We start from the raw sequence: 142,625 nt of genomic DNA, 5'->3' as shown, positions 1-142,625 counted from the left end.
AAACTTTTGAACATAGGCCTATTCTTCTCAATTAATGGTCACAAACCCTGTACAAGTAGGCCTATCAGGGACTGAAACTTTGGTCTTAAAAGGTTCAAATCTTGAAAAGGGTGACCTATGACCTATGTTTTTGAGTTGTGACTATTATTATGACTATTATTGTGCCCTTGAGAAGGGAATCCATAATGACTGTTGATATATTAAGAAGAAAAAAACAACAATCAGTGTCCTGATACCTGTTTGTATGTACCTGACTGAACAGATCATTTTCACTGATGCAGAGAGGATGGTGAATAGAAAATGTTTCTGACTGAAAATACAGTATAGGAAAGTCAAGGAGACCTCATGTTTTGTTCTTCATAGCGCACTGAGACAGACACCAAGGACGCCTCAACTCGTTCGACCTACTTAAGTTGGTCAAAGTAAAGTGTGTCATAAGCTCAGTTTCACTGAGAGAGAAAGAGAGAGAGCAAGTTAGGCGAAGATTTGCTGTCATAGTCACATTGCAACGGTCACATCACTACATATCCAATTCACTGATTCTTGAGATAAGGGACGAAACATGTTTTAGAAGTTAGTTTTTATTATTTAATAATACATTATTTTTAAACTGATATATTTGTAGACAAAGGTCTCAGCTAATGAACCATGTAAGGGAACAGGTTTTTCTAAAAAAAAATTTTTTTCTAAAAATGTACTTTTATTCACTTAATTTGTGTCAACTCCATCAGACGCATTAAAAAGCATGATATTTTAATTTGATCCATCCAAAAACAGTGTAAAGTCTTCAATTATGTAACAATGGTGTGCAGTAAAGGAGCTAAGTAAAAAAAAAAAAAAAATAGAAAAAAATCTTGGGTTAGGGTTATTATGAACAATCCAGTTCCTTAATTCTCTATAAATTCCTTAATTCTCTAACCTCCTTTTTAATATTAAACAAATAACTAATGTTCTTAGGTAAATCAGACATGATATCATGTAGTTCAGGTGATGTTTTAATATTTTATCACAATTTTTTTGAAAAAAAAAAAAAAAAAAAAAAGAATTAGACATTTATTTCAAAATTATCAAAAACCTGACGGTGTTAAATACTGACGGTGTTGACAAAGGTCCAGCTGGGGCCCAAATATACAATATATGTAAACAGAATCATGAAACAACATTAGAAGAATTCCCCATATGCAAAAAAAAAACAAAAAAAAAAAAAACACATTAAATCATATTATATAGACTTTTTGAGAGCACTTGTCAACCGTCAGACATAAAACCTGACGGAGTTGACATCTGACTGAGTTGACAAAATTGATTTTTTTTTCCACCTTAACCACGTGATGTACAGTGGAGCAATTTTGTTTTCTTTCTCAGTTGTAGCTGCCTTAATAAACATATCAAAAATGCCAAGATTTATCCCACAACTATTTACAGAAACTATTACACCGGGATGACGGAGTTGACATGTTAAAGCTGTGACCGCAGAGACTTCAACATTGTTTGTATAAAATATAAAAAAATATAAATAAAACCTCAAGGACTATGTGTCCTACTGTGAGATCTACAAAGAAATAGTAAGAGCTCCTCAGAGTTAAAGATGAGCATGACATTGCCTGATTTATTCAGGAGTTGACGCAAAGTGAGGACACAACTTTGATAGACATTTTTTTTATGGAAAATATAATTCAAGACTTACTTTTTGTATTTGATATATTACAGATCTCCGCCTTTCAATTTAAATGTATATTTTTGAATTTGTTGCATTTTAAACACTTTGTTTGGCAATTTTACATTGTTACCTCATGCTGAGGACAGGTTACATGACATGTATTTCCAAGTAGCATGTATTTAAAACAATACTAACAAAATAATTTAAAACCTCAAAGACAGTCATCTGCATGCATCTTTTGTCATCAAGGACCTCTGTTTCTATGCAAATCTCTTTAAAAGGTCGTAGTCAATGTGATGACGATGCTAAAATTCAACTTTTCGCTGACAATTTGCTTTGAGCAGTTAAGCAAGTGAAACCAGCCCGGGGAAATCAGACTTCTACCGGTGCATGAGAACCACTGGTTTCCGTACAGCTCCGCACTTGGCAACGACTCACGAGACCACGACAAACTCGATGTATAAGCGTGTGTAGAACACAAAGCAAAAGGAAACCCCGCTCTGACTATCGCCACACACAAAGAAACATGGAAGAACATGCGATAGAGCACCAAAATGAGATGTAATTCAATGTGATATTAATGATATCATTCTCAGACGTGACATTCATTTAGAAAAACCAAACTGGCAGACGCCAGGTTCGCAGACGTGGAGAAGCAGGAGTGTTTTGACATATTAAATGACTGCAGACAGTGGTGCTCTCCCTGCTCTGCATTCAGCCCACGTTTCCGGAACATTCTGAGCGCGCTCCTGTGGCTCTGCCTGACCCACCGCCAGCCCTCCTCAGATCACATTCAAAGTGATTGTGCTGTTCAATATTTCATTGACATCAGCCTCAAAGATTGTTGCTACAGTGACACCAGAGATAATTATTTTTTACCACAGCCTTTTTTGAGATGTTTTTACCCCCTCCTCTCCCTGGCTCCAGCCATTCCTGTGGAGAATTGTTCTGCATAAATCAGCTGGTGGAATATTGAATCAGCCTCACCACGGGGAATGTGTTTTTGTGTGTGGTATGTGTGACTGATTATTTAAAAGAGTCAAGGCGCAAAACCAGACAAACAGCGCCGCTTAGTGGGCAGCTCTGGAACACAAAACATAAACATCGTTTAGTCACCTTCATGTCGTTGCAAATGCAAACCCGTATTATTACTAGCTATTTTTATTCTACGGGACACAGAATACCACAGAAAATTTGAAGAATATTTAAATTCAAAACAATATCGGAGACCACTGACTTCTGTTTTGTTTAGAAGGGAAAAAAGCATAGCCTACAGGTTTTGAACGACGTGAGGGTGAGTAAATGATGACAGAATATTCATTTTAGGGCTATTAGGTTTTCAGTGATTGACGTTACATCTTGACTGACTGAGAGGTTTGAAGTCAATCAGGTTATGGTGTAACGCATTATCTGCATCGTACAGAAATCATATTGCGCGGAAAGAGCGCCGCCACAATATAATTACTTCATATTGCCCAAGGTAAGGACATCTGCCAGGCATATAAATGCTATAATGCAATGCAAACCTCTGAGATCCTTAGGGGGAAACACTATTGTTATCCACTAGCTGTGATTATGTGCATATTTAATAGCTTTTTACAGGCATGCTAATGAAATACTCTTCAAAAAATGTCAAACAGGTCTTGCACGCACGTTGCATAATATACATGAAGTTGAATAAATGAAGGCATTCCAGCCCCTGATCAGCAGTTTTATTGGAGGGGGGTCAGTTTAGTCTAAATGCCAAAGGAACCTTGAAAGCAACAGCAGATCGTTTATCGTTTGATCTACATCGTCAAATAGCCTAATGCGAGACCAATTAGTGTGAAGAAATAAGCTATTACACAATGCAAAGTGATATTCCTAATCCTAAGTATTGTATCAGAGCACAGTGCACGCTTAGTATGTGCTTTGCAATGCACCTGTGCGTGTTGTCAATAAAATATTCCTCAGAGAAATGCAATGCCCTGAGGAAGGAACACAAAGAGGCATGAAATCTTCAGATTTCCCCCTCCGGTTCACTGTTTTTATGAATCACAAATCACTAGGCCAACACAGCTCTCTGCAGACAGGGGCCCTGGGTTACTGTGGTCACATGGGAACCCTGCAGACATCATTTGCACAAGACTGCCAGAGACGCCCTCCACCACCACCACACACAAACACACACACATCAGGGGACCTTGAACAGGTCAGTGCTACTAATTAATTGCACGGGCACATATTTGTGAAGACTTAAGCTGTCTACGCAGATTTTCTAATGAACTACATTGTATTGAAGCACACAACCCCATTCATTTCTACCATAATTCTGCCAGATCAAGGGTCCGCATCCCAATGGTTTGGGTTCTTGCAGACCAACGACAGGCTGCAGTGCAATAGTAAACCTATAGTTTGAGCTGACAATTGCTCTGCACTCGAATCTTTGTTAGTTCAGATTAACTTTTGGTAAAATTGGTTTACCGTTTTCTTGCTCAGTTTGTAGTATTCAAACATTTAATGATCAATTATACTATTGCATCATACATAGTGTGCAGTGAACACTTGATGTCTAAGACCAGGATAGTACATTTTTAGTACCACAAAAAAACAACCGATTAAAGCAGTCATGAAAAAGGTTTCCTGAGGTGCACTTATAATTAGTATGATTTTTACATCAAAAATTGTCATAATTTAGAGGGGCGTGTCTGCTGTGAGACTTAAATGTAAACGCCCACAAGCTCTTCATCGACAGCAGTAACACAGCCTGTGACAAGCCCTTTAGATCATCACTGACTACAAGCTTCTGCCACAGGCCTGTGATGATGACACATTCCTCCCATAGCACTGACCCCAATCATGATAAAGTGCTTTGTGAAGTTAGTCATGCCCCACATCAAGTCTAGTCTCCCTAGACTTCCCTAGATGCAATATCCTTCACCCTCCACCAAGCTCTTACCCACCTGGAGCAGAAAAACTCTTATGTTAGAAAACTTAGAATGCGGTTCTTCAACTTCAGCTCAGCATTCAACACAATAATCCCACATCTCATCAACAAGCTAAACTTGCTGGGCCTCAACACCTCCCTCTGTAATTGGGCCCTGGCCTTTTTAACCAGAACACATCTAGCACTACCACACTGAGCACAGGTGTCCCACAAGGCTGTGTGCTCGGCCCGCTGCTGACTCACGACTGCACTGCTAAGTTTAGATCCAACCACATCAAGTTTGCAGATGATAACTGTGGTAGGCCTCATCAGCAACAACGATGAAACACTCTACAGAGAGGATGTGGCAGAACTGGTTGAATAGTGTGGTGCAAACAACCTGTCCCTCAATGTGGGGAAGACAAGGGAGGTTGTGATGGACTGACCATTGACAACTCAAGTGTGAAGTCAGCAGCATTCAATTCCTGGGGCTGCATATGAACCGGGTGCTAGTTCAAAGCGAGTGCTATTGCCGGTTTGGAGTTAGTTTGACTGGCAAGCCTTCTAAGAACCGGTGTGCTTTTCCACGGGCTAGAGACACCACAGTGCCAGGTCTTACATCACTGTATACAACTTATCTTTCTTAGCAACACTAGTGTGGCAGCACCAAACACACCATCAACAATGCCTTGGTGGAAAAAGGGAAACAGAAGTTCTCACCTGGACCATCAACACTACACCAATCTCCAAGAACACCCAGCAGCATCTCCACTTCCTATGCCGGCTGAAAAGAGCAAGTCTCCCTCCACCCATCCTCACCACTTTCTACAATGGTACCTTTGAGGGTGTGCTGATCAGCTGCATCACTGTTTGGTATGGGGACTGCAAGACGCTACAGCAGACAGTGAACACAGCTGCAAACATCATCAGTGTCCCTCTACCCTGCATCCTGGACATTTTCCAAACAAAATGCTTCAGCAAAGCCACCAGCACTGTGAAGGACCCCACCCACTCCTCCCAGTCTCCTCCAGCTCCTGCCATCAGGACACACACTTAACCACTTGCTGCTGTTGTCCCCCAAGGACTGTTCACTTCCAAATTTTTTACAACTCCTATGTGAAATACTATGAGAGCAAGTAGGCTTTGCATAAGTGGATTTTATAAACAGAATTGTGATCTGTTGATACTCTCATCTCTCCCTGTGTGCACTGGACACTTTCATTTCTCTTTCATCTTGCTCTGTCCCTTTTTGCACTGTCTTCTGTACCACTGCACTACATGGTTCATGTGTAAATCCAAGTATATGTCTAAAGTTTTAATGTGTATAGTAAGATTGCTCGCTATGTGAAGGTTTATATAGGTATACGATTTTTATAGGTTACACATGTATTATTTCTTTGTTTTGTTCATTCACATATTTACATATGTAGCACCACTCCTTTGTCTCCATATACAACGAATGACAAAGCTCACTTGAACTTCAATGAGAGCTAAAGCTACAAGTATCAGTCTTTTTATAGTACAAAATAGAACAATCAAGAGTGAAATTGAACTGACGATATCAAGTGATACCACAGAATTGCTGTGCTAGGTTCACTTTGCATATAGTTGGCTGCTGTAAATGTGTAACAAAATCCCTACAGGCTTAGATATTATATTTAACATCTGTATTAATCATTAGAGTCCTATGCTATTTAACATTCAAGCCAAAACATGGAAAGCCTACATTTCTAATTAAGCACTCAAAGACATCAGGATTTACTTTTTTTAAAGAATTTATTTGATGACAATGTACAAGAACATTTTTCAAGCCGATGGTCTTCCCTGAAGGTCTTACTGTAAGAGGAAAGAAAAGACATTACAGTGAGGTTTATATAAAACAGTCTTAAACATAAAACTATTAAACAAACTACCCATACAAAATCCCTAAATACATTTATCAACGACAAATGCTCACTTCAGGGGTGAGTGTAACTAAGGGACAGGTTGTTTCTGAATACTCCAGGGGACTCTGTTACACTTGCAGACATGCAGTCAAGTGGCTAGTTTACCTCAAATGAGTGAATGCTAACCACACACAGCATGCTACAAATGAATAGTGACAGTCAAATAAGTTGACCAGACCAATTCCAAATATATAAATTAAAATAGATATTTTTATCCGTGTTAGAAACACAGGATTCTTTAAATATCTGCAAGTGGGGTGAGGCATTAGGATTGAACATGCAAAAGCACTTCAAGTAACTGGTAAAAGTGGATCACATCAGCACATCATGCCGATTTCCACTCTACCTTCTCCTGAAACCTCAAGTCTCTCACTTCTGTAAACATCCGAGGGAGGCAAAAGGCAAAAGATCGGACAAAAATGAGAACTTTCAACTAACACTATCAATGCCTAGAAATGCTCTCTGAAATACAAACTTCAATACTGGGTATGTGAGTTACGCCCCAGAAAACCATGAATTTGCAAATCGTTTTCAGAGAGCACTTGCAATATAGCTTGCTCTACAGATTACTACATAGTCCAGCACTTCACTATTAGTGGGAACACTACTTTCACTACTCATGGGGGATGAAATATAGCTGCCAATAATCATCAACCACATACTGGTCAATAGTATTAGCCATCAAAATAACAGCTAAATGGAGTTAACTTTTCAGATCACTCCAGACTCTCCTTCCGCAGTAGTTAATCTACTTGTGAAAGTTATTTACCTTCTACAGTCCAGATGTACATTTGATAAAAGGAGGAAAGATGACAAGTTATATATTATAACCAAGACAGTGATGACAAAAATATCTATGATGGGCAGCAAAAACAAAAGTGCTCTGAATCCTAAACAGGAACTGATAAAACAAAACTGAATCTTACCTTCTTGCCAGCAGCACCAACAGAGGCTTTCTTGGTGCCTCTAACTTTCTTCATTCTGTTCTTGCGTTCCTTGCGCTGTTTTCTGGATGTCTTTTTCTTCTCATACAGGCCATGCTGAGGAGATGAGACAGAGCTTTTTAAAACATGCCTTACGATTTTCAAGTTGACTCTAAAAGCAGCAAGAATCACTACAGCACTAACTACCAGTGACAAGTTAAACTCCATCCACCTGAAGAAAGCAAGCATCTAAAGCTGCATGATTGGAGGAAAAAAAAAAATTGTGATCGCAATTTAAACTATTTTTAAAAGGTTTGATGTGCTTAATTGCAGGGCTGAACAATGTTGCCCAACACTGTTATAGCTGTTCATATAAAATCACAATGTTGGGCAACATTGTTATAGTTGATATAAAATCACATTACTATTAAAATAGAATAAAAGAAATATTAAATTTTGTAAATAACTCATGAAAACAAGTGTTTAAAAAATAGATTTTTTTTTTTTTTTTTTAAACAGTACAACAGTCAAAACTACAATATTTATGGCTCTCTTTAATTTCTTCATTTTCAAACAAAACCATCAAGCTATTATTTTGGCAAAAACATGCAAAAAGCCCTGTTGAAAACAGCTGGGTTATAAGCACTTCACATTACAAGTTTGGGAAGCTGGCTGGAATATGTTGTATTCCTAAATGCACATTATTAGAGACCCAAATAAAAAGTAGATTCTGCGCATATATTTAATTAAATTGCAGCCTTTATGAATTAAGTCACACTAAGACTTTGGTTTTATTTTGATTAATCGTGCAGCCCTACAAGGATCAGTCAGTGGCATACCCTTTGCAGCCTGTATTTGGGCTCATTTTTCTTGGCGTAGTCCAACGAGTCATAGATCATGCCAAACCCTGTTGTCTTGCCACCACCAAACTGAGTTTTGAAGCCGAAGACGAACACCACATCTGGGGTGGTTTTGTACATTTTTGCAAGCTTCTCCCTGATCTCTGTCTTGGGGACTGTTGCTTTGCCTGGATGCAAGACATCGACAACCTGAAATGATAAAAGTAATGAACGAATGAGCAATCAATCACGTTAAAACTCCAAACTACAGTAAGCCAACATACATAATTTGCCACTCACCATTTGCTTCCTCTGAAGCAGCCGGTTTGTCATAAACTTTCTGGTCCTGACAGTGACTGTGTCATTCTGCAAAGAGAGACATTTGTTAGAACTCTGATTAAAGTTCAATCACACTTTAGATATTTTCAGCTTAAATATTGAGGTGCAACTGAAATTGAGCTGGCTTGAAGGTAAACTTCAAGGAAGGCATTTCTCAAAAAGCAGAATTCATACTTCATGACAGCCACATTTCTTACTCTAAACAGTTACTTGTCAGTTACATACTGTTAAAACTCAATAGTACTTACTAGCATTATTCAAAACCAAACGTGAGCATCTTGAATAGATGTAGACTTACAACGCCGTGCAGTACACTGAAACCATGGTTAGCGCTTTAGCAACATTAGCTTGATAAGCTCAATACTTAATACTGGGTCCAAACTTTGATATCTTTCTTATATTAGATTTACGGATACACGAATATGACTACAATGTTACATTATAATACTCCTAGCCACTGTGTAACAGTAGCACGATGGTAAGAACTGAGACACTATCGTCTTACGGTCTAGCGAAAATATAAGTCTGTACACATTATATTGTCTAAATGAAACTGTAAATGTGTCATTATGTATCTGTGGTGTGCTTTACGCTCACAGTGACATTATAATATAGTTGGATGGTGAAGATTTAATCAGATTTTCATAATCATTTGCCCACAGTCGACTCACCATCTTGGCGTCGGCTCGCTCAGGGACGAGGAAAAGAAAGAAGGACCCGTAGGTGTCCGAGATTATGCCCGAGCGGTGGTATAGTATATTAAGGTACTGCCTGACTGAAAAGCGATGCCACATAAAATTTGTGTTTAAAAATTGTTTGAATATTTTTTTATTTTAATGATAAGACTTAAAGTGACATGTAAAAGTGATAAAAAAGTGTTATATGGAATATAATAACCACCTGACCAATACATTAATAGTTATTGTTTGTAAGTCACGACTGCTTTATAAATGAAAATGTTCTAATTATCTGAACTAACTTGTCACATAACTAACTGTAAAGTGAAATGTTAATATTTCAAAAAGTTTTATTAAACAACGAGTAGTAATCTAATTCATTGATGTTATGAAATTCCGATTTTCTACAGCTAGATGCCAGTCGCGCACCATTAAATAACCTGGGACCTCAAGATAAAAGGTTAATTGAATTTGACCTGGAGTTGAAACTGATTTATTCTAACAGATTGTCCTGTTCTGTGTATATTTATTTATTTATTTAAAATCAATGCCACTCACTATAAGTTACTCAATTTGATAATGACTGAAAACCACTCAGACACAACAAGGAGATCAGTGCAGTTTATCTGAGAATATAATTTATTTTATATATATATATCCTTGCCATATGCAGAAATCTTATGGGTGGACTTGCAGACACCACATTTTATTACACAGCAAAGACATAACATATCCAAATGTTTTTATTTAATGGTCTGTCATTGTGTTATTGTGTTGGAAACTTCTGAACTGTTACATTATGCTTCTGTTATATTACACTACCTTTCAAAAGTTTGGGCTCAGATTTTTTTATTTATTTTTTTTATTTAGCAAGGATGCATTAAATTGATCAAAAGTAACAGTAAAGACATTTATATTGTTACAATTTTTTTTATTCTGTCCTTTTGATCTTTCTATCAAAGAATCCAGAAAAAAATTTATCAGTTTTAACAAAAATATTAAGCTGCACAGTCGTTTTCAACATTGCTAATAATATGAATTTATTCATAAGCACCAAATCAGATTATTTGGTGATTATTACGAATCAAATAGAATGATTTCTGAAGGATCATGAGACACTGAAGACTGGAGTAATGGCTTATGAAAATTCAGCTTTGCCATAACAGGATTGATTTTATATTTTAAAATAATATTAAAATAGAAAACAGTTATTTTAAATTGTAATATTTCACTATATATATATATATATATATATATACAGTGGGTACGGAAAGTATTCAGACCCCCTTAAATTTTTCACTCTTTGTTATATTGCAGCCATTTGCTAAAATCATTTAAGTTCATTTTTTTCCCTCATTAATGTACACACAGCACCCCATATTGACAGAAAAACACAGAATTGTTGACATTTTTGCAGATTTATTAAAAAAGAAAAACTGAAATATCACATGGTCCTAAGTATTCAGACCCTTTGCTGTGACACTCATATATTTAACTCATGTGCTGTCCATTTCTTCTGATCATCCTTGAGATGGTTCTACGCCTTCATTTGAGTCCAGCTGTGTTTGATTATACTGATTGGACTTACACATGGAAAGCCACACACCTGTCTATATAAGACCTTACAGCTCACAGTGCATGTCAGAGCAAATGAGAATCATGAGGTCAAAGGAACTGCCTGAAGAGCTCAGAGACAGAATTGTGGCAAGGCACAGATCTGGCCAAGGTTACAAAAACATTTCTGCTGCACTTAAGGTTCCTAAGAGCACAGTGGCCTCCATAATCCTTAAATGGAAGACGTTTGGGACGACCAGAACCCTTCCTAGAGCTGGCCGTCCGGCCAAACTGAGCTATCGGGGGAGAAGAGCCTTGGTGAGAGAGGTAAAGAAGAACCTAAAGATCACTGTGGCTGAGCTCCAGAGATGCAGTCGGGAGATGGGAGAAAGTTGTAGAAAGTCAACCATCACTGCAGCCCTCCACCAGTCGGAGCTTTATGGCAGAGTGGCCCGACAGAAGCCTCTCCTCAGTGCAAGACACATGAAAGCCTGCATGGAGTTTGCTAAAGATGGTGAGAAATAAGATTCTCTGGTCTGATGAGACCAAGATAGAACTTTTTGGCCTTAATTCTAAGCGGTATGTGTGGAGAAAACCAGGCACTGCTCATCACCTGTCCAATACAGTCCCAACAGTGAAGCATGGTGGTGGCAGCATCATGCTGTGGGGGTGTTTTTCAGCTGCAGGGACAGGACGACTGGTTGCAATCGAGGGAAAGATGAATGCAGCCAAGTACAGGGATATCCTGGACGAAAACCTTCTCCAGAGTGCTCAGGACCTCAGACTGGGCCGAAGGTTTACCTTCCAACAAGACAATGACCCTAAGCACACAGCTAAAATAACGAAGGAGTGGCTTCACAACAACTCTGTGACTGTTCTTGAATGGCCCAGCCAGAGCCCTGACTTAAACCCAATTGAGCATCTCTGGAGAGACCTAAAAATGGCTGTCCACCAACGTTTACCATCCAACCTGACAGAACTGGAGAGGATCTGCAAGGAGGAATGGCAGAGGATCCACAAATCCAGGTGTGAAAAACTTGTTGCATCTTTCCAAACAGACTCATGGCTGTATTAGATCAAAAGGGTGCTTCTACTAAATACTGAGCAAAGGGTCTGAATACTTAGGACCATGTGATATTTCAGTTTTTCTTTTTTAATAAATCTGCAAAAATGTCAACAATTCTGTGTTTTTCTGTCAATATGGGGTGCTGTGTGTACATTAATGAGGAAAAAAAAAATGAACTTAAATGATTTTAGCAAATGGCTGCAATATAACAAAGAGTGAAAAATTTAAGGGGGTCTGAATACTTTCCGTACCCACTGTATATAGTTTTACTGTATTTTCTGCAGCCCTGGTGAGCGTAAGAGAAAATATTATCTTACTCAAACTTTATATTATTAGATATCAGTCTCGAATACATCTTGCATGCATTCTATTGCTCTCAACAGAATGTCTCTCTTCAAGAAATGACAAAGATGTTCGCATGTTTGATCTTGCAGACTGAACCTAATCAACTATATGTATTCTGGGCATGACAGAGATGTCGTCTTCCTGTCTGGCAGACTTATAAAAAGTTACTTTCGATTTGTCCTTCACATCTACACGGTGACTGGACCTCCTAATGCAAAAGGAAAGAGTGGACATGCAGTTCTTCTGGAAGTTCTCATTCATGAAAGCATAGACAATAGGATTGTTGAAAGAATTTGAAAAACCTATGGCCTGTGCAACAGCAATAATCATATTGATTGTGATGTCATCATACTTCGTGTTCAGGTAACCTGGAAACAAGAAAGTAAAGCTGAAATTTGAAAGAACACACACTTTGAGACTGTAATGTGCACAGATATTTTACTAGACACTTTGATGATCTTACTGTACTCAAACAGCATGTGAACTGTATGGAAAGGTGCCCAGCAGACAGTAAACAGCACAACAATGGTGACCATCATCTTGATGGCCCTTCGCTTCTTTCTGTTGCATTAAGAGGGAGGATTGCATAATGAAAAGAAACATTTTAAAACAAGAAATAGTCATTTAGATCAGAGTCAGTCATATACAGCATGTGCTGAGAAAGGTAAAAAAAAAAAAATACCTGGATATTTTGCTCACTTCCCTTTGGTTCATGGCATTGAGAACTGAGGAGTCCCCAACTTGTTTGCGAATCCACAGCTCAATACCAATTCTGGTGTAGAGTATCAGCATGGCTGCAAGTGGCAGGAGGAAGAGGAACACTAGAATGAAGGTAGCATACTGCTTCCTGTGAGTGCTTGAGCTCCAGCGCTCCTGACAGCATACATGATGGAGATCATACAGAAAGTCATATTTCACCTGTACACAGAGGGAAAGAATACAGAGACTTATACAAGTAGAATATGATAACCATTATAAATGTAGCTGTAGCATATGAAATGGACCAATGTTATTACGTGAATAGTCTACAATATACACTGGTGGTCAAAAGTTTGGAATATTTAGGATGTTTTAATGTTTTTGAAAGAGGTTTCTTATAATCACCCAGGCTGAATTTATTTGATTGAATTTTCAGCATCGTTTCTCCAGTCTTCAGTGTCACATGATCTTTCAGAATTCATTCTAATATGCTGATTTAGTGCTCAATTATTATTGGTGCCCAATTATTACTAGTGGTTCTTATTATTACCATTTTTGCTGCTTATTATTTTCTGGAAACTGTGATACATTTTGTTCAGGATTCTTTAATAACTAGAAATTTGAAAAACATTATAAATGTCTTTACTGTCACTTGAATCAATTTAATGAGTCCTTGTTAAATTAAAATGTATTAATTTCTTTTTTCAAAAAAAAAGAAAAAGAAAAAAAAAGGTCTTATTTACCCCAAAGTTTTAAATGGTAGTGTATCACGGTTTCCACAAAAAGATAAAGATGACAGCAATAGTTTTCAACATTCTTGAGCACCAAATCAGCATATTAGAATGATTTCTGAATGATCATGTGACACTGAAGACTGGAGTAATGATGCTGAAAATTCAGCTTTGCCATCACAGGAATAAATTACACTTTAAAATGTTTTAAAATATAAAAATGTTATTTTAAAATATAATAATATTTCACAATATTACTGTTTTTTACTGTACTGTTTTACTGTATCAAATAAATTCAGCCTTGGCGATCATAAGAAACATCTTTCAAAAACATTAAAACTTCTTAATTATTCCAAAATTTTGACCACCACTGGAGTAAGGGCTACTGAAAATTCAGCTTTGCCATCACAGGAATAAATTATGTTTTAAAATGTATACAAATAGAAATTTGTTATTTTAAATTGCAATAATATTTCACAATATTAATTGTTCCAAACTTTTGACCGTCAGTGTATATACCTTTTCCTTGGACCAGAAGGCACCTGACAGCTTTCAACAAGCTAAACCCTGGGGAAATCCTCAAGTTTGTAATGGTAATACACCCACAGAAATCACTGTACATCTCTGCAGTGACTGAATGCTAACTAATGTTTCAGCAAGTTGGCTGGAATGTTTTGAATTAAAAAAGGTTCAAATGGAATTTTTCAGCCAAAAAAAAAAAAAAAAAATCAGTACCTCTAATTGTTGAACAAAGAGCATTGGGGATCCAATCACCATGGCTGCAATCCAGACAACCACTAACAGAGAATGAAAACACCATTATTGAGATGCTTTATGCCTAGATTTGTTATGCAAATTATGCATGATCAAATACTGCAAAACAAATTAAACCTGAAAATGGAAAACTCAAAGAAAGAAAGAAAGAACCCCAGGGATATGGGTTCTCAGAAACTTACATACCCAGCATTCGGTATGCTCTTTGTGGGGTGCACTGTCTTTTGATTTTCAGAGGGTGTACAATCCCCTGGTACCTCTCTGCAGCGATACAGGTCATAGTGAGAATGCCAGTCACAATAGCGGTGGTCTGAACAAAGGGGACTGTTTTGCACACCAACACACCTACAAACATGTAAAAGTTTAAAGAATTAAGTTCCTGAGACAGTCTTTTGCTTAGTCAAATCTTTAATTACAACCCAACCAAGTTAGTAATGAGGTGAAAGAAAAGCCACCTATCAGAAGTTAGATTCACTCATATTTGTTTACATCTACAAGTTATTCAAAAATGCATGGAGAACTAATATTCATGAAATCTGTAAAACAACATCAACAACAACAACAAACAAACAAACAAACAAAAAATAAATGAATGTGTTAACATAATAATGGTTATAAAAATATTAATGGCTGACATGTTAGAGTCATTAAATCAACATTTGTAGAAAATTGTATTTTTTTTTAAATGATGAAACAACATGAAATCAAAGATTCCTTTTGAAGAACTTGGCATCTGTGTTTTAAATGATGTTTAGAAAATATTTCTCATTTTTGTCATTTAAGACTAGTTTAAATCTTATAATCTGCAAAAGTACAGTAGCCTATTCACTGGAATGAATGAAACAAACCCTCAATGTAGCAAACAAATCACGCAAAACAACATAGTGCAAATTCCCAGAACATGTACATCTTTACAAACTTTGTTTTATAATAAAAATGATTTAGAAATGACACTCACCCCCGAACCACTCAGAGGAGATGTTCTGTAGCAGAGTAAATGGGATGCAGAAGAAAGATATCAGAAGGTCGCTGACGGCTAGAGAGCAGATAAAAATATTTGTGGCAGTCTGAATCCCGCGCTTTCTTAATACAATATAGACAACCAGACTATTGCCAATGAGAGCCAGGAGAAAAATCACCGTGTACACAATAACAAACGTAGTTTTGGCGCTGGCTGGTAACTCAGGGATGTAAACCAACGGCTGAATCTGGTACGTCTCAATAAACTCCCGACGAGTAAGATTGTAAAATTGTAATAGTTGCTCCAACACTTCTGGAGTAATCTTCATATCCCCCATGTAGCCTATAAAGCTTGTCTTTAAAATGGGCAGAACGAAATCAAAGTTTTACAAAGAGCAGACTGAGAGTCAGTGATGCTCTGCTTCTGTTTCGTGTCTCTTCGCTACATAAGCAGCAGCCCGAGTCCCTTGATACGGATAATTTTATGCGACACATCGGCTGTATCTCAAAGCCTATAGTAAGTTGTCTTCGCAGTTCGTAGCATATCTGAGCATCATAGCCTGGAAACGCGCCTATACGCACAAACATGCTGTCTAGGTAGGCAGCTCACTTTAAAGGTGGAGAGTGAGACAGTCATGTGCTCAGTGGAATCCGAAGGACATCACATTTTTACTTGTTTTGACGTGTTTCACCTTTGCAGAAGGCATAATTATTATTATTAGATGTAATTAAGGATACGATTACACGACAACGATGTGCTAAAAAGTTACTAAAACGTTTATTTTCTTTGTACAAATTACAACGTTATCAAAACTAACCCCGTTCACACGGATCCACGAAAATGACTAAAAACGCTGTATTACGCATGCCAGATAAGTAGTTGGCGATGTCACATTGTAAATAAAGATAACGCGTCTGCGCATATCTTACGCATTCTTTTACAGAGCACTCGCGCCAAACGTGCATGCATATCCACCATATTTTTATAGTTTAGGCTACTGGACTTTGATATCCTTAATCTGAGGTCTGGCACATTCACAGAAATACCTTAATTCCGCGTTGACAAATAAGGTGGATAGGCTAAACTTAGTACGCAGTTTGCAGTTTACAAGATGACAACGGTATCGTGTTCAAAAACTTGCACTTTAAAACCTGTTTTCAAAAGTTTGCGTTTTCAGGCCACCAAAAGGCTGTTGTCGTGTAAATGAACGGCCAAAAAGTTTTCCGTTTTTATTTGAAAACGGTGTCGTGTAAACATGGGACAGATCTTAACTTTAACTTTAAAACTAAAATAAAAAACATGTAGTTTGTAATCAGGATTATCTCAAGAATGTTGAATTTTTGATTTTATTTTTATTTTTTTATTTATTTTAGTTTTGCAGTCTATGTTTGTCTTATGTTGTAAGAATCAGTGCAGCTTAATCAGCTCAACTAGAAGTGTTAGTCCATGCGCTGATGGGACAGTTTACATCAGTGTAACTTAATACAGTTCACTGTAGACTTTTTATCACTTTAACTGGTAACCATTTGGCACTCATTTAATATTCATTAGAGATCCTGGTCAAGTCCAAATCATTAGTGTTTCTATACGAAAGAATAAATTAAGCAAACTTATCAAGACATTTGGCTCGAGATACGAGCAGAGAACTCCAGAAGACACACAGCTGCTGACACATGCTGGTGGTCCATAATGAGTTTTAATTAATATCTGTTTGATCTTGCAGCACAGAGAAAGATGTTCCTTACATGTATATGCATGTTTTGTGCTGAAAGAAATCAAATTTGAGTCACAAATAGGCCTGCTAAGAAATGAGATTTACTTGACTCTACAAAGTCCCATGCGAGACCAATAGAATTCCCCCAAATGTAATCTTAACTAGTCAAATATTTCATATTCATTAATGTTGCTAAAATGTTAAGGGTTTGTAAGTTCCCAGCATGCATTACAGCATCCAGAGTGAGGAAAAGGGCTGGCAAAATCACTCTGGACCCCTCCATGTATATATAATGTATATATACATTATTTTTTCTCTGTGTCTTGTTGTTGTCATTCTGTCTGTGCACTGGACGCTTCTGTCACCCAGACAAATTCCTTGTGTGTGCAAGAATACTTGGTAATAGAGCTCATCTGATTCTGATAAATTATTTGGTTACAGTTATTGTCAGGGAATACCAGACTCGGAGACAGAGAGAGTAAGTTCAACCCAAACAGGTATATATAGACAGATGATATGCACAGTTAAGCAGGTGAGTAATGTAGCAGTCAGAGTAATGATGAGCAGATGAATACTGAATAACAATGTCTTTACTTTTTACCAGGGTTACAGAGGACTGGGGGTGATTGGAGCGTGAGAGAGCACGCACCTCTTGGTAGAGTAGAGAAAGTAGACAGGTGAGTATAATATTCCAAACATAGCTTACAGGAGATCACCAGAGTATCACAAGGAGCCTTCACAGAAAAGTAAAGCGGATAAGTGATCTATAATCCATACTGGAGACCAGACAAAGTGCAAATTCTTATCGGAAGTGAGCACCCCTATGCCCTACTCACTCCGAAGGGCAGAGCCCTTGAAGTGGGACTGTGGAGGGTGCAGGGCACTTGTGTGTCATAATGAAGCCATTTGGGACACACTTGGCAAAGGAGCAATGAAAGACAACGTAATTTCCTTATGGAATGTTACCACGACAAAGCTACTAAATATGAAATGCATGAGAAAAATATATCACAACAAACAACCTGAATTATTCTGTTTATACATTTACTGCAACTCTCCCACCATATCTAGATTTAAATGAATCATGTGGACTTGTCACCCTGAGTCACATGAACATAAACGATTAAATTACTTCCTTGAAGTGACCATCGCATGTTCCCTTCACTAACAAATTTGTGGAAGGGCCCTTCGTGAAGGGATTTAGTTGTTCACTTTCGTTTGGAACGCCCATACAAATGGTATCCCCTTCCTGAAGTGCCCTTCAAAGGTGCAAAAACACCATTTGGAATTCGCCCAAAGAGTGACTTTGAGGTGTGCTCTTATTCTGGTGCAGATTGGAGTGCTGATGAGGGTGAGGGTGATGGCCTAGTGGGACAGGAATAAGAGGGATGCTGGAAAAATGTACTTTTTGACAAGATGACTGGACTGTTGAAGATGGAGAGCATATGTGACACTTTTTTTTTTTCTTTTTTTTTTACATGGCTTAATTTGCATTAGATCAGTAATGACTTTTTTATGTTTTAGGTAAGGATGAGAAAGAATGAATCCATTATAAATGTATCAAGGTAAAGATCTTCACGTTCTATTAGCCCTCGTTGAACCCATGGAGGTGGAGGTTTTGAATGAAGACAAGTGTGTTCAGCGGCTTTCACCGCTGGAGTCTGTGATGAGGTAAGGATTACCATGGAACCAGTCAGTCATTTCAAACTTTCACAATAGAACCTTGACAACCACCAGGAGTGCTTCATTAGTGGCTCTTTGTATTATTACTCTTAGAGCTTTAAGAAAAATAGATGGTATCCTCTGAGGAGCACTTCAAAAGTATAAAAAACCATTTCTATAGGTGTACTCTATTCGAAAACAAAATGAAAAGATGACACTGCTGAACTCAGTGGCAGCTGTTCTGCATGTTGTTGACATCAACCACAATACACACCATACATAATTGTGATACATACCACAATTAACCCTTTGTATGGAAGTTTTTTCCTAACAAAATTAAAAATGAAAATTCAAATGCTTAAAAAGATCAAATAATAAATCAAAGTTTCAAAACAGCTGCTCAAATGATAAATCAAATGCTTAAATTATTAAATAATAAATCAAACTCTCAAACGGCTGCTCAAATGATAAATCAAATGCTCAAATACAATTTTGTTTCCTCATTCGGGGAAGCACTGTATCAAAAATCTAATTAAAACTAATCTGTATTTGATTTTGATTTTTCAAAAAAAAATGTTTGTGTTTTTTTTTGGTGTTTTTGAGAATCAAATAATAACGTTATAGGAACGTTCTTTTTAGGTTTTCTTTTTGCAACCAAAAAAATAACATTCCTAGAATGTTGCAGGGTGGTTATCTTTAAATAACCAAAAAAATAACTTATATAGAACGTTTATTATAACGTTGATGATAAGCCTCCATACATTCAATTTCCATATCGCTTATACTATACTGGGTTGCGGGTGAGCTGGATGATTACTGATGTACAGCATTACTGACGTTGGAACATTAGAATATCGTTAGGGGAACATTAGTATAACGTTATAGGAATGTTAGAATAACGTTAGGGGAACGTTAGAATAACGTTAAGGGAATGTTAGAATAACGTTAGGAGAATGTTAGAATAACGTTATGGGAACATTAAAATAACATTAGGGGAACGTTAAAATAACGTTAGAATAATGTTATGGGAACGTTAAAATAACATTAGGGGAACATTAAAATAACATTAGAATAATGTTAGAATAACGTTAGGGGAACATGAAAATAACATTAGGGGAACGTTAAAATAACGTTAAAATAATGTTAGAATAACATTATGGGAATGTTAAAATAATGTTAGAATAATGTTAGGGGAACGTTAGAATTACGTTATAGGAACGTTAGAATAACATTAGGGTAACGTTAAAATAACGTTATGGGAACGTTAAAATAACTAGAATAATGTTAAAATAACGTTAGGAGAACGTTAGAATAACATTACGGGAACGTTAAAATAACATTAGGGAACATTAAAATAACGTTAGAATAATGTTAGAATAACGTTATGGGAACGTTAAAATAACGTTAGAATAACATTAGGAGAACGTTAGAATAATGTTAGGGGAACGTTAAAATAACATCAGGGGAACGTTAAAATGTTAGAATAACATTAGGTGAACATTAAAATAACATTAGGGGATCATTACAATAACGTTAGAATAATGTTAGAATAACGTTATGGGAACGTTAAAATAACATTAGGGGAACGTTGAAATAATGTTAGAATAACGTTATTAAAAAACTAATAATGTTAGTTTGTGCTGCTGTACAGAGAATCGGATTCGGATTTACAACACGCGAATTCATCCACTTCTCTCGAAATACATGAAAGTGAGTGAGCAGTTGAACTGGGATAAGAATAGAGTAAACTTTATAGTTACTTACACAATATCTGATATGAATAAAACATATTGTCTAATTATAATGGAAAGGATTGTTATTGCCACTTCCATAGACATCAGTGTGTATTTTACAAACTATAAATTTATTGTTTTGTTAGTACTTATGTGTATTTAAATGTCTGAAACCTAAAATAAACATGTGGATGAAAACACTGCATATTTGTGATATATGAAAAGCGCTGCGTCTCTGGTTTAGCGCCAGCCAAAGCGTGCAAGCACATTTGAATTTGGCAGTTGATCACGTGATGCACTGAACGTTCAAATCACACCGGTGTGATCGTACGCGTCAAAGGGTTAATAACAACAACAACAACAAAAAAATAGTTTGGGTTAAAATGTTAAAATTTGCCATAGCAGGCATCATTCATTCACAAAATGTATGCATTTATATTTGTTAGAAACTGGAGATGGTGGTGGTTGGGGTTATAAATGAATAGTTTCATTCAGCAAGGATGCACTAAATACATCAAATGTGAAAGTCAAGACATTTAAAATGTTATAAAAGGTTTCTATTTCAAATAAATTGTTGTTTTAACCTTTCTGTTAATCAAAGAATCCTGAATAAAAAAATATATCACGGTTTCCTCAAAAGATATTTAGCAAAACAACTGTTTTCAACCTTGATAATAACAAGAAATGTTTCTTGTGCACCAATATTAGCATATCAGAATGATTTCTAAAGGTTCATGTGACACTGAATAGAATATTAATGACTACTGAAAAAAAATCAGCTTTACCACCATGGGAATAAATAATATTTTATTAAATGTATTAAAATAGAAAACTGTTATTTAAATTATAATAATATTTCACAATATTACTGTTTTTACTGTATTTCATTTATTTGATCAAATACATGCAAACATCTAAAAATCTTATCAACCCCAAACTTTTGAACGCTAGTGTATATATTTCCATATTTTTCTCAGAATTGCATGATGAATCTTGGACATATTGAGAAAGACAATAATTGATAATGAACTTACACATTATTCTTAATCATGCCATTTCAGATGTACAAATATATTTACATATCTTTTTATGTACATTAACTGCCAATTACCACTGAATGAGGATTTGATATCAGAGCACAACACTGCATCATGACTGAAAGCCTCTCTCGGTTGTAAATTGCTACAGAGCAGTTTGAGGGCATCAACAAACTGTAGCACTAATGAGAAGACATCTGTGGAACTTCAGGTCCTGCTTCAGTCTAAATGGACCATGGGAGCATGAGACCTCAATAGATGTCTTGTAAGCTACAAGAGCAGATCATTAAATCACTTTCTTTTTTTATATAAAGCAATGTTCTGTTTATACATTCATTTCCCAGATTCATTTAATTAGAAGTTGCAGCACATTTGTGCTTGTATTAATAATGCTATAATATTATGATGAGCCTTCAAGGGGTTAGAATAAATTTAGGATCAAAGTGCTTCACATTGTTGAATACGAATAAGGATCATTACTGTGTGAGTATAATCAGCATCTTAAAATCAAACCACAGAAAAGGAAGTAGGTGTTTAATTAATTGACTACAGAAAAGTGAACACTTGAAATTAGTTCTCATTAGTTTTCATCTAAATGAAATAGACATTTCCCAGGCAAAATAAAGAAGTCTCTACAGACTGCAACTGATCGCACATTATTTCTTTAATTAAAAAAAAGCTGTATTATTAACACATTTACATTTATGAAAACAATCTGTGTTCATTGCATGCATTTGTGCAATCGAGAATATGGGAAACTTGTTTTTCTGTATATAAATATGTATAATGAGCCATGTCCACATTATACAATATACCAAACCCAAATACATCTTCAGCTCATTCTTAAGACTAATACCTATGGTTTATGGAAATTAATAAATAAATAAATGGATTTACTTAAAATGTCAAATTACAAAAAATATTTGACTATGAAATATTTGCATTTTACATGACAACATTTAAAAGACAGTATTCATTTAATAAAAATAAAGCAACTAACAGTTGAAATGTATTGAAGTCATTTCAGTGAAAAGCATTTTTTTTATGAAATGCTCTATTAAAACATTCTTACTAAAATGCATAAGATTAAATCATTACCTCTCCACATCATCTTGCCGGTATGGCAGTGGTGGAAAAAAAAAGTCCTTCAGCATCATTCTGTTCAATGCTCCTGGCAGCCCTGTCCTCATTATACAGTCTATTAAACCCAAATACAACCTCAGCTCCAATTATTTCCTTATGCAATGAAATTACCTCTGAATTCAGAGCTGAGCATTTTGACTGTCAGTGATCTCAATTATATTGTGCCCTAAAAGTACAAGACAGTTCACTGAAATGTATGGACAGCTATACTCTAGACTGTGTCGTGAAGAAACGCTGGGAAAACAAACATCTGTGATGCCCTGGAACAACAACAGAGTTAAGTGGTTTGATGACTATTATGACAAGAACTGTCAATAAATATCTGTTTGTTCCCAATCGCACTATGACTTATGAGTGGTTCTTGTAGATTTGGACATGATGTGTCACTGCCTCATAACCGAATATAAAAATGCATGGGGCTGATGTCTGATTTAGCAAAAAATAATTCTAAAAATAAAAAAACTGAGGATTGAAGGAAGCTCCTGAGGAAATAAAAGAATCCAACAATGAAGTTTTCAGTCGCCAACAGTGAAGCACGGGTCTCCTGACACATGCTACAAGGTTGTATATAATCATGACACGAGACATACGAATAACAAGAGAATGCAGGGAGGACACTGCAGATGGTAGATTCCAATATGTATGAGATACAGTTTCTCACAAGGCACATGGCTCTTCAGTCTTCACTGTTCCTGAGAGCCAAGCAGGGTTCATTTTATCCTGCCCACAATCCTCTGCACACAGGCATCAGTGATATGAGCCTGGAAATAAGGGAAAAGAAACAAGACACATTCTGTGCCTTTAAGACTGTATGAGTTGTTCTCCCTGTACCTTCCTTTTGTCAAGGAAAATTTTAATTAATCGTATCTAACACTTCTTTTTCTTGCAGGATCAACATTTTAACTTAACTTTTGATAACAAAATGTACTAACACTTTTAGGGGGGGATTATTGTCAAATTATTGCAGAAATTATTGTCAGAGGCATTGTCAGGTTAGTGGAACACTAGAGAACTTATTCATAGGGAACAAGACATCGTCCAACTCAGCTGAGGTCGATTAGGAGACACGCCAGAGGATAAATTCGTAAGCGTCGATTATATGAGACGCTTGGTTGTCGATTAGGAGATGCCCCAGGTTAACTTAAATCAGGTGCGTAGGGGAATTTCTACCACAGTCCATGAATGAGAATTCTAATTCTAAATTATTTATTTTTTCATTATTACATGGTATACTTGAATTTGATGATTGGTCAGTAGTGTCATCCAGGTAATGTTCAGCTGGTCATTATTGCAAAATAAAACCTGGCGAAATTCAGAAAGTGTATTTTCCAAATTTTAAACATTTTAATTCTGACACATTTCACACGGATAAATAGTCGAGGGGTAGCAGGAGGAGGAAATAAATTATGTCAATGGCATAAGTTTGTTCAGTCTAAAACGTCAGGCTATTAAAAAAAACTTCCATATTAGCTCATTGAACTGAATGGCATTATTAAATGATGCTTAATGGGCTCTAATGGACAAAAACACAACTGAACTGTTTTATGTAATGATATATTTGTAGCAAAATGTTCTATAAATATGTATAAAAGGGTAATTTAATAACAACCGCTCACTTGAATGCACATCTCAATTAATTAAATGTTTTATATACTGCAGTGTGCAAATGTACCTTTTAAAGGTCAGCATTAAAACTTTTATTAATATTCATGTGTGGATAATGTGTGGTTTAATCAATCTTCTGTGTTTGTTGTTTTATGTTTTTTAAGGACAAAAAACTACAAAGCCAAAGATAGTCAAAAATGTAAATAAGATAACAGGATGCATTAAATCACTTGATTTAATGAGTCTGACAGAAATTGTAATAAAAAAACATTTATGAAATGCGAGTCAGTATTTGGTCGGTTCGACATACTGTGCCTTTCTAAATAAGTTCCCCTCGCATGGGAATAGACTGGACACTGTGTGGGAGCCAGCGGAAACGGAGCCTGGTCATCAGAGAGTCGTCAGGATTCTCAAACTCAGAAAAGCCCAGATGGTTGAGGATGGCATAGATGCCAGCTCTAGCTGCCACCTGCAAACCAGCAAAACTCATGAATGCATTTCATACACTTCAGCATTAAAAGGAGTAATAAATGATAGACAACACTCTAAATAAAGCCTCTTTATTGGCATCAATGGTTCCATGAAGAACCTTCAGTATCCATTAAACCTTTCCATTGCACAAAAGGATCTTTATATTATTACAATGGTCTTCACACTAAGAAAAATGGTTCTTTTAAGAACGGTTCATTTAAAGGCTTTTTTGGGGAACCCAAAATTGTTCTTCAATGGCATTGCTGCGAAAACCCCGTTTTAGAACCTTTATTTTTAAGAGTGTATTACATATTTGCATTTTCTGAATATATTTAAGATGGGTATACTGCAAGCTTTAAAAGATAAAAATTTGTAATAATTCACAGCCATAGTTTTAATAGTAAAAATAAGAAAACACTAGGTGACTTACTGTACAGTCTTCCAATTCTTTGCTACTCCATCAAACCAAGTTAAAAAGCCATAGCTATAAACAAAGGCTTGACTCAAGAAATCTCTGAATGAGACAGAATACATTTACAACTTCATATTGACAGACTGACATCTTCTCATGAATGTTTCATGGAACTCAGAACTATGTTTAGCTGCAGCACAGTGAGTCTGAGGCCATGTTCAGCCATTCATCTTGCCTTAAGACAAGGTCTACTCTACTGCACCACGGGTGTCCCTCTCAAAATTACAGGGAAAAAAAAACTGTAGATAGGCTTGTGTGTTGAGTGTGAGTGGTAGGTTATTATACCTGCACATCTTTCTCCAGACTGAAAGTGAACTTAAAGTTTAGCTGCTGCTATCTTTAAAACAGCAAACGTTATTCTGATGTTTTGGGTTATCTGTAGTGAAAAAAAGGCTAATACAGTAAGTCACTTTTTGCTACTTTGATGCTAGCATAAAAGTGAGAGCACATTGTGAAGCAGGAATTCTTAGTGGAAGTTTGGAAGTGGAAATGGAAATTTTAGTATCTTGAACAACTGGAAACAAAGAAAAGTTATGATGTAAAATGAGCTAGAAATATTTAAAGCTGCAGAGCGGTACTGGTGGGTTTCCGCAGAAAATTCGAGCATGCAGCCGCTCTTCATTGCGTCACATCTGTAAACAGAAAGGAAGGAGTCCCAGCTAGTAGCTATATCATGTGAGGATGCTGCTTGTAGCGGATCATTTATAGCCTTTTCTCACAGCAGCTGCAATAATTAAACTTATCATTTTGATGGCGGATTGTAATCCAGAAAGATCCAAATGACAATCATCAGTGACAACTGGAGATTTACCCGTAGTCAAAAGCAAAAGATGTCAGACTGCGGAGTGGCTACAGAAATCTACAGGTAACGCTAATACACACTAAATACACATACTCACGCAGAACAAAGTATAACAGTAATAATAATTTGCACGGTTTGGCGTGATCTGAGCTAAGCAATTAGATTTAATCACCATTGGCAGCGCCATTTATTGTATACCTAATGCTTTTTTCCTCAGTTGGTCAGAACAAAAGTGGCAGACATGTTACTTACTTGTTCAGATGACATTTTCCAGTGAAAATTCTTATTTTGGTCATACTTCCAAGACATAGAAACTGTTTCCAAAATACAGTATCCACACCGATGTGGTGACTGACACCAAACATTAGATTGATCCGCACAGAGTCGTGCCGACGCACAACGCACGTAACGATAATAATTCCGCATATAATTGCAACTGCAGGTTTCAATCAGAAATAGCGACAGAGAGGCAAAACTTCCAGACTGCAGCTTTAAGCTTCTGCATATTCACTAGATCACTGAAATGACTGAAAAAAAAATCTAATTGGCACTACTATATGTAGATGTGATCATTATGTCTGATATAATTGAGCTCTGAATGCTCTAACATTAAGTTGCTACATTTTTATTTTATTTAAAATATATATTCAACTTTTAAATAAAAAACGTTTTCATTTTATTTTTCAAATAAAAAAAAAAATTATATTTATTTTTGTTATTTCACAATTCAGGAAGAAAATATTAGCTGTGTCAACTAGAATACACTCTATTAGGTAAGCATGAAAAACAGCTTGCATGTGATATGTTTCTTTTCCTAAAGTAAGCAAGAGAGTCAGGCTTCACCTGGTACATCCACTGGCTGAAGGATCGCCTCCAGGAGTCTTTCTTCTCCAGATGGAGGTAGCAGTTAAACAGGATGAAATAAATGTAGCGCTCGAGGTACTGTAGGCTCCTTAACCTCAACCACTGAGCATCAGCCTCCGATTTAGCCATTTTAATCTGAGGAGGAAGAAGTGCCAGTAAACTCATTGTTATTCCTGTAGTTTCCCTCTTACTTGTGACAAAATGCTGATGCACGACATAGTTTATCAGTTATCAGTTTAGTTATAATCTTCAATTTCTGTTCACTTTGTTAAGTCTGTCTTGTGGGTGTTATAAAACAGCCTCTGAGATCTTCACAAACAGGGCTTAAATTACACCAGTGTTTAAAACGAGGTGCATATTACTGGATTGACTGATATCCATATTCAACAACTTCTGCTCTAGAAAGTTAGTTCTTCTGTAATCTATTGAATATATCTTAGGTAGACATTTCCACAAGACTCTATAACAAAGAGTCTCTACCGTTTTCAAATGAGATAATTTACAAAATAAGTTTAAATAAGGTTGATTAAAGGGTTAGTTCACCCAAAAATGAAAATTCTGTCATTTATTAGTATGTCGTTCCACACCCGTAAGACCTTCGTTCATCTTCGGAACATAAATTAAGACATTTTTTTAATTAAATCTGATGGCTAAGTGAGGCCTCCATTGCCAGCAAGACAATTGACACTTTCAAAGCCCAGAAAGCTACTAAAGACGTATTTAAAACAGTTCATGTGACTACAGTGGTTCAACCTTAATGTTATGAAGCGACGAGAATACTTTTTGTGCACCAAAAAACAAAATAACGACTTTATTCAACAATATCTAGTGATGGGCAATTTCAAAATACTGCTTCATGAAGCTTCGAAGCTTTACGAATCTTTTGTTTTTTTATGGTTTGGAGTGTATCAAACTGCCAAAGTCACGTGATTTCAGTAAAGAGGCTTCGTTACGTGATAAGTGTTTCGAAATTTCAATGGTTCACCACTGGGGGGCATGACTTTGGCAGTTTGATACATGCTCCGAACCACTGATTTGAAACAAAAGATTCGTAAAGCTTCAAAGCTTCATAAAGCAGCGTTTTGAAATCGCCCATCACTAGATATTGTTGAATAAAGTCGTTATTTTGTTTTTTTGGCGCACAAAAAGTATTCTCATTGCTTCATAACATTAAGGTTGAACCACTGTATTTACATGAACTGTTTTAAATATGTCTTTAGTATCTTTATTGACATTGAAAGTGTTAATTGTCTTGCTGGCAATGGAGGCCTCACTGAGCCATCGGATTTTATGAAAAATATCTTAATTTGTGTTCCGAAGATGAATGAAGGTCTTACGGGTGTGGAACGACATGAGTGTGAGTAATTAATGACAGAATTTTCATTTTTGGGTGAACTAACCCTTTAATGTTACATGCAAATGATCACCCAGCAGATAATTTATTAACTTTTTTTCACCTTTTCCATGCTTTATCAAAAGAGACAGTATTAGAGATGACAGGAAAAGACAGGAAAAGAGAAGAGAACAGGATTGGGGATTTGCGTCACCAGCATGAGCATCAAGGGACAATGTTTGACTTGTTAATTTAAATCAAGTCACTTTTGACCTTTTATCGCAAGTACACTACACCTGCCAGGCCATGTCTGAGACAAGTTGGAATATGTTTAAAGCCAAAAACCTTTCACAGTTGGTATAGTATTCACTTCAACCTTTTCTTTTGACTCTAATATTGTACAATGGGGTCCAAAAGTTTCATTACAAATGAATGATTAATGAATAATTAAAAATGTACATGAATACCATTTCACAGGTTAAAGTTAAAAAAGCACAGAATTTCAGTGTGTGGTCTTCAGATTTTTGGACCTCACCGTAAATCATGTTAATTAAGTGACAAATCAAGTGGAAATAAAACAAGTGCAAATTAACAAGCAATTCACACAATTTCACAGGATTAATCAAGAGCTTTAGATTGAGGCAGCCGTGCCTCTAAACTAGCCTGAACATGCAAAATCTTTGAGAGAAGGCCTTGCAGTGATGCGGTTCATGCAATGTATGAGCTACTATAACAGCTGTTACATAACTGCCATCATGTAGGTGATCCAAATGAGTTGCATCTGTACATCAGAACATATATCAAGATAAAACTTTAGAGTTTTGGACCATAACAAATATCTGCAGGGTTTTTCAAAGCAAAAAAGTCTTTTTAAAAGCTCTCTGCTCATTTATGTCGCTGTTTTCAAGGCCTTCATGTTTTTCAGCCTCAAATTAAACACATTCAGAGTGCTTTCGCCTAATGCACACATTCAGAGGCACTGCAATGGGCGTTAATAATCTCTCGGCCCCTTTGAGTGCATCAGTACAAATGAGAAAATTGTACCTCTATGGACTTCTCAAGGCTATGTTAGCTACAAAGACACATGCTATGGAAGCAATCTATTAATCAACATGACTCTTAAAATAAGGAGCACTGACTGACTGTTGTATTAACTACCATTTTTACAGTAGACTTTTCGTGTTCAAGTTTATGCCACCAAACACATAAAAAATATTATTACAATATATTCAATGTGTATATAATGTATAAATCACACCTTACCTGTCTGTAAGTGGATATGATGATTTCCCTTAAATGGTAATGCATGGGTGTCATTGTCTCACTAACAACATCTAGAGCAGCGTCCACTTCTCTCTTCACACAATGGCCATCAGGTAACACCCTTACCACCTGCATCACCACCTGAACCCACACACATGCATACATGGGTCAAACTTATCATATATGACTCAAAAATAATCATTCAATTTGCATTTACAGATCACAGATGGGTTCAAGTTTATTAATTATTAAATTCAAATGTTCAAATATTACAAAATGTTTGTTTTTAAAGGGTTGGTTCACTTAAAAATGAAAATTTTGTCATTAATTACTCACCCTCATGTCGTTCCACAACAGTAAGACCTTCGAAACACAAATTAAGATATTTTTGATGAAATCCGAGAGGTATATGACAGCAATTTAACCATCACTTTCAAGGTCCAGAAAGGTACTAAAGACATCGTTAAAACAGTCGACGTGACTGCAGTGGTTCAACCTTAATTTTATGAAGAATACTTTTGTGTGCAAAAACAAGACAAAAATTATGACTTTATTCAACAATATCTTCTCTTCTGTGTCATTCTCATACGCTGTTTATGTTCAGCGCTTTCAGGTTCTGTGTCCGAATGCTGGCTCAGTATTGGCCAAAGCTGATCACGTGAGCAGCACGACGACTTCGTGTGATGCTGACGCAGGAGCCGGCCAATAATGAGTCGGCATTCTAACGTAGAACCTGAAAGCGCTGGACGTAAACAACATATGAGAATGACAAAGAGAAGATATTGTTGAATAAAGTTGTTATTTTTGTTTTGTTTTTGCGCACAAAAAGTATTCTTGTTGCTTTATAAAGGTTGAACGACTGCAGTCACATCAACTTTTTAAACAATGTCTTTAGTATTTTTCTGGACCTTGAAAGTAATGGTTAAATTTCTGTCTATGGACGAGTCATATACAAATCGGATTTCATCAAAAATATCTTAATTTATGTTCCTAAGATGAAGGTCTTATGGGTGTGGAACAACATGAGGGTGAGTAATTAATGACAGAATTTTAATTTTTGGGTGAACTAACCCTTTAAGGTTGGCAGTGGCAGCTGTTTACAGAAACATGTCCTCAAAATGTACCTCAAACTCTCCTTTGGTGTACTTGGCATCTGGAACACTTACAATCTCATCTTCTTCACATTCAGGAAAGCCCTGCAGGAAACAGGGTCAGGTTTATGAAACTGATTTGAGCTCAGTTCAGACATTTTTCATCTATCAAATCAATGTCCTGGAGGTGAATACTTTAATTCTTGCTTCCTCTCTCCACTTCAACAGCCTATAGCAGAAAATGACCTACATTAATGTGCCACAGGGTGAGAGTGGCAATGACCATAGCTGCAGTAGTTCGGTGTTTCCCATCATGACAGTTGAAGATGAAAGCACAGGTAGGGTCTTCAGCCAGACTGCTCTTCATGGCCTCCAACAACTGATCAAAAACCTGAGGAAGAGCAACACCATTTCAACTAAAGTGTTAAATCTATACCATGCTTTAAAGGAACACTCCACTTTTTTTGAAAATAGGCTCATTTTCCAACTCTCCTAGAGTTAAACAGTTGAGTCTGACTAGAAATTCGAAACTTTTCATTTTCCGTCGGTCTTAGTACACAATGTAACTACAGAAGAGTCAAGTTTTAAATAGGGAAAATATCAAAACTCTTTGGTCATTTTTGAGCGAGATGCTAACGGTCTAATCAGATTCAATGAACTATGCTAAGCTATGCTAAACGTGGTACCGCCAGACCCGGAGATCGGCTGAATGGATTCGAAAATGGTAAAACTCAACTGTTTAACTCTATGGGAGTTGGAAAATAAGCCTATTTTCAAAAAAAGTGGAGTGTTCCTTTAAAGTGTACTGCAGGGGTGGCGAACATCGGTCCTGGAGAGCCACAGTACTGCAGACTTTTGCTTCAACCCTAATCTACAGGCAGGTAGAGTTTTTATCAGGATTGGAGCTGAAATCTGTAGGACTGTGGCTCTTCAGGACCAGAGTTTGCCACCCCTGGTGTATGGTCTTACCTCTTCTTTAGGTGCGCAGCAGTCAGACAGGGGAATCCGTTGGTAGCTGAGTCCTGGATGAATGCTCTTCTGATGGACAAAGAGCTCCTCTATGGTGTGACAACTCCTAAACATCCTCATCTGTTTATCCTGCTCTGTAATCACCTCCAGCCACTTCTCACACCCCAGGACATCCTGCTTCAGTGCCAGCTCCATTTCCTGTAGAGACGGCCATTTACAATTGCTAAAAAATTTTAGGTTCTTAGATCAAAGCAGCAATTCTTGCAGGTGAAAATTTAAAAACTCTCATCTCACATCTTAGATTTATAATGAAATCAAAAGCTACTGTACATGTAACAAAGACAAATATTTAACAAAATGTTATGTGGACCAAATATTTAATTACACGTGTAATAAAATAAGCAAAAAATATGGCCTAAAGTAAAACCGTCACTGAGCCACAATATGTACTTAAACTGCGTAGTTACATGATCGATGGGAAGTATCATCTCTAATGGAACCCCAATCATTTTGCACACTGAAGCATTCAATGTTTTACAGATAAGTCGCATTTATAGCGGTGTTTCCTTCGTTTCCAAATCAGTCTTTTTGAACAAATCATTAAGGTGAATTGTTCTCATTCACTTACATGAACTCATGCAAATGTTAATAAAGGATAATAACACTTTTTTTTTAATTGATTGACTCAACCAATGGTGTAAATGTTTACATCTGTAGGTTGCAGCAAGCGAGTATCCACGAGTATCCTATCGTGTCATCACTTTTAATTTAGATACACTAAATCAAAAGTTAAAAATGTTGGGGTCAGTAAGACTTTATTCTGAAAGAATTTAAAACTTTTATTAATCAAGTATGAATAGATTAAAAGTGACAGTAAAGAAATTCATAATGATTTTTATTTCAAATTATGTTCTTGTAAACTTTTTATTCATTATGAAAAACAAATTAAGCAGCACAACTGTTTTCAATATTGAAAATATTCAGAAATGTTTCTTTGCCAAATCAGGATATTAGAATTATTTCTGAAGGATTATGTGACTCTGAAGACTGAGCAAGCTGAAAATTCAGCTTTGCTATCACAGGAATCAATTATATTTTAAAATATATTAAAACAGAAAGCAGTTATTTTAAATAGGGATGCAGTGTCAGTATCGGCCCGATATCAAGCTCATGTACTCGTAAAAATACCCCCGATACCTCACGTGACGTAACTGACAGAATTTTCCGAGACACCGGCGGCAGCAGCATAAACAATGTCAGCCTCAGAGGTGCGGAAATACTTCAAAAAATTTGATGACAACATACAAATTGCGAACTGCATGCTTTCAATCACAATTTGTTATCGATTAGTGAAGGCGGGATAAGCGGAATCGCGCTGAATGACACAGACCAGAAGCGCTCTCTCTCGCACGATTCCAGTTCTGTCAGACAGCACGCGATCGGTTCTCCTTGTGCCTGAATGGTCAAATGCACACATAGTTGTCAAAATGTCCATCATGTGGAGTATCTCACGTAAATACAGTGGGTTATGGCTTAAGTCGACGTAAACATTTGGGTGAAAACAGGATATATGTCAGTATCCATGGATTCGGTCTTAAAGGGACCGTAGCCTATATTTGTCATTAATGTTAATAAAACAACAAAATATGTTAAATAAACGTATACATGGTAAATAAACCTACTATATCTGAAAAACAAGATTATTTAATTTTTATCTCTATAGTATTTGTTGTATTGTTTGTAATTTGTTTGTAAATTTCTTTTTATATAACAACAATTATATATATTGATAATTATGCCTTTTGACGGTTATTGGACACTGTGAAATTTTTCTTCTTTAAGTTTGTGACAAGCACATAAAAATGATTACTTTTTCCATTAGAGTAATAATAAAGAAGCTGTCCTACATTCATTAGTGCTTGAAAAACTGTAACATCACCAAAGAGAGAGAGAGAGAGAGAAATTAATAAATGTATAGGCATCGGTATCGGTGAGTACTAGAAAAAAAGTATCAGTACTCATACTCGGTCCTTAAAAAATGGTATCGGTGCATCCCTAATTTTAAATTTTAAGAATAATTCACAATATTACTGTTTGAATTGAATTTTTGATCAAATAAATGCAGTCTTGGTGAGACTTCTTTTAAAAACATTTAAAAAATCTTGTCAACCCCAACATTTTAAACAGTAGTGTTTATCTATGGGCATAACTTGTTACAAATCTTTTTGGTGAACAGGTTCGAGTCACTTGGATGAATCAGAATCCCCACCACTAAACATTTCAAACACACATGATGTGTTGCTGCAAGCTTGTTTAGCCCCTGTATACTGCACATTGTATTGAATAACTGTACAATCTACTGTACTGTATTTCATTGCACACAGTATGCATGCTGTACCTACAACAACTTCTTCTGGTCCAGTCATATAAAGCCACAGAAATGAAGACTACCCTCTTTAATTCCATTTAATAATACATACTACTACTACAGATCTGCCCTGAACAGAAACGCACCTGGAGCTGCTGTGGATGTTGAACAAAGACTGGAATAGGCTGTTCCAGACAGCCTGGTTCTCGTGGGGTGAACATTTGTCCATTTGCCTCCAGCACAAGCTCCTCCTGCAGATTCAGCCAGAGAATTGTGGAGTGCCCTCGCCTCTGATCTGTCAGGTACGACATCACAACAGTGATAGCCTGAAATGGGCACAAACAAGCTTTGATTAGTTAGTATTAGGCATACAGACAGCCACAATTTAGAAGACTAGGTTGTTGAAATGAGCTTCAGAAAGGATTTACCTCAGAGTTTGGCTGGCCCATTCCATACAGAGCCATTTTGGAAACACGTCTGAAATTGGCCACTTTCATCTCCTTGGCTGTACTGAGCAGATCCGTTGTTAAAAACTCACTGGACACCTTTCAAAAAAAATTGAAGATATTATGTGCATAAGTGCATGCCTATGTTTTAGGAGAATCTGCTGTGCTACAGGAGGAGGAGGAGGAGGTCACAGTTCGCCTCTGATAAGAGCTGGGCTAGAAAATCTCATGTTAATAAGATTCAGTCTATGCTTATAGTATTCGTTTTTAGAAAGACTGACATATCAGATCAACTCAAGCAAGAAAAGGACTATTCAAGGATAAAACATGATGCAAGTGAACATACTCTAGTAGTATAACTATGAACATTTTATCTGTTATAATATTTAATCTCTATGTCATCTCAGCAAACACAGAACCTTCCCTTAAGGTTATTTTTATGTTTTGGGGAAACCGCTTCCTAACTTTCTAGGATCTTTATATTTAGGTTTTAGGCTTTCTATAACCATAAACTAATGTTCTGGGATCCAAAAATTCTTAACTGGGTTTGGGGCTGAGCCCTTACCAGAACTCGAATCCCACTGGTTATGAGGTTTGCTGGTGCTGAGAGTTCTGAGGTATCCATGCTGGCCAGCAGTCTGTAGATCCAAGCGTTCATACACATCCACTGACTGAAGCTCTGGGGAAATGCCTGTGAATACTACAGAGATGGAGAGAGACAGCAGATAATGCAGAAATGATTCAAATTATGGCATATTCTGACAGAAATGACTGCTTTTATATATGATAATATGGTAGAATTTAGTTAGCAATACCTGATCATGAAGATACGCATTGAATACTAGTAGGTACACATAGCGCTCAAGACTCTGCAGTGTTCTTTGCTTAAAATAGCCTTTTGTGCTGCTTCCCTGCAAACAAAAATATGTGAATAACACAAATATGTGACCTTCATGTAACACATAAAATTTTACATTAAAGCAAGTTTTATAGCAGTTAAACACATGAATGTTTCAGTCGAGACTCACTTGAAACTGGAAGTCTTTGCCAATGCCTTCAAGCTTTAGTTTGTTTTCATACACGGCAACTTTTATGTTATGCATCTCTGAACACATAGCAATAGCATCATCAACCTATGGTGTACACATAAAAAAGCGCTTAAAATGATTTATATAAAAACATTCATTAATTAAATCCTAATGCAGTATGTTTTGTAAGAGGTAAAAGGGTTAGTTTCTATTTACTTAAATTCATTTTTACAAATGAATACACACTTGAAAGAAATTGGACCACTTCATGAGCCACGAGTTTTACAAACAGCATTAATACACTCTAACCTCATCAAGAAGTTGTTGACCTTTAGGTAGGCGGCTGATTAGCAACTGAATCACTTGGAAATCCAATTTGTGTTCACTCTTCTGCATTTCCTGCCTGTGAAAGAAATGGAGACTAGGTAGAACTTAAACAGAGAAATGATCTTAAAACATAATATTATTATAGAAGAGCGTTATTAGTTCATAAGTAATGCTCTTCTTTGAGAAGGTAAACAGTAATTGAAACTGCACTAACAGTGTACCATAGGTACCTGGGGCTCTTTGATGCCCCCTGCAGGTGATGTAAGACTAAGGCTCCAAGGATTAAGCCAAGATTGGTGCGTCCCACCCCCACCTGGCAGCTGAAGAGCAGTGCAGGTAGAGGTCTGGAGCTATCCCGCATCACAGAGAGGTTTGGGATCTCCTGGTGGCCAAAAAGGTTGGTGAATTTGTGAAAGAACATTGTCCAAAATAAAAGCGAATAAGTGAATAACATAAAACTGTCATTCATACCACAAATACATAATGGCCTGGTTTCACAGACAGGGCTTAGATTAAGTCAGGTATAGGACTTAGTTAAATTAAGACATTTAAGTAGATTTTATAAATGTGCATTAGAAAAAAAAAAAAAAAAAAAACATTACTGGTGTTTACTTCAGACAAAACAATGGCACTGACATGGTTTAAGATATGTCAGTGCAAGTTGCTTTCAGCTAAGACAGCTCAAACATGCATTTTAGTCTGGGACTAGGCATAAGCCTTGTCTGTAAAACCGGGCAAATGAGTTAGCCCAATATACAATTCTGTATAAATTTCTGTAACCTCAAAGTAGAATACACATTCATTTTTGGCTGTGTCACTTCAACCCTGATAAAAGGAAAATAAAATCAAGATGGAAAAATGAAAAAACTGAAATAAAAAAAAAACCCATTTCCTGATCATAGCGGATACCTGAAGACATTTTTCATGGTCTTAAGTTAACATTTATAACTTTTTTTCTGTGTTAATATGGTTTTAAAAGATTGATGTTACTGATGACAGTGAAATATAAATAAAGTTTGCTGGCTAACGCTAGGTTCGTGGGATGAATTATTGGTTCAGTGACACAAATCATCAGATATAAATAAACCAGAGCTCAGATGGAGTTATTTTAAACCTAGAAAGTAGAGGGAGAAAAAAAGATATAAAATATTCATGGAGGTCTTACCCTGAGTATATTAACAAAGGAATCAAATGTCTCCTCCAGTGGTGCCCCTTCCATAGGGAGCGGTAATCTGTAATATCTAAATTCACCAAAATTCATCATCAATACATAAAAATAAAACATCTAAATTTTAAGATGGATTTTCATTCATATATCAGTATAAATTTTATAAGTATAAGTTTTGATTTAATTTACTATATATATATATATACGAATTTACTCATTAAAGGTGTCTTGGTAAGTTTTTTCCATGGTGTCATTGTTTGTTTTTGATACTTTTCAGATGCCTTTTATGTACACTATTTTTCAAAGGTTTGTGGTCAATAAGACTTATTCAGCAAGGATGCATTAAAATTGATCAAAAGTGACAGTAAACACATTTATAATGTTACAAAAGATTTCTACTGTAAGTAAATGTTGTTGTTCTTCTGAACTTTCTATTCATTAATGAATCCTGAAATAAAATGTATCCTAATTTCCACAAAAAAATTAGGCAGCACAACTGTTTTCAAAATAATAATAATTTAATAAGAAGAAATTTCTTCATGTGACACTGAATTCTAGAGTAATGGCTGCTGAAAATTACAAAAATTACATTTTTCACTGTGTTTTAATAAAATAAACTAGGCCAGGGTGAGGATAAGAGACTTCTTACGCTTTTACAAACCCCAAACTTTTGAAAGTTTGAACAAATTTATTATGTAATAAAATATGAGGAAATACCTGTGTAATGGTTGAGTGAAGAGTGGTCTTTTATAGACCTCCTCAGTGACATGAATGTCCTCCTCTGACAGAATCTGAACATGCTGAGGCTCATCTTTAAAATGCTCAATGTCATTATAGACATAGAACATATTTTCACTCAGCTTAGCAAAGTCACACAACTGGAGAAAATATCAGAGAATTAAAAGCTGACATGGAACAGACACTATGACATCTCACCATAGAAGGACGGCAGTCGATCCTCCTCACACAGCTAGTTCTGCTCTATAACTGACCTCTTTTCGGATGGAGAGCTCTATTTGCTCTGCACTGAGCTCTCTGTCCAGGTCATGCAGGTTCTCATGGAGGTTTTCTCTTCTCCTGGGAGTGTACGGAATAAAGTCTCCATCTGAGCGGAAGAACACCACTGGCTCCCCCCTCACGCAGATGAAAATCACCTCCTGTTCACATATTTTGTGAAATAAACAGCAATTCATCTGAGATCATTATTTGAAGGCCTATCTGCAGAATATATGGTAGTCAAGGTTGGGAGTTGGGACAGAACAAAATAGCTATTTTATAGGAGAATACAGACATTTGATGTGTTTAAAAAGTAGTTACTTACACAGTAAAACCTCCAGTGTTAAATGAACACTGTTAGTGTTAAATTAACATTGCCAGTGTTTATATAATCCACACCGAATTATATAAACACCGAGTGACACTGGAAGTGTTAATTTAACACTGGATGTTTTGCTGTGTAGGTTTATGCTACCTAATAGCTAACAAATATAATGGTTCTTACAGCAAAAAACACTTTGGGACCCCAAAGTGTACTGTATTCATCAAATGTGCCACATTGCCTTACATCCTACTCAAAGGACCACTCACTGACCTCACAGCCGTCAATCTGCAGTCTCTGGAGGACCTGTTTGAAACCATTCAGGCTAGTTTGGCCCATTCCAAAAAGGGGGTAGTTTCCCTTGACCTTGCGGAAGTTGGGGGCCCCGTGGCTTTTTGTAGTATTTAAGACATCAGCTCTGTTGTATACATCCTGTATCATAAAAAACTCCCCCTGGACAATATAAAACAAGTCATAAAACGTATTTCGTCATAAATGACAAGAAATTTCCATGCACTGATTTACATCTCATGGTCATTGCTGCATTGCCCATTACACCTTAAGGATTTTCAAGCAATAAACACTAAATATTTAGTTTAAATCTCAAAAAAACTCAAACATACCAACACTAGGTAGTGCTCAGGCAGCAGGTCAGATATCCTTCCCATCGAGTAGTTGGAAGATTGGATCTTGTCATGAATCTGAAACTCTTCCCTGCAGTTATTTCTGTATAGAGACAAAACCCATAACATTTTTGAAATGGCATACATTAAAGCACCACAACTGATGATAATACATGTTTGTCTTATCTTCAATTCAAAGTGAAGTTGTTGATGACATTCACAACTGTTTTTACTCAAAGAGTAACACATAGGCGTGACATTTTGTGCATAAGTGGGCTATTACGGTCAGTTTTAAAAAGCATCATGTTGCACTTGTCACTTACGTGATGACAACAGGGGCCACCTTGTTTGTGATGATGGACTTAGCCTTGCTGTTGCGAATGTTCACCGACTGCAGTGAGCGCCTGTGCTCGGCCATGCTGTTCCCTTGGTGATCAGCCTGGTGTGTAGGTGCAAGCGGAGCAGCCTGGGAAGTTGCACTGGCGCTCGTACCCATAATCTGCACAGAGCTGGAATGAGAATTTATACTGTGACTAATATAAAGTAAACAGGCAGACATTTTAGTAATTTTACATGGGGTAATTTCTAACATTAGCACATTTGCCAGATGCACTATGTGCAGTGAGACCACAACAATTCAATTTCCTTCCTCTGAAACCCCAACACATGTAATGCACACACACAAAAAAAACCCTAATAAAACACATTATTGAAGCTTTATAATCTCTTTGGATATGTTCCACACACATAAAAGTAAGTCAGACTATTAAATTGAATGTGCATAGCATCTTTGTCATGTTATTTGATTGTTAAATGAATGGCTTACGGTCTCACAGCTGTGCCGCGTGTGTTCACATCCTTTGGTTTTTGCATCATAGTTTTTAGGAAGAGTTTAGGTCTCTCTTTAAGTGTAAATCCCGTCAAAACAAACTCAGTTTCCTGCTGCTAGCAGAATCTCAAGATAAAAAGCCTTTTGTTTCGACTCAAACCACCACTGAAGTTTTGCTGGTGTCTTTTCTTCTCTTTCTTGCTCAGCGCCTCTCTGGTTCTCTTCTCAAAGTGACAGGATAACAGTTCCAACCCTTTTGGGGGCCACAGAGAAATACAGTACATCTGGCAACCAGACGACAGTGTGGGCGGCTCCAGACATTCACAGGGACAGCCCATTCAAAGGCCATGACGGAGACATTACAGAAAGCCAAAAGTGAGAAGAAAGAGAGTGCCAGATCAAACATTTCTGATGCCTTTGCATCTACTCAAAACAACTGAACGTGTTTGATGTCAGAGTAATGAAGCCCAAACGTTTCTCCTCCATGGATTTCAGCGATAATGCAGTTAATTAAACAAATCATGTTTTTTCCCCTCCTCCTCTATAAGATCGAGTTTGTGCCAGAGAGATATCACTGGGAAATATATGATAGCTCTGTGAATGTCATTAGGACATTCCTGCCTTATGTTTATATAACTGGCTGGTCTATTGAAAGTTTGGGATACTGAGTCGCTGGCACCAAGAGCAGGGCTTGATTTAAATTCCAGTTGTGTCTGAGTATCACGGTCACAGAACAAAAAACAACAACAAAAAAACTCTAAATATGGATTGGAAAGGCCCTGGAATGGATTTGTACAAGGCTGCACAGATCAGTGCACAGATATTCAGTGAGTAGGAGTAACCAGTGATTGGCACATCCTCATTCACGCTGAGAAATGAGGAGTTTGAAAACGGCCGTCGGCCACATTTGTTCATTTAAGCTTTTAATCCACATCACATTCTGAATATGAAAATACTGAAACAATGCAGGTACAAACATAATTGGCTGTGTAACAATTTCCCTGACCCGTTAATATAAAATACAAGATATTCTCTGAACCAATGCGTAGTAACCTTCGATAATAACAATAACAAACTTCAGTTTTATTATTCTAAATGAGTGTTAACTAATCGCACATTTTCAATTCACTACCTTTACAAACTACTGCTACTTCAGGGAGAGATTCATTTGTTTAGGCCTATGGATCGCGCAACTGTATCAGGGTCAACGACGTGATGGGTCATTTTTGTCCAAAGTCCTTAATAGTAATTAAAAAAAAGATATGACATCCAAAGTATGTAAGGTAGTACAGCTAGATCTCTTTTATTGAATCCAAAAGGTTTTAATTATATTTTGCTACATATAAAGGTATTTTAAAGATTTTTGAAGTGTCAAAAGGTCATTCAGTTTAACCGTCCAAAGGCCAATATAGCCAATTCATTTGATTGAAATATCTTAAAATGTAATAAATGTATATATGTTTTATTCTGGCATGATTTTATAACATCACATATCAACAGTGCAAAATGGTATTAAAATTATGTGCAGAAGTCGTTGCTTTGATATGAGAAAGAATGTCCAGAAAAATGAATTTCATTGATGTCATTCGGAGTAACCAATATAAAGGGACCATTTTGGATCAAGTTATGCGGTAAATATCATGTGACAGGATGTGCCATCATTCAAACACCTGCAACGGACCACATGGTTGTGAAGCAAAGTTACTAACTCTCTCTTATCTATTTGAAAAATTCATGTTTTCACTTGCTCATACGCATGTCCCGAAACATCAGGTCATTCGTTACAACCACCATAAAACATGGAAAATGTTGTAATTTTTAAAAAACTAAATATAAAATGTTTGATTGTCAATCCAAACATTTTATATTATTTATTATATTTAGCTAGATATCAGCCTGTTAGCATTGTTTGAAAATATCGTCATTCGGTATAACCAAAAGTGTAATTTGGTAAAACCGAAATTTTGGTTAAACCGAATGACTTTTTTGGTGACAAATTTTGTCCATCTTGTAAAAAAATGACAAAAGCAGTGTTAATTGATTATAAAAACCACATAATCTCATTGTTAAAGCTTAATATATCTTCAAAATGAATTATATCTCCATTATGTTTTTTACACTTTTAAAAACCTTATTCATCAATGGCCCATGAACAAAATAGTATGTCTTCCTTTGATTCTTTTAAGCCATAAATAAAATAAACTATAGAACATTCGGAAATAAAGAATGTTTAGGTGTTTAAGGTATTTTTCAATCTTTCTACATGTTACATCCATAGACATAATAAATATTATGTCAATAAGGAGATGGCGGGGAGTTACTAAATGAGTCATGCATGGAATCATTCACTCAACCAATTCGTTCAAAACACCCATTCATTCAGGCACATTCTGCTGTGGCTTTGTTTGGAATTATTTTTGTTGTTCGGAGTAACAAAGTAACTGACAATAGTTTCTAAAATGTTGTGTAAAAACAATGTCCCACTCACTACCTATTTTTGTTTCACAATGTCCTGAGTTTATTCACCTCAAAAAGACATAATTATACACTTAATAGAGCAACATTTTTATCCTGAAGCCAAGACAAGGAAGTGAAAGTAAATATCACAAAAAGTTTCCTCACCCGGCTACCCGTTTTCTCAGACACCTGTCAGGACTTGACAGAGGCAATTAAATGTAGAAGACCAAGTCCATGTCACACTCATCTTGAGTCCTGTCAATTAATACCCCTCGCAGGTCCAAAGACATGTGAATCCAGCAGAGCGAGTCTCAGCATCTTACAGCAGTGCGGATGAATAAAACAGGGGGAGGAGAGGATGGCCACCTCCTTCAGCCGCCTCTTTCACTGGCAATAAATGTTATGGGAGAGGAGGATGGTGGGTGGATTCTCATCTCTTCACCAGTCAGTACAGCTCCATCTCCAAGCAACGGTGCTGCACACGTGCCTGAAATGCAGAAAAGCCTGGTTTGTGGGACAGAGTATAAGCTGACATTGATAAATTTAATCAGCACAATTCCAACAAAATTAAGTTTTTTCTTCTTCTTGCAAACAGTGTTGCCTATTCAGTATATAAATAAAAAAAGTGCACAAAGCTTCTGGCCAAGTTCTTAAATTTCACTGCCACCATGTCTAATGTCTTTCATAGCAATGAAAAAAGCCTTTGCTTAAACTGCTGGTGTGGAGTGGACACATTGTGTTGCAATGAGTTTCCAAGCAACCAAGCTCTCTTCACATGCGCATTCATGTACTGTAATGAGGGCTTCTAGCTAGAGAGACAAAAAACTCCATTTAGTATAAATACGGTTTAGCATTTTCAAAACTATTCGTATAAAGATATGGTGATAGTGACAATTACTGTGGTTGTTAAACTTAGAAAACATTACCAGACTCAAAACTAACTTAGAGAGGACCAGAATCTTTTTTGCTCGATTTTGTATTCATAAAACTAAGAGCTGCGCACTTGCCCCAGTACCCCATCTAGTGGCAAACCTACTATTTAAAACCCAGTAGACTGTTTACATTACATTCAAGCATATTAAAATGCACAAGCACTTAGGCAGCAGGAAGAGAAGACAGACAGAGTTGATATCAAGGAACTTTTATTGATTTTGCTGTAACAGTGTCCACTGGCATTGGCATTTCATTAAAATTAAACAGAACAGGGTCTCAAAGAAGAAAGAAAATACAGTTTCCAATTTCCACCACATTAGATAAAACACTTCCATCCTAAATCCCCTTATACAGAGCTAAATGCATTTCTGATAGTTTCTGAGACCTGGGAAAAGTATGAAGCAAAATAAGCTTTAAATCTTTAAACAAAAATAATTTTAAACTCCATATTGCAGAGTTGAAACAAGCTGGGATTTGACAACTCAAATCTATTACAGAAGGACAGTATAATATAGATTTCCTTTACTGTAAACCATTATTACTTGAACGTTACTTTTACAAAAGTCTGATTTAAACCGGAAAATTGGGCATCTAATTGTGAAGGATTTCACCAGTATTGAATACACGATAGAAAGTTTAACTGCAACTGATCAAAGTCAAACCTAAACTGCATTTGTTTTTAACCAACCCCTTACTGTTACAAACATTACACTGCTGTATGTGCAAATCTTCCCATCTCTGTAAGAAAGTAAATGGTAACAAACATGTTTCCAAAAATATAAATGTTTTCTAGTAAAACATAGCAATATCTTGATCGTATCCTCAACTTGAAAGTCGGAAAGAAATTAAACAGAAAGGAACTGATCCTGTTTTAAGGTATGAAAGAGAACTGTATTTGACACAGCTGCTCAGCTTAGTAAAGTAAGGCATGGATACAGAGGCTAAGCACAAGATCACTGTGAGAGAGAGAAAGAGAGAGAGAGAGAAAAAAAAACATTCTGTGCTTCAGAGAATGACTGGAGCACAGAAAGAGACAATTAAAGTCATGAGAATAAGTATTATCCTCTTTAGGTCACTTTGTTTGGATAATCTCTTTGCTTAATTCTCTTTCAAAATTAATCAAACCTACTTGTCTTCCACAAGATTTGGCATCCCCCAAAAAATTCAACATCGATTAAATGATCTGACATGTGAACTAAAGACTAAAAGAACATGCATAGAAGAGCATTGGAAAGATTCAATTCAAGTTTTCAAGATGTTTGATCTGAATCAAAATATGAATGTCTGGTCACTACAAAACTATCCATCTTTTGAAGAATCGTTCACATTGTGTGGCTGTGAGACAGACAATAGTAAAATGACCAAAACAACACTTCAGTGCTTTCCTACCTTTGATTTGATTATCAAGGTTTGTAAGGATTGTAGTAATTGGAAAGTGACAGCAGATGTCACAGCTGATATTAATGTTAAATATTCACCGCCCTATTTCTCCCCTGAAAGGAGCCATAAGATGTGTACTTGTTAGGTACATAATGCAAGTGCTTCCTGAGACCAGCTCTTTTTTTGTCATCATTTCATAAAGTATATTAAACCATTGATCCAGTCCAACAGTACTGGGTATTGTCTACCTTTTACCAGAGGATGTGACAACAGAGCTGATGTTGACGTTTCAAGCATCTCACCATGCAAAGGTAAGTACAAACCATACTGTTAGCAGGACGAATCTGAACGGAAACATTCTCTCTGCCCTAAAATATCAGTTTGGTCATTCAAAATTGTGATCAGATGTTATTTACTTTATGATTACACTGGGCAAAAGGAAATTCAAAGAATTTGCTCATGCTCATTTTGGGGTAGTTCTAAATAAGATTCAAAAATGTGTATACATTTGTTTGGCATCATAATCCTGTAAAAATTCAAATGAGTGATTAAGGTTTGTGGTTTCAATGTTTTTGGACAATTCTATAAAACTATTCTTTTGAGCTGAACAAATACCTGACAAAAGTTTTAACTGATATAAAAGACTTGGAATGAATATAGAATTCTTTCACTTTGAATCAAAATTATGATTATTATGATAATCCCTTTGAAATTAAACTGGGGAAAAAAGATCCAGTAACCGTTTTGGATGGGGGAAAAATATATATATATATACATATTACATTTGGGAGGACATGAACATGCAGATAACTGCATTTCCTGACTTGACTGCAAATCAGTTTACATGTGAATAAAGTAGACTGCATTAAGGGTATCAACTGGAACAGTGTACTCTGAACTATCAGCAGTGAATCTCTGATGGCTGATTTGTTTATGAGACTATTACGGTAAATTGGTAATATATCCGGGCACTTACAATAAAGAATTTTTCCCTTGCTCTGTGACTTAAGCAAGTACAGCTGCTGGCAGCCCTGAAACCTAAACAAAAAGAGCTCAACAGGCTCACAGGTTAACCTTCAGGGCTCCAGCAGCCCCACTGGGCAAACTTTAGTCATTTATCCCCATGATTATGCAGCACCCAGCAGCTAGAGAGAGCTAAAAGAGAGGGCTCACAACATTGGTTTCTACAAGCCAAGCCACTGGCACACAGGTACCAGGTAATTAATCGTTCTTCACGTTGGTTCCTCTTCTTTAGATGTCCATCTCAAACTGAGCATCTTCAGCTGCAACACAAAAGAAAAAAGAAAGAAAAAATTCATGTACACCATGCATGACCACTAGGAAACTAAAAGAGAATGTTGTGAGCTAACAACCAGATCCATTACAGTTTGTGTACATAAGATGGTCAAGCACAAAGCAGGGAGGTTCCAATGGAAACAGTTCCAGTTTGGTCAGTTTTAAAGACTAACCTTGCCCTGGTTTGGCATCATGGTTGTTGATGTTGTTAGCTTCATTCCTCTTGTTTTCATTGAGGATGTTCTTGCCCGTCACTCCTGGGATAACCGGCAGGTGTGCTGGTGGGGTCTGGGCGATGGGTGAGTTACGCCGGTCTAATAGGAACTTGCGATCATAGATTATTCGGGTTCCTGCATTGTCACAACAAACGTACTGTTATAATCAAGTTTTATTGCATAACTACCAGCCTGGCACAACAATCCTAAAGAAATATGACCTATTTCCTTTTGTGTTACTCAGAAACAAGTTATATGGGATTGAAAACAAAATGAGGGTGAATTAATTATGACAGAATGATGACCATATCCCTGAAAAGCGTGAGATAGATATTAATATGATATATTTTCGTGCACCAAAGATGATTAATGTGACTAATTTAGTATTAAATGGTCACAACAAATAAGTATAATCTTTTGAACAGTATAATTAACCCAATGCACTACAGTATTACTGTTGTCCTATAACCATCAATATCACACTTGATAGGGTGTATACTGCTATATGTATCTGTCTCTGTATGCGTTTAATGGAATGCATTTCTTTGTTCTGTCCTATTCTGTCAATCAGTCACTGCGGACCAATCACGTTGATCAGAGCGAAGCACAGGCGGCGCTGTTTTTGTTTTGAACTACATGGCTGTGTCTCAAAAGCCCAGTCAGCTGCCTTCCTATGCAACATCTTTGGCCATCGCCGATTTAAACGTCTAAACATTTTGAGCATCACCAGACAGTCTGCATGCAAAATACCTAAACTTTCATACGAGCCCCAAAAATACTGTCTAAGCAGATAGAACAGTAGGTTTTAAGACACAGATTTTATGTGGTTACGGCTTCCTGGCCAACACAGGCCACCCTCTAATATTGGACTGTCTCCATGCAAACGGCTGCAGATATCAGCCGGGACATACAGTACATGTCTCAAGTGGGTTATTACCTCCCGGGGTGGTGGAGAATAAAGTGCCTCCAGGAGTGGTGCAATAGTCGTGAGGTAGCTGCGTTGAGTCGTTGATCAGCACCGTCCTGGTCGGGATGGCCCTGCTCTCACTAAACTGACGACTGGACGACATTGCACTTGCTTTGGGTGCTAATCAGAGTCGAGCGATAAGTTTTCCCGATGGAAGGTAAAAACCTCGGGCCCTTTCCCCTCGTTTCTTATCGCTTTCCCAAGGCTTTCTTAACGTTCAGCTCGTCCTCCCAGCCGTCAGCACCGTCCCCTCCCTCCGCCAGGCAGGAAGCGAAGAGCACTGGGAGGATATGACGTCAAGGGAGATTTGATTTTTTTTTTTTTTTTTTTTTACGTCAAAGGAGAATTACATCGCATGAACTCCAATAGAAAAATATAATAATATATAAATTAAAAATATGATATAGTTGGTTAGATTGGGAAAATAATTCGCTGCCCAGCTAAACCAGGTGAACATCAACTTGACTAGGCTGTGAACCAGCTAAGAGCAGCAAAACAGCTTAGGCTGATTTAGCTGCAAATATATAAAACTGTCTTTGAACACATTAAAAGTTACTGCGTTAAAAGTGTGATATTTCCATTTTTCTTACAAGATGTTTTTTTTTTTATCACTGACCATCTTTACCGATTCACAAATCAGATGCACATACGCTTACGCGCAATTCAGTCTCTGCGCATGCGCGATTTCCCCCAAGCTGTCCTTTTACACACAGCCTACCGGAATCAATACACAATAGCGCACAATATGAGTTTCTCCATTGAAGAAAGAGGAAACCCTAACACTTTGAGTTATAGGCTCTATTTTAGTAAGTATGAATTCTGTTCTTCGGAGATTGATGATGAGGAGTTTGAACGGTCTGGGATGTTCATTGAATTAAGATGAAAGGGGCTGGGCCGCAAGTCCCACGTGTCGCTTTTCCTCGCGTCATTTATGACCTAAACTTAATCAAAGAAACAGTAAATGTGATGAATTTACGATATTAAATTGATATTTAGCACAGAAATTTTGTTTTAATTGCCATTTGTATGTGGGTTTGTTTAAAGTTCTTCTTGGTTAAAAGAAACTAAACATGTAATACCGGTTTAAAAGTGAAAACTGAAAATCCCAAATGGACGACAATATATTATTATTACCAGACAGTGCAACAGCGCTAACTTTGTTATTTTGTATTGCTGTTTAAAATGTGTAAATGAAGGACGGGCAAATAGGCTACAGGGTCGCTCATTGCGTCATATTATTGCAGAATATAATTTTTGGTTCTGTTATTTTGTCTGCTCTTTCTGAAATGACCTCAGATATATAAAATATGAAGTATATAGATTAATAAGATATACTAAATGAATTTTCTCAAAATTGGGTGTGCTTTGTCTGGTTTAGTTGCCATCTGTGCATTAGACATCTCACCCATAGCAGCAGCATGACGTCACCTCTCTCTTCTGACAAGTAACATGATTGACAGATTATATGCACACTGGGAAAAATCATTAACATCATCGTTATTATTAACATATTGAACTTACTAATTTATGTTTCAAACCCATACGACTTTCTTTCTTATGTGGAACACCCAGTGAAAATTTGTGCAGAATATGTGAGCTTGCTTTTATACAAGTGTTATTTGATGTTACGACTTGTCTTGCTTATGCAGATTTTTTATTGTTATTATATTTTGGGAGAGGTAAACTTTACTTTTAAGAGTGAAGACTTTAAAGATTTCAAAAACAGAACTCATTACATGTTATTCAAGGTGGACACGGTGGCTAATAAGAGCTAGGTATTATACAATTCATGGTTTTTTATTATTTAGATATTTTTATTTGTGCCTTAATATGGAAAACAGGTGCTCAGCAAGATTTTAAGTGATCAGATGTACAAGTAATTGAAGCACACAACTGCATTTGAAATATTTATTTGTACAGAAATGTTATGTTACATATGTAACTTTCTTTTTTTTAACAGAGAACTCCGATGGAAAGTATATTTCACCATTCCATGACATACCTATGTGTGCCGATGAAGCTCAGGTACAGTATTTTAATGTTCCTAGTTTCTCTTGTCAGGGTCACAGTGTTGATACCCCCTCCCATGCGGGAGCCCTTTGGCAGTGAATGGTCATTTCACAATCCAGCACAGCAGAATGTATATCAGCTCTTTATCGGGTGCATTATGTGAGAGGAATGATCTTTACCCTTTTAACAGTGTCATCTTAAATCGTTCAATACTTTGGACTGCTCTGGTGTCTTATGTGTTTAAAACTTCATGAGTAATCATTCTCATGGCTTTTTAGTAATATGAATGTTAATATGAATTTTTACTTGCTTAAGATTTTCTTTTTCTTTTTTTATTTACTCTGTAGAACATTTTCCACATGGTTGTTGAAGTACCAAGATGGACAAATGCAAAAATGGAGGTATGAGCAACAGTAACAGTACAAAACTACATCACTTTCAGTATAACACAATAAAACAATAGAATAGAGGACTTTGTAACAGGCCATATATTTTGTAAGGCCATATATTTACACACCTAAAACATTATTGGATACAACACATTACATACCGGACCTACATTTGTGGTGTATTGTGTATTGATATTCAAACAAAATAATGACCCATCAACCAGTTGATGTCTGCATGAATACTCTGCAAGTGTAACTGGTGTGAAGAATTTATTGATTTAATCTGACTTGTTTTGTTTATTTCCTTCTGTATTTGTTTTTTTTTTTTTCTTCTTCTTCTTCTCTTAAATTGGTTTATAAATGCTTTATATTTTTCTACATTTGTAAAAAGATTGGTTTAGTGAACTTCACGAGATTTTGTTCCTATAATCGTTCACAAGTTATGTGAGTATAACGCTACAGTAGCGGAACTTTTCTTTGGGAATTTGTTGGGGGAGGGAACGTTATCAGTGGAGCACACCTGCGGGGTTTCCTCTTGCACGACATGCGATTGTCTCAGTCTACTTGTGTATGAGGCAGATGACGCATGTGCTTTTCGCTTCTCCCCACAAAATATTCTGTGTGTACCGGAGTGGGAGAAGCTGTCGCCCCGTTGCTCCACTGATTATTTCCCCTAATTACAGTGCTGAATCTCATCGAGTGGTCGTGTGGTCCTTGTGTGTGTGAGAGTGACCGGTCCAGACACGCTACAACAATATGCTTTATTTTTCAGATTGCTACAAAAGACCCTCTGAACCCCATTAAGCAAGATGTGAAGAAGGGCAATTTGCGCTTTGTGGCCAATGTTTTCCCACACAAAGGCTATATTTGGAATTATGGAGCAATCCCTCAAGTAAGCCTTTTAAATCAGCACCGACCATACATTAAATACATAGAATAAAACAATTTTAAAATATTTTAAAATGTAATAATTTATTCCTGTGATTGGAAAACTGAATTTTCAGCATCATTAATCCAGTCTTTTTTTAGATTTTACAACATTATTTAAATATTTTCTGACAGACTTGGGAAGACCCCGGGCACAAAGACAATGACACAGGATGTTGTGGTGACAATGACCCGATCGATGTCTGTGAAATTGGTAGCAAGGTATTGATACTGGTGTTTGTCTTTTGAAGTATTGAATGAAACAAAGCCAAACTCATAATAAACCCAAATTTATAATGAAGCAAGTTGTCGTATGTGCAGTTAAAGTTGGATTAGATAAACAAACCCTACAATGCTTGATCTTTGCAGGTGTGCAGTCGTGGAGATGTTATCAAAGTAAAAGTCCTGGGTGTCTTAGCAATGATTGATGAAGGAGAAACTGACTGGAAGATCATTGCAATCAACGTTGATGACCCTGAGGCAAAGGACTTGAACAGTAAATAACACTTGTTGCTTTCCTGTTTACTTAGAAGAGAGATACAGATTTGTGATTGTTTTTATTTCTCTGATGTGAAATACAGGCATTAGTGACGTGAGGAGACTCAAGCCAGGCTACCTTGAGGCCACAGTTGACTGGTTCAGGAGGTACAAGGTACCTGATGGGAAACCCGAAAACCAGTTTGCATTCAACGGAGAGTTCAAAGACAAGGTATGTTGAAAAAGTTTTGTAAACAAGCTTTGTGATTGGTCATAAGCCTTTACAGCACTGTAAATATGCTACATTTATTCCAGGACTTTGCCATTGAGACAATTAAAGCCACCCATGGCTTCTGGAAGGCACTTATCTCACAACAGACAAATGCTGGAGAACTAAACTGGTAAGGGAATCTTTCTTCAGCAGTCTGCATTTGTTTTCTCATTTGCATAGTATTTTATTTCAGCTCTGACTGTTTGCTCTTCCATTTACAATCACTACAGATAACCTATAAAGGTGTAGACAAGGGCTGCGTTCCACTCCAAATTTGAATGCCCTGCACTCGCTAACTTCCCTCTGTTTCGTGGACTCGGATGTGCGTCATTGCTTAACGCTGCACGAGTGCCCACTACTGCCGGAACTCGTGAATAAGGTTTAAATGAAATGCACTAAAGCCTCGTACACACCGGGACGAGGCGATGCGCCTAGTGAACGTGCAAATTCACTCCCTGACAGTATATGGCGCTCGTGCTGAACGGTAGTGCAAATAAACATATTTATGAAATAGACATTCTCAACTATATTTCTTGAATGTAATAGACAAAAAAACAGTAAAAATACAGAAATAAAATGGCATATAATACACATCTATTGGTGTGGCCAAGAACTGTAGGGGTCTTCCTCGTCTACTTATTTCCTCTTCGTTGTCTTGGTATCAATGTGTGCTCGGCAAGACCGTTTTGTGCTTGAGCACCACCAAGTCGTGTTTTACTGTAACTTCAGCAGCTCCAGGCACGTGAACAAAAGCGGCAATCTCATTGGTCGGCCAGTTTTTAACGCGGCGCATCAAACCAAAAAAATGAACCCGAGGTGTTTTTTAAAAAATGACGCATTTACGCCTGCCGTTTTTTGCGTCGATGTGCACACTCACATTAGCGCCCTTTGTTTAGTCACGAGGTCGGCGATAATCGCGCGCGATATTCGTCCCGGTGTATATAGGCCCTTGATCACTTGGAATTCACTATGGAGCTGATTTATTATTTAAACCCCTTTTGTACTTATGAGTTTGTTTTATGCACCATTCTTATATGCTTATAAGTTGTTGAAAAAAATATATAAAATCCTATAAGTATATGAGCTGTTGGAGAAAAGTAAAATTACACAAATGAAACAAAATAACTGTGACTGTGAACATAAGGTAGCTACAAGTATAATGCGATTGAATCTCAACATAATTAATATATTATACACTAATTATGCGATTAATTCTCAAAATAATTAATATATCATACACTTCAGTTAAGCGCGATCTGCTGTGATGTCACAATTAAGTTGAATTGTGGGATATAGAGCTGCTTGAAGTGTACATCAGAGTAGACTTGCTCCCTCGGTCAAAATCGAGGGGACGAGGGTCTGTCTATATAAACTTCCCTTGTCCACTTCACGAAGTGGAACGCACTTAAAAATGGCGGCAGGGATTCCCCCGAGTGGAAGTGCTTAGGGAAGTTTGCGAGTGCGTGTCTAAAATTGGAGTGGAACGCAGCCCTGGTTTAAAACTGAAATACATAAATATAATATGAAATAAAGAGAATTTTATTTGCTTTGTTTTCTTTTCACCTCAAGTCATATTGCTTTTTTCTTTTTTACTGTGCAGCAAGAACACGTGTGTCTCAGAGGGAGACAGTCCGTTCTGCTGTTCGGCAGATGAAGCTAAAGCAGTTGTTGATGGAGTATGAACTTTATTTTTTATTTGAATTCACAGGACTTTATTCACCATTTAATAAAATGAATATACAGATGTATTAGTTTTATAGTGGCGCCTTATGTCAAATAATACTTTACTAATGTGGTAACTGAAACAAATTTTTCTTTCTATGTTCAGTCATGCCCATGTGGAGATTCCAGTCCAGTTCCATGCTCAGGTTTGATCTTTTTCTTTTTTTGCAGTGACACACCAGATCTCCTAAAATCTGTGTTATTTTAGTTTTATATTATTATATATTTTGGTAACACTTTATTTTACAATGCCATAGTTTCATGTTACTACATGTACTTACTATAGTAATAACAGTAAATTATGCATAATTACAAGTAACTAACCCTAAACCTAACCCTAACTGTAACTCTATAGTAGTACATGTAGTTAATTAATAGTACTCAGTACTTATTTGAGTAATTACAATGTAACTATGGCACTGTAAAATAAAGTATAACCTATATTTTTTACTGTTGTGTATTCTTTCAATTTTACAGTTTACAAATGAATAAGTTTTTCTTTCAAGACGTGCATCATATTTACATTGTTTCGTTTTCTTTTTCAGTTGACAAGTGGTTCTACTATGCAAAGAACTGAAGAACAAAACACTGTTAATGCACCAGTCTGATCATGTTTAGAATTTGCATGTCAGTTTCTGTCTAGAATAATGGATATTATTTGAAAACATGGGCACTTAACATTATCTGAAGACTGAATCTCAAATTAACAGTTAGAGGAGCTAACCGATGTCTTGCTAAGTTATGTTGATTTTGAAAATGGTTAGATATTCTGTGTAACAGATACTAAGGTTAGAGATTCTAAACAGTCTGGTCAAACTCAGGTATAGATAAGATGTAAGATGGGGAACAAATGCTTTAATAAACTTTTTCTCATATGACACTGCTGTTATCAGATGCTTCTTTGTTAATAGCTTTTGCTTTGTATTAGATTGTCTTTACATAAATACAACTTTAACAATAATAATTGCAATATTTAAATATAATTGTCACAAGAGTGAGCTGATGTATGAGGAATCGAGGATCCATAATGCCAGTGTGGACAAAAAAAAGTTTATTTTTTATTATTTTTAACAGGTCCTTTAGAGATGGTGCATCCAAAACACATCACTTTTAAAGGGATCGTTCACCCAAAAGTGAAACTTCTGTCAAGAATATGTCAGAATATTAGGAACTGACAGCCTCGGTCATCATTCACTTTCGTTGCATATTTTTCCCATACAGTGAAAAAGTGGTGACTAGATATGCAATTCTAATGTTTCTGTTATCTTAAATTGTAATAATATTTCACAAAATTACTGTTTTTACTGTATTTTTGATAAATGCAGTAGTAAGTATAAGATACTTTTAAAAAACACTGAAAAAATCTTACCAACCCCAAACTTTTAAATGTAAATCTTAGCTGTCAGACCTCACAGATGCAGGTCAGTCAACATTTAGCAACCAGATGACAACGCATTAACCTACAATCGATCAGAGACCACCCTATGCACACAACTACGCAGTTCCGGTTAAACGTCAAATTCGGGCTGGTGTTTAGCAGAAGAACACAGACCGGACTGACTGGTCTACTACTCACACGGACCCTTCCAGGTATTGACACGAATATTTCCCATATTAGAACCCATAGTGTTAAGTGTTACTTACAAACGACGCAACATTACAAACGACGCGACTGTTAAAATATTTGTAAATGGATACAATTTTTAATAGACACATTTCAACAACAAAAGCCAGGTTTTAGCTGTAACGTCATGCTGAGCATTTTTACCTTCACAATACTCTTGTTTCGCTCATTCAACCTTTGACCAGCATATCTGGCTGTTGTTTTCAGTGTGTTTTAAAGCGCCTCCACTGTATTGACGCGTTTCTAGAAAACGCGCGCTAAACATTTGTGCTGTGTATACTGCGATGGTTACAGTTAGGGAACAATAATATTTGGTTGAATATGTATTTAACTTAATTAACAACGCAATAAGTCCGTTATTAATGTATAGAAATGCACTTGAAGTTGAGCGACTTGCTGTCATTTGAGTGACAGCTATGTCTGTGTGCTATATCCATGGCGTCAAGTGACAAGGTCTCCTAACTAGAAATAGTTTCTTGCTCATGTTGTGTGCGGGATATTGGTTAATAGCTATGAGGGGGGTTGTGTCTCTTGTCTTAAATGCACTCTTGAACGTTAACTTGGGCCATTTAGTAATGTAGTAGCTACCGGCTGTTTTTAACATACTTGCAGTAGATTTAGGTAAAGAGCTTATTTTGGAGTTAGCAGAGCCCACTGGAAAGTCTTGAATCTTGCAGTACTCTATTGGAACAAATATCTAATTTCATTTCAGGGAGCAGGCTACGAAAATGTCTTTCATATTTGATTGGCTGTACAGAGGATTCAGCAGTGTGTTACAATTATTAGGTAAAGTATCAGCCAGATATTGAAATAGAGATGAGCATGAATCATTATGTAACTGTTATTTGTGCTTTCATACTCATATTTCCTTTTAGGACTCTATAAAAAGTCTGGGAAATTAGTTTTTCTTGGATTAGACAATGCTGGAAAAACAACATTATTGCACATGCTTAAAGATGATCGACTTGGGCAGCATGTCCCAACACTTCACCCTAGTAAGTACAATATTTTGTTGTATTAATGAGTTGTGTAGATTTACAAAGGAAAGTGCAAAAACAATATTTCTTATTCTTACAAGCTGAATTCTACATTTTTTGGAGCAAACATTGTGCACAATGTACTGTATCTTGTCCTATCTGCTAGCATCTGAGGAACTGACTATTGCTGGGATGACTTTCACAACATTTGACCTGGGAGGTCATGCTCAAGGTAAATATAGAATTTAATAATAAATAATTAATAGTTCTGGAATTTAATTAAACAAAAGTGTGTGTGTGTATATATATATGTTTAGAAATTTAGATCAATCAGCCATAATGCTAATGGATCTTGTCTATTCGCAATTCTCAGCAAGAAGAGTTTGGAGAAATTATCTTCCAGCAATAAATGGGATAGTGTATCTTGTTGACGTTGCTGACCATGAACGACTACTAGAAGCCAAAATTGAGTTGGATGTAAGTCTACTTTTTTATAATCAAGGGTTTTGTTAAGACAAGATAGTTACATATGAAAGTTTAACCATGAATACATCCAGAGGAATTGTCACATCACTGACTTTAATGCACTAATTTAAATTTTCTTCCCAATTCCACCAATCAAAACAGCCATATATTTAAATAATGATGATTGCTCTTTATACATTAGGCCCTCTTAACTGATGAAACCATCTCCAATGTGCCAATCCTTATTTTGGGGAATAAAATTGACCGGCCAGAAGCAATTAGTGAGGACGCGCTGAGAGGAATGTTTGGTCTTTATGGACACACCACTGGAAAGGTAGATCATTGAGGAAATATATTATTTAAAACATTTTGTTGTACAGTTTGGTATGTACTATTTAATGTATAATATTTTCTGGAGCAATACAAGGCCTTATTTTGTCTCTATGCGTCCACACAGGGGAATGTATCACTGAAAGAACTCAACCTGAGGCCAATGGAAGTCTTTATGTGCAGTGTGTTGAAGAGACAAGGATATGGTGAAGGTTTTCGATGGCTATCTCAGTATATTGATTAACATATTTAATGTGTTTATTAATTCATAACTGATGTATCCTTATTTATTAATTGATTATTTATCTTGTAATGAAACTAAGTAACCAGGGGTGTTATATATTATCTGAGCCTATAAAATCCAGTGTGGTGATAGATCAGTATCTGAGATATGCATTTATTTAATAAGCTACGGTAGCAATTACTTACACTTTTACTTTTTTAAGGTGCAATTTATGCTGTTTACTTTTCTAAAAGGGTTAGAAATACAGCATCCTTTAACAGTTGACCGTGCTGGGTTATTTTAAGGGATGGCATCCTGTAACGTTGTTCACCTGAGTGTCAGTTTTATACCCTGCCAAATGTTAAACATACCTTTATACATTTGATTTAAGGACTTCTAATCAGGTGAATATCACTTGTGCTGTGAAATTCTGATGTCACAATCATTAGATGATACAGAATCAGTGTTTTTTCATGTTACATGTTACATTACCTCAGTGCCTTAATGCTGGTGGCTCTTCCTAGTGCTGTATTTCCCACTTGTTTAAAGGAAATACTTCTGAAGGTGTGGACTGCCAAAGTATACATGCTTGCTTATCAAATTTGCCTGAGATTTACAATTAAATATTTATACCTAATATTTAAAACTACAAATGTTTGATTTGTATGTAGTATTTTGATATGCGCTGATGTATTCTTCATTTTCAGTGATGTTTCTACATTAGCCTGTTTCAACACTAAACTACCTGAATAATTGTGCAATAAGTACTTTTTGACTGTCAGCTGTGACTTATTGCAGTTATGACATGAAAGTACATAGTTTTTTTTTTTGTCATATTACTAGGTCACTTACCCCTATTTGTAAATAGGCTTATGTGAAAGGATTGGGATTTTCAATACTGCTTATCTTTTGAAATGGCTAATTATGTACGTGCCATTTGTAGCACCTTGTAGCATGCACTGAAGTAGGCAACACAAATAAAATATTTTGAATTTTCAGTGTGTACTTTGCTCTTTTCCGAAAACATATAGATACGTATATGAATCGTAGAAAGCAATTTGAATAAACATTTTAAACCGTAAAATATTTGTGACATCCTAGTCAAGTCAAATTAAAAAGCTTTTTGGCAATACTGAATCTATACCTTTGTTGCGTGGGCTAAGTGTGTAAACTCAACAACGACGACCGATTCGTCAACGAAACTTTAGTTGGATCTTTTCAGTGTATCTGTTAAACCGGTTTACAAGTCAGACTTAACGATTCATTCACGAATGGCTTGACACGAGAAACGTCTCTTTCGGACTCTACCACGTAAAATAACTACTGAACCGGTTCTATAAAATGAATTGTTCGAAAGAGTCTGACTTGGATGAACCAATAGGAGTGCACGCTAACGACCATGTGATCACGCCAATGAACCCATACCAGGAAGCGCTGCAGATGGAGAACTCATGCAACAATATGAAGTCGGCGACAAGTTAATATAATCATTATTACATTATCTGCCTCCCTAGACTTTAACGTTGCAACCCTAAACAGTTGCTTTTGTTACAAACTGTGTTTGTTTGAATGTGTTATTTTTTTTTTTTTAAATAATTAACTGCCAGCACCTCGGTTGACATTTGTATCTTGAACTCATTGTAAGATACAAAAACGTATCTACTAAAACTCTGACCTTTTATTGTACAAGTTTAATACTGTTTTAAATATCTAGCGTTTGAAAATGAAGACCGTTGAAGAGGCATGTTGTGTTGTCACGGTATCCGAGACGCCCCTCAACCTCACATCTGGATCACAGAATCAAGCAATGAGCTGTAGTGGAGTATTTCTAAATTACCAGTCTGGAATTGTTGTCTGTAGTGGCATTATGTTTTCACGCTTTATAAATGATAGACAGTCCATGAAGAAAGACACGAAGATATTGCATTCTGACAATTTCACGAAAGATACACAAGTGTATGTAGACTACGTTCACTTTTGCGCCAACCAATCGTGTGTAATGGAGAGACGCAACACGAGCCGTCAAGAAGCTCAATTGTTAATGATGATCAATTGCGTGGAGTTTCAAGAAGCATTTGACAAAATCTTCAAGGGGGCTGAAAATTGGGGCTTTTATAGTGGTAATTTGGATACAGAAGTCCTGGAAGACTCCAGGTTTTTAACATGGTTTGCACTTCTAAAAGTGCCCATTTCGTCCACATGCACCTGTAAAGAAACTATTCCATGGGTGAAGAGTGGCACTCTTAAAAAGGGATGTCATGTAATTGCATGTGGGTCTCCTTTTGGTGGTCTCTGTCCAGACCTCTTTATGAACTCAATTAGTAAAGGTATAGTTAGTAATCTGGCAGGAGATGAGAACGCACTGATCCTGACCGATGCCCGCTGCTTGCCTGGCACCGAAGGAGGAGGCGTGTTTATTAGCAAAGGAGGCAGATCTTACCTCATGGGCTTGATCGTTTCACCACTGTGCTGGAAATCCGATGAATGGATTGGACTGACACTTGTGTGCTCTGTTCACCTCATTCTGAAAAACATGATACAGGCTGGTGCCATGCAGGAGTCGATGATAGAAAAGTCATTACAGTTAATACCTGGCTCTATTCAAGCTCCGTTAACTGCAACCAGGCGCTCAGGTTCTGAATTTTACCCCGGAGTGGCACTGATTGAGACCGGCCTGCTGTGGGGTTCTGGTGTGCTGCTAAATCACAATCTGGTTCTTACCTGCAGGCATGTGGTGAATGAAAAGTCTGTTCTTACAGTCAAAGTCAACTTTGGAGGAAGGTACTGGGCTTAAAATTCCTGCATATTCATTATTATGAGGCCTAAAGAAGTGATATTTTGTTTGTTGAACTTTGTTAAAGTTACATGTTATTGGTATTATTATATTTGTGTAGTCACCATGTGATTGATAATGTATACACTTTACACAGATTTCATGCAGTAAGTGGTAAGGTGCTGTATTCAACAGCACCATCATCTCCATATGATATCGCTGTTGTGGAGCTTCAGGAATCCCTCACAGACTCAATAAAACCGCAGTTTACCACATACTTTCACCCAGGTAATGCACTGCAAACCTGTTTCATTAAAAATCATATTTAGCCTTAATGGTTTTGTTTTATTGTTTTGAGATTTTTTTGGAGTGGTGGATGCCACCAATGTAAGAAAAAATAAGTGTGTATTGGTTTATATATGTAATAACTTCATTATCAAATATCATAAGGTTTGTTATCAATGTGATATTTGACATTACAAGTATATTTTATATTTAACCCGTCTTTTACATACAACAGTGAAACTGGGGGACTAAGTCATAAGTGACATACATATGGCATTCAATAGATAAAACATTAAAATTGACATAAAAAGTATGACATAATTATCACATAAAACATCAAAATTACGTGACAAATTATGCCTTTTTATGTCATAAATATGATTTACCAATGCACAGTGAACTAAAATTACTTGCAAGTCTAAATTTGTCTGTTGACTTTGTACAACATAAAGTCATTATCCTCATAAGTAAAATATATTAAATGTATTATAAATATAATACAATTCAGTTTATAGTATTATTAACATACATTTTTTATATCTTATAACAGCTACAACAAAAACATTATTTTGTAACTGTGTTCTTTGTCCCATTACAGCACCTTAAATTTCCATGTTCTGTGTTTATTTAGGTGAGGATGTAGTTGTCTTGGGTTATGGAGCTTTAGGGAACCGCTGTGGCCCCTCGTTGACCTCAGGGATCTTATCCAGAGTCATCACCCATCATTCACAGCCTGTGATGCTACAGACAACATGTGCAGTGCAGTCTGGAGCCAGTGGTGGCGCTGTGGTTCGTTCTGCCACTGGGGAATTGTTGGGTAATACTAATATCATTCATACATGTAATTTTAAATAGTTATGAATTAATGGAAAACGTTTTGTTTACTGTGTCAGTACATCAACCAGTTGTTCAGTGCAAATCCAGTCTTCAGTGGAGATATATGAAATATACTATACCTTCTCTAACCAGAAGGGGGCAATGTAGGACCAATTAAGCATTTTTTTTTACCTTAAAGTTCAGCATCGGAGCATTCCATGTCTTCATCTGCTGACAGTGACATTGTCTGACTAAATCAAGCATTCACAGGCAGATTCTTTCTCATATGTTTTATTTTATCTTGTATGTCTAAATATTAGGTATCGTGTCCAGCAACACAAGAGACTTCACAGCAAATGTTACGTATCCCCACCTGAACTTCAGCATCCCAGTGACCGTTCTGGAACCTCTGCTGAGACGTTTTGATCAAACTGCAGATGCTGCTGTGTTTAAGGTCTTGGACAGTGCAGAGGATGAAGTTAGAAAGATATGGAGACTACAGAGCATTCAAAGCAAGCTTTGATCAGTCTGATTTTTGCAAATGTATAAGATGCTTGAGAAACACTAGTAAAATGAACCTTTGTGTTGTAAGGTTGCTGAAAACAGGGAAGTGTTGATAATATGACATATAAAAGTGATATGACATACCTGTGTATTGACACAAAAAAACGGTGTATTTCTCAGATTCTTATTTGACTTTTTAATATAAAACAATTAAATTTGATTGATTTCTTTAAAATTAACACAAAAATCTTGTGTAAATTCCTGCACCCTTAATTTTTTTATATAAATGCAAGTGAACATAATGACAATGTAAGTGGAAAAAATACTGTTGACAAAAAAAGCCCCCATTTTAGGTTGATACCAAGAGGGGTGCTGCTTTAGATCACTACTAACAATTAGTTATTAAAAATAATGAGTTTTTATAGAATTACAGTTTCAGCATGCACTTTTGTTTCTCCATAAAATAGAAACCAGGGCTTTCTAACCATTTTAGGTTGATACAAAGCAGGATGCTGCACTGGATCAGTATTATATGAGTTGTGTCAACAGAAAAAAATGCATTTTTCTAATAGTTTAAAGGGTTAGTTCACCCAGAAATGAAAATTCTGTCATTAATTTCTCACCCTCATATTATTCCAAACCCGTAAGACCTTCGTTCATCTTCGGAACACAAATTAAGATATTTATGATGAAATCCAAGGTTTTTTTTTTTTATCCCCCATAGAAAGCAACATCATTACCATCATTCAAGGTCCAGAAAGGTATTAAAGATAGTCAATGTGACTACAGTGGTTTAACCTTAAAGGGTTAGTTCACCCAAAAAAGAAAATAATGTCATTAATTACTCACCCTCATGTCATTCTACACCCGTAAAACCTTTGTTCATCTTCGGAACACAAATTAAGATATTGTTGATGAAATCCAATGGCTCAGTGAGGCCTCTATTGAGAGCAAAGCCATTGAAACTCTCAAGATCCATAAAGGTACTAAAAACATATTTGAAACAGTTCTATCTTAATGTTATGAAGCGACGAGAATACTTTTTTGTGCACCAAAAAAACAAAATAATGACTTTTCAACAATATCTAGTGATGGGCTGATTTCAAAACACTGCTTCATGAAGCTTCTGAGCTTTATGAATCTTTTGTTTCGAATTAGTGATTCAGATCTCCTATCAAATGGCTAAACTGCGGAAATCATGTGACTTTGGCGCTCTGATCCACTGATTCAATTCGTAAAGCTCTGAAGCAGTGTTTTGAAATTGGCCATCACTAGATATTGTTGAAAAGTCGTTATTTTGTTTTTTTGGCGCACAAAAAGTATTCTCGTCGCTTTAAAATATTAAGATAGAACCACTGAACTCACATGAACTGTTTCAAATATGTTTTTAGTACCTTTATGGATCTTGAGAGTTTCAATGGCTTTGCCTCACTGAGCCATTGAATTTCATCAACATCTTAATTTGTGTTCCGAAGATTAACAAAGGTCTTACGGGTGTGGAACAACATGAGGGTGAGTAATAAATGATATTATTTTCATTTTTGGGTGAACTAACCCTTTAATGTTATGAAGCGATGAGAATACTTTTTGTGTGCAAAAACAAAATAAAAATAACGACTTCATTCAACAGTATCTTCTCTACCCTGTCAGACTCGTACGCAGTTGATGCAGTAAATGCAGTTCAGCGCTTCCATGTTCACGTCTGAATGCCAGCTCAAGCTGCGTCTGAAATCGCGTAATAAGTAGGTACTACATTTGAACTTGCTTTGCGACCGTTACAAAAGTATGTTCTATACAGTATGAATGCGGGGTAGTATGAATGTAATCCGGACGTACATCTGCCATGTTGTCATTATCACATGACCTACCGGCGTCAGTTACATTGATTCACCTCCATTCATAAATCCTCTACTGTGGCCTCATGGGATAGTAAAGTGTCCATTGAATGCACACTTCAGAATCTCGCCAGAAGTAGTAGGTCATCCGGGGACTTTTCCTACAGAGCATTCAAAGCAAGCTTTGATCAGTCTGATTTTTGCAAATGTATAAGATGCTTGAGAAACACTTCAGTATTGGCCGGCTCGTACATCAGCATCATACGCATGCGTCTTGCTGCTCACGTGAACAGTGACGGCGTTCTGACGTAGAACCTGGAAGCACTGCAACTAAAATAGCGTAGGCGAATGACAGGGGAGAGACGAATTTGCTGAATAATTACGTTATTTTTGTTACGTTTTTGTGCACAAAAAGTATTATCGTCAATTTATAACATTAAGGTTGAACCACTGTAGTCAGGTTGACTATTTTAACGACGTTTTTACTACTTTTCTGTACCTTGAATGTGGTAATTTTGTTGCTTTCTATTGAGGATAAAAAAACCCTTTGATTTTATCAAAAATATCTCAATTTGTGTTCCAAAGATGAACGAAGGTCTTATGGGTGTGGAACGACATGAGGGTGAGAACTTAATGACAGAAATTTCATTTTTGGGTGAACTAACCCTTTAAAAGTTATTAGGAGTCATTAGGTGGTTTGATTCTTTAAATGACTTAATAACAAGTGAACATTTGTAAGACGTGTTTACTTCATGCCTTCTATTAAGGTTGATATTCCTTTTTTGAACCCCCTGGTGTCTTGAGAACAAACTTTCGTTGGGTATTTTTGGTATTGTTATAAATTGCACTTGTCAAAAAAATGTTTAAAAGTGGGTTAAAAAGATTTGTTTTCTCATGTCTCCAGTATCACATGAAAATTAGCATGTCGCAGAGTCTTGGGAGTAATTAGAGAACAAAGGAACAGCACTTTGGGCCCAGTGCCTTTAATCATATTCAGGCAAGAAAGATGACACACTTGGACAAAGAAACATGCAACTAAATGCAAATATACTGCAACTCAGCGTAAATATGTTTTCTAATCAGTAAAATCCAAGTATTTACAATAAGAATGGCATGTACAGTACAATACAATCATACACTAGTCCAAGTGGTATAACATCACTGTTAGCAGACTCCTGTACACTGCCGAGTAAGACATCAGGACATTCACTATTGACTTTTAATGAGCTGGCCGTCTTTCCACTCCATCACACCAGCGAGATGATAATCCACAAGTAATTTAAATATCGTCAAGTTTCGTCTCAATGACATTTGGAGGATTTATATTCCTCTGTAGACGCCGCGGTACACTGATGAATGTGTTTACGTCGGGGATGTTGCCATATCAAATGCATTTTCTATGTGGAGCTCAGAGATCACGTCTTGGTGAATTATCATACCAGATCGAGTCTGTAATTCATACACATTTTGCAATTCCAGCTAGCTGCTTTGATTCCACAGCATTTTAACCCTAAATACTGATGCTTTAGGTATTTTATACTGCAAGACTCATGTATTTTACCTTTAGTCATATATTATAAGATTCAGACCTTGATTATAAATCCCTGCAGCACCAGATTTACACCTAGGAACATTACAGCCAACACATCTTTCACTGCAAATGATGGGAAGATCTGATTAGAAGACATCTGCAAAGACAGATTGGTCCCTTTGGGTGTATGAGAGAGAATATGTCAGATTGCATTTTCGAAAGCTCATTCCTGCCTCTCCTGTTCATCCATACACTGTCTTGTTATAATAGCTGTGTTGCATCAGAAGTACCGTATTACAGCCTGACCTGGTGGAGTATAAGCAAATTCTATTATGACAGACATATGAAACCAGAACGCACATATCTCAGGATTTATTACTGTCCATTTCACAGAAAACAATGATTCGACGTCGGGGTGAGGGAGAAAGCTACTGCATTGAGATGTAATTTATATGAAAATATAATGCTTTGCCATCTCTGGTTTCGGTGGATTATGACACAAAGATAGGAAAGAAAAAAGTGCCTTTAGGACAAGGATCGTCTTATAGAAGTGCATTGTCTATTTCTGGCAAGTAGCCTAAAATCGGTTTTAGTTTGTGAGCGTGGATAAATACTTCTTCAAATACATTAACAAAAGCTACTTTATTTTAAAAGACATTTACGACTATTTATCTACTTCAGGGTAGCATAAAAATGATGCAGCGACTGTTTGAGCCAAAAGAGAGTAATAGTCTTAGCTTTTTGAGCTAAGCTAACTTAACTCTTTGAGTTTTTGGCATTTTCGTCTCTTTGTCTTTATTGTAATCTGTGTTTATATGTGCTGGAGGACATATTTGAAACAATTTACATAAACTCTAACAGCAAAAACATTAGCAGCAATCTCAGTGTTCAAGGAAAGCAGTTGCTGATGGTCGACAGAAGATCTAATGAAACAAGTTAGACCCTGAAGCCTGTCTATCTTTATATACATACTTTAAAAAGTTGTACCAGGTATCATTTCCAAACGTATAGTGATGAAAGTATGTATTTATTAGACTTGCATAAGAACGCATCACATCACACCTATCAAGCGCCTAATTCTGAGCTCGTGTTTGCAGATGCTAGAGACTGATTCAGGAGAAAACTCTTGCACTTACAACAAAAATATGATGTTTCACAAGTATTCATAAGCCCAATAATTGAAAACTCGTTCCCAATACCGTAATCTCACTACAGCTAACACTAACCAAGCCACCCCTCCCCCCTCCCTCCCCAAGTCAATGCTGTTTGGAGTGCAGTATAAAGATGACCGACCCTCCAGTGTCCACCATTTAATGTCAGAAGATAGAGCTGCCTCTGTAGAAATGGGCCACAGAAAGCTACGTCGAACAAGGCGAGAATCGCGTTTCGTTCTACCAAATGTATCCACCGTCATCAACCTCCCCCACCTCCCCTTCCTCCTCCTCAGCCTCCTCGCCGTTCTCCTCCGCCTCCTTTTCCTCCTCATCTTCCCATCCGAGCCCGCTGCCAAAATCGCCCGAGTACGTGACCACCTCATCTGGAAAAGGAAACCGTTCTTTAAAAAAATATCATATACATATCATATTGCGAGGTAAACTGAGCGATTTATGCGTGACAAAGGCTAAACAATACTCGCTTGGCGTGAGGACAATAAACAAACAGGATGTGTGACTTTGACGTTGGGCTTTTTAATCGCTATTTTATGTCCAGTCAGGGGATTTGTTCTTATCACCTGCAGGTCTGTCACAGCCAGTAGTAATTAATCTTATGGACCTTTATTTCGGCGAGACAACTGCTCTTTTGGAATGGAAATGAACCTGGCCTAATGAATGTAGCACTTGGTCTTCTGTCAGATGGGTGACTGATGATTTTGTGGATCTAAGCCCTAAGCCCTGTAGCTACAGAAGGAGCATTGTCCTCTGTGTGTGAGTGTGTGTGTGTGTGTGTTGTGCTCGTGCTCACCACAGTCGGGGTTGCCATGGATTCTGGAGCCCATTAACTCTCCTCCATGCTGGTCCACACACCAGCACTCCCCTCTGCTCTTGTCACACTGCAGTCTCCTGTAAAAGCCGTCCTCATCACAGCTGGGAATGTATGTATCTGAAATGACAAAGAGGGGGAGAAACACACAGACACACACGTTTTGAGAAGCCACGGTCGTGTTTAACATTCATTTTCATATCCTACATGAAACGAGTATAAAATAAGTGTTGCATCACAGGTGACATTGCAAACTAGTTTGCATATTGCTGTAAATCATGTGACAGACTCAAGTGACACTGCTCATTGTAATGCATAAAATGTAACCTTGGCGAGGGTTGAGGGCTGAGTTTCTGTCTGCAGTGTCTCGAATCATGATGCACGATAAAAACCAACTGCATGGGGTAATAAACAACTATATGTCCACATAATCATCATGATCTATTTAGCAATCAAACACAGGATTTAACCCTCTCATGCACTGAGTGTACTAGGGAGCAAATCTGTAAAAGCCATTCTGGGTGTGGTGTTACATCCCAACCACAACGAGTAATACTATTGACCCATACCCATAATTCAACCTGACTGTCCTCTTTTATGTCTTTGTGTTATTTATGAGAACATAAATTATGGGTGGTGAAAGTACCATATACTTCAGAATATATACATACACATACATATATAATAGACATGTATAGTTCTCTCAAAACATGCAATTAAAAAAAGAAAATGATTAGCCTTTTTCAAATTAATCCAACATATTAAGTAAATTCTATGACTGCCATCTTTGTATGCAGTTGTGTTGTGTTTTCTATTTATGAAAACATGGCTGACAAAAGTGTTGATGCATATATATATATATATATATATATATATATATATATATGTGTGTGTATGTGGTTAAACGGATCGTTGTTGATCCGTGATTCGTACGGACCAAGCCCCACGGTTCGGGACGCATGTGATTCGCGGATCAATTGCAAGTTTAACCGCAATAGAGTGAAAGGTTATCACTTGCACGTGTTTTGTCTTGCTAGTTTAAACATTAAATAGATGTAAAACCATTCCAGCGCTAGAAGAGGCAAAAGAGGATTTAATTCGGTATCGCACGCCACGCTGTTATCGGTGCACACAGACGCACATACATACAAGGCTCACGCGCACACACAGAGAGAGAGGCGCGTTTCAGATAGCTGGCAAACTCCAAATTGATTTCTCTTTCGTGTCCTCAATGCACTTGGATGGACACATACGCGCATTATGTCAGTCAAAATACCCCTCTCGGTAAGTATTCTCGTAAACACATTCGGTTATGTCTTAATTGAACGAGGTGAGAATTCGGATGTGTATCTATCGGATGTGTGAGTGCATGTGGTCTAACTCTTAAAGTGACAGCAACCTATAGACCTTGTGTAGCCCCGCCCCTTTTCAGCGCTGCGCTCGTTGTCTTTTGTCTTCCGGTTTGTATTTCCACAGCGAACTTACGTATTTATGAATGAACTGCTCGTTTTAAAATCTTCCCAGTTGACTGACATTTGTTAAGAAATCACTGTAAAAAATGAATGTGATTTTAACAGTAAAATATTGTAAAAACGTTACGGAAAAAAAATGTAAATAGGTTAACAGTAAGTTCCAGTACTATATACAGGGAAAAACTGTAAAAGCTCTTACCAGACATTTTATGTAATTTTCACAGTAAAATGCTGTAAATTTTACAATTTTTAGAAGTAAAAAAGAACAAATCAATGTATAATTTACAGTCAAAAACTGTAAACTGATATTCCCACAATTCCCTGTGTGACACTCCACATTTGAAAGTATTTTGTTTAAAAAATCATGTTTCTTAATAGTTTTTGTTATCTGTTATGTACATTAGGGTTTTATGTTACATCTTCTGTTGTTTAATGAATGTTTATTGCATTATGTAAGTGTTGTGGGTTACCATGATGGTGTTTTGCGTTTGAGTGAATGACTCTTTGCACCCTCTTTACATTAGTATATACTTCAGCCAGTGGAAAAGCTATTTGTGATGAACTCTGACTCTTCATGTGGCTTTCTCTTTTACCACCTGCATTATTATGGTGGTTGTCAGTATATGTTAAAGGTACAAAACAGATTTTACTAGTAGTGTGCATTGTTGAATTTACTTGTTTACATTCAAATTTTCTGTTTGTATGTTTGTAAATTACAGTTTTATACTGTAAAATTGACAGTTTGTTCTGTAAATGTGTTTACAGTTTTTTTTCTGTATTTTTTACAAAATTATTCTGGCAACCACAGCTGCCGAAATTATTTTGTAAAAACTACGGAATATTTTTTACAGTGTGCTTTAAACATTACAATGCTCACAATAACTTTCATTAACTCTACAACAAGTAAATCCACTTCACCAGCTAATATCTATGACAGCGATGCCATAGAAATATACAGAGCTACCACGAAAACGGAAGTTCAAAGACAATATTGGCGCACTTGTTTCTCTGGCGCATAAGGTCTATAAATACCTGCTGTTGTCTGTCATGTAAATCAAACAACATAACACAGCTTTAACAAAGATTCTATATTAAATTTATGCAGTGAACAGTCATTTTACATTTAATTATTACATTTCTGTGCACGAAAATTAATATACAGTTAGACCTTATACCTTATTTGTAACTTTATGTTTTATTTATCTATGCTTGTAATTTGTGTACAGTATTTGTTCTTTTTACAGTCTGTTCACTTGCCTTTAATAATGTATTAGTTAGGCTAGTAGTTTCTGCTGTGGTATCAGAGTAGTTAAAGTGGGCTACGTAATAAATGCAAAGTTACCTCCCACCCCCCATTTTTTATTTTTTTTGTGCTGATCCGAAAAATGATCCGATCCATGACTTATTAACCGTGATATGATCCGAACCGTGAGTTTTGTGATCCGTTGAACCACTAATATATATATATATATACACTCAAACCAAAATTTATTCAGACACCTTGAACGTTTCATTCATTAATACATTTTATTCACTATAGTTTAAAAAAATGGTAATAAAATATGACAAAATCTCAGAGTTAAACTGTGTCAGAAAAAAATAATCTTAATTATGTCAGATAACACTTAAACAAAACATGGTCAGGTGTGTCAAAGTGTCTGAATAATTTTTGGTTCCAAATTTTTATCAATTTTACTGGTAGTCCACTGTATGAATAATTTTTGGGTATAATATGTTTACTTTATTTTGATATCCTCACTTACATAAATTAACTATAGTGTCCTGCACCCACTAGTAAAAATACATCAAAAATATAAAAAATGTCTGAATAATTTTTGGTTTGACTGTATATATATATATATATATATGGTTTGATTATATTCTTGTTTTGACTTAAAAAGTCAGTTTTCTGATTTTATAATGAATGTAATGATGATAAACATGTTATTTTTCTGAATAATGATGAAAGTCTTTGGTTGTATAGTATACATGGCTGTTTGTTCTCAGGCATCGGGGGACGTTTGCATTTTGGCTGCCTCTGATTGGCCGTAGCATCTGCAGCCCGTCCTTGGAGAGTCCTGAAAGCTCTGCAGCCAAACATGCAGCACTGCCCGCAGCCATGAGCTCCGCTCTAATCCGCACACCTGATTAGGGGCTAATCCCAGCCTTGTGCTTGTCATCTGTTAAATGAAACTTCTCTAGAGTCACTACTGCCAGAGCCGCCCTCTTTGTCTTTTAGAGTTTACCTCCCCTCTGCCTCACATTTTACTTCTCTCTTCCATTCTTCCAGTTGTATACATTCTATATAACCTCTTTCTTTGTTTCTCCCTTTGTTGCTTTCCTTCACACCTTAATTTGTTCTTTCCGAGATAGTACAGCGAGTCTCAGCGGAACGTTCATTCTTACCCGGTTTCTTCTTGGCTCCTTCTTGCACTTGGATTCGCTCTAGCTCAGCCAGGCAGGGAGGCTCTGTGGAAGAAAAACAATCAGTGCCTTTAGGGAAGAGCCGGCGCTAATCTCCTCCAGACAAACGCTTCACACGAGCTCCCCCACCAATTCCCAAAAGAGGCGGCATTACACCAGGGCTGCTCTCTATGCAGCCGCACAATCAAATCGCACCCAAACACACCCGCATTTTAGAAGTGGCACAATAGATCTTTCTAATCTCTAGTTTTATGGCAATGTAATTCATGAAAGAAAGAGTAAATTAATTTTTGAGTAATAGAACTTGCTTTGAATGTGTTCTGAACAAAATGAACACCTGTTATAGAATATTTCTATATTGTAATTTTCTCCTTAATGCCTTGAGGTGAAATGTACAACCTTATTATAATAAATCAGTGGAACAACTTCCTCAAAAATGAAAATTCTGTCATCATTTACTCACCCTCAAGTCATTCAAAACTATAATTGCATTCTTCTGAGGAACACAAAAGAAGTTATTTGGCATAATGTCCAAGCTGCTCTTTTTCAGTTAATAAAAAGTAAATGGTGACCACGGTTATCAAGTAGGGTTATGTGATATTAACAAAAAATTATATCTTGATATTTTCTGGGATTTTTAGATGATATTTTGCTGAGTGTGTTTGTGCTGTTACATTGGCTGGTTTAGGCCTGTCGTGAACAGCTGACTCCAGAAGATTTTCATATTCTGTGTGTTGTTCAGTTCACAGCAGAGACAGAAGTTTTATGAACTTTTACATTAAGAGGTGATATCTGGCCCCCAAACTGATTTTCAGAGGAAATTTTTCAATTCAATCCAATCCAAATAGAATAAAAGGACACTACAGTGTTTTAAAAATAAAATTTTGAATACTGGAACATGAAATGATTAAAAAAAATGAATTATACTTTTTAAATATGAAACCATCTTAATGAGTGAATCATTCATTCAAACAATTTGTTCAGCTTTGAAACAGCTGATTCATTCAGAAAACAAGCAAGTGATGTCTTTATGAATGAGTTATTGATTCATTCACTCAAACAATTAGTTCAAAAACGAAATAATTCAGTAATGAAACAGCTGTGTGTTGCTTAAGCCCGGAACACACCAAGTAGAAGGTCAGCCGTCGGGCAGTTTTTGTGCGTCAGCCGACTAGTTTTCTCAGTGTGTTCCGCACCATCGGCTGAAGTTGGTCCTCGTCTGCTTTTTTTCGGCCAATTCGACATGTTGATCCGGCGTCGGAGCTCGTCGGTCAGTCGGGCCATCTGATCATTCTGATTGGCTGTTCAGCTACTGCCACCTGCTGGTACGGAATGACATTTCTTCTTACGCAGGCACAGAATGGACGTCCTACTTGGCCGTCGGGTGTCGAGCGTCGGTTTGGTGTGTCAGGGCAACTTTGGACCCAGGTGTCGCCGATGTGAGCCAACCCCACAGTCGCCACTAGTTCGTCGGCGTCAGCTTGGTGTGTTCCAGGCTTTAGAGACACGCAATGCTTTTGTTCTGGCTTGGTTTGGGACTATTTTTTTATTCTAATAGGCTTTATCACACAGTGAATGTATAGACTCTCAAAACGTGTTTTTGCCAATTGAGTGACATTTTTTTTAAAAAGTAGTGCACAACTCATATGGATCACTTTTATAGTGCTTTTTTTTATCCTTTTTGGATCCTGACAGACCCAGTCCCCATTCACGTCCATTGCATGGAAAAGAGCAGCTTGGACATTCTGCCAAAGATCTTCCTTTTGTGTTCCACATAAGAAAAAATGTCATACAGGTTCTGGAATGACAAGAGGGTGACTAAACGATGACAGAACGTTTCCTTTAATAAATAAATCAGTGCATTACACACTGGAATATTTGCCAATGCTTCAGTGCTATCATGTTTCACAGCTGTATGTGAGGTCCAGGCCAGTCAAGTCTAAAAAATGCAGCGGGTTTCTGTCTGACTGCCTGTCCGGTTTTAGTCCCAGAGAGTTTGAGGCTGAGCAGGCTGTCAACAACCAACACTGATGTTGTTTTTCCCTCAGCAATGGCCATTTCCTATCCACTGGGGGAAATACAAGGGGAAGACAAAGTATGACAGGCCAAAAGCAACTATGCCCTCCCCAGGAGAGATGAGAGTGCCCAGCCACATATCGTGAGCAGAATCACATCAAACAAAAGCCAGGCTGGTCTAGTGTGTGTGGGTTTGTGTGTGTATGTGTGTTAAGATACTGCAAAGATACAGCTCTCTGCCCCTCCAGTGAGATGCATAGTGGAGCATATGTCTGTTTGTGTCAAGAAGATTGCCATGCTCCATGGCTTAAGCAAACACTCACACACACACACACACACACACACACACACACACACACACAGGAATTCCTAAAACAAAAGAACACACAAGCACACTTACACACTGACGAGTCTCATTAATATGTAGAACATGTTGCTGATAAACACAGGCCCATGCAAACAGACCTACGTTCTCCCCCGCTAATACACACACACACACACTGACTGTCAGTCACCCTAGCAACAAACACTGAATAGCAATTCCTCCAGACTTATGCATCTCATCAAATGAATACTCCAAATCACTCTCCCCACATGTCACAAGCAACTAAAGGTCAATTTACGCCCTCTCCAGCTCTCTCATTTTCTATCCAATAGGGTTGTTTGTAGAGGAAATGAAAGATTTGGATTTCAATAATCCAAACATATGGTCACCCCTCCCCTATTTAATGTTTGATTATATTTAGAAAACCAATTAAACTTAATCCATTGCAAACTGAATGAGTTAGTGGCATGAATCTGCAAAACTCTCGGCACACAGATAGATGGATTTTCCCAAATCCCTGCCTACACAGACTAGTGTCTTCTTTATCTTTAACGCCAGTCCAGTGCGTGCTGATGTCAAATAAACGCTCTCTGCGACCAGTCCAGTCTTTGCATGCAATATCTCTTCTGGTCTTTTGTAATGGAAACCAAATATGCCCCTCGAATCCAATTTAAACATCATTTCAGATTTGAAACCCCAACTCTCTGAAGCAGTGTTGAACACGCTTGAACACTGACTAGTGCTGGCACTGATGTTCGGCCATGTGTCCCCCTTCTGTCACGCTGATATAACCAAGCAGAGCAAACTGTGGACCGTGGCACTGACCAGCAGGGTGCAGAGCAGAAATCTGCAATGCCCAATCCCGGTTAGAGCTGATTTTAAAAGCTGAATGTGTAATGTTAGAAATTACAAAACATTTTTTTTTTTTTTTTCAGTGTTACTTTTTACAGTTTTTTTGGTTTAGAAAGGGTTTTTGCCTTCAGATGAAAATATTTTTACAGTTAGTCAATATTTTGCCATATCATATTCATCTAATTTAAGTCAGGATTAGGATTTGAAACTATTTATAAAAATACGAGAAAAAATATGTTAGTGTTCCACTGATAATATTTTATGGTGATATTTTTCTGTTATTTTTATTACTAATATGATTTAATTAAATTGTGCGATTATTGTCATGATGCATATATTTAAAATGGACATACACAGTTGTTCAAATGTTTGGGGTCAGTAAGAAGTTTTTTTTTAAAGAAATTAAAAGGATGCAAAAGTGACAGTAAAGACATTTATAATGCTGCAAAAAATGTGTATCTATTGTATCTATCAAAATACATTTCAAATAAGTGCAGGTCTTTTGCAGTACATAATTGATAATCAAAAGGAATGTTTCTTGAGCAGCAAATCAGCATATTAGAATGATTTCTGAAGGATCATGTGTATCTGAAGACTGGAGTAATAATGCTGAAAATTCAGCTTTGCATTACAGGAATAAATTCCATTTAAAATATATTCAAATAGAAAACAGCTATTTTAAATTGTAATAATATTTCGTATATTACTCTCTTTACTGTATTTTTGCATAAGTGTCATTTTTTTAACAACATAAAAAAAATATTGCCAATATTCCCAAATATTTAATTGGGGATATAATATTATATTCTATATTATATTATTGGCAAATATAATAAGTGTATACTGTATATAAATACACATATATAGAGTATTTCATTATGTTATTAGAAAAAGTCATCGAGGCCTGGTTCAATTGTGTAGAGATACTAAAACTCACTTTCTCTCCAAAAGCAGAGGCACCACTCCGCTGTGGAAACTTTGCCATCACGGTATGAATCACAGGAGTTGAAGAAGGGCCGTATGCACACTTCATACTTGTCCAGATTAATGGCAGCCAGCTCAGCTTGGTCCAGATACAGGTCATTGTTTGTGTCCAGCTTAGAGAACATCCAGCCAATAGAGTCCTTACAGGTCGCAACAAGAGTCCGGTCCACAACTGGGCACAAACATTCACACAGTACATTTTAACACACAGAAATAATAGCTTATACTGTAATACTTCCTCACTTTGTGAACTTTCTACACTGGTTTCTAAAAGACAGCTCTCCCAGAACCTTTGATTGCATCTGATTAGCTGTAAAAATTCAATCAACATCCTTTTAAAAGCAAAACTGCTGTTCAAATATTGCTGATAAGATAGTAAATCACTCTAATTGAAGGCATGGGCAGAAACAGTTTTATTTTTCTAAATAAATCAGAAGCAAATAATATAAATGTTGCAAACAAAAGAGGCATAGCTAGTTAGAGAACTGATGAGGTATATGGGGGATCTAGTTATTTTTCTGCCATTAAATGTACATTTGAAATTGAAGTAGGTGCAAATGGTCACCATTTTACAATTCAGCAAAACTTCTTTTTGAGGGGATAAAATGCTGCTGGTGCAATTTGGCCATCAGGATAGGACACATTTCAACACATAATACCTCTGAAGCTGCTGGTCCTTATGAAAAATGTATGCAGCAGTTTTGTTAGTGCCAATTATCATAGGTCCATGTTTAGAAGTACTAGAGAAAACACAATTTATAAATGTAAATGTACAGCTTGTGTGGTGTTGTGTGTATAGGAGGCTGCTGTAACACAGTTCTGTGATATTTCTGAATATAAAAGCACTGGCTAAATGGATGTTAGAGCCTCACTTGATGCAGAACTGGCTACAGGATTCCCTGTGTTGTTCTGCTTGCCGTTGCCTTGGAGCAGTTGGAACCAGTCCCGCAGGCGATCTCCCAGATCTGCCAGGTCCTGCCCTGTGCAACTCTCTATGGACAAAAAAGAAGAGAGACAGTGAAAGGAGATAAGGGAGTGTTGGCAGACGGTGGTATTAAAGAGCGAAGAACCAATCGTCCTGCTTTTGCCCTTCTGAATTTGACAAGAAAAGCCTACGGAGACTGCAGACATAAATCAGACATAATCAAAGTCAGCAGAAATTCACAAAGCAAGCAGCAAAGAAAGAGAGCAGCATAGTCTGTTGATAAATCAATAAAGCCTTTGTTAGAGCAAGAGCTGCAGAATCAAGGGATGTGAAAGAGACAAATTGCATCTAAAGCACTCTCAGCATAAAATCATTCATTATTATCAACAAAAAATGATTATCAAAAACTTAAAAGCTGGAACTGATATTGTGCTTCATTGAGCTTCAGAAGGTGTTTCTTTCACAAGAGCATCTTCAAAAAAAACAATTTACTCACCCTCATTTTTATCCAAACCTGTGTGATTTTCTTTCTTCTGTGGAACACATAAAAAAGATATTTCGAAGAATATTTCAACTGTTTTAGTGCATACAATGAAAGTTCATGTGGTCCAAAACAACACTGGATACCATTAACTTTCATTGTATGCACTAAAAAACACAAGATATCTTTTTTGTGTGTTTCACATACAGGATTGGAACGACATTAAAGGATTAGTTCACTTTCAAATGAAAATTATCCCCTTTACTCACCCTCAAGCCATCCTAGGTGTATATGACTTTCTTCTTTCTGATGAACACAATTGAAGAAATATTAATATCCTGACGCATCCGAGATTTATAATGGCAGTGAGCGAGGATCAAGGAATATGAGCTGAAGAAAGTTCCTTCAATTCACATCCATCCATCATAAACATACTCCACACGGCTCCGGGGGGTTAATAAAGGCCTTCTGAAGCGAAGTGATGCGTTTCGGTAAAAAAAATATCCATATTTAACAAGTTATGAAGTAAAATATCTAGCTTCCGCCAGACCGCCTTCCGTATTCAACGTACGAAGAAAGTGTAAAACTCTAGCATTTCATAAAGCTCATGCTACGTCCTACGCCTTCCCTATTCAACTTACAGAAAAAGCTTAACTGACACAACGCCAGTTTACACTTTCTTTGTAACTTCAATACGGAAGGCGGTCTGGCGGAGCTAAATATTTTACTTCATAACTTGTAAAATATGGATATTTTTTTATACAAATGCATCGATTCGCTTCAAAAGGCCTTTATTAACCCCCCGGAGTCGTCTAAAGTATGTTTATGATGGATGGATGTGGATGGATGCACTTTCTTCAGCTCATACTCGTTGATCCCGCTCACTGCCATTATAAAGCTCGGATGCGTCAGAATATTAATTAAAATATCTCCCATTGTGTTAATCAGAGAGTAGAAAGTCATATACACATAGGATGGCTTGAGGGTGCGTAAAGCTTGGGGTAATTTTCATTTGAAAGTGAACTAATCCTTTAAGGGGCAGTATATATTTTTTGTCTGAATGATCCCTTTAACAAGCTTTGCAAGAACAAATTGCACTTTTGAAAGTGTGTGGCGGGTAGATACCATGTTTGCTGTCCACGTCTGTAGCAGGAGCCATGGTGGCGGTGCAGGGGCAGAGACCAGCACATCTCATTTTCAACTCCTTTCCAGTGAGACAAGCCTGCTGCTCCAGTTTGCACTGATTCACAGGTGCAACACACACACACAAGACACAAAGAATGAGCAGTACCACCAAAACACTTGTCCAGTGTCACATGCTCCAGTTCAGTGGCAGGAATTGTAAGCCCAGATAGAGGACAATTATTTCTACAGATGAATGAAAATCGCTGGTTCAGACAAGACATCTCCATTAAAAGAAGATGATGTCAACCTTCATTTCTTCCCTCACAAGGTCAGAAATAGATATAATAGAGGTAATACATAATTCAACAGAACGGTTCTTTCAACCCCAAGTATCCAGAATCCCTTTAGACAATGCTTCTTTGATTTTTAAGGATGTCAAGGGCCAGAGTACAAAGTATAATAGAAACCATATTGTGCAAGCAGATTGATCTATAAAAGTCACACAGAATATTAAACGAAATAAAAAAATATGAAAGTTTTTTGAATGGCACAGAATAACAAGAATAGAAATAACTTTATAGGCATTCATTGTTTAAAACCCTGCAAACATAAGCTGCAGGATAATGAAAGGAATTACAATTTTGCAAATCTTTATTAAACTTTTTTTTTTTTTACAATTGCTAAGACTCATTTCTCAATACTAAGGTCACTTTTTCAAAACTCTTCACATACTGAGCAGAACAGCAATCTAGCTAACTGTGGATCATTTTCCATTGCTTTGTACAAAATGCATTTGTTGACTACATCTTTCAAATTACATAAATTCTTTTCTCACTCAAACACAATCACCATCAAAATTCTTTGTACCTACAGGCCAATTTGCCAATTACGTATTTTCTTCAAAACTGTTAAGCTTGAAGTCGGCAACTTCGGATAAGTTTTTTCCCCTATTGTGGAGTATATCTGCGTGAAAACTGAAAAGGCTTTTCAAACAAGGAAAAATGGGACTTGATTTTGTCAGGAATTGATTGGATCATTGTGGTTTGCTATTGCTGTGATCTCATGTGAGTGACTATTTGTCTCGCCCTCGTCGCTACAAGTTATTTTGATTACAGTATTTTACAATCGCTAGGACACATTTCTCAATACTTAGGTCACTTTTTCAAAACTCTACACACAGTGAGCACAACATCAGTATATGTGGGCTAAACTATGGATCATTTATCATTGCTTTGGCACAAAATGCATTCAGTGACTACGTCGTTTAAATTACATAAATTTATCACTTAGACACAAACAATGCCAAAACTCTATGTACATACAGGCTAATTTCTAAAAAAAAAACTTGTTCAAAACCTAACATACTGTAATTCAAAATTGAATAAGACAGCAGTTTGCTATATTTCTACAATAACACCATATTGAAATATAATCTGAATTTAAAAATTGAAATACTATCAAAACTATTAGATGTAGCTGAACACCTACACAAGTGTTAGTCTTTCAATTTCATTACCATCTATACAAAAGGGGAAATTTAGGAATAATGTTATGCTGTAATGTAAACATGGACAATGTAACACATATATTGCAGTGAATTATAAACAGTAGAAAGTGTCATTCTTGTTTTGTAAATACATTTTACAAAAGCAAACATTGTATAATTCTACCTGTTATTATTTTTTTTTATGTTGTTGTTTTATGAGTGACAAAGTGTGTTTGTTGGTTGACAACCTTTGCTAGTGTTATAGAAGAATGGCTTGATTTGAGATATGTATGAAGTGCTTTAGTCGTTTTAGTGCATTTTCAATGTGAAATTAACTGCTGTGCCAAGATTAAACTTGGTTAGGAGAACTGTGTGAAGAGTTTCGAAAAAGTGACCATAATATTGAGAAATGTGTCCTAAAGATTGTAACTGTAAGGATTATGAGGTCACGTGAATTAAAAAATAAATAAATAATCATGTAATGATTATTTATTTGCTAGTGGTATGAAAGAATGACTTGATTTGAGACATGTATGAAGAGTTTTGGTAGTTTTAGTGCATTTTGGATATGATATTTACTCCTATGCCAAGCTGAAAAGTGTGAAGAGTTTTGAAAAAGTGACTTAAGTACAGAGAAATGTGTCCTAGTGATTTCTTTATAAAAGAATCTAGACGGGACATTTAACAAAATTAAAGAAAGATATATGTGGTCTTGTGGACTAAATTCACAATCTTAACAAGTATAAAAATATCACCTGTAACAGAAATATATAATAATTTATACAAATGTTGGATGGAAAGGAACTAAATGCAACTACCAAACATTATTAATCATGATTCATTGTTTTAATCTATTGTCAGCCACAATAGTTTGTTTCTGTTTTAAATATTTAACAAAGCAAAACTGGTCCCTGGCTAAGAATTACTGATTTAGAGAATATGAAGCACATTTCCACATAAGTCCACCCAACAAAAATCTGAGAGAAAAGTCTGAACAAGCACAAAACTGCAACAAATCCAATTGTATTCAAATAAGCTGAACTGCAGAGTAATTGATCAAATCCATATGATCAATTTCTCTGCTGTTCAGTTTATTTTAATACAATTAAAGTAGGTTAAATGCAGTGTGAATACCTGAGAGGCGTAGTTGTGTCCATCAGAGCCACAAACAGGACCAGAGGAGGACACTGGGCAAGACTTACAGTTACTCTCCTGCTGCTGTCTTATGACCTGCTGCTTCAACCTAAAACACATCAGTCAATATTAACATAGAACCAATATTAACATCAATCATCAATATGAAATACAAACTGAGGTATGCTTGGGTATTTGTCACTTTCATGGGGTCATGACATTGAATTTTTATTATTTAATTATGTTCCTTGAGGTTCACTTATAATGTTAAAGTGCCCCTGTGGTGAAAATCAAGTTTTTAATGTTGTTTATATTTCTATGTGGTGTTTTTAAAATGCTTTTAAACAAACCATGCGCAAATTCATAAGTCAACACCATTGCTGAGTATTTTCTCCTTAAAACTACAGTGAAAAAAGACCATCTCAAAAACATGGTTTCTTACGTCACAAACTACCTTGCAACCAATCCCGTCAACATGCGGACGGGCTTTGGCATATCATTACTATGCTGTGAAGCAGGGGAATCTCAAGAGAGGCCAGGTTATCCCTGTATATTTTTCTGTTGATATGAAAAATAGGGTATATTTAGCAATATAGCGTTAATTATGTAAATGATGTATATTTCAATGTTATGATGAACTATATGCCTTTCTCCACTGACATTCTAAGTTGTTCAAAGCTTTCTAAGGATACTGATTTTAAGAAGGCAGCTGTCTGACTCTGAGATGAAGAATGGGAACATGGTTTGTGTAACATTAGCAACACATTATTAGCTGTTTGATAACGTAGTCAAGCAAATGGCTAATCATATTAATTACCATTATGTGTCCAATGTTGTAGAGAGCGATACATAAAACGCATTACCATTCTAACTTGTATACAAGCCTGTATAATTCACTTTTCCACTTCTTTTGAATCAGTTTCTGGTTCAAAATGGCTGAATTAAACCAGTATTTCCACTTGCCATTGTGCAGTGAAAACAATGTTTGAAGAATTTATCTTCCAGAATCTGGCAGTAAGGTGTGGGAGTTCATTTTTAGTCCATCTACTTTCCTGAAAAGTCCGTCTTGCAGATATGGAATAAAAATGATCCTTCAAAACTTACTGCCAGATTCTGGAAGATAAATTCTTCTGACAGTGGTACAAGAGGATGTGGTGCTGGTCCTTCAAGAGTCACTCTCAATCTGTCTGTCTATAAATCCTATAAAAAAACAGTCTTCATGTATTTTACAACACTTCAGAGCTTGTGATTCTTATTAAGTGGGGGTCATTTTTTAGGATTCTTTACCTAACCTAAGTCTCTGAGTTCCTGACACCTTGTACTTCTGGAGACTCCAGGTAGGTTCCCGTTCTGGAAAATGGTGGCGCTGGAGACTTAAGGGTTCCTGATGGTTTCACACTTAATTCTTCACCTTAATTCTTAATTCTTTTTGTCTTTTCATCTTCACCTGTTTTTGTCTGACCTTGCTGATGTGTGTTTTGCTGTCCATTGGTCATGCCTTAACTTTGAAATTTCTAGTATTGCATTAGTATTGCATCCTTCTCATGAGCATTTATTTTTTAGGCTCATTTTGCCTGTAAAAGAAAACCTGCCTAGTAATTATGCACACCTGAATATAATGCGTTTTTCATTTCCAGCCTTCCTGAACAATTATATATCACTCATAAATGATTAAAGACAAAATTAATAGTAGTTGTTAAGATTGATGTGGTTTGGAAATGGTAAAATGTGCTTGGGAAAAAAATATGATCAGAAAATCAACTTGCCTTATAATTCTGCACACGGTGTATAATGAGGATGTTTTAAGCTATGAAACATGCAGGTTGTTTAAATATGGATATTTTTCTTACAAAAACCTATCGCTTCGTTTCAGAAGGAATTTATTAACCACTGGAGTCGTGGATTACTTTTATGATGGATAAATGCGCTTTTTGGAGCTTCAAAAACTCGAACACTATTCAATGTCATTACAAAGCTGGGAAGAGCCAGGATATTATTTAATATAACTCAGATCGTGTTCGGCTGAAAGAAGAAAGTCATATACACCTAGGATGGCTTGAGGGTGAGTAAATTGTGGTATAATTTTCATTTTTGGGAGAACTATTCCATTAAAGTTACAAGAATGTTCTCTGTAGTTAGATGTATGGAACAATGAGTACCAACCCCTAAAGGATGGCCTCAGGAACATGTTTAGTTTGTAAAAAGAACAAACGCCCACAAATCTGTGTACCTCACAAAGTGCCATCAGACAACACATTGCTGTTTTATTAAATTGCTTTTCTTTTATGTGACTTTCCCCTCACAAGTGAGTGAACATATTTTCTAACACAACAGGGTTTTTTAAAGGGCATTTTAAATTGTTAAATTTTCCTTATAGGGTTAAATTAAAATGTTAATCAGTATTTTATTTTTTTGCACCAAAACAGTCATGGCTGCTTTATTAAATTGATCTTATTTCACCTCTGTCAGAATATGACTTTCTCCTAACAATTATTTTGCGTGAACACTTGTGGAATTTTGTGTAAAAACTTTTTAATGCTTTAATTTTCCATGGGGTTCTTGATTAAAACGTTAATCAAGGGTTTTTTAGACCCTCTCTCTTTTTTGTGCCTTTAATACTTCTTTCTAAACAGCCATATTTACTCATGAGCACTCAGTTCTGGTTGTTTTGAGCCAATCATCTGGACCCTAAAGGCTCAGAAATTTGATTCTTCATGTTATGAAGTTCTGAGTAATGAAAAGCTAGTTTAAACAGTTGCACACAGCACAGTGCCTTAGCATGGCACCAAGATTCTTTGATTCATACTCTCAAAAAACAAACACTATCCTGTCATGTATTATTGTTATGTGCATGAAGAGAGAGTCCTGTAGCTGAAAGGCTCACCTGTGCTCCAGCTTCTTGCGGTTGACGCACACAGCGCGCTGGTAGCCCTGGGCGACACACACCTTATGTCGGCTGCATTTCACCTTCTGGCAGGGATCTTTAGTGGTGTCCACATCTGCAAGGGCGAGAGATGTACCCCAATAATCTGCTATGTAGTCAGTTTTTTAAAAATTATTTATATTTAATTTATCTAATTTACTTTTAAGTTTAGTCTTTTTTTTATTATTTTACACATTTTATTAAATGCTGCCACCACAACCTGAACATAAATGATGACAGATTTTTTTTTTTTTTTTTTTAATGCTTATTTTCATTTTATTTTATTAATATAATTTGGCATTGTCATCTCTATTACAACTAACAAACCCTCTGAAATTCCATCATGAATCCCCAGTCAAGCCCTTGTTTACACCAAAGGAAACATACCATGACAAGCATCCTTTGATTTATGATGAAAAATGATGCAAAAGAAAAACAGTAAATCAAAAATTAGCATCACTCAAATTCAAAAGCGCCTGCCCATGCCATCTGCAAACTCTCTATGCTACAGCAGCTTTACCTTAGACAGAGAATGTTATTTTATGTTCTTCCGTAAGCATTCATAAACAATATTTCAAGATTGATCGATTTTTGCGATCTATACACAACGGCACAAGGTTGATCAGTAAGCCTCACGTTATCACAACAGGCTCAAGCAGATTAAAGAGAACACAAGAATGATAATGTTGCTATAGCAACAGCCCAACTCCAGAGACTGATTAGCTGCTCATATCAGTAAAAAAAAAAAGGAAACAAAGAACTCTCTCTGTATATATCCATTATCAACACTCTCTTCAACATTAAATATTTCTTATGAGCAGTGGCCCAGTGAGCTTGTCCCTTTAAAACATATTATGAAAGTCTCCATGTGTAAGTGATGCCAAATCCGGCTTAGAGAGCCGAGGAATCTCATCCAGTCACCGCCGCATCGTTCCTCTCATCCTTTGTTTACACATAGGACCGTATTTAATGTGATCATTACAATCGCAGAGTGGAAGTAAGGAGCTACTGACTCAATATCAAGCCCAGCCAGTGCCTGAGCTAATGCAGCTAATATACATCAGCAGCCAGAGCCACTTAACGCTGAGCATATCAGATCAACTCGCGAGGAAAGGTTCACGGAGATAAGGACACGATACACGCTGTGTACACAGGAAAGAGAAAATGCAACCACGCTGATAAATAAAACACGCACGCAGATTAAATAAAGACATCTCCATTTCTTTTTAATGAACTGAAGCTTTGTATCCACTTGACGGTCTATTAATTCACATACAGGATGACTCAACAGACTGCTGAGATGCTCTTTTCACAGGTACACACACTGGGAACATGAACTGAACTAAAAAAAAAACATCTGCTTGTGATAAATTTGTCCACATATACTGGCAACACTTTTTTGACCTATTAATGCACATGCATTGTACTGGATGTGTGCAGCTCATATGAAATCATAACATCATATATCAGACACAGATGATTAGAGATAGATATGCAGGAAGACGTGTTGCCGTGAATGTTTCACCTTGAGATAAAAATCAGGAAAGGGAGATTTTAAAGGACTACAACAATAGGCTGGTAGGGACTACAACAAGCTGGTGACATCACGAGCCCTAACGTTCAGTAGCCCGCCCACTGATTCGAGCACAACAAGTAGTAGTAGGTAAAAAACAGACGTGACACTAACACTGGATCCAGCAACTAAGCGATAAACATGCCTCTGAAGAGTGTAAAATGTTGTGCAGTGCCAGGTTGTGGAAAAACACAGTAGCTGCATTGGATTTGCAGAGAGCCTGAAATTAAAAAACGATGCTGTGCCTTCTATATTGGAACTGACAGGACACACTTGTGTGAGTAAAAAGATTTTACTGTGTCACTATTGCTTTGTTACAGATCGTACGGATATGTACGGATTATGTGTACATAATATGTGTCTAACCAAAATCACCAGCGACCAGTGATTTCTGATATGTAATGATTCATGTAGATGTTTTTGTCTCAAAATCATTTATTGTCAGTAAATCAAACCAGTGACTAATGGTCAACTTCACAATGTTTCTCTTGGTAGGATGAAAATAATCTGTTATTTAAACTGTGATTATATTATAATGTAGAAAAGCGATCAATGAACGCTTCCTTTACAATCGCTGGAACTGTCAATCAAACAGCGCAAGTGTTCTGGATTCTGGCCAAAACTCCCGTTAGAATCAATGAATCTCTTATTAACATTGTGTTTGCACTGTTAGTTATGATGAAAGCATTCGTTAGCGTACAGAAATCGAGTTACAATGACGAGATCACTGCATTCATGCACTCAACATGTCTGTGATCAGCTACATGCTTCAAACTTCAGTGATAAGTCTAAATAAAATGCTATAATCAACACTTTTCACAATTAGTAAACCTTGAGAACTATAATAGTAAAAACGTGTTAAGGTTTTTGAGAGAATTCCACATGTAATACTTAGCTATTTCCATATGCAAAGATGTTAGCCAATCACAGCAGTGGGCATTTACACTGAAGTCTCACAGCAGACATGCCCCTTAAATCAGAGCGTTCAAATCAGAGGGCTAAAATCAGGTTACCTGTCCCACCCCTCCTTCACTGTGATTGGACGGCTGGGTAAAAAGTGACAGTGATGAGCGCTGCATTTTACCTAAAGTTGAACATTCTGAAAAAATGCTTAGCGTAAAAAAAAGAAGAAGAAGCTCAGCGCTCGTCACGCTGCTGGCGTTTTAAAAACGCGGCGCTCCCATTGAAAACAATGGGAAAAATATGCTAGTCTCAGGAAAAAAACGCTTTAGTGGACACATGGCCTAAAGACATGAAAATATTAAGCAGCACAACTGTTTTCAACATTGATAATAATAAGAAATGTTTCTTAAGCACCAAATCGGCATATTATAATAATTTCTGAAAGATTATGTGACACTGAAGACTGGAATAATGATGCTGAAAATTCAGCTTTGCCATTACAGGAATACATTATATTTTATTTTTTGACAGGAAATTCACATCCCCTTGTTCTTCATACACAGGAGGTACGGCGGGCGCTTAACAACATCAACATAAGGAAAGCAGCTGGCCCTGATGGTGTGCATGGACGTGTGTTACAGGCCTGCGCTTACCAACTGGCAGAGGTGTTTACAAACATTTTCAGCCTCTCCGTCTCCTTATGTAAAGTTCCTACGTGCCTAAAAACCACAACCATTGTGCCTGTTCCAGAAAAAAACATGGTAACATGTCTCAACGATTATCGACCGATTGTTCTCACTCCTGTCATTGCAAAATGTTTTGAAAGGCTAGTAATCACTCACATCAAAGACTCTGTACCAGTTGATCTAGATAAACATCAGTTTGCCTACCGGGCAAATAGATTGACTGAGGATGCCATCTGTACAGCCATGCATGCTGCCCTTTCACATCTGGAAATGTCCAACACTTATGTCAGGATGCTCTTTGTTGATTACAGTTTGGCGTTTAACACCATCGTACCAAGTCAACTAATCAACAAACTTCATGTATTAGGACTAACCCCCTCCATATGTAGCTGGTTACTGGATTTTCTTACCAACCGCCATCAGTCAGTGCAGTTGGACAAGCATACATCCTCTACCTTAACTTTGAGTACTGGTGTGCCACAAGGATGTGTGCTGAGCCCCCTTCTTTATGCACTTTTCACCCATGACTGTCAAGCTATCCATGAATCGAACATTCTAGTTAAATTTGCAGATGATACGACTGTCATTGGGCTTATATCAAACAATAATGAAGTTGCAGGTTCAGAACCTGACAGCGTGGTGTGACATCAACAACCTGGTCTTAAACATCAAAAAGACCAAAGAAATTATTGTGGATTTTAGGACCACTAAAAAGATCACCCACAGTCCTGTGAATATTAAAGATGAGGTTATAGAGAGAATCCCCAGCCACAAGTTCCTGGGAGTTACCATTACAGAGGATCTCTCCTGGGGTGATAATACTGCATGTTTAATAGGCAAAGCATAACAACGCCTTTACTTCTTGAGAAAGCTAAGGAGAGCTAACCTTCCTCAGAAGCTGTTAGTCAACTTCTACAGATGTACCACAGAGAGCATCTTGACTAACTGTATGACAGCCTGGTATGGCAGCTGTACTAAAGCTGCCAAAAAAGCCCTGCAGCAGGTTGTGAAAACAGCACAGGACATTGTTGGCACTGATCTACCATCTCTTGAACTTCTTTATAAAACTCGCTGTTTGAAAAGGGCCAATAACATCATTAAGGACACTCATCCTTGTCACAATTTGTTTCAGCTCCTCCCATCTGGAAGGCACTTTCAATCAATCCGTGTATGCACAAACAGACTAAAAAACAGTTTTTCCCCACAGCAATAACTCTGTTGAACTCTGATATCTCCCTGACCATGTAAAATAAGTTACTGCTCAATAAGTTCAACAATAATATTTATGCTGCTATACTTTAAATTACTTGTCTTAACACTAAAGTCTATTTTTATAGCATTATTTATTGATGTCAATTATTTAACTATTTATTAGTAACTATTTCATGTTTTTAGCGATTGTATTTTAGTAGATGTTGTTAGTCATTAGTATTGTCTTCTTAATGCACTTTGGGGTTGGCACAAGATAAATTTCGTTGTGTTAGACAATGACAATAAAGTACTTGAACTTGAAAATGTATTTAAATATAATCACACATTTTAAATTGTAATAATGTAGGACAATATTACTGTTTTAGTGTAGTTTTGGTAAGCATAAGAGACCAAGGGCCCTATTTTAACGATCTAAGCGCATGGTCTAAAGCGCACGGCGCAAGTGCACTTAGGGCATGTCCGAATCCACTTTTGCTAGTTTAAGGACGGGAAAAATGGTCTGCGCGCCCGGCGCATTGTCTAAAGAGGTTGTCCCTATTCTCTTAATGAGTCATGGGTGTGTTTTAGGTGTAACGTGAAATAAACCATCCAGAGTCTCGTCTCCCATTCCCTTTAAAAGCCAGTTGCGCTCGCGCCATGGCGTATTCGCTATTTACAAGGCAGAATTTCAAAGCGGAATACTGAACGCGTCTATGGAAACGGATCTGCTCGTGACCATCTATGGGAAAAGCCGGATTCCACCAAAGCATTTTTATTTTTATGCACACAATAATAAGCTTTTATATTGTAATCCTTTTATTTTTAATATTTGGCATGTTTGTGTGCTGCTGCTGCGCTTCCCTGTGTGTATAATAAGCAGAATGCACGCGCGTTGTTCACCCGCATATAGGCGCATATTACTAACGCGCTCTTTAGAGGGTTAGTTCACCCAAAAATGAAAATAATGTCATTTATTACTCACCCTCATGTCGTTCCACACCAGTAAGCCCTTCATTCATCTTCGGAGCACAAATTAAGATAGGCTATTTTTGATTAAATCCGATGGCTCAGTGAGGCCTGCATTCACAGCAATGACATTTCCTCTCTCAAGATCCATAAAGCTAAACACATATTTAAAACCGTTCATGCGAGTTCAGTAGTTCTACCTTAATATTATAAAGCGACGAGAATACTCTTGTGCGCCAAAAAAACAAAAACTTAAAAAAAAAAAACCTTACAGACCCCAAACTTTTTAGCGTATGTGTTGTGCATGTGCATATGTAAAATAAGGAAGCCCGTATCCACAATAAAATTTTTGACTTTTTTATTTTTTTACTCAAATAAGCAAGGCAGGGTTTTTTCTAAATAGTAAAAAGACATGAGCAAACATCATCACTGGTGTTTTGAGAAAAACTACCATCACCATAGATACATCATAGATTTGTCCTGAAGTTGTGTGACAACCGCTGTGTTGATAACTTGTAAAATGCAAATTTGTTCCTCATTAAAAAGGTAAGGACCAGTGCCACCTTCAAAGAAGGTAGTGTAAATAAGGCTCTTTGGGAATTTCGGCTGCTTTGGTATCTGTTAGCTGTCTGCCGCCTGAAAATCTAAACATGGAGAGCAGATGCTCGTGAAAAACCAGACTATAAATAACATCTTACAAGGCCAATTAAACGCAAACATAAAGTAAATAATTGTTACTATTCAACATTTCTTCTACACTGCAGATTTATATAATATAATTCTTATCGTTCCACAAAAAGGGTGCATTAACACTCTTAAACTGGTTAGGCAGAACAATCTCTTTAAAATACTTCAAATGGATTTCTTTTTACTTTTAAAATCCCTTCAAACTGCAACTCTTTACATAATACAAGGGATTGTGACACTAGAAGATGAGTTGAGCTGTTCCTTGTTTTTCTCTTTGAAAGAAAAAGGATCTGAATTGGACTGATGCCCGCATTGGCTGCTTTTAAGTGGAAACATCATATTTCTTGGGGCATGAAGGGCTGAGACAAATGTCTTTTACCACTGCCTCATTAATTATCTCATAAAAGAAGACAAAATGCGTTCAATGCGTTAAGATGAATAGGTTCTATTTAATCCATTTAAAAATGATGATTATGAGAGCAAATACTTGTGTACATTCCAATGTACTGTTAATATGAAGGCATTTTTCATTTAGATTTTTCACAGGTTTTATTCGTAAATACGCATTGCATGTGTTTTAGAGATAAAGAAAATGTCTGTAAATTTACTTTTCAGTTTTTCTACAATTTTTTTTATCATCATTTCAGCGTATGGCCCACTTATATATGTGATTAATACATTTTGTTGGGTTTGGTTTATAAGTGTTCAAATCAATAACAGCACAAATACAAACTCTTAAATATCATTTAGCATTTTATGTTGCTCTCTAACCTTCGGCAAATGGATCTGACAATAATTCCCTAACTGTCACAGAGAATGAGTTCAATTAATGAGTTTCAAACAAAAGATCTGAGGTGGGTGTAGTTAAGGCTGCACAAGTAGCCCAAAAAAAAGGACCATCGGGTTCATGGACCTCAGTTCTTGGACATATGAAGCTTAAGTGGATTTGTGCTTTGAAGGAACAAAGCCAGTGTCAGTCAGTGCTAAATCAAGCCTCCGGGGCTCTTACTGGGTCTTCTGTGGAACTAGCAATTATCCATTAATTACATCCTGAGATATTTGCTAATGGACTCCTCCATTCTGAGGACTTCACTTCAACTGAAAAATCAAGACATAATGTTCAAATGTGCCCGGGCAGTCTCTCCACTCCAGCACAGCGAGGAGATGACCTCATCTCTTGTGTAAGCAATTAGTGTTTGGCAGAAAGGAAGAAAAGTAGGGCTGTCTGCTGTGACAAACATACGCAGACCACGGTCAACACTAACCGCACCATTGAATAATAATTACAGTGCTTGCACGACACTGTTAGGGATTTGTTTTAAAACAATACATATTACATTTCTGACTGAGTTAATTCAGACCAAAAAGCTAAAATGCAGTATGAAATCAGACAATTCAATCTAGACAATTCAAGATTTTTTCAAAACTTCATACTTTTTTTTTTTTTTTTAAGTAGATTTATAAAGTTTGGAAATCTAAAGTTTGAAACTTGCTAAGTGTTCAAATCTATTCAAAATCTAACAGGGTCATTCTGTGTCAACTCAACCAGAGGTCCCCGACTCAAATTTTGTATTTTGTTAATATTTTTTCTGTAGAAAGACAAATATAAGATGGCAGCATCATTATTGTATTTTTGCACAGAGATTGGTAGGTCTATTAGTAAAATCTGTTGACTTTAGCAATCTTTCTTTCATTATATGCCAACAGTGACAGTTCAAAAATGTCAAAAAGCACTTCTTGTGTTTTTTGACTCAAGTTTGCATGCCTGTAACTCAAGCTTGTATTAAAGATATCTTAATATCCTTTTAGATTCTGGTTCTTAACAAACTTTCCTTTTGGTATCTTCATTTTAAAGGCCCTCGATGGTTCAGTCCCAGAGATATGGAGATCTTAATGCGGCTCCATGAGTAAATTGGTAAATTGTACACATTTTCAGAGTTCAAAAACCAAATGTGGGTCACTTTGCATACAGCTGATATACAGCTGTCTTTTAAAGAGGAATCAGCTCGATTGCATAGAACATACCTGTCAGAGTGCCATAAATATTCTTTTTCTAAAGTTGTCATGCCTGTAACTCTAAAAGTATTCAAGATATCTTAATATCCTTCTAGATTCTCATTCTTAATAAACTTTTCTTTTGGAATCTTCATAATGAAACAAAGATTGCTAAAGTCAACAGATTTTACTAATAGACCTACAAATCTCTGTGTAAAAAATAAAATAATGATGCTGCCATCTTTCTAAAGTCATTTTTACATGCTTGTAAATTGGCTCCAAATCTCAGGTAAAAATAGTAATTTTGACCACCCCTCTAAAAAATATGTGTATTACTCAGTAAATATACATCTGTGACATTTCACGCTACAATATGTAAGATTTTTGCAGTAAAATATCCAAAAACCACTAGACCAGTGTTATATATTTTGTTCAGTTGAGTACTTACAATATCCCAAATGTTTCCAACTCTTTGTAAATCGTGAGAAAATCGCGATGTGGCCTGTCAATGGCGTCATATCCGCATTACCCTCGGTTTCCGGTTTTATTTTGTAGAAACCATGGAAACACTAAAGACGCTTTAATATATGACATGTTTTATTAGACAAGGGAACAACTGTTTGCTTACATTTATAGACAGAAAACAAATTATTGTTATATAGCTCAACACGTTTAGTCATTGTTTAAATCTAGTTTTCTTGATTTTTCCGAGTACCATGCTTTTACCATGCCTCAGAGAAAAACACTATTTTGTCAAGTAGCTAAGTATTACAGCATTTTCTCCATCATACAATACGTTTTAAAATTAATTGCATGCCATTTATCAACACAAGCCATCCAGAATTTATTATTATGATATTCTAAAATCGATCTAGATCACAGCAGCCGCCGAGCGAACGCACAGAGTAACGTTATAACATCATTTTCAACACAGTCAAATGTATCTAATATGATAAATACGCTTGAGCGGAAGAAACGGCGCCGGCGACTGCGCCATAATAAAAGTTCCGCTGCTCTCGAGGCGTGTGTCGCATTCTTCTCTCATTATCAATCTCTCCAGTGGCCTCGTTCAGCTCCAACAGCACTCAGCCTCACGCTGCTTCATACTACAGTAACGTTAATAATCTCATCCATGAACATGATTTCTGCTCGAGTCCCGTCCCGATTCTTTTCCACTGGCTGTAAGGTGAAGACGACATTTCCCAAGATTCCACGCTCAAACTCAGCGTCATCAAGCTACGCCTTTGTTTTGAATAGGCGACCTCTAGCAACTAAAAAAATACATATTGTAGCTTTAATACTTTGGCTTTCATCACTATTTATGTTTGTCTTTCTACAGAAAAAAAATATTAATAAAATCAAAAATTTGAGCCGGGGAAGTTTCCGAAATTTGGTTGACAGAATGACCAAACAGCAATGGCACCATTGTAATATTTGCATATGAATGCTCTTTCTTACATCTATTTGCATACTGAATTGTGATTAAACTTCTCGCCCTGAATTATATGCATTCTGAAACAAGATGCATGCAGAGTACGAAAATGGCAAACTTTATTTACACAGAAACAAAACATAAAACTAGCATTAATTCCTCAATGAATGCTATGAATTCAAATCTACTCTGAACATTTATCCTAATGTAAAATGCTGCTCCATTTAAAAATAAACTAGGCTATTGATGGCACGTCATGCAATTTGGGCACTTAAATTGAATGGCTAAAAGACCACTCCATAAAATGTAATAATGTGATGCTATTAGTAATATTAAAGATGACTTACTTTCATTCGAGCCTTGATTTTCATCCCATGATCTGATGTAATCATCCTGACAGAAACAAAGAAGTCAAACAGTCAAATGTGCTGCATAAAATAAACTTTAAGCCTTTAGTCAAAAATAATACTTCTATCACAGTGCATCTATCATTAACCAAGCTTAAACGTACAATACTAAGATGTTTTAATAGTGAAAAGCAGTGGAAAAGCGCTAATGGAAAAAAGACAGATGGAAAAATTCTCAGAGATAAACAAGACAAATAAGGTGAAAGCATGAATGAATTGTCAAGCAAAGATGCATAAGCAACTTAGACTGGATAAAAAGTAGGTTACGGCTTTGATGGAGAATATTAGATTAAGCAATTTAAAAGAGACATCAAACACAAGCAAAGTCATGATACAGCACTACTGACCTCCACTTCCTGGTGAAATGTGAGAAGGATGAAGCAAAGACAAAAGAGAAGGAGACAGTTAGAGGAGAGCGATGCATCTCTGAGGAGCAACTATCAAAAAAAAAGACAGGCTCCGGCTGCTAAAATACATCTATTTGCTGTGATATTCCATGATATTCCCACGTGTTCTTATAAAAGAGGCAGTTGCTTTAAGATAATTATACACTTGGTGCTCATAACACTTTCAGCACCCTGACTAATAATAATAACAACCTTTTTTGTAAAGTTCACAAGCTTATTAGTGTCATCAACAGTCATTTATCTTTGCAGTTGTAGGTGTAAACAGGAGGTGAAATCGCATATTGATTAAATTTGGCTTTGTCAGCTAAAACGGTGCAATAAATTATTATTTTTCTACAGCAAATGTCAAGTGGCAATACATGCGCTTTATCACTCCTGAAGTGTAGACTATTTTAAAAGAAATGACATTTTTATTAAATATAAGTTTACACAATTTTTTAATAGGTACACTTTAGAAATTTATATACCAACCACTTTTAAAGGTCTTGATGAAATACACTATGGCTAAATCTATTACTTCAATTAAAATGAAAAACACATAGAGAACTATTATTTGACTTTATGAATATGTGCCGCTGATATGATATAACCTCGTCAAAACCAGTCGCTTTAAACTTACTGCTGCACTGCTTGCTTAACTGCAACATCATGGTGATGGACCTTGTTATTGACTTCCTGATATCTGCATTATTTAATACCTGCTACAGACTGTGCGATTTCGGAAGTCCTATAAGATCATTACAAATCACACTGTGCGACATGGATCTAATAAACTTGGGTACAACATGTGTGTACTGTACGATGATGACACCTATTGAATCGTAGGCTATGACGCAAGTTAGTAATACAGAAGAATAAAAAGTCATTAGCATGTGCTAGTGGTAAACAAATAGAGCAAGATTAATCGCACTTTGGCAATTGTGTTTTTTATGTGCTGAAAAAAAGAGGAAGAAGCGAAAGAAGAGAATATGGACACGGTCTAGGGAAAAGAGGCAAACTTGGCATGCCAATTTTGCAAATGGAGCTTTAGTTTTAAAGGGATGGTTCACCCAAAAATGAAAATTCTGTCATCATTTACTCGCCCTCAAGTAGTTCCTGTATAAATTTCTTTCTTTTGTTGAACACAAAGGAAGATATTTGGAAGAATGTCAGTAACCAAACAGATCTCGCCCCCCCATTGACTGCCATAGTATTTTTTTTTCTACTATGGTAGTAAATAGGGGACAAGATCTGTTTGGTTACTGACATTCTTCCAAATATCTTCCTTTGTGTTCAACAAAAGAAAGAAATTCATACAGGTTTGGAACTACTTGAGGGCGAGTAAATGATGACAGAATTTTCATTTCTGGGTGAACTATCCCTTTCATTTTTTTGTGCCATGACGCGTTGATCAATACGCCATTTCATGTTGCACTTTTATTGGCCAGTCAGTAGAAGTAGGTTGTAGCAGCAAACACACTGAGATGATCATGCTAAATTTCTGACACTCAGAAAATTATAGCGGGCAATCTTTGGTCGCAAGATCATGACGATCAGCCGTTACTTCACGACTGGGCATCTTTCATCTGGGACAGCCCAAAATCGTACAATGTGTACCGGGCATTAGTCTGTTTTTGCTGTCTTGGCAAAGGAAATGGTGTACTGAGACATTAGCCCCTGGTTTCACAGACAAAGCTTAAACTAGTCCTAGACTAAAATGCATGTTTGAGCTGTTTTAACTGAAAGGAACTTGCACTGACATATCTTAAAATATGTCAGAGCCATTGTTTTGTCTCAAGATACACACCAGTCATTTTTTTTTCTAGGGTACGTTTATAAAAGCTACTTAAATACCCTAATTGAACTAAGGCCTAATCCTGGCTTAGTCTAAGCCCTGTCTGTGAAACCGGGCCTAGATGTCCATAATCAATAAACATCTAATAAACAGAGTGGTGAAACCTCTTGAATATATATTTTAAATTTAGTTTATGCAAATTGAAGGAACCACCCATTCAAACACAACTCTAAATTCTTTAGATATGCACTTTTGAGAGAACAGAGTTGTACACTCAGTGAGCGTGAAGTATGTGGAAAATACTGTGTCACATCAATGTGTTCCCCCTCGCTGAAAAGATGCAAGGATGAGTCAGAGCAGAGAAATATTGCCACGGCTAACAGAAATATTGCCACAACATATCATCGCCATCTAATTTTATATGACCATCATCACAACACATCACCATCATCAAGATTTCTTAAAAGCTTAAAAAACTTGAGAATTCCTCTAGCTTAATAGAGCGTGCCACTTTTTCAGAGGCCTTGGTTCCAAAAGTATTTTTCCCATTGGGTTTTTTTTTTTTTTAAATGTTTTTGTTTAAGAGTGCCATGAACCAAATCAACCAGCTGCAAACTTTATTTGAAGCAAAAAAGAATTTAAAAATCAGACAAAGGTAAAAGACTGTGTACTTAAAGTCCCCCTGTAGTCAATAATTTTATCCCTTAAAACTCATCTTTGATCACCAAAATGACATATTTAAATGTTTTTTCCTTTAAAAAAAAAATTCTTAATGCCTTAAAATAGCTTGAATGTAACTCTACACCCTTGCCTCATTTAATATACACGGATCTATGAATATGCTAATTAGCCCCACCTCCACTCACTCGCACAAGCTCAAACGAGATCCACTCGGTCAACTTACTGAGGTAAACGCTGCACAATGGTTTTGCTTTTTACAACGGCAGACACATGACGGTAATTAATATGATTAGTGTTTGCTTGACTACATTATCAAACAGCTAATAATGTGTTGCTAGAGTTACACAAACCATGTTACTGTTCGCGAGTCAGACAGCTGCCTTCTAACAATCAGTATCCTTAGAAATGCTTTGAACAACTCAGAACGTCAGTGGATATGCATCATATACCCGGCATATTGCTAAATCTACCCGATTTTTCATATCAACAGAAAAATATATTGGCATAACCTTCTTTTGAGACTCCCTTGCGCGCCACGGTCAGTTAATGATATGCTAAAGCCCGCTGGCACATTGACGTGATTTGTTACAAGGTAATACCAGCGATTTTAAACCAAGACTGTCTTTGGTTTACTGCAGTTTTAAAGAGAAAATACTCAGCAATGGTGTTATAAATTTGCATTTTGTTTGTCTTAAAGCATATTAAAAACACCAGACATATGAACAACATTAAAAACTTGGTTTTCACCACAGGAGGTCTTTAACAACTCAATGAGGGAAAGAACTACAATCTCATGAAGTATTGCGAAAGACACAACTGATTAAAAACGATGGATAAATCTAAAAAGATCAAAGATGTTTATTATATAATTACATAGAAAATATATTTTAAGTTTATAGCAAAATGTGAATACAAATATTTAAGTGGTTTGAGAGACAAGGGAAACTGTCATTCGCAGTGCTTTATGTGAGTGGGTGGGCGGTAAAGTGTTCTTTTGTCGCGATTCTCTGATTGATGGATGTTTCTATGCAGAATCATGGGTATTGTAGTTTTTCATCAGGAATTCCACTTTAGAATGCGATTATTTAAAAAATAAGTTGAAATAATGAGGGCTGATGGCTTCAACAAGGGGAAAGTATAGAGAGGGGAAAATTACATACTTTCTTTAACGGAAGATATATTAATATTATGAATCATCATACTAACAGCTCTAACGTCATCCAAAATATGACCACATGTGGATGCAGAAACCCGACAATTTGTTGTCTTTGAGAGCATAAAGACATTTTAGAGTCAACTTAAGCATTTAAGACAATCTAGGAAGCAGTCATCCTCAGATGAGCCTCTCCTGTATCCGAAGTGAGCTCATCTTTGGCCTGCCTTGAGTGAAGGCTGCCAGGACTATCCCTCAGAGGACATTGGTCTCATCAAAAACACCACAGAACGCATCAACCCCTTCTGTGCTGACTGACAGCTCTTTTATCCCTCATATGTCTGAAATGTAATCGGGCATGTCTGAACATGCACTCTGTAAATTCAGCTTCGATTTGGAGGCCCTGATAACACCTGTGTATGTTTATATGACATACAAGCATTTGATTGGCACTTGAGAAGAAGATGAAAAGTGATACACATGTGCGTGTGTGCGTGTGTTCAAGCAGCAGTTGGCGGGTGAACTGGATCTGTCTTTTTCACTCATACTTGACAGTTACATCACAATGCAGAGAGAAAATGCAGGAACGTACCACTGTGCTCCTCTATTGCTGCTGCTACAAAAACATCTGCGACAGTGACACAGCACAAAGTCATCAGGGAACATAAATCGTACTTAACACGTATTTACCTTTCAATTCATAGTTTTCACATGATGTCACAACCATATAGGAACACCCACCAGGAAGGCAAAACAAGGCTTGTCCGACTGTTACTTTTACCAGGGTTGTACTAAGTACTAAAAGAGTGATGTTAAAAGACCAAATTCAGTACACACCTTATTGATAATGAATATGATGTACATGCACTGTTAATTATCTTGCTGTCAATGGAGGCCTCACTAAGCCATTGGATTTTATCAAAAATATCTTAATTTGTGTTCCGAAGATGAACGAAGGTCTTATGGGTGTGGAACGACATGAGAGTGAGTGATAAATTACAGGATTATCATTTTTGGATGAACTAACCCTTTAATACATTAAGCTATGTGAAGCATTTTTCAGGTTAAGCGTGTTGTCGCTCTGTTTTAGCAGCATAATATACAAAACGATCCATATGCAGTTTGTTCACATGTCTTTTCTTGTTTCAAGCGGTGAGCTAAATATTCATGCCTTGAAACAGATGGAAAATTGACAGGCCTATGCTGCATTTCTCTGGATATTTTGCCATCCAGGTCTCCACACCAGTCATGTGACTGAAAACTAATTGCCGTAATGAATAAGCCAGGGACTAAAAATTAAAACATTATAAAATAACAAAATAGCCACTAATGATATAAAAGCTATAATTTAAAAACTAGAAAGTTGGCATGGCCTGGTCTCTATCATACCCACTCCTGTCGGGAACTCTCTCCGACAAGGAAGAGAAGAAATTATTGAATAAATTCGTTATTTTTGTTTTGTTTTTGCGCACAAAAAGTATTCTTGTTGCTTCATAACATTAAGGTTGAACCACTGCAGCCACGTGGCCTATTTTAACAATGTCTTTACTACCTTTCTGAGCCTTGAAAGTGGTAATAACGTTGCAGTCTTTCAGAGGTCAGAAAGCTCTCAAAAAATTTCATCAAAAATTTGTGTTCTGAAGATGAATAAAGGTCTTGCAGGTTTGGAACGACATGAGAATAATTAATAACAGAATTTTCATTTTTGGATGAACTAACCCTTTAAGGTCGCTGCTGAGAATGGAGATGAAGATCGCAGAATAAAGGCTCGTATTTGGGTCTGTTTCTCACAATCGTATGGATTCTAAAGATTTAAAATTGATTACTTTTGTGAATTTATGTTGCATTATTCAGTGTATTTTATGGTTCTATTGTCAGTCATAGCATAGGACTATCTTGAGAAAATGCCTTTTGTGTCCCACGGCAAACAGAATAAATATTACATGATGTAAGAAGTTATGCACTCAATGAGCTGAAGCACTACTGAACAACAATATTCATCAAGCGATTAAAAACGTCATTCTACTATATTTAATTTTAGGAGCCAGCCCTTGTCACTATTTTGCCTGGCACCCTGCTTTCAGCGTGTAACCTCCCACCTTGTTGTCTCTTTAATTTCATGTCATGCCTTGTAACCTTGAGGGGATTCCAGTTTGGCCGTCTCTATTTTGCCTTTTCTTTTTTCACACATACTAGAGATTTGCTTTGACAAGTTTTGCATGCTCAAAATTACTCCTTGTTGGAGGCGCACAGAGAAGCAGCCTTCCATAATTGATTAAAGCCGGATGGACCCTGGTGGTAATGACCTCACAATGGCCTCACACCCACATATTCATCACTCCACAGTGTTGCTGGAAATCACGCAGACTCCTTACAGTTCATAAACACCCCAGGCAGTGCATGAAGCTGAGGGCCCACACATCCATTCTCCCTTTGACTCTGAATCTAATCGGTCGTGTTCCACAAGCGAAAAAATCAAGAGAAAAACAGATACTGTATTATATCGGAACCTTCCAAACTATGTTTTCACTGTCACACCACGGCTATAGCTGACAGGCAAGCACAAGCCTCCCACCTGATTTATGCATAGGGCCTTTTCCGACTGGGCTTTTCAGATTAACCGCACACGGCAACATCAAAAGCTTCGCTAACAGCCCCCACTCTCTCTACTGTGAACATATCCTTGCTCTCCACATACAGAAAAAACTCTGGCCTGCCATTCTGTAAGGGTTTTTGTAGTGCCAAAAGCGGCAGGCAGCTCCTCCAGGACAGAACTCAAAGACAGTGCTGACTTCTTAGAGAGAATGCCCTAAGAGTATTTGTCACTGACTCATGCCTTTAAGTGAAAACGTATAACTGAGGGTGAATGCTTTGTGGTGACTTTTGCCGTTATCTTTATTGAGACACAATAAGAGGTTACCGCGTGCACTTTGATGCATGAGACGTGTAACAATTTGAGATTGCTTGACTTCTTGACACCTGACTCATTGTAAACAGATGAAGTGATCCATCTAGTACAAATGCCCAGCAGATACGCAGCACTGTAATACTCTATTATGGACAGCTCACAGATGGACAATGAGATCACATTGTAATTTTAACAATTTTAATCAACTAACTTATCATGATAAATCAGTTTGCCAACTTGTGCCCCAAGTTGGAACAAAATGAAGTGCTCAAGTATCATACAACAGTTTAATAAACAAGAAGATAATATTGATTAAAGCGTGGTGTAAAGTATTTGAATAAATGTGATTAGTTGCTGTACTTAAGTATCTTTTTGGCTTCTTTGTACTTTGTATCAAAGATATTAGCAACTTTTACTCTCTACTTGACTAAATCTTTAAATAAGTATATGTACTCTGTACTTCAATACATTTGTAATGAGTAATGCAATTATTCAATTCTAATCAAAATAATTCAATTTTAGAAAATAAATAAAGGACTAGTGCATCTTTTAGTCTACATTTAGTACAAGTAAAATACTTAAGTACTGTTCAAATCAGATACTTTAAGACTTTTAATCAAGTGGCATTGGAATTGGTCACTTGTAGCTTGTAATTGAGTCATTTTCGATGTAAGGTATCCCTACTTTTACTTAAGTATGGTTTTCAGGTACTCTTTACACTACTGGAGTAAAGGTACATTAAGAACGGTACACTGTAAAAAAGAATTGTTGGTTTAACTTAAAAAAAAAGTAAGTTACCTGGTTGCCTTAAGATTTTGAGTTCATTGAAATTAAAAATTTGAGTTAATACAATGAAGGCGATTGGTTTAATCAACAGAAACTCAAAATATTATGTTATATGAACTACATTAATTATCTAAGTTGATTTGACAAAAGAAAAAATGTTGTGATAACAAATCAGGAAAATCATTTTTTACAGTGTAACTATAAAGATAACTACAACGATAACTATATTAGCGTTCACACCAACTCAAGATTCTGTTTATTATATGCACATTGCGCACTCTTCATTTATGTTGTCTGATGCTTTAAATGCTCAAACTCCATAAAGTTGGGGGGATTCTGTTTAGAACGATTATTAAAAATGTATAGTTATAGTTATCCATGGGGTGAACTGGCCTTAATTTAGACAAAATTCCAAATGAAGCCACAGCCAAATTAACTGTTGTAGTTATGAATCAACAAACATTAATTCCAGAATGAATCAGTGTGTTTGAACGAATCGGTTGAGTGAATGATTCATTGACTTAATGAGGACAGTCACCTACTTTGTTCCTAAGTGAATGATCTGTATTTTTGAACAAATCAGTTGAGCCCATGACCCTATCCACCTTATTTTAAACGTCAGAGCGGGCGTGGCCATTTGTAACCTGAAAATGCGAGACTTCCAGTGTTATCCGCTTCCAGTTGTTTTTAGATGTACAAAAAAAGCTCTTTATGCTGCTTTATATTACAAACTGTATTTCTTACCAAATTATTTTCATGTATTACCATAATTATAAACACACTGATTTGTAGCATAAATAGTTTTACCATATTTACTTTACTTTGTTGTTCTTCTAGTTATTAACCTACAAGTGGCTAATAAATCAAAAGTCTTGCACATTCACAGAAAGTAGCTAACTTCGCTTTGCAAAATAAGGTGGATAGACTCACTCATAAGATGTTGGTCTGTATTAGTACTTTTGTAACAGCACTCGGAAAATCAAAATTAAGGACTGGAACTAGCTGTTTCTATATATTAATTTTAGAAAAGTTTGGGGCACAACTACGGTAGTCAGACCAATGGCAGATGGGAAATGCTGGCAGTGCAGAAATTATATAAAACACAATAGGCGAAAATGTAGACATTTCTCAATGCAAATTAGGGTGTCAAATTATCTCAAACACGCCCAGAAAAATTCCTTCAGTCAGTACTGTTCAATCTTCTGGCCTCTTCAGCATCAATAACACTCTCACCGATTCTAAGGAACCAACTGACAGCTCTGAAAGTGAGAGAGAACAATACAGCACAGGGAAGTGCCGCCTTTAAATGAGCAAATCTGACACTAGAAGCAGTCAATAAGGCTTCCTCTGCTTGTGAATGGAAGAAATGAAGGACTCAAATGCTGGGGGTTATAAGGGGATACAGGCTTGACAGTTCATATTACCTCCATACATTTACGGAGCTCTTTAGGCTTAATCCTGCCTTATTACCGCTGGAGGCAAAATTCACTTTAATGGGATTTAAAACAAGTCACTTAAATTGGACATTTTCCAAAAAAAAAAAAAGCATGTCTTATTTTGAGCACATTTCAAATAAATGCCAGCTTCATCAAGGATGAGCAGTCTTAGGGGGCAAAAATAACACTGTCATGGATGTATTTGTAATTGGATGCCCAGAACAAGAGCCCTTTATTCGGCGGTTTTGGTAGGTCAGGTTGATCTTCAGAGAACACAGTGTTTTGTACCCAAACTCCCAGGGGCTGCAAGAAACAGTCAAGAGAGTGACAGAAATGTAAGGTAGCACTTGTTCCTTTCCATATATTGGAAGGAAAAAGACATGTTAAAAGAGCTGTAAGTCCCATTTCATGTCTCAAACTGGACCAAAGCCTCCAAAAATTAGCCTGGGTATGCCACTCACCGCACCTGCACTCTCCAGATAAAAAGTCCAATTCAGCAAGGCCCAGACCCCAGGAGCAGAATGATGAAAGGCCAGTTTCTCTCCACTCAATTAAAGCCCACCTACACTCCTGGTCTATAGCCAAGACATGCTGCTGCAATGCCCTCACTCGCTTTTGTCAACAGCCATCTTACCGCACTCAATTTCCCCTGCCCCGCAGGCCCGTGACCTCCTCCTCGGACAATCCAGCCTGTTGAGTCTCTCAATTCGGGCTGAGAGTGACAAACAGATGTGCATAAACATGCATCAACTGAGTTCCAAATAAAGCATAATGTTTTGCATTTGAGTGCACTGAATGCTGATTTATCATGGCTGAGATCTTAATGGGGTATTTGGGTGTATCATCTTAAACTGCATTATCCGTAATTATGGACCATATGCTATACAGCTCTGGCAATTGCGAGGACATTCCCACCTCTATGAGGGTTCTTGATGGACCAGAGCCGTGATGGGCCAGTGCAGAGGTTCTCTGTAGATGCACATCCATTCGGCTTGTCAACTCACTTCTTCTGACAGCCAAATATCGATGCATTCGCATACTGCCAGGTTATTTTAAACTACGATCATCAGTGACGAACACAAACTTGCTTAGCTGTGCCAAACGAAGCCTTCTGGCCAAAAAAGAGACTAATGCATTTAACATTTAAGCCACAAAAATTCATAAATTAAGAAAAAGGCACAACTAAAGCAATCACAATGAACAGGCTTCCTCCACCCACCTTGAATGTGCACTTTATATGAAATGGCAATGAATGGTTAAATGGAAAACCATTTTCAGTGTAGGCTTGAAACATTTTTTCCTCATTAAAAATGTAGTGGTGGAATAACAGGTGCAAGCAGACACAGCGTTCTGGAATGAGGGAAAGAGCTGATTTTTAATGAGCTTCTTCTACATTGTGAAGAGGGGGAGAGAATGAGTGGGTTAGCCAGCCACCGTATGATTGGTTGTTTACTTTCAGTAGAATAGATAACAGATTCACTCCTGGTTTCTCTCTTTAACAGTCTAAGGTATAGGGTGTGTGGGGTGCAATCAGCCATTTACGCTCAGCAACTCTAATAGTGTTTACAGATAATGAATGTGAACATATCACTTCACAAGATGTTTATTAGGGGAAAAAAAGTCTAGCGAGCAAATATGCACTGAATTGATCCATTACATCATTTTTTTACTCCCTTGAATTATTTTTGATCATATCTCGTTTATATGTGGACCATAATGTTGGGAAAATCTGATATATAGCTCACTTCAAAATTAATGTTGCAAAGGCAATGGTGAATATAATTGTGTCCAACGGGGATTTGTCATTTTTAACCGCTCAGTCTATTACATTCTCGCAGTATATTTGGTCTTAAATACCGAGCATGAAATAAGATTTAATTTTCCACTTGTATGGAAATAGATAAGAGAGTATGACAAAAGTGGTACTGATTCTAGTCGATATCAGCAGTCAGAATTGATCAGATTGTAATGTAATCTTATCTAATGCAGTCACTGTTATTATTTTTTTTAAATGTGAATAACTCAATGTGAATCGAACTTGAAGTATTATACTTTGGAAGTCTCAAAAGTTTCATGCATTATAAATCAATCAACAAAATGAAAACTTTTATGTACTGTAGAATGGCTATTTAAATGGACCTAACTCAATATGCTAAAATGAGAATCTGACATACTTCATTCCCAGATGGGAACAAATAATAATGTGCTGTATTTATTCTCAGTAGACCAATGTCTGAGACCAACCGTCTGAGAGGTCTTTGTGTCAGCTTTCCATTTTAGGTGTTATATCGTATGATATCATAAATTTGACAAAGCAAGGTAATAAACCCTATCGGGTCTCAATGCACTACTTACGCACTATCACACACCCGAAGCGCGCACCGAAAGCCACCTCTCAGACAGCACGTGATCTCGAATTCAGATCTTTCGCAACTTATTGGACTTGAATGGTTAAATACACACACAGTTATGTCAAAATGCACGTCTTGGCGAATATAAACGTAACACAGTCTTAAGTGAATTGAAAATTGGATGTGTGTCAATAGGATCTGTGCATTAGGTCTTAAAGTGACAGCAGCCTAATACACTGTACCTGCTGCTGTCTGTGATGTTAACCAAACAACAAAAGTAAAAAAGAAAATCACTCACCGCTCTTGACTGAAGAACTTTAGTAGCTTTAATAAGAATCAGTGTATATTTAATTCATACAGTGAAGACTACACAGTGCTTTATTTTTACATTTTGATTACTTTATTCAATTTCTGTATTATTTCTTACTTGAATGCTACTGCTGAAAAAATTAAAGCACTGTTTATTTCACTTGTATCTTTGTTTTTTGTATCTGTCCTACTGTTTGTTACTTGCAACTTTGTTCTTCTTATCAATAACGAAGATAAAATAAAATAATTATATTATGATTCATATCCATTATTAAATTACTTTTCCTGTTGTTTTAGGTGTTTGTTGCGGCATCGGTTCTGTAGTAGTATTGACATATTTTAGTCAGGTATCATATCAAAGTCAAAATTTTGGTATGTGACAACACTAGTTGGTAGTTCACATACATTTTTTTGTAACATTTAGGCTGTGGAAAAAAAAAAAAAAAAATCAAACAAATGCCCTGCATTTCCATAATATCAAAAGGAGCTACAATTCAAATTTTAAAATATAAAGACATTTTATTGAAATATTTGCATATATAATGAAATGAAGAGGGAGGACACCTCCTAAGATTTCTTAAATAAACTTCAACATCAGTCTCATTACAATGATCTCATGTATTTAAAAAATAAAAATGAACCAAGAAGGGAATGCAAAATGTATATGAAATATTTATGTCATGAGCTTTTCATGTTCTGCTGCTTTCATCAGTGTTCGCTTGAGTTATATCATTATTCTGCTGTGAGAACCTCAAAGGACTTTGAAAGCCAACATCAATTTGGATTATTTGCCTTTGTCACTAGCAACACTTTAAAAATGAAATAAGCCGAGTTCAGAGAGAGATTAATTTTCAGGGTCTACATCAGTTCCATCTCTGTCTCTGATCAAAGATAACAGGTGACTGTTAAAAAGGTACTGAACTGTGTCAGAGGGCCTGTCGCTGTCTCTGGTGCGAATCCTTTCAATCTCAGAATAATAAACAAGTTTACAAGCACCAGTGTGGATTTACCATCATATAAAACCATTCATAAATGTATTTTGATATTGATTCTAATCAGGGCTGTGCAGGTCGACATATCGGTCAGTCACAAGCCTATTTAAGTGATCAACTGCACTACTGGTGGTTGTTTTCAGAGATGATATATTATTTCAACCTCTGTAGCAGTGCTATGCGCATCTTCTGATGTATCGTCTTGTTCAGTGGGTCCTGCATATCTTAGTTAAAGTTAAAATGAAAAAAAAAAAAGCTAATTTGTAGTAATCATTCACAATAAGGGACTTCCCATATGTGCAATGACATGACAACCCAAACAAAACAGCTGACAGCATGTCATGGGCCAGTGCTATTCAGTGCAACTGAAGTGTGTCACCTCATGTACAGTTCAAGAAACAACAGTAGGAACATCCTGCATTTTAATTAGATGGTTGAGCCAGAGATGGTAAAAGGGCTGAGATTTTTTTTTTTTTTTTGGTTTTCTTTTCTCCCACCAAAACAACCGCTGCATGTGTCAGACAAGCATCGCTCCTCTGCTATTCATATGTGTTAGATGGTGTGATCAATATCCATTGATCGGAGAATACAGAGTCTGCAGCAGGGCCTAGTTTGAATGTAAGCCACTGCTGTGTCCATCTATTTATAATCCCGGTCTAATTCGCACTTAATCTTTTCATTCCCATATTTTGATAAATTCCTGGTTCTCTTAGATGTGTTTTTCCACGTAATCATTTAAGGAGTTATACACTTAATCCAGTTCTAGAAGGGTAAAAATAGCTGCCGGCCAAACACTGATGGAGATAAATCACAGTTTCTGTTGGGTGGTTTAATGTTTCATTTGGAGCAGCAAAACTAAACAGAACTAAACAGAAAATAACGGAGAACCTTTTTTGTTCTCAAGAACGGTAGGTCACCCGCCAACTATGAATAAATATGAAGTCCTAATATCAATCATCGCTTTACCTAATTTTGATAGTGTTGCATATTCATTATAATCATTGATTTTTGACCAACAATCACAAAGGATATTTTCCCTTACGAGGCCAGGACTGTTTTTATGCATATTCATAAAGAAATACCAGGAACAGGAACAAATAACATCTGAATAGGGACACATGCTACAACATAACCTTTGCAAGATTAATCAATCCATAAATCTCCCTTTGAATACATGTGAAGTCCTAATCAATTATTAAAGTTGCCTATTATTACATCACATCCACCAGCTGGGCAATGAATGACACTCTAATGAAATCTGCAATCTTTATTCTGTAATCAAACCTGTTGTCAATTAAACAAACAACAACAGATGGTACATTGTTACCAATTAGGCTATATTTAGGGTTTGACTGAAGATTTGAGCATCTTCAGAGTTTTTTTTCCTATGTAAAATACTTCCAAAGATTTGTCTAAAGTCTTTTACAGATAAATAAATTTAAAGTATTTTACTACATTTACGGTATGAACTCAACAGTTCAACCTATTCTATACCAAGAGCTTTTTATCATCTTAAACGCAACTGCTTTCAAAAGGAAGATTGATTTCTTTGGGAATGTTGAAGGACTAATGGTGTCTAAGGAATAACAGTCCAGCATACCATTCCTAACACTTCCTAACAAATCTAAACCATCGGTTATTGACACGAGCTAAGCAGATAGAGTCATGTAATGTCATCATTCATCGTCTTAAAGACAACTCACATCTCTGAAGCGGTTCCAGTGCTTGATCTTGCGACTGTACTGGGAAATGGTGGACAGCCACTGTTCATCTTCCATGAAATTCCCCGTTTTCTCCGCTTCTTTCCCGCTCTTAACGTCCACCTGCACGGAAACCCGTACGAGCATCAGCAACGGGACGAGAAGACATCCCAGATCATTCATCCACACCATTTTTGTCTGATGTCTCGATTCCTCTGCTTTAAAGGACGAGAGACGGATGCTGAGACTACAGTGAAGTGTGACCTGATTACAGGATGCGTCTTCCCTCTATAGAGAGAGAGAGAGAGAGAGAGAGAGAGAGAGAGAGATGAAGACGCGAAGAGCTGCTGCTATCAAGCTCGTCAGTGAATGCACGTTCTGAATTTCATTAAATTCAGTTATCGTCACATTATAGAATCATTTAGAATGTCAGTTAGCCCATAACCACTGAGAACAGAAAATAACCATGAGACAAAATATGTCCCACACTTTTACCTGCCATTCGTTTTTTAACTAAAAGTATTTCCGCAAGATCACTAGAATTTTCTTAACACAAATGTAGGATAGTATTTCATTTGATTTTCTCCTTTTTTAAAAATTAACTTACATGAAAAATAAAAAAAAAATAGATAACATCATAGTCTTCTTTATATAGTCTATTCTGTTTATATGGGATCTAATTAAAATTATGCAAATCTCAAACAATTTATTTACAATTTGTGGGGTGGTGGGAATGCACAGACCTAGTGGTGGGGGTCTTTCTGCAGGTTACAGCGATGCTCCAGTAGGTGGCGACAAGAGACTTTCTTTGTGAGTGAATCATTGCTCATTCATTCAACTGATTCGTTCAGAACACTTTTAGAAACGGAACAAGGCTGCATCTGAAATCGCATACTTCCCTACAATGTTTTAATATTTTGTGCCGGCAATTAGCTTAGTCATAAATAGAAAAGCCTGACAATGTCACTTGCTAGGCCTATCTTTACGCCCCCCAACTCGCAAAGATCAATCCCCAGCTTTCCAATTGTATTTACGACATTATGGTGGCGTTCATGTGCGTTAAACTCGTAAATACGATCTTTCCGACAGCAGACTCTAATTATTTATTCAAAATAATTACCTACTTAAGAGAGTAGCCTATGTGATTTCAAACGCAGCCCAAGTCTTTATGAGTGAGTTATGGAATCATTCACTCAACCAATTTGTTGCAGAAGCCGAAACAAGTGACTGGCTGAATTTGGAATAGCACACTATACTCATACTATTTCTACGTGTGTATATATATATATATATATATATATATATATATATATATATATATAGCAATAGTAAGAGTAGCCTATTTAAAATCAGTAACTGTCTTTATGAGCGAATAATTTAATCATTCATGCAACCAATTTGTTAAAAAAATAATTTGTTTTAAATGAATAAATATTTAAAAACCTAAATCACCTCTTCCCTAGTAACAAGTGATATCTAGGGAACACTAATGTAGACTTGGCCTAATACCATAAAATGCTGTAAAGTAAACATTTATGTAAACTTTTAATTTATATTTTGATTTACATATTTATTTAGTGATTATTTAGATGCCTATTTCCTATGTTTTGTTTATTGCATTTTGTTTTAAATAGACTGAAAAAATGTATAGCTTGTCTTGGTTTCACCCGAAAGAGTATAAAATAGTTTGCTACCTTCTTTTGCAGCAGGGCTTCAATTTTACTGTGTGCACAAGGGAAAATCTTTATGATTGATCAAATGCAAGCAACCAGTTCACATTAATGAGGACCATGAGTGGTTGTCTGGATTGAAATCATTTATGACTGTGTTGTGATATTTAATACAGCTTAGGTTTGATATGATGCATCATTATGGACCAAATACATGTTTTATCTGAACGAAACTTAAAGTACTTAAAAGATGGAAACATGCACCCTGATATTGACACCAAAACAATGTGACATAAAAAGCACTGACTGACAGGACAATTGATGGAGCACACATGACATTGTTTATCTGTGTGTGAATATGTCAGCGTATAGTGTAACTCAACCCTGAAAGCCCCACAGGGGGTTTCAAGTGGTCATTTTTGACCATGGCTTTGGATGTCACTATCTGTAGTTTCATACATACATATATGTGACACCTGATTCATATGAAAGAACATACGCTGCAGGCAAGCAATGCAAACCTCAACATACTTGACATACAACATGCAGTCTCTAATAAAGACAGGGATATGGGCCTATATATAAACATATTTTTGTATATAAATTGTAATAATGTGTGTAAATTCCACAACACTTTTTCATAAAAACAGTGTATTTCATCGTATTTTATATATATATATATATATATATATATATATATGCGTGTGTGTTCTCTCTTTTCACATTCCTTGGGAATCAAACCATCTCGTTGTTGCCAGCACCATGCATTACTGTATGAGCAAGACAGGAAAGGACATAAGAGACACATTGACTCTGGATTACTCCTCCTCTCACTAAGAAAGAAACATCAATGTTTAGAGGTGATGTTGTACCACACCGATCAGGACGGGGTGCATCTTTTTCCCTGCTCTCAGCATATCCTAGCTCTGCAGCGCAGTGTCACTTCTGCCACTGATATGCTGCAGTGAAGTCAAATCCTACACTTACCCTGCTTCATTTCATTCTTCTCATCTGCAATGAGAGTCTAAAAAGTCCCATATTTCATTACCTTGCACAGTAAGTTACACTCTTGTATGTTTCCCTTTAGTGATTTTTAGTGATACTGATATGTTTTTTCACCTTTGGTCTCATTTGGGCTTTGCTGATTCAAGGTGGCAGTTTTTTCAGAGGTAACTGGAGACATATGGACACACACACACACTGACTGTACACTATCCTGTCTGCTAATCAAATAAATAAATATACATGAAATTTAAACATAAATATTGATTTTTTTTATGAAGTTATTGATAGCATAGCCTATTACAATAAAGAAAATAAGACAAACATTGCAACAATGTTACAATAATGTAATATGGAAGTCCTCTGAGGTCATTTTCACAAGAGAAACACAAAAGTAGCAGTGATTCAGGACTGATACCCAGCTAACACAAAATGTGTTCCAAGAACGTTTTTGCTAACGTTCCCATATAAGGTATAAAAACTTAATTTCTGAATGTTCTCTGAACGTCCAAAAGTTTTTAAAATGTTTTAAATACACTTTTTCTTGGTTATGTGAACATTAAGGGAACATTCCATTCCAAACATAATGGGATTGATACTTTTGAATGTTCTCTGAACATTCTGAAACTAGTAACATTTTTGTGCAAACGTTTGGAGAACATTATTAAAGACCAGATAACTTTAAACGAAAGTTCTATTAATATTACTGGAGAACTTTTGTTCATAACTTTGAGAGAACCTTGCCACAACGTTATCTAAAGTTCTATGAACTTTCCCTGTTAGCTGGGTATACAGCATTGCCATGGATGACATGTGAATATTAGAAAGTAATCTTTGGATGGCACTATTGACCAATCAGAATCAAGTATTCCAGAGAGCTGTGTTATAATAAGATCTGATAATCCATTCTCTCTGGATTAGAGTTTTTTTTTTTTTAAAGGCTCTGCCTTTAAAGCTTTAATACTCAATTCTGCATTGCAAGGTGTTATTTCTTCATGCTTCCTCACCAGTATAAATCTGCACTCAAAATGTCAGCTGCAGCGTTCTCTTTCTCAGAAGCACACAGCATAATCTTTAAAGTGGCTCAATTAATCTTCGCTGAGAGCGTTAAACAATACCTTAGCCCATTATTGCCTTCCTCTGCATGCAGCAATACTGGCAGACATGATCTTTGCACAATTTTGCTGACAGAAGGATTTTAGAGTTGTTTTAGGGTTAGGTTCCCCAAATAGGGGGCCAAATTGTAAATGGCATGACATTTTAATAAATTAATTTCTGTGCAATAATGTCACTGAAGGAAAGCGACCTCCTCATGGTCCACTAGATAAGTGGCTCGAATCTCTGTGTTACCCTTAAGTGTAACTTTACACCTAAACTTGCTGTGCAGCGTATTGGAACTGCATGAAAGAACACCATCTCAGCAAGAATTATCCAACATCAGAGTTTCTCCTGGCCCTCTGGGAGCTGGGATCCTTTTCGTCCTCCCCTGCAATAAATCAAATCTTAAATGGAACAGTGTTTTGGATGAAGACACACACAGAGACACATTATTTAGATGCAGTGTGCATACTGAGTTAGACTAGTCTTGACATTAATAATCAAACACAATTCACTCCCTCAAACCTTCATGCTTCAGCATTTTGCAGTCAGACGCCATTATCATGCCATAAGCAATCACAATCAGTTCATAGTTCTTCTGGAGATAATAATGGTTTCAAGACTTTAAACATCAGTGACCACAAACAAAACAGGAGTCTGTCTTCTTCACTAAAAGCATGGTGTTTCTATGGTTACTGACTAATCAAAGCGGTCCAGGGACTGTTCCGTTGCTCCTCCCTTCACTGCTGCCCGTGAAATCAGCTCAATTCATGATTTCATGAAACTCTGACCACCAACACTGAACCCACCTGCAGCAGTCCGGACACTTTTAGTCTGCCTGGATTTCTTCCTAATAAAATGCTTTTTTAAGGTCATTATAGGATAGTTATATACAGGTAAATCTTCTCTTAGCATCGATATGGATAAATGTATGCTGTGTGTGTTGTTGATCATACAGTAATAGCAACTCAGATGTTGAATGGGCTTATGACTGTGGGATGAGAAGTGAGAGTTAATAATCCTATTATGAAATGTCATCAACAATATAAATGTTTTTAACGCGCATGTTTGTTTTGTATGTTTTGTTGTGCGCAGAAAAGAGATGTTGATGAGGAAATAGCGTGATTTCTAGTAGCAAAGCTCATGACTGCCTCCTGGTGTGCAATTCCAACACTAACGTGTCGACTGCAGATCCCAATCGATAGGCTACTAACAAAAGTTTGGAGTTGGTACGAATGTTTTTTTTTTTTTAATTAATACTTTCCTTGTAGTTTCATTCAGCAGGACACATTAAAAGTGACAGTAAAGACTTGCATTGTTACAAAAACCTACTTCAAATAAATGCTTTTCTTTTGAACTATCAAATATTCTTTCTATCTATCAAATAATCTTGACAAAAACGTGTCATGGCTTCCATGAAAATAATTAGAACTGTTTTCAACATTGATAATGATAAGAAATGTTTCTTGAGCACCAAATCAGCATATTAGAACGATTTCTGAAGGATCATGTGACACTGAAAAACTCGGCGTTGTCATCACAGGAATAAATTACATTTTAAAATATAAACAGATATATGAAATTGTAATAATATTTCACATTACTGATTTTACTGTATTTTTGATCAAATAAATGCACCCTTGGTAAGCATAAGAGAATTTCTGAAACATTAAAAAAAAAAAAGTATATCTAAACAGACTTGGCTCTAAAGACTTATTATTGGAGTGTGGAAATTAAGCATAATTATATTTTATGTTACATTACATACATATACATACACAAAATCATAAAATGTTGCACTGAACTGAAAGAACGTTATATATATATATATATATAAAAGAAAATCTCCAAGGTAAATTAGAATTTCAGTGGCTAATTGGTCTAAGCACTAACTTCAAGCAGTGATGTTTTTCCTTCCTATATTACATATATGCAGAGACAGTATACAGTAAGACTGGAGCTGGCAAGGCACTTGATTATGCTTTAGAACCTTCAATCTACACTTTGCAAAACACACTGTTAAATGAATGTTTATACATTTTCTAAAAAATAAATTAAAATGGAAGAAAATAGTAGGACACCATTTAATAAATAATTAATTTTCCATTTGCATAAATCTCAAACATTCTTTTTTAAAAATCCAACAGGCAAAACATTTCATTAAATGCTGAACGACACCGACGTAATCATTTGACTTCCTGTGGTCAGATCAACAGATTTAAACACTACTAGAAATTTCAGAGTTGGCTCAGAAAGCCCAAATATGGGTGTTGAAAAAATGCTTTAAGAAAAAACGAGGTGTAAATAAAAAAAAAAAAAAAAAAAAAAGGAAAAGCAGTAAGCTAGCAGCATTGATTACCATTTAACAGCTGTTTACTTTCCTCTCTACCAGCAAATCATCTAATTTCTCATTCTTAATTCATTACATTTTTTAATCCATATTTAAAACTACTTCACAGATGTTAAGATCTTCCACGACTTGTAATTTTCCGCAAATTTTGAAGGAGAGATGAGAGTGAACCCCTGTGGCACCAGGATGGGCTATCTTTGCTTCTCTTGAACTGGTGCAATGCAATGTCCCATTTTAGCAAAGAGAACAGAACATTTCTGTACATGAAAATCTTCAAATGACGTCACAACAGGACACTACCTGAAACAAACACAAATGAGGTAAGAATGCACTAGATAAACAACATATACTTCAGAAAAGCAAAGTAAACCATCGACTCACTTTCTGCTACTCAGTGTCCATGTAACAGAACCTGTATATCTGAAAGTTTCGAGCAACTGGGTGTTGTCATTTTCTGCGCTCTTTGGTACAAGTCTGTGTCCCCAAAGTAACGTGCCCGATACAACAAGCCTTCCTCTGCAAATAAGAGCACAGATGTCTAGGTTTTCAGAATATTATACAAAATTACATTTGCATTACGTGGACATCTTTTACATAACATATAGATAGGCATTCTTAAGCAGCTTAATATGAATAACATACTTTGTTGTTTCTCCTTCCAGCAGTTGTTTCTTAGGTTTGATATGTAGTCCTCCTCCACACTTTGTTCAACATTCTTGAGATTCATCCCCGTATATTCTTCTGAGAAGTGGTCGCCAACATAGTAAGGCACCTTCAGAGTAGCAGTGTGTCGCCTGTTTGTGTGGCCCATGGATCTAAAGCAGGTGGAATGTACGATAACGTCAGAGATATTTATCACCCGCAAGACAATCATCATTCTTCAAAATAACAAAATGAACATGTTTTTGCTTTCACTTTAAACATTTTTTTGTAACATTGAGGTTTAAAGAATGAAAACAAACAATACATGGTAACTTAGCGTGACATCGAGCTCAAAATGCACAATGAGATAGAGAAAGAGCTTTTAACTTTAAAAAGTGCCTTAACTTTTAAAGTGCCCCTATTGTGCTATTTTAAAGGTTCCTAATTTTGTTTTGGGGGTCTCTTAGAATATGCATCCAAGGTCAAAAAACACTTCAATTTTCTCATAACATAGATGCACATCTAATTTTTCAAAGAGTCTGAAAAAGGTTCTCTCTAAATCCCTCCTCTCTGCAAGCCTACTTCGCTCTGATTGGTCAGATGGCACAGTCTGTTGTGATTGGTCTACCGCTTACAGCACATGTCGGAAACGTAGCGCCTATTACCATAACTGAATTTCAGTTCCAGAGGCTTTCCCAGAGCTTGATACACAGTGATATGAACGATGTCATCAGTTTTTCCGTATCAATTCCAGAGCGAATCCTCATCCTTTTGAGGTGCATAAAAAATGGATTTGCAGCGCTGAAAATAGCGTCTTCTTGACATGACAACATGAACCAAACTCATCCAGACCTCAGCTACAACTACAGTGTTTGAGGGCAAGTCAAAGTAGACGTTGTTCACCAGCAGCCAATGAACAGCATAGCCTGGCATTATGCAAATTTGTTACATCGTTACATATGTATGTGTAACAGAGGCAAGCTTGTAAAAGCTGTGCAAGTGAACCTCGCTCCCCTGATCTCAAGAAGTGCGCTAGAGACGGATGCTAGAGACGCTAGAGACTGTGGTCTTTAGTGTCCTTGTTAGCGCTTGCCTCCCATCCCATGCGGTTTGAATCCCGCTCAGAGCGGGTGGAGTAGGACCAGTAACATTTGGTGCCGTGACCCGGATGGGAGTGAGGTTTAGGGGGTGACACTAGAGACTGCTGCCTTTAAGGCTGATTTATACTTCTGTGTCGAGTGTACGCTGTAGCTACGGCGTAGGCTGTGTGTAGCACGCACGTCGACGCGGACAACGACGCAGAAGTATAAATGAAAACAGACACATAGCCTACGCCGCAGAGGCTCCAGCGTAGGTCCGACGCAGAAATATAAATCAGGCTTTAGTGTCCTTGTTAGCGTCTTCCTCCTATGCCGGAGACGCCAGTTTGAATCCTGCTCGGAGCGGGTCGAGTAGGACCGGTTACATTTGGTGCCTTGACCCAGATGTGAGTGAGGTTTAGGGGGGTGAGTGTAATGGAGGCAAGCTAGTAAAAACTGTGGGAGTAAACCTCACTCCCCTGATCTCAAGAGGCTTGCTAGCGACTGATGCTAGATACTGTGGTCTTTAGCATTGTTGCCAATTGCTTTCAGTTGAAAGTAGCTAAAACTGGTCACTAAATGTTGCTAGACGACGTCATAGTGGCGAGTCCAACGATCTGTATTAATATAAATATAGATCAGTGGGCAAGTCACGGAATCTAGATAATGTTTGTCCAAGAAGTTGCTAGATTTGTTGCTAGGCTTTTGAAAAAATGTCTCAAAAAGGAGCGGGGAAGTCACTAAATCTAGTGACAAAATCGCTAAATTGGCAGCACTGGTCTTTAGTGTCCTTGCTAATTGCCCACATCCCATCCCATGCGGTTCAAATCCCACTCAGAGCGGGTCAAGTAGGACCGGTTACGTTTGGTGCCATGACCCGGATGGGAGTGAAGCTAGAAACTGCAGCCTTTAGTGTCCTTGTTAGCATCTGCCTGCCATTCTGGAGACGCCGGTTCAAATCCTGCTCGGAGTGGGTCAAGTAGGACCGGCTAAATTTGGTGCCCTGACCCAGATGGGAGTGAGGTTTAGGGGGGTGAGTGTAATGGGAGGCAAGCTAGTAAAAGCTGTAGGAGTAAACCTCACTCCCCTGATCCAAGAGACGTTCTAGCGACTGACGCTAGAGACTGTGGTCTTCAGCGTCCTTGTAAGTGCCCGCCTCCCATACCATGCAGTTCGAGTCCCGCTCAGAGCGGGTCGAGTAGGACCGGTTACATTTGGTGCCGTGACCCGGATGGGAGTGAGGTTTAGGGAGTGACGCTAGAGACTGCAGCCTTTAGTGTCCTTGTTAGAGTCTGCCTCCCATGCCGGAGACGCCGGTTCGAATCCCACTCGGAGCGGGTTAAGTAGGACCGGTTTTGGTGCCCTGACCCGAATGGGAGTGATGTTTAGGGGGGTGAGTGAAACGAAGGAAAGCTAGTAAGAGCTATGCGAGTAAACCTCACTCCCCTGGCCTCAAGGCGTCGCTAGAGACTGCCGCTAGAGACTGCGGCCTTTAGCGTCGTTGTTAGTGCCTGCCTCCCATGCCAGGTAGAATCCTGCTCGGAGCGGGTCAAGTAGCACTAGTAACAGGAAGTGAGACTGGAATTGCTGACGACTCGTTTCAGTAGTTCAGAATCTAATTTTTCTTTTTACGAGAAAAAAATAAAACTATTTTTGATGTGCACTTTATGCTTTTAAACTTTGCAGACCTTTTACATTCACAAACAGCTATATTACATACTACATAAAAAGTAATATTCGAAAAAGCGTATTAGTGGCATTTTAAGCAAGTATGGTAACACATCAGCTTAAAATAGTGTATAATAATAATAATAATAATAATATACCAAGTACACCAGATCATATATTTAAGATAATGCACATTTTGGTCAATGTTTGGTCTTACGGTCTGTGGCTGAGGCTGTATGGAGGACTGGAAACCATCATCTGGCTGAGAGCTGATACTATGATCAAAATGAGTATGGGCATCAGCTGTACAAACAAGGCAAGGCCACCCTGGATAACAAAACTCATTTATTAAAATAAAACAGCTACATCGTGACACAATGAAAAAGCTGCTTTTAAATTCCAGCAGTCTGAATAATTCTTTTAAAAGCATAACAAGTTAGTTATCAGGCTCTTACTTCTCTCTGTTGTTCTCGTCGTTCGGGTCGCTGCTGATGGCCAAACCTCATCCTGCCATTGCTGTACACATGCACATTACCTAGAGACATAAACAGAAATGGCACAATGACACATTTGTGGATTTTGAATGTATTCGACCACAGCCACTAACATGTTGCATTTCTTAAACCACATTTCAAGGTCACATGACTCACTGGTTGGAAATCCACCTCCAAAGAACATATTGAAAAGGTCCTCAGGGGAAATATCAGCCTCGAAATTTCTATGATGTGTCCTATGCCTGTGAGTTGGGTGGGCTTTTTCTTCACCATAGACATCATACTGCCTTCTTTTTTCAGGGTTACTGAGAACTGCGTAAGCATTACCTATAGCTGTTGAAGACCAGGAAACAGAACAAATTAGAAGACCACATGCAAACTTTCTCCATACTGAGAAGAAACGCTGAACGCATGAGTTTAAGTCATGTATTATACCTTTAAATGCTTCAGTGGCACCGGGTGCGTGGTTTTTATCTGGATGAAACTTTAGAGCCAACTTTCGGTAGGCTTTTTTCAGATCCTCCTCAGAGGCTTCTTTACTGACTCCAAGAATCTCATAATAGTCCTTACACCTCTTAATTCTGCATCAAGAGAAAGACAGATCACAGTTAGGTTATGAAACCACTATGCACACATATAAATCAAAATCTTCATCACAGAAATAATGACCACAGCCTAGACTTTTAAGCAAGTAGTCTGAAGTAAATAACAGACCTTTTGACAGCATCCAGCTGCTCTGATGTGTATGGTTTGGCAGATTCTGTGGCACCATGTCCAGAGGAGTGATCTCCAGTGCTGTGGCTTCTGTTTCGTAAACCATCATGTTCTCCGTTGTTTTCTTCACTTGCAGAAGGTCCTCCATTCTGAGCAATAGACTCTAGTAAAGCTGAGACAAGAGCACTTGCATTTTAATAAGAAGCACTGATGTCTGTCTATCTATCTATCTATCCGTCTATCTATCCCCACTCTATTTATCTATCTATCTAGAAATGAAAACAATTAAGATTAAAATTTCGATTTACCTTATATTATGCAAGATTACATTACCTATTTATGTAAATAGTATATTGACATCCAACAGAAGTGATATATAACCATGAGCAATAAATATATGGTTCGTGTTTATATAACAACATACAATTTGATCATTTAAAAGCAGAAAATTCTGTTATTTCACAGTTATAAGAGATCGAGATCCCAGGGCCTTAATTACCGTCTAACTACAGGCTTCGGGTTTTCCGGTGGCCCTTTAACAGACCTCATACGATCTCCATTATACACTTATTTACATTACACGCACATCTCGCCTTGTCGGTGGGAAACAGTCTCTGTGCCTTCTCAAGGAACCGTCTGGCTTTGTCGGGCTCATTATCTCGCAGCGATGCGATCGCTATTTCGATGCAGCGTTCCGCTTCGTCCTTGTTTGATTCCATTGCGACGGCGGAACTGATGACTGATCTCTTTCCTGGCCCAAAAGACGCAACTTGATGACGTTTGCAACAACGTCAAGAGTTTTTCACTAGTGGATAGAACGTCCACTCTGTAAGCTAAGGTTTCCCATACTGTAAAATTACTTAACTTATAAATAATAATAATAATTATTATTATTATAAATTACTAGAGATACAATAAAAATTCTGCTATATATATTTTAAAACTTCAATAAAAAAAAACTTACAATAAAAACTTCTAAAATCTTTTCTTTATTTAACTAATAATAATAATAATAATAATAATAATAATAATGATAATAATAATAATAATAATGATGATAATAATAATAAATGTGGCAGATTCCTGAAGAAATACAAGAAATGTTTGGTGATTCAATTGGTAACGTTTAATCTACTTTCCTCTAGGCTACTTATCAATGTTTTACATTTTATTTGATTTATTGATTTATTGTTTTTATTTAATATATTTTAAAATCACGTTAATATATAATTCTTGATAAGTGATAAGTTTTACAATGCAAAATAAAGCTGTTGTTGACCTTTTCATTCTTTAATTAATTTTCTTTGATTTTTGTTTTTTATTTACCTTTGTTTTTTTATTTACGGTGTAGGTTGTCACAACAGAAATTTGCAATTAAACAGAATATAGTAGACTTTTAAGATCATAGTAACAGTAAAAAAATAAATAAATAAATAAATAAATGCAAAAATAATGAAACAGCAAAACAAAAGTAGTACTTCCGGAAAACGACTGTTGCGGTCTGAAAGCAGAGTGGGCGCACTAGTAAAGAGAGTAATGTCATCAGAGCGCCGTATCAAGTTGGCACATGGAAAAAAGGTAGAAGGAACAATATTTGTTTTACCAGACTGTTGACAGTTTACACGTGTATGTTGTGAGCCAGAATATATCTAGACTAGACACTGACGCGATGAACATCATAGTGTATTTGAGCATGTGACCCCACGGGTTAACAGAGGATACAAATCTGCACCAATGTCGCATGCATATGAAACAATGCGCTTACATTTAACCTGGCCATTGTTGAAACAAATCGTCACTGTACCAAAAACATGCTTCAGTTATTCAATAACCAGCCGTTGTGCTGTCAATACTGGCAGTAAGCCTGTGAAGAGAAGAAATGAAAGGAAACCCAAACTACCTGCTGACTGGCATACTCTTTCCTGGGAAGAAAGACTGGCTGACACTGTGACTCCTTTATGGAGAATGAGTTATGAGGAGCAGCTCCAGTGGAAACAAGAGCAGCAGCACAAGATCTTGCTTGAGATGACAAAGCAACTAGCTCAGGATTCAATGCACTCTTTTTCAAATGACTTAAGATTCCCACTCCTTCCCATAGTAGCCTCACCAGTGAGCGATGGATACCGCAATAAATCAACCTTCTCTGTCAACAAAGGTGTAGACGGTAATCCAAAAACTGTTGGATTTTATATCGGAAATGGAAAAACGGGTAACATAGTCTGTGTCCATGGTGACCATCTCCTGAACATGCCTTCAAAGCACAGCATGGTTGCAAGGTACTATGAAGATTTTATACGCCTCTCACCACTCAGACCATGCATTTTGTTTCATGATGGTGGTCACTGGAGAGAAATCACGATACGAACAAATTCTGCCGGTCACACCATGGCCATAGTCTACTTCCATCCTCAAAACCTAAGGCCTGAGGAGATTGGCATCCATAAAGCTGCTCTGGTTGAGTACTTCTCACAAGGTCCTGGAGCAGTTTGTCAGCTGGATTCTCTTTATTTCCAGGAGAGCACAATGACCCGTTGCAGTAATGAACAATCCCCCTATCAGCTTCTGTACGGACAGCCCCATATCTTTGAGGAGGTGCTTGGCTTCAAGTTCCGCATTTCTGCTGATTCTTTCTTCCAGGTGAATCGGGGAGCAGCGGAGGCTTTGTACAAAACTGTTGCGGAGCTGAATCGGGCTTGTGTTGGGGGCACCCTTCTGGACGTCTGCTGTGGTACTGGAGCCATTGGCATTTCGTTATCCCCACAGATGGAGAGAGTCATTGGCATAGAGCTCATTGAGCAGGCAGTCGAGGACGCCAAGTGTAATGCAGCACTAAACAGAGTTCATAACTGTGAATTTCTCTCAGGCAAAGCAGAAGTTGTTCTGCCAGATATGATGCCCACTTTGAAATGTGATGGCGGGCTGACAGCCGTTGTGAATCCGTCCAGGGCTGGCCTACATTATCGAGTTGTCCGAGCTTTGAGGAATCACTCAGCCATAAGAAGGCTTGTCTATATATCATGCAAACCTGATGGGGAGGCAATGAGGAACTTTAGAGAGCTCTGCTGTGGTTCAGGTTTTAAGAGGAAAATCACTGGAGAAGCCTTCACACCAACTGTGGCTGTACCTGTGGACCTGTTTCCACACACTCCTCACTGTGAACTAGTTCTGGTTTTTGAGCGATAGTGGTTGTTTTTGAAAAAGTGGCTGTTTTGGAATTCATTCCAGTGAATGTCTATTTATCTATGCCATTAAATGTCTATGCAAAATTTTCAATGCAGTTACTCTTAATTACAGTTTATATATATTTATATTTATGACGAGAACTCAACAAGTTTACTAAAACTTTAAATTTAAAATGAAAATGGAAAAAATAAAAACTACATCAATATATTAATAAAAACTATAATATCTATCTATCTATATATACAGTGTATATATATATATATATATATATATATATATATATATATATATATATATATAAATATATGTATGTTAAGCCCAAAATTATTCATACCCTTGGTAAATATGAACAAAGAAGGTTGTGAAAACAACAAAAGGTTGTGATCTTTTTTTCATTTTTTCATTTTCATTGGAGAATAAGAATTTTAAATGGGGGAGAAATTTCATTATGAAATACATGTTTTTCTCTAATACGCATTGCTCACAATTAATCATACCCTTTTATTCAGTACTTTTTGCAAACTCCTTTTCCCAAGATAACAGCTCATAGTCTTCTTTTATTTTGCCTGACATGTTTGGAGAACACCTGAGAAGAGATCAGAGACCATTCCTCCATACAGAATCTCTCCAGATCCTTCAGATTCCCAGCTCCATATTTGGTGCTTCTCCTCTTCAGGTCACCCCACTCATTTTCTATTGGGGACTGGGACGGCCATGGCAGAAGCTTCATTTTGTGATTTGATTTTGATGTTTGTTTTTGTATCATTGTCCTGTTGAAAGATCCAACCATGACTACTTTTTATCCCTGTGTGCACAAAACCCATCTTAAGTGTTTGCTGCCAAAAAGCTCTTTTTTTTTCATCTGACCAGAATGTTTGAAAAGTAACTGACACTACTGGAACTTTAAATGGGTTCTATGGTCAGATGAAACAAACAAACAAAAAAAAGAGCTTTTTTGGCAGCGAACACTTAAGATGGGTTTGGTGCACACAGGGATAAAAAAGTACCCCATGTGTACAATGAAATATACTGCTGGATCTTTAATGTTGTGGGCCTATTTTTCTGCTGGAGGTCCTGGACATCTTGTTCAGATACACGGTATCATGGATTCTATCAAATACCAACAGATAAAAAATCTAAACCTGACCGCCTCTGCTAGAAATCTTATAATGGGCCGTGGTTGGATCATCCATCAGGATAATGATACAAAAGCAAACATCAAAATCAACACCAAAATGGGTCACTGAGAACAAAATTAAGCTTCTGCCATGGCTGCCCCAGTTTCCTGACCTGAACCCTATAGAAAATGAGTGGGGTGAACTGAAGAGAAGAAGCACCAACATGGACTTGGGAATCTGAAGGATCTGGAGAGATTCTGCATGAAGGAATGGTCTCTGATCTCTTCTCAGGTGTTCTCCAATCCCACCAGGCATTATAGGAGAAAACTCAGAGCTGTTGTCTTGGCAAAAGGAGGTTGCAAATAGTATTGAGTACAAGGGTATGATTAATTGTGAGCAATGTGTATTAGAGAAAAACATGTATTCCATAATGAGATTTCCTCCCATTTAAAATTATTATTCTCCAATGAAAGGTTAAATTTGTATAAACTTTTAAAATAAAAGATAAAAAAGAATTAACAATGTAGATTTATTTTCACAGCCTTCTTTGATCACATTAACCAAGGGTATGAATGATTTTTGGCTTAACTGTATATACAGTGTATATATATTTGTTTAATACTAGCAGACCCCTTACATTATCACTAGGGGGTACTATTGCATCATCCCTCCATCTTGTGTAGCACTACATAAATGTAAATGTAAAGACAAGCCTGTATATTTATTTATACTTACAGGATTTGTGAAGTCTGATGGTAAGTATGATCAAGTTGGTTGTGACAAATAGCACACATTCCTTAAGCATTAACAGACAGTTCACATTTGAAAATATCTACAGTGCACCACAGAATAAACATATCATGACTAGCACAAATGTGCTGCATTACCATTTTCATGTGCCATGCTTTGACATAGAACCACAGTCGCTGACTTCAGTATGGCACAGTTATGTGTGACTGAGAAAGGCTGATGATTTGGATGAAGAATGCTTACAGTGAATCACCTACTGAATTAGACAAAAACTATAGTAAGTGCACTGATCGAGCAAACATTATGTAAATGGTTGACTTTTTGACCAGTCACTGGGTGGCTGAGCCGTTTTGTGCAGTTAATATGAGTGCAAAATACAATCCCATTCAATTATGGTAATGTGCTCAGCAGTAGCCTACATTTTAAAATTGGAGATGAGTTCTGCTTATGGGAGATTATAGTAGCCCCTTTCCCACTGCATGAACTGATGCCTGTTTGAGGAACTGTCATTTTAGCACATAAGGATCCATAGTTCCTCTTTTGAGGTAATCTTAGCTGTTTTAGCACACGAGTAGCTCTTCCTTAGAGGAACGACATGTCAGAAAATAGCTTGTGTTCACCAGTAGGCCTAGGACTGAATTAGTAACAATATCTTATTCTTGTTGAATATTTAAAGGTTTGCATTTGAATCACATTTAAATACAAACTTATTTGTATTTTAGCATGGTAAGGTTCACTGTACACTCTTAAAAATAAAAGTTCCAAAAGGAGGTTTTCACAATGCAATAGAAGAACCATTTCGGGTTCCCCAGAGAACCCAAAAAAGAACAGTTTTTTTCTTAGTGTGAAGAACATTTTAATAATCTAAAGAGACTTTTTCCAAAATAAAGTGCCATGGATAAAGTGCCAGTTCTCAATGCCAATAAAAAACCTTTCAGTCACCACATTACAGATATATTATCATATATGCAGAAAGTATTACATTGAAACTGTATTCATTCATATTAGAAATGCTAACTCAACAAATGCCCATAACATAGTCTATTTTTATGTGTCTGGTAATAAAAACATTGTTTTTGCAAAATAGCCCGATTTAGGAAACACGTATGTGCTAGAAAGGCAAAAACCCTGCATTTCCTAATTTACTCATGGGCATTAAAAGGCACAAGCTTTGTTGCGACCTGATCTGTATCACACAGTGAGAGTAAACGGCTGAAGTGTTGGCTATCAAAAAACAGCCTTCATGGCGTCCACAACATGAGCATCAGATAACCGGGCAACCAATGAAACTGGTAGGACAGGATGGCATCCTTTCAGCCTCGCCCAATTGCATCATTTTAAACGAATTCAGTCGCTTAGACACGCAAAAAATTATTCACTCGACGGGAGAACCTTCCTGCTCTCATCAATCAAATTGCGAAAATTCTTTATGGTTGCACTCGAACAAGGTAAGCGCGTAGCAGTTGCGAGAATGCGCGTTTATTTCAGCGCGTGCCTTTTTTTGTGACAGAAGTCACACCCATTTTGTGCAGAATTTTCATTGTATGCGTGGTTCAAGGGCTTTGTCTTTTAATATAATAATAATTGAAATGGCAGATGGCTCTTCTTTGCCGACGGTCATGAAAATATAATCGAGTCGTTCTCTTTACAGGAGACTAAAACGAGAATGAAAGCAATGGCCGAAACGACGACGACGACGACAGATGATGTTTATGATGATGCTTACGAGGAGAAACAGGGCCCAAAACCTCCAATTCAAATCGTATGGAGAAACGTTATATTAATGTCCCTTCTGCACCTAGGAGCTCTTTATGGACTGACGATTCTTCCATCTGTCTCTATCTTAACGCTCACATGGAGTGAGTATGTTGCGCTTATTGTGAACTGACTGTATTTTTTTTTTAGGTTTGTATAATAGCAACCTGTGTTTATTGCGTTTCTGTTTTTATGGCCTAATGGTAATGTATAGAGAGACTGGGGAATGTTATAATGTCTGTAACTCCGTGTTTTATGCATCTCAGGCCTAATTATAATATTCCTGTCTTTGTTTGCTAAAAAAAAAAATCTACTATTTATCTCTAAATTCTTTAAACTAATGTAAAGTTATTGCTATTTTTACGACCTACAGCCTACTAGGGTGATTTGTAGCCCTACCAAATATGGATATTTTAAATTGTGTGCATTAATTTGTTGTGATAATATGAATACTAATATAAGTAGGCCTACTTTATATTACCATCACCACCCCCACCATAACCCTCATTAAAACATACAGTAAATATTTAATTCAAAACTGTGAATAAAATTGGAAACAAATTTAGAAATAAACCATAAAAAAGCATGAAAATGTTGGTTATTTTCACAGTGTTCAGTGAAAGTCTATTTTGCGCAATCTGCATACAGTAGAAGTGCATTGGAAATATATTGGTGTGGATTTTATGTCAAATTAAATAGGAAAATCTGCTGATTTGGATGATCTCAGTTCTGTCATTTAACATCTATGATCACAAATCAAATGATAAATCAGACATGAAATCTCACTTTCATAGCTCAGAATAGTCCTGTAAATCTTTTATATTTTTATACATCCTTACAATGTCTGCTGTCACCTTAGGAGGCTGGTGGTCATGTATGATAGTGATTTAACCCCTATAGCTCATGCATAATTGGTTAAAATGAAAAAACACTCCCTGGTTTCCCTTTCTTTTTGTGCTAAGCAGATGAATTTCTTCTGATACAGGTTTAAAGTTGTGATCATTATTCTCAGATATTATCATTGATGTGTCATTTTCCATATGTCAAATATGTCAGGCCAATTTTTCTCAGCTAAATTTATTATGTAGAACAATGTTAAAAATATTTTGTAAGTGTGCGTGAGTGATAGCGAGACAGTCCCGTGAATAACTTGAAATCCTACCAAAATATAAACTGGGCTGCACTGTTGTGTACATTTTTGGCATCACAGCACCGCATATTATTGCACCCAGTCGAACAAAGAACAATTGCTGTTGAAATAGGCTCTCCATTGTAAATTGAGCAGGGTCATAACAGTGTGCCCTTCTTCACAGTCTGTGGCCTGTTATCCCACATCCCTAGCAGCCTGGTCTGACAACACACAGCGAGACATTCTGTCCTCTCATAGAACGAATCAAGGGTGCACACACCGTTACACACTATAGAAGCTGTGTGTAGTTCAGGCTAATTTGTTTTTAAACATTCTGTTCTGTTTTCTCTCCTAATGTGACAGCGGGAGTGTGTTTCATGGTAAGTGCTCTTGGAATAACCGCCGGCGCCCATCGCCTTTGGAGCCACAGGTCCTACAAAGCCTCATTGCCATTACGAATCTTCCTAGCGGTTGCAAACTCTATGGCTTTTCAGGTAAAACATTTTTAAGTGGATGAAACAATTTTCCATATTAAATAATGCAATGTGAATGCAGCTCAGATGGACGTGGTAGGGCGTAGTGGTTAAAGATCTGGGCTAATAGGTTCAAAACCCACAAGAGCCAAATGATCACCATTGTGCCCTTTGAGCAAAGCAATTAACCCCAGGGCGTTCACCTTATTACAGGGAGATTGTCCCTGTAATAAGTGTACTGTAATTCACTTTGGTTAAAAGCATCTGCCAAATGATTACTTATACTTGCTGAGTAGGTTTGTTATTCTTTTTGCAGCTTTCATTCACTTTTGCTCCACTGATGTGTATATATATCCTTTTAGAATGATATCTATGAGTGGGCCAGAGATCATCGTGTCCACCATAAGTTTTCCGAGACTGATGCGGACCCACACAATGCCCGCAGAGGATTCTTCTTTGCTCACATTGGCTGGTTGCTGGTCCGCAAACACCCAGAAGTTATTGAGAAAGGACGCAAGCTGGAGCTCACTGACCTTAAAGCAGATGGGGTTGTAATGTTTCAGAGGAGGTCAGTAAGAAAATATGACAGTTCAGATTTAGTTTTATAAATCTTCTCACCTACACTAAAGTTCAAAAGTTTGGGGTCAGTAAGATACATTACTTTTGTGTTGACATATTATCACTGAAAAAAGTACAAATACATTCTTCATAAAATGTTTTTCTCTTTATAATAACATAAAATGTATTGTTGCTTTATATTGGCCATTAAAAAATCTTCTGTTTTGATTTAAATATTTGGATAAACTCAAAACTGATTCAGTTGATCAACAATATATCTGATACAATAGCGCTGAATAATTTAAACAGTATTTACTGTGAATGTACAAGACAGGAAAAACTTTGATCCAGGTTTTGTCAGTTCTTATGAGCTAAAACATTTTTCACATTTTTTAGTTAAAATATTCATTACACCTCTGTGACCCTGTCATTAGGAGCGCCCATCTGAACCAAGCCCCATATTTGGCTCTAGGTATAATTACAATCCCTTCCCATGACTTTGAATGACGTCCAACAAAAGTGCTGAGCTTTTTGATAAGGGTTTAAAAATGTGTTCTTTCATAGAATTGCAGGATCAGATAATGGGAGAACAGCTGGTTAGTCAGCATTTCAAAGTGCGTGTTGTTGTCCAGCTGAAGTTTAACAGATGTTGTTAATTCAGATAATCTGTGACATACAATAGAAGTACAGCAATCGGAATGTTTGTTTTGAATATCTTACATTTCTCTGTCCCTAGGCATTACAAGTTATCTGTGGTGGTGATGTGCTTTCTTATCCCCATGTTTGTACCTTGGTACTTTTGGGAAGAGAGTCTCTTGATCGGTTACTTTGTCCCTTGCCTGTTGAGATACACTGTGGTCCTTAATGCGACCTGGCTGGTCAACAGTGCAGCTCACATGTGGGGAATGAGGCCCTATGACATCAACATCAATCCCAGGGAGAACAAGTTTGTTGCCTTTAGTGCCATTGGTAAGAACAATGTCTTTTTTTCTTTTCCAGTTTAATATTTATTTATTCATAATTTAATAATTAATAACTATAAAATTATTAATTTTTTTTAAATCATCTTTTTTGCACATTTATTTATTGATATATATATATATATATATATATATTTATATTAGGGCTGTCGATTTAATGTGTTAATTAGATTAATTAGTTACAGTGAAAAATAACGTGTTAAAATTATTAACGCAATTAATGCACCCACCCCGCCCCTGACCTATGTAGGTCATCTGACATTTCATACAGTTGATGGATGACGAATATGAAGCAGGGCAGCAACTCACTGCGTGATGGAGCCTATAGAATGCAGTTAGAATGATCTTAAAATTCAAGATATCTGGGCAAAAATGCCCCTGTATGAGTTGTCCTCTCATATTTATGTCATATGATATAGTAAGCTATATCACACCAGTAACCAGTGCAATATCACACGAGTGCTGTTTTTGTCCCGAATAGCACACGTGCAAATGTGATATTGATTTTATACAACAGTTCAATAAATCAGAAGTTAATATTGTGTTATATTTTAGACATAATATTGTCTGCTTTTGCTCAGTTTTGCCAATGAAAATATTACCTATAAAGCCAGAGCGTCTCAGAGAAACACACAGCGGTTTCGTTTCATTTCTGAATGAATCTGCATTTTGAGCGAATCAATCAGGTGAATCAATGATTCAATGGCCCATTGATAAAGAGTGCCATTTACTTCATTCCAGAATGAATCAGCTTTTTGAATGAAAATTATTAAGTATTTCCATATTAATAATAATAATTAAAAAAAAAAACATTAAAAAGTTTACCCGAAAATGAAAATTCTGTCATCATTTACTCACCCTCATGTTGAATCAAATCAAATATTTCTTTCTAAAGCAACTTTTTGTAATGTCTCTTTGATGATCTTTTGGGGATAATTTCTCAGCTAAATTTGATGTGCGATTAAATTGCGATAAATTAGATTGATTAATCGCCACATCGTGTAATTAATTAGTTTAAAAAAATGTAATCGCTTGACAGCACTTGAATGCACAAGTAAACCAAAAAAAGAAATATTATGTACCATTCAGAAGTTTGGGGTCAGTAATATCTCTTTTAAAGAAGTCTCTTAAGCTCACCAAGGCTGCTTTAATTTAATCAAAATTACAGTAAAAGCTGTAATATTGTGAAATTTTGCAATTTAAAACAATTGTTTTCTATTTGAATATATTTTTAAATGTAATTTATTCCTGTGATGGTAAAGCTGATTTTTCAGCAGCCATTACTCTAGTCTTCAGTGTCACATGATCAGTGTTGGGGAAAGTTACTTAAAAGTAATGTGTTACAATATTGCGTTACTCCCTAAAAAGTAACTAATTGTGTTACTTAGTTACTTTTTATGGAAAGTAATGCGTTACTTTTGCGTTACTTTTTCTCACCTGGGCTGGACTTGCTTGTTTGTTTGTTAATTAAAAGTACTTTACTCATTACTTTAAAAAAGTAATCTAATTATGTAACTCAAGTTACTTGTAATGCATTACCCCCAACACTGCACATGATCCTTCAGAAATCATTCCAGTATGCTGATTTGATGCTCAGAAAGCATTTCTTATTATTATCAATGTTAAAAACAGTTGTGCTGCTTAATATTTTTGTGGAAACCGTGATACATTTTTTCAGGATTCTTGATGAATAGAAAGAAGGGGCATTTATTTGAAATAAACTTATATGTACTGATTGGAATATATATACATTTTTATATATGCAATTTAATTTCAGGTGAAGGATTTCACAACTATCATCACACATTCCCCCATGATTATGCTACAAGTGAGTTTGGCAGTCGGCTGAATGTGACCAAAGTGTTTATCGATCTCATGTGCTTCTTTGGACTGGCCAAGGATTGCAGGAGGGTAACTCGTGAGACCATCTTGGCCCGTGTTCAACGCACCGGTGATGGAAGCCACAAAAGTGGTTGATTTGATCAGTACATACCAGAAACAAACAAACAAACAACAACAACAACAAAAAAAAGTTATAAGCCAACATATACAAAAGCATTTCTTAGTGTGCAATGAAGATTGATCTATATACACTCTCATATGAAATAAGAATTTCTAGAGTGTGTTGGACTAATATGTGTTCTTAAGAATTCTTTCCTTTTCATGACTGTGGGGGATTATTTTCAGAGATGGTAAAGGCAATAGATTGGGAGGATAATTATGTCTCAGTCTGCCTCAAGAGGCAAGAGATGGTACTTCACTAGTTAAACAACCATGTGCCTCATTACAGCCCTCTGTCATGAATAGTTTTCTCTGGCTAAGCACTTACGGTTCTGATTAAAAAAAAATTATCATTCCAGAGCTGTAAAATGCAATGCAAGCTGTAAAATTAAGATGACATGCCATTAATATACTGGCACTACGTTTTCTTAGGTGATAAAATCTGATTTCCATTTGAAACTGAAATGACTTTAATGATCACTGAAAGATTAATTTACAGTTCAGTATATGTAGTCAAATATATGACTGTGCCACAGAAAAGTCTATGGGAAAATTGTTCTCGATTCATTTAAAATTGATGATTGCGATTAGTTCTGTTTAGAGTAATTTTGTTAGTACTGACAGTAGACCTATACATGGAAATACATCTTCTGTCATTACTGATCATAATTTTTCACATTATTATCTGTCATTATCATTATTATTATTTAAATAAATTATTCTACATGCCAATGCAAATGTCAGATCGGTGGTGCTTATAATGAGGAATTTCCTCAAGTGAAATGAGCAATTCATCAGAAATTTGTATTTCATTTTCCATATTGCATAACTCTTTATCTGGTTTCCTTGGACAATTGTGGTGCTGTAAAAGATTACCTGTGGTGCCCAGGTATATGGTGACCTCTTTTCTAATTAAATACATCGAAGCATCAAATGACTATTTCAAGTATTTTGAAAAATATTTAACCAAAATTTTTTTTTGAAAGAAATGTATCTGTTGGTGTAAATGTATTAAGGTGTACATTTATTCTAGCAGATTTATTACAGGACATTTATTTGTCCTTGTTACATAATCCAAGGATTGGAATATTTAATTGTCTTCATCAGATAATATAATTGCCCTTTGCCTTATAGAATAGGGAGATTTTGGGTTAGACTCAAAATTGAAAATGCAAAAATGATGTATAGCATCAGAAGAATTGTTATAAACTTATGAAGTTTTAAATCAGATGTATAATTCGGGATGGGCTCTTTTGTGACGAATGAATGACAACTTGTAGCTCCCTACAAATATTCCTTCTCACAAATGTTTGATAGGTTGTTAGTAGTATGCATTTCTCCAAATACAAGAAAAATATTCTTACCAAATACTATATATTTAAAACATACACCCATGTTTAGGACAAATTGACACTATGTTTTACAGCTTAATTATTTATACAGTGTTGACCTTTGATGTCTGGGAGCCTTAATGGGCACATTTTCAAGGAATGTTGTTTCATGTACCATAAACCAAACTTTCTATAAGTGGGAGAGTTTTGCGAGTTGTACCGTGAGTTTTGTTATGAATCAATATTAATCTTTTCTTAATTGAATAAAATGTGTGTATATCTGAAAATGTAGTCTAAACAAATCTTCTTTTGTCGTGCCAACCAATGTTCATAAATGTGCGAGACCACCATGTCATTTTTAAAGCAACATTTAATACAGCTTATTCAATGTGATTCATTTCTATGAATTAAACGTTCACACGTGCGCGAAAATGTCTGCCTGCATGTAGCGATGCGTAAACTTCGTAAAACATGTTTTTGAACATAAAATAATGATTTTCTTTGGAACCCTAAACTACACACACACACACAAAATAGCCTATTGAAATTTAAACCTGAAAACTGAATTACTAAGCTGTTGGTTGGTAGTTTTATTTATAGTTAATCTATGAAAAAATAAAAAGTAAAAACTTTTGCGAGCACATGCTAAAGCAGCCATTAAATAAATGTTGCGTAAGATTTTAGGTAAAACGTCCACTGCGCATTATTTTACAATAACGAATTGGCCTATATATTTTGTGTTTAACATTTTGGGGGACATTTTAGATTAAGACCGTATAATCTACTCACATTCAAATAGACCAAACAGTGGATTTAGAAATGAATTTTCTTTTTATAGTGGCAAATTCGCTTTACTTTATACTCATGAAAGCCTTTTAAAGCCTAATCCAAAAACATCCCTCTGGAATCTCCCAAATAACTTTCCTAATCCTAATTTGCACACGAGAAGATACGCGGACGTCAAAGAAGCAGAACCTAAAGGTCATGAAGCGTCATATAAGGACTAAACTGAGAGAAACGGTAAAATAACACTTAAAAACAGCTATGAAGTCCTCCTGAGAACGCAAACATACAATCGTATCGATTATCCTCCTTATCTCCAACTGTTTATTTGAATCTTTAAATTAAACTCCTCGCTCCAGTGGATTCCTTCAGAATTGTGCCGTTTTGAAACGTAATGATAAAAAAACTTTTAACGCAGTCAGTAAAAAAAAAAAAAAAAAAGACAAAAAGTTAGCCACAGACAGTCCTGCGCATTATTTTTTAGGCTACTTTCTAAAAATGTTTCAACTATTTTACCTAAATTCAATTTATCAGCCTTTCTGTGCATTTAACCGGATTTCAGCGGATCTTAACTAAATCTATTCATAAATTGAATTTAACATGCTTATAAGCCTATACATTCCTCTGAACGCTACAAATAACATTCGTCGTTTGATCCATTAGATAATGTCAGTAATCCCTGCGCGTTATCAGCCACTACTGTATCAGCTCCTTTCATGCTGCTCTTGAAATTGAGTTTTAAGGCACAACCTTAGAGATGCCATCCTGATTTCATATTAATTCACTCCAACTGTTAGCACACAGGGAGCTCTTCCCAGCTATTTGTCCTGGAGGAGCCCAGGGTGCCCTTTTGATCATTTCAATCTCTCTCTGGTACAATAGTTCTGATTGGCTGAACGAGTAAGAAAAGGGAAAATCTTTAATTAAGCAGATAATCTCTTGTTGGGATGAGAGGAGCTCCATTTCAGAACCCCCTTGGCTCACACATGAGACCCCCAGCCTCTGAATTCTGGATGTAGGTTATATAGAGCTCTTGCAGACCCCTCTGCTTTCCAAGGTGAAGAAAAGTCGGCCAGTCCTCTCTCTCAGGATGTTCATGCATTTGGAGTTTTATTATTACGCTTTCATCCTGATGGCTCACATGAAGTCTTGCTGCAGTTGGTGAGTTCCGCGTTTTATCTTCTTTTGGGCGGGTGATTCTAATTAATTTAACCTATAAGTGTATTTATCGACCGTTTATATCTCTGGATTAAAAAAAAATCGAGGTGGAACAGACACTTCAACTGATTGGTTTTCTGTTATGTTTCGCGATAAAGATGCTTTGAGTCTCGCTTCATTGGTTAGCATAAGAAGAAGCTTCAAGCTAGAAGCTATGTCTTTAACTTACGTTGTGATGTGTGTGTGAGTGCGAGAGAGTAAATATATATATATATACACACGCAATTTCGGTCACACTATAGATTAGGGTCCAATTCTCTCTATTAACTAACTCGCCTAAATAAACTCCTAATTGCTGCTTATTAATAGTTAGTAAGGTAGGCTAGTTTAGATATTGGGTAGGAATTGGGTATGATTAAGGGATGTAGAATATGGTCACGTAGAATAAGGTGCTTTATAAGTACTAATAAACAGCTAATATCCTAGTAATATGCATGCTAATCAGCAACAAGTTAATAGTGGGAATTGGACCCTAGACTAAAGTGTTACCACAATTTCCAAATGTACTTTTAAGACCAGTAGCCTATTTGTAAGTAGATAAACTTATTTAAAAATGTTTAAAAATGATGTTTTATCAATGTGAAGCATTACTTGTAATTTCAAAGGGAACATATACAAGTTATGGGTCAGCTGACTTAATAGGCTGCTCTATCTTCCAGGTCAGTGAATAATTTCCTGATGACTGGCCCAAAGGTAAGCCAACATCTTTTGATCTGCTTTGCTGATCTTCATCAGGAGAGAGAAACTTCAAAAAGTCAAAATCATTTATGGATTTGGGTAGTTAATGTTTGACGGTGACCCTGTGATCACAATGCAAGCAAGTGGCAAATTAAAAGATTCGCACACCACAGGTGCTGTATTTCTTGAACATGTATCTTTGTGGATTAGGTATTACTTGCTGCTTGGGGTGGACTGGACCATATAGCTTTCACACACTTCAGCTCATTCACAATGTGAAGTTGTGAGGACTTTTTACTGAGTGGCAAGGGAAGGGGCCTTTGGTGGGTGGTCATCATTAGCAACCCAGCCGCCCGTGAGAGCACTTGTGGTGCTGTCTCTTCTAAACCACTTGAGACATATTAGATTGTATAAACCACAGTTTCACAGCCACATAGACCCTTTTTGTTTACTTTTTGTGTGCATTTCTGATCAATCTCTGAGTTTGTACCATTGTGGAACTACAAGATTTTTTTTTTTTTATTACCCTACTCTGGTGTTGTTTTGGTGCTCTTTTTTTTTAAACATATCATTTAAAAAATGAATATACAGCAAACATGCATTTTAGACCCCTATGGAACCATAGGGAAATATTTACATTTAATATGTAATATATTTAAAACTTTACTATAATTTCTAAAATTAGTATTATAGACATAAAGAGGCCATTTTCATGCTTTTTACATTTTTAGGTAACACTTTACAATAAGGCCTCATTTGTTAACATTAGTTAATGTAAATATATTTTTACTGCATTTATTATTTGTTAATGTTAGTTAATAAATTGTTCATGTTAGTTCACAGTGCATTAAGTAACGTTAACAGATACAACTTTTGATTTTAATGATGTATTAGCAAATGTAAAAATTAACATGAACTAAGATTAATAAATGCTGTAGAAGAACTGTTTAGCGTTAGTTCATGTTAACTAATGAAGTTAGCTTATGTTAACAAATGAAACTATTATAAAGTGTTACCTAAAAAACGTAAAAGAACGAAAATGACTCCATTATCTATAATAATATTTTTTTTCAAATTTTATTAAAGTTTTAAATAAATATTAAATGTAAATATTTCACTGTTGTTCCACAGCAACTTTTAAATATCATAATTTAATAAATTAACATACAGGTGCATTTATATATGAATTGTGCGTGCTGAGAATTAACAAAAAAAAGAGTATCATTAGTTTTAGTCACAGTTTTTTGTAACCACTTCATAGTGAGTGTGTATTTCATCCCAAATCTTTTGGTGTGGTTTGCATTGTTTCAGGCCTACTTGATCTACTCCAGCAGTGTGGCCGCAGGAGCTCAAAGCGGGATTGAAGAGTGCAAGTATCAGTTTGCGTGGGACCGCTGGAACTGCCCGGAGAGGGCTCTTCAGCTCTCCACCCACAGTGGACTCAGAAGCGGTGAGAACTATGACCTCTGTTGATGATGTTTTATATATTTTGTGCTTTCAGATCTCTAAAAATGCACACATTTTAATAGAATAAAAGTGCAAGAGTGTTTGTTATGTACACTGTGTGTTTAGTGACTTAAAGCCCATCTGTATCAATCACAGAAACTGCTCTTAAAACAAACATAGTGATCCTGTTTAAACCACAGAGAAGCATCTCCCAATGTTGATGTGCCTGAAAACACTGCATTCTTGAGTCAATTAAACCTGGTCTGTTAATAGGCAAGTAGAAAAGCCACCAAGGGGATATTGTGCATCAGAATGAGTGAGTGAAATGGACGCCCTCTCAAGTCAAAGGGTGTGGGTCAAAGGTTTGCTTCAGACTCCTTTCATTAGGCATTCCTTAAGTGCCAAAGAGGGGACCTGTCGCAGTCCAGTGCCGACCCCGGACCAACAATACATGTATATGAGAGTAGACCAACAGCGCTACTCTCTGTTTGATGCAGGGAAAATAAGAGTCAAAAGCCATCCCTACTGAGATGGATGCTAAGCATTTGAGCAAATCATGATTTACTCAGGATGTTAGTTTAAATTTCATGCACTAGTAATTTACCAGCATACACAGAACATGTTGTTTCAAAGATCAGATAAATTAAATGACATTTCCACAGCATATTCATTTCAGTGTTGTTTCTAATCACAGCAAACAGAGAAACAGCGTTTTTCCATGCCATCAGCTCTGCTGGAGTCATGTATACCCTCACCAGGAACTGCAGCCTCGGTGACTTTGACAACTGCGGATGTGATGACACCAGGAATGGCCAGCGAGGTGATAAACTAAATCTTAACATAGATGAAAAGTCAGTTAACATTAAGGGAATATTCTGGATTCAATATAGGTTGTGCATGTTAACATAATTTTAATATTAAAACACTTTTATATAAAGTTATATTCAGTTTTACAACTTTGTTCCCATGAAAATCTAACGGCTAAAAACCTAAACAACCGCTTTTGTATATACTTTACCGTTCAAAAGTTTCGGGTTAGTAGGCTTCTCTTATGCTCACTAAGGCTGCATTTATTTGATAAAAAGATAAATAAATGTAAAATATTGTGTAACTTTTTTTTTTTTTTTTTGTCGTCATTTTAAGCTCCAGTCTTTAGTGTCACATGATCCTTCAGAAATCATTCTAATATGCTGATTTAGTGCACAAGAAGCATTTTTCTTAATAAGAATATATTATATAAAAGACATGCTGCTTAATATTTTTGTGGAAACCAAGATATATCTTTTTCAGGATTCCTTGATGAATATAAATTACACAAGAACAGCATTTATTTGAAATAGAAATACTTTGTAACATTTTAATTGTCTTTTCTGTCACTTTTCAACAATTTAATTTAATGCATCATTGCTGAATAAAAGTATTGATTTCCTAAAAAAGAGAAATCTTACTGACCCCAAACTTTTGAACAGAAGTGTATAAATATAATAATATAATTATATTTTAAGCTTCAAATTTTTGCTCTTAAATTCTCCAATAATCGGCCCCATGCATTTACTTACATTGTAAGTGCCTTATTGTAACCTCAGTATCGTCTTATTTTAAGGAAAAAGATGGACGAGTGCAAATTATTTTTTTGTGTGTGTGTAATCAATATTATGCCATAAATGCAGAAAAGTAATTTCAATAAAAGTAGACGTCACATAAGTATAAATTTTAAATTTATCCTAGCAAAAACATCATTTTGTTGTCATCTCAGGTGGTCAGGGATGGCTATGGGGAGGCTGCAGCGATAACGTCGGATTCGGAGAGGCGATCTCCAAGCAGTTTGTGGATGCGCTGGAAACCGGACAGGACGCACGAGCCGCCATGAACCTGCACAACAACGAAGTAGGACGCAAGGTATATGAAGTCATCTGGGCTGGTTGGGGCCTAAAATTCAGGCATGTCTACTGGCCACCAACAGCTCGCAGAGTGGCTTTTGAATCATTTTTCAGTGCTTCTAATGATAGCTTACCACCCAAGAGTTTCATTCACGGCCCCATAAGCAAGGTGCCACTCGTTCTCCCAATAGAGTGTGCGCTGTACCAGAAGGGCCTATTTACAGCCTGTGAATGTCCTTTATGACGAGGCCTTAACTTGAGATTCTTGGGATCAGTGGTGCAAACTTAATTAGACGACCTAGGGGTCCGCACATTGCAAAGGTTCTGTATTCTGTTGCTTCCCAAATAAGTGTTTAGTTTTATTCTTGCAATAAGGATCTTACATTTATGTTGGTCTTTGTTGTACTTGAGAGAGCCACGGGGATCACAGCCATGTGGCTCAAGTGCTCTTTGTTTATCCTGTCTGTGCCCCGTCTGCAGGTTTTGTCAATTCATTGGCACCTGGAGCATCATTGTAACTGAAAAAATGTGAAAGAATTCTTTTTCACTTCCTCCTCAATGGACTTGCCACTGGGTCTGCCATGACAGAAAACATGTTGACAATGGCTATGCAAAATAAATACACCCCTTTCCTGCGCTTAACAATCTAGCTCGATGTGAATCCCTGATTCTGCGTCTTACGCCGAGTGAATGAGAAAAGAGGCGTTCCTTTTTAAAGGACAGCTGTTTGTTTCAGCCGAAGTCAGGAATTCTTGTACGACCACCAAGCGAAGAGAAAACCCCAGACTTGAACCTTGAACCGCTTCCTCTTAACTCACAGTTTCCTTCTGCCTGTTTAAGTGGATGTATAGGGTGCCTACTAAAGAGCACATTGTATATTTCGACTGATGAGTTCAATCCTAATTAGAATGTTTTGAAACATGAACATTTGCCTCTAGAATGCATGAATGAGTGCGTTCTTTAACATGAGATCCTCTCTTCAACCAGGCAGTGAAAGGAACCATGCAGAGGACGTGCAAGTGCCATGGAGTGTCTGGCAGCTGCACCACTCAGACCTGCTGGCTGCAGTTGCCGGAGTTTCGAGAAGTGGGCAACTACCTAAAGGAGAAATATCACAGGGCCGTGAAGGTGGACCTGCTGCGTGGCGCGGGGAACAGCGCAGCCAGCCGCGGAGCGATCGCGGAGACCTTCAGCTCCATCTCGCGTAAAGAGCTGGTGCACTTGGAGGATTCCCCTGACTACTGCTTGGAGAACCGCACTCTGGGCTTGCCAGGCACGGAGGGCCGTGAGTGCTTGAGGAAGGGCAAGAATCTGAGCAAATGGGAGAAGCGTAGCTGCAAGCGGCTGTGCGGAGAGTGCGGTCTGGCTGTGGAGGAACGCAGGGCCGAGACGGTGTCTAGCTGCAACTGCAAGTTCCACTGGTGTTGCGCTGTAAAATGCGAGCAGTGCCGCAAAACTGTCACAAAGTACTACTGTGTGAAGAGGACCAAACGGGTCATGAATGATAGTGCCAGCCGCAGGAAAAGCTATCGGTTGAAGAAGAAGCACTAAATGTCCTGAACTGTTCGCTACGGCGGTCTAGAAGTTAAGCAGATATTTTTGTCTCAGAATACACCCTGAGCTTGAGAATGAAATGAGCTCAAAGGTCCATCTGAATGCTTTAATGGACACCTAGATGTCCAGAGCTGATACTTTAAATGCGTATTTGATCTGTATTATTTCACCTAAGCATTTCAAAATTACTCCTGTATACATTGTAAGATAGCACTGAACAACGCATCTAACCAATATATAGCACAATAGACTGTGAATAACCTTTTCATTCACCGACAGTGATGTACTTTGATGGATAATTTATTGGAATGATCATTTTTAAAGGAGTTTTGAATTCACGATTCGGGCCACTTCTCCAGCTGCCATCAGAATCATTTCTTGTCTGTTTTTAGCATTCTTATAATAGTTTTACCCTGATACTGTATATGAACTGTAAATAAGAGGAAGCACTTTGTATATTGTTAATTTATTGCACAGATACTATAGTGCTGTTTTTCTATGATAGTTTCTTTCTATGTGTTTTTTTTTTATTTTGCTTTCATAATTAAAATTATGTAATAGGTATAATCTTTTAATGTTTTCATTCATTTAGGTTAGATGAATGCATCTGAATTAACCGAGCCACTTGTTTGTGTAGTAAAACATCCTTCTGCTAATTTCTTTTGCTCAGAAATAAATGTGCTTCATAGTAATAATAATAATAATGACATTTTAAGCGTAAAAAATGAAAGACCATATCATAAATCCCAGTTCCACACATTGTAAAATTAAATTATTTACCGTAGACCGTTGGTCAAACCTAATGATTTCTTTGTCTTGGGCATATATAACCCTTTTCTTTCTGTATTCTTCAGCTTGATGTCACATAACCCTGGGGCAGAGAGACAATGAGAGAGAGCATTTAATTATAGTCTTCCTTCCTTCACGCCTCTCTCAATTTCTTCTTCACAAATGCCTTCTTTTCTGTCTTGGTAATCCTCAAAGCACTCCCAATGCTTTTGCGCTTGGATGTTTCTTTACTGTTTAAGACTAGTTTAATTAACTTTGTTGAGACAGAGGGAAAACATGAACCAAGTCGCCCCACAAATCATCTAGCATCTAATTTTGTATGCTAATCTCCTTTTTCATGCCGCCATCTCGGGAGAAAAAAAAAATGTTGGGAAAACTTCATGTAGCCTGTGTTGGGCTTCCTGTGGATGTTTTATTCCAGGCCCACCTATTTGGCTCTTTTCAGTCCTCTAGGGCCTTCCTTTGCTCGATTTAACAATGAATGGCGAGCTAATCAGCTCCCTCGGAAATGCACTGCTGCTGAAGACGCTAATCCCTCTCTCCTCCTCCTTCAATGGGCTGTCGCCTTCAAAAGGACTTTGGGAAAAGGCTTTGCATGGATTCACACTGTTTGCTGAATAGAAGTTAGTTCAAGTATTGTACCCAAACAAGTAGGGTTTATAAACAAATACTTGCCAGCTACCGTCCCATCTGCAAAAGTGCCAACCCTACAGTAAAACACAGTGACAAAACTGTGGCCCTTTAAAAGTTGACTAAAAAAAACTAATTAAAAGTCTATTTATTGGTGATAGCTTTTTCTGATGCACTTCTCTTTGCTGTGGTTTCAATTAAGCACCTCATTGACATCTTATTTGTGAAAATCAAGATCAAAATAAAAACTCCCCTTGACACCTTGCTAATTATGAGTTGAAGTGAGTTCCTCCTACAATTTACACTATGTAATTTGTTAGGTTAGACAATAAGGTCAACTCACTGTTATAGAGATATTAAATTGATATGTGTATTTTGATATTCACATTCAAATTTCACTTTATCTTTAAATTAATTAAAGCAAAGTCAGAATAAAATAACCAAGGACTGGAAAATGTCCTACAATGCAAGTGTTATCTAGTAAAACAAATGCCTACTTGCTCTCTTTGTTCAGATCTGTCCTCTTAGAAAAGATATAAATTGCATGCATTTCATGAACTCAGCTGTTCATCTTGTCAAGCTATGATATCAAATACAAAACAAGAGGTAGTGAATCTCAAAATTACCCAAGCTATGTGTCAAATCAGCCCCAAAGGCATGGTTGAAAAATCAAGCCCCAGTTGATTCAACCTTAAACCCTACTGCTAAACTTCCGTTTTTTATTTGTTCACATGAAAGCAGGGTCACGACTAGAAGGTTGGCCTTGCCATAGATGATTTGCAGTGGGGCATGAGTTTGAGGTGGCTGAGAGTGAGGTGACACACTGGAAGAGAACAAGATTAGACTTTGTCATGTTTAGCATGTACCTTGTCATCTTGTTTGTCTGATACATAGAAATTCATAACTCAGAAACAGTTTTATGTAGAAATGTGTGCACTAATTGAGATATTATTAATGAAGATCTATTACAGAAATATATTTTTTATTGGAATACAAGATTTTATGAAAAATTATTCCGCTTATACAATGTTGCACTGTTTTTTTTTCTTTTAATTTGTGTATGTTGAGATATTATATGTGTATATAGCAGTGTGGCTATTGGCCATATACTCTCTCAGCTCACTTAAATGATGAAACAATCCACAGAAATTGGGAAAATTACATTTAATGGCTCTGAGAAACCTTGACTAATAGGATTTAAGACTTAAGACATCTGGGGGAAGAACACCAAGAGGTGGCTAAGGTCAGCATGGGTGTGAGTGTGGCGGTGGGTGGGAAAGCACTATTTGTCTTCTCCCTTTGACATTCCCCTAGTTTTGTACACCAATTGGTTCACATGACTTTCAGATTAAAGGCTATACTCCTAAATCACAGCTAAAATATTTAAAGCTTTATCACTAACCAGTCATTTGATACCTATTCCTAAAGTTGTCAGCTATTCACACAAGGAAAGCACAGTTACTGTTGTTGTTTTTTAAATATCTGTCTTTGCTGATGCATGAAAACATTTATTTGCATTAACAGGTGCACTTTGAGGAATATTTGAGTTTGGAATAATAGTTCCATCTTCTGGTGAACTAATTGTTGCCACTGACAAGATTGCTCGTTCACATAGGCCTGGTCCCAAATGGCACCCTAAACATTTGCGGGGTGCTTCTCAATACTCAAATCAATGCTTCCTTGTTTCCTACCTCCATCCTGTGACCCGGAAACCAGTCAAAGAAAGCCGTCTTGAAGGACATCTCAATTCTCTAATTGCACCATGAAGAACGAGGAGTGAGGAAGCTTCCAGAGGAGCTATGAAAGAAGATGCACAGGTGTATCCTTCAAGTCTTTCTTGTCAAAAAACCAAACGCACATATAAATTCTCCTCCCTCTTCACGCTGTCACAATAATTTTAATTTATGTTTTATCTTTTGCAGTTTAAATAAACCTTACATCTCACATATTTCAACAGGACTTCTTCCTTTATTATTTTTTATTATGAATTTTTGAAATTTCAACAACATAAGGGCATTTCCCTTGAGCGCAGCTGATGTCGCTGAAGTGACGCTCGAGTGATCAAGAAAATACAAATAAGATTTCCTTCAATTCCTTCATCCTCATTTTCTTTCCTTGCATCCTTCCCTCACATCCTAAGGGGGTGGAGTTGAGATGCGAGGATAGAAACAAGACATTGAATCAGTAGCTGATGCTATTTTCTCGACATTGCGTCAGTAGCTGTAACATCCCGTCGTGTTACAGGGACTGCCCAGCTGCAAAGCACGGAAAAATCACAATAGAAGCCAAACAGCAGCATGTTAGGCTATAACTCTATACTCACAATAACACTCAAGCCCAAGAGCAATACGTCACACTCTGGCTAGCAGACCTAGTGGAAACCACTGGAAATGCCGCAGGTAAGAGCACAGGGGCAGCGTTGGCACCATCAGCATCAGCCAACCGTAAACGCACCCATATAAAGGCATGTAGTCAAGCATTGCTTTGAATAGGCATATACAGTGGGTACGGAAAGTATTCAGACCCCCTTAAATTTTTCACTCTTTGTTATATTGCAGCCATTTGCTAAAATCATTTAAGTTCATTTTTTTTCCTCATTAATGTACACACAGCACACCATATTGACAGAAAAACACAGAATTGTTGACATTTTTGCAGATTTATTAAAAAAGAAAAACTGAAATATCACATGGTCCTAAGTATTCAGACCCTTTGCTGTGACACTCATATATTTAACTCAGGTGCTGTCCTTTTCTTCTGATCATCCTTGAGATGGTTCTACACCTTCATTTGAGTCCAGCTGTGTTTGATTACACTGATTGTACTTGATTAGGAAAGCCACACACCTGTCTATATAAGACCTTACAGCTCACAGTGCATGTCAGAGCAAATGAGAATCATGAGGTCAAAGGAACTGCCTGAAGAGCTCAGAGACAGAATTGTGGCAAGGCACAGATCTGGCCAAGGTTACAAAAAAAATTCTGCTGCACTTAAGGTTCCTAAGAGCACAGTGGCCTCCATAATCCTTAAATGGAAGACGTTTGGGACGACCAGAACCCTTCCTAGAGCTGGCCGTCCGGCCAAACTGAGCTATCG

The 142,625-nt window shown here is 36.9% G+C and overlaps 12 protein-coding genes across 18 annotated transcripts; 6 read left to right on the top strand and 6 right to left on the bottom strand.

Moving 5' to 3' along the window:
• Positions 1–6,322: 6,322 nt before the first annotated feature.
• rps24 (ribosomal protein S24) lies at positions 6,323–9,421 on the bottom strand. Of its 3 annotated transcripts, none has more exons than XM_051917770.1 (5): positions 9,284–9,421; positions 8,574–8,639; positions 8,274–8,483; positions 7,438–7,551; positions 6,323–6,886 (listed from the first exon to the last, which is right to left on the bottom strand). In XM_051917770.1, exons 1-5 carry the CDS (start codon positions 9,404–9,406, stop codon positions 6,881–6,883), a joined length of 519 nt encoding a protein of 172 aa, XP_051773730.1. In that variant the 5' UTR covers positions 9,407–9,421; the 3' UTR covers positions 6,323–6,880. The 3 variants fall into 3 exon arrangements, with proteins under 3 accessions (XP_051773730.1, XP_051773731.1, XP_051773732.1); XM_051917771.1 differs by having other exon boundaries at positions 6,323–6,401; XM_051917772.1 differs by lacking the exon at positions 9,284–9,421 and adding an exon at positions 8,861–8,882.
• A 1,225-nt stretch (positions 9,422–10,646) lies between these two features.
• qrfpra (pyroglutamylated RFamide peptide receptor a) lies at positions 10,647–16,731 on the bottom strand. Its single transcript, XM_051917769.1, has 6 exons — positions 15,417–16,731; positions 14,645–14,803; positions 14,420–14,481; positions 12,937–13,172; positions 12,718–12,815; positions 10,647–12,622 (listed from the first exon to the last, which is right to left on the bottom strand). The coding sequence occupies exons 1-6, from the start codon at positions 15,754–15,756 to the stop codon at positions 12,351–12,353; spliced, it is 1,167 nt and encodes a 388-aa protein (XP_051773729.1). The 5' UTR covers positions 15,757–16,731; the 3' UTR covers positions 10,647–12,350.
• A 5,480-nt stretch (positions 16,732–22,211) lies between these two features.
• Positions 22,212–43,130, bottom strand: pald1b (phosphatase domain containing paladin 1b). 2 transcript variants are annotated; one of them, XM_051916259.1, is made up of 21 exons: positions 42,308–43,130; positions 39,180–39,365; positions 38,857–38,959; positions 38,507–38,686; positions 37,908–38,072; positions 37,633–37,793; positions 36,913–36,988; positions 35,978–36,129; positions 35,730–35,823; positions 35,421–35,525; positions 35,208–35,303; positions 34,958–35,092; positions 34,375–34,491; positions 34,093–34,272; positions 31,579–31,776; positions 30,860–31,000; positions 30,643–30,714; positions 29,519–29,659; positions 26,902–27,057; positions 24,624–24,782; positions 22,212–23,469 (listed from the first exon to the last, which is right to left on the bottom strand). In XM_051916259.1, the coding sequence occupies exons 2-20, from the start codon at positions 39,350–39,352 to the stop codon at positions 24,633–24,635; spliced, it is 2,595 nt and encodes an 864-aa protein (XP_051772219.1). In that variant the 5' UTR covers positions 39,353–39,365; positions 42,308–43,130; the 3' UTR covers positions 22,212–23,469; positions 24,624–24,632. The 2 variants fall into 2 exon arrangements, with proteins under 2 accessions (XP_051772219.1, XP_051772218.1); XM_051916258.1 differs by lacking the exon at positions 42,308–43,130 and adding an exon at positions 39,683–39,960.
• Positions 43,131–43,267: 137 nt separating this feature from the next.
• Positions 43,268–47,213, bottom strand: eif4ebp2 (eukaryotic translation initiation factor 4E binding protein 2). The gene is made up of 3 exons (XM_051916264.1): positions 46,904–47,213; positions 45,925–46,101; positions 43,268–45,738 (listed from the first exon to the last, which is right to left on the bottom strand). Exons 1-3 carry the CDS (start codon positions 47,034–47,036, stop codon positions 45,707–45,709), a joined length of 342 nt encoding a protein of 113 aa, XP_051772224.1. The 5' UTR covers positions 47,037–47,213; the 3' UTR covers positions 43,268–45,706.
• A 358-nt stretch (positions 47,214–47,571) lies between these two features.
• Positions 47,572–53,607, top strand: ppa1b (inorganic pyrophosphatase 1b). The gene is made up of 11 exons (XM_051916262.1): positions 47,572–47,739; positions 48,894–48,958; positions 49,291–49,344; positions 50,105–50,224; positions 50,395–50,481; positions 50,629–50,755; positions 50,841–50,968; positions 51,052–51,137; positions 52,608–52,683; positions 52,836–52,875; positions 53,275–53,607. The coding sequence occupies exons 1-11, from the start codon at positions 47,574–47,576 to the stop codon at positions 53,304–53,306; spliced, it is 981 nt and encodes a 326-aa protein (XP_051772222.1). The 5' UTR covers positions 47,572–47,573; the 3' UTR covers positions 53,307–53,607.
• A 554-nt stretch (positions 53,608–54,161) lies between these two features.
• Positions 54,162–57,346, top strand: sar1ab (secretion associated, Ras related GTPase 1Ab). Its single transcript, XM_051916263.1, has 7 exons — positions 54,162–54,319; positions 55,066–55,139; positions 55,229–55,348; positions 55,497–55,562; positions 55,704–55,807; positions 55,998–56,129; positions 56,253–57,346. The coding sequence occupies exons 2-7, from the start codon at positions 55,082–55,084 to the stop codon at positions 56,367–56,369; spliced, it is 597 nt and encodes a 198-aa protein (XP_051772223.1). The 5' UTR covers positions 54,162–54,319; positions 55,066–55,081; the 3' UTR covers positions 56,370–57,346.
• A 236-nt stretch (positions 57,347–57,582) lies between these two features.
• Positions 57,583–60,973, top strand: tysnd1 (trypsin like peroxisomal matrix peptidase 1). Of its 3 annotated transcripts, XM_051916261.1 has the most exons (5): positions 57,712–57,825; positions 59,076–59,129; positions 59,279–59,409; positions 60,038–60,223; positions 60,543–60,973. In XM_051916261.1, the coding sequence occupies exons 1-5, from the start codon at positions 57,800–57,802 to the stop codon at positions 60,743–60,745; spliced, it is 600 nt and encodes a 199-aa protein (XP_051772221.1). In that variant the 5' UTR covers positions 57,712–57,799; the 3' UTR covers positions 60,746–60,973. The 3 variants fall into 3 exon arrangements, 2 of the variants coding, with proteins under 2 accessions (XP_051772220.1, XP_051772221.1); XM_051916260.1 differs by having other exon boundaries at positions 57,707–59,129; XR_007933106.1 differs by lacking the exon at positions 60,543–60,973 and having other exon boundaries at positions 57,583–59,129; positions 59,317–59,409; positions 60,038–60,185.
• A 2,555-nt stretch (positions 60,974–63,528) lies between these two features.
• Positions 63,529–106,862, bottom strand: spock2 (SPARC (osteonectin), cwcv and kazal like domains proteoglycan 2). The gene is made up of 10 exons (XM_051917989.1): positions 106,560–106,862; positions 92,000–92,045; positions 82,181–82,295; positions 79,297–79,405; positions 76,677–76,791; positions 75,018–75,137; positions 74,099–74,317; positions 69,951–70,013; positions 66,055–66,192; positions 63,529–65,629 (listed from the first exon to the last, which is right to left on the bottom strand). Exons 1-10 carry the CDS (start codon positions 106,746–106,748, stop codon positions 65,484–65,486), a joined length of 1,260 nt encoding a protein of 419 aa, XP_051773949.1. The 5' UTR covers positions 106,749–106,862; the 3' UTR covers positions 63,529–65,483.
• A 5,534-nt stretch (positions 106,863–112,396) lies between these two features.
• dnajb12a (DnaJ heat shock protein family (Hsp40) member B12a) lies at positions 112,397–118,042 on the bottom strand. 2 transcript variants are annotated; one of them, XM_051917773.1, is made up of 9 exons: positions 117,860–118,042; positions 117,274–117,445; positions 116,995–117,140; positions 116,716–116,892; positions 116,521–116,600; positions 116,283–116,392; positions 113,319–113,491; positions 113,058–113,192; positions 112,397–112,976 (listed from the first exon to the last, which is right to left on the bottom strand). In XM_051917773.1, exons 1-8 carry the CDS (start codon positions 117,990–117,992, stop codon positions 113,068–113,070), a joined length of 1,116 nt encoding a protein of 371 aa, XP_051773733.1. In that variant the 5' UTR covers positions 117,993–118,042; the 3' UTR covers positions 112,397–112,976; positions 113,058–113,067. The 2 variants fall into 2 exon arrangements, with proteins under 2 accessions (XP_051773733.1, XP_051773734.1); XM_051917774.1 differs by having other exon boundaries at positions 112,397–112,972.
• A 476-nt stretch (positions 118,043–118,518) lies between these two features.
• Positions 118,519–120,546, top strand: trmt2b (tRNA methyltransferase 2 homolog B). The gene has a single exon (XM_051917041.1). The coding sequence runs from the start codon at positions 119,008–119,010 to the stop codon at positions 120,454–120,456; it is 1,449 nt and encodes a 482-aa protein (XP_051773001.1). The 5' UTR covers positions 118,519–119,007; the 3' UTR covers positions 120,457–120,546.
• Positions 120,547–123,514: 2,968 nt separating this feature from the next.
• scdb (stearoyl-CoA desaturase b) lies at positions 123,515–130,838 on the top strand. The gene is made up of 6 exons (XM_051917718.1): positions 123,515–123,772; positions 123,976–124,183; positions 125,572–125,702; positions 126,044–126,249; positions 126,976–127,208; positions 128,997–130,838. The coding sequence occupies exons 1-6, from the start codon at positions 123,608–123,610 to the stop codon at positions 129,194–129,196; spliced, it is 1,143 nt and encodes a 380-aa protein (XP_051773678.1). The 5' UTR covers positions 123,515–123,607; the 3' UTR covers positions 129,197–130,838.
• Positions 130,839–130,961: 123 nt separating this feature from the next.
• wnt8b (wingless-type MMTV integration site family, member 8b) lies at positions 130,962–139,769 on the top strand. The gene is made up of 6 exons (XM_051917719.1): positions 130,962–132,495; positions 133,212–133,245; positions 134,542–134,680; positions 135,371–135,496; positions 136,433–136,575; positions 137,544–139,769. Exons 1-6 carry the CDS (start codon positions 132,425–132,427, stop codon positions 138,105–138,107), a joined length of 1,077 nt encoding a protein of 358 aa, XP_051773679.1. The 5' UTR covers positions 130,962–132,424; the 3' UTR covers positions 138,108–139,769.
• The last annotated feature ends 2,856 nt before the right edge of the window (positions 139,770–142,625 follow it).

The sequence above is a fragment of the Ctenopharyngodon idella genome, chromosome 13 (assembly GCF_019924925.1).
Source record: "Ctenopharyngodon idella isolate HZGC_01 chromosome 13, HZGC01, whole genome shotgun sequence".
NCBI lineage: Eukaryota > Metazoa > Chordata > Actinopteri > Cypriniformes > Xenocyprididae > Ctenopharyngodon > Ctenopharyngodon idella.
This window is presented reverse-complemented; position numbering and strand designations above follow the sequence as displayed.

Excerpts from the sequence above, each read along its gene's own strand:
- sar1ab (XM_051916263.1), top strand. The coding sequence starts at position 55,082 with ATGTCTTTCATATTTGATTGGCTGTACAGAGGATTCAGCAGTGTGTTA. Across the intron at positions 55,140-55,228 it reads CAGTGTGTTACAATTATTAG|GACTCTATAAAAAGTCTGGG; the intron begins GTAAAGTATCAG and ends ATTTCCTTTTAG. Across the intron at positions 56,130-56,252 it reads ATGGACACACCACTGGAAAG|GGGAATGTATCACTGAAAGA; the intron begins GTAGATCATTGA and ends GCGTCCACACAG.
- eif4ebp2 (XM_051916264.1), bottom strand. The coding sequence starts at position 47,036 with ATGTCGTCCAGTCGTCAGTTTAGTGAGAGCAGGGCCATCCCGACCAGG. Across the intron at positions 46,102-46,903 it reads ATTCTCCACCACCCCGGGAG|GAACCCGAATAATCTATGAT; the intron begins GTAATAACCCAC and ends GTGACAATGCAG. Across the intron at positions 45,739-45,924 it reads TGATGCCAAACCAGGGCAAG|CTGAAGATGCTCAGTTTGAG; the intron begins GTTAGTCTTTAA and ends TTTGTGTTGCAG.
- tysnd1 (XM_051916260.1), top strand. The coding sequence starts at position 58,072 with ATGAAGACCGTTGAAGAGGCATGTTGTGTTGTCACGGTATCCGAGACG. Across the intron at positions 59,410-60,037 it reads TACCACATACTTTCACCCAG|GTGAGGATGTAGTTGTCTTG; the intron begins GTAATGCACTGC and ends GTGTTTATTTAG. Across the intron at positions 60,224-60,542 it reads TGCCACTGGGGAATTGTTGG|GTATCGTGTCCAGCAACACA; the intron begins GTAATACTAATA and ends TCTAAATATTAG.
- rps24 (XM_051917770.1), bottom strand. The coding sequence starts at position 9,406 with ATGTGGCATCGCTTTTCAGTCAGGCAGTACCTTAATATACTATACCAC. Across the intron at positions 8,640-9,283 it reads AGCGAGCCGACGCCAAGATG|AATGACACAGTCACTGTCAG; the intron begins GTGAGTCGACTG and ends CTCTCTTTGCAG. Across the intron at positions 8,484-8,573 it reads TGCTTCAGAGGAAGCAAATG|GTTGTCGATGTCTTGCATCC; the intron begins GTGAGTGGCAAA and ends TTATCATTTCAG.
- trmt2b (XM_051917041.1), top strand. The coding sequence starts at position 119,008 with ATGTCGCATGCATATGAAACAATGCGCTTACATTTAACCTGGCCATTG.
- scdb (XM_051917718.1), top strand. The coding sequence starts at position 123,608 with ATGAAACTGGTAGGACAGGATGGCATCCTTTCAGCCTCGCCCAATTGC. Across the intron at positions 124,184-125,571 it reads TATCTTAACGCTCACATGGA|CGGGAGTGTGTTTCATGGTA; the intron begins GTGAGTATGTTG and ends CTAATGTGACAG. Across the intron at positions 126,250-126,975 it reads GTTGTAATGTTTCAGAGGAG|GCATTACAAGTTATCTGTGG; the intron begins GTCAGTAAGAAA and ends CTCTGTCCCTAG.
- pald1b (XM_051916258.1), bottom strand. The coding sequence starts at position 39,732 with ATGATGCAAAAACCAAAGGATGTGAACACACGCGGCACAGCTGTGAGA. Across the intron at positions 38,073-38,506 it reads TGCAGATTGACGGCTGTGAG|GAGGTGATTTTCATCTGCGT; the intron begins GTCAGTGAGTGG and ends ATATGTGAACAG. Across the intron at positions 36,989-37,632 it reads TTCACTCAACCATTACACAG|ATATTACAGATTACCGCTCC; the intron begins GTATTTCCTCAT and ends TGGTGAATTTAG.
- spock2 (XM_051917989.1), bottom strand. The coding sequence starts at position 106,748 with ATGGTGTGGATGAATGATCTGGGATGTCTTCTCGTCCCGTTGCTGATG. Across the intron at positions 76,792-79,296 it reads GACACAACTACGCCTCTCAG|TGCAAACTGGAGCAGCAGGC; the intron begins GTATTCACACTG and ends CCTGTGAATCAG. Across the intron at positions 66,193-69,950 it reads AGGAGCCAAGAAGAAACCGG|ATACATACATTCCCAGCTGT; the intron begins GTAAGAATGAAC and ends TTGTCATTTCAG.
- dnajb12a (XM_051917773.1), bottom strand. The coding sequence starts at position 117,992 with ATGGAATCAAACAAGGACGAAGCGGAACGCTGCATCGAAATAGCGATC. Across the intron at positions 116,893-116,994 it reads TGCCACTGAAGCATTTAAAG|CTATAGGTAATGCTTACGCA; the intron begins GTATAATACATG and ends GGTCTTCAACAG. Across the intron at positions 116,601-116,715 it reads TGGAGGTGGATTTCCAACCA|GTAATGTGCATGTGTACAGC; the intron begins GTGAGTCATGTG and ends TTATGTCTCTAG.
- qrfpra (XM_051917769.1), bottom strand. The coding sequence starts at position 15,756 with ATGGGGGATATGAAGATTACTCCAGAAGTGTTGGAGCAACTATTACAA. Across the intron at positions 14,804-15,416 it reads CTCCTCTGAGTGGTTCGGGG|GTGTGTTGGTGTGCAAAACA; the intron begins GTGAGTGTCATT and ends ACATGTTTGTAG. Across the intron at positions 12,816-12,936 it reads GAAGTGAGCAAAATATCCAG|AAAGAAGCGAAGGGCCATCA; the intron begins GTATTTTTTTTT and ends TTAATGCAACAG.
- wnt8b (XM_051917719.1), top strand. The coding sequence starts at position 132,425 with ATGTTCATGCATTTGGAGTTTTATTATTACGCTTTCATCCTGATGGCT. Across the intron at positions 134,681-135,370 it reads CCACAGTGGACTCAGAAGCG|CAAACAGAGAAACAGCGTTT; the intron begins GTGAGAACTATG and ends TTCTAATCACAG. Across the intron at positions 136,576-137,543 it reads ACAACGAAGTAGGACGCAAG|GCAGTGAAAGGAACCATGCA; the intron begins GTATATGAAGTC and ends CTCTTCAACCAG.
- ppa1b (XM_051916262.1), top strand. The coding sequence starts at position 47,574 with ATGCACATACGCTTACGCGCAATTCAGTCTCTGCGCATGCGCGATTTC. Across the intron at positions 50,756-50,840 it reads TGAGGCAAAGGACTTGAACA|GCATTAGTGACGTGAGGAGA; the intron begins GTAAATAACACT and ends TGTGAAATACAG. Across the intron at positions 52,876-53,274 it reads CAGTCCAGTTCCATGCTCAG|TTGACAAGTGGTTCTACTAT; the intron begins GTTTGATCTTTT and ends TTTCTTTTTCAG.